Genomic DNA, 125,430 nt, shown 5'->3' with positions numbered 1-125,430 from the left:
TGCTTTATCTTAGCCTTGATAGGGATTGTTCCGGGAATCGGCTCTTGCTAGTTCTTAGGCCTCTATTTTTGGTTATGGTTTAGTTATCTGTTATATTCACTAGGCCTAGTTACGTGTAGGATGTTCCGATCTAGCGGTGAAGCTTTTACTGTCGTGGATCGGATTAGCTAGGTTTAATTGAAGCAAGTTTTTTCATAATTATTTGCTTTATTCACCAATATCCGGATAGATGCATATCCAATCTGACACCGGGACTCGATCGGCTCTTTAAAGCCGATGCAAGAGTCGTCCCGGGGAGCCGACCACGGCTCGGACTTACGTTTCCACGTGTTTGTGTATGCAGGCAAATTGTTGCAAGCACGTTCGCACCTTCCTGATCGGGTATAGGTCAGGTGGCACGCCTTACATTCTCCGGAATCTTCGGCGTGTGCCGGATTGCGGGCCGTTGTCCGAGGAAGCAGTGCCTGCCAGCGCCCCGGCGACCTCCCGTCTCTTCGTGTTGCCTGTCGCTACTCGCCGGTGGGTTTTGACCGACAACACATTCTGGCATGCCCGGTGGGACCTTCATCAACAACAACGCCCGTCGCAGAGATGACTGGACCTCAAGACCAAGTTCCTGTTCCGCCGGTCACCAAACCTGTCACGTATGAAGAGCTGACTCTAGAACATAAACAAAAATACGATGAGGTCAAAGCTCAGTTCGAAGCCGATCTCATCGGCTCTTTTGAGAGGACCCGCAACCATGGCATCAGGTGGAAGGGGTTTTCACCAGAGGGCGCTCTCGACAATGTTGATCTGTCCGTGCCGTCAGAGGAGCGAACCAGGGCCCTACGCCAGGAGATGAACTATATGGTGACTCATACGCTCCATCGGCACTCAGAAAGCCTGGTGAACGAGCTTGAGCGCGTGGCACATCGCGTTGTCCAGGAGGTGATCAAGAACCAGTACTCCCTATCGGGACCAATTCTGGGGAGTCATAGGGGGGAAGCTGCATTGCAATCTAGGCCGCCAGTGTCCTACTCGCTCGCGGCAGCAGGACAGCAGAGTTCGCCGATCTATGTCGTCCACAAGATTGGCGGTGACCCCGGGGAAGGACAGTTCCTGAGCGAACCGCCCAAGGAGATCCCGCATGGCTACACGTGCGTGTACATACCTGACAACATCAGCGCAACACGCACGGGGCAGCTGGTGGGTACAGGAGCCTCGGGAGCAGACGCAGAGAAACAGGCATGGCTGGCAAAGTATGCTACCGGGCCGAGTGCTGAGCCCTCGGCCCCAGGAGTTCTTAGTGTGGAACAGGTCAGTGCAATACTAAGGGACCAGTTTGGCATCCTGCCCAAGAGAAAGGCGATCGGCTATTCCAAGCCGTATCCAAGTGATTATGACTTGATCCCGTTGCCACCCAAGTATCGGCACCCAGAATTCATCAAGTTCAGCGGATCAGAGGGGGCCAGCTCTATTAAGCACGTGAGCTGATACCTGACGCAGCTTGGGATGATCTCAGTATCGGATCCTCTGAGGGTCCGTTTCTTCTCCCAGTCTCTCACGGGTTCAGCTTTTGGATGGTACACATCACTGCCTCCAGATTCGATCCGGACTTGGAGGCAGCTGGAAGATCAGTTTCACACCCAGTATCATTCAGAGGCTGCTGAAGCTGGGATTGCCGACCTCAGCTCAAGTCAGGCAGAAGTGAGGGAAAAGTGTTTCAGAGTACGTGCAGCGCTTCCGAGAGGTCAAGAACCGATGCTACACATCGCGCATAACAGAAAAGGAAGCGGTTGATTTGGCAGTTCTGGGACTCGCTAAGCCGATCAAGGATCTGGCTTTTCAGTTGGAACTCACATCTCTGGCACACATGGTGCAGAAGCTTACGACATATGAACACTACCACCCTAATCTGTACCAAGAAAAGTTCAAGCGCCATGTTAATATGGCCCAAGCTGGTGATTCCGATGATTCTGGCGATGTAACACCCGGTTTATAAAAGGACATAAACCGAGCAATCATATACGTGCCAGGATCAAGTCACACGTATATACAACAGAATGAACAGTATATCACAGCACATATCACGTAAAAGACATAATAAAGCGAATATGAATGTTATTTATTACATTAATGACAAAAATGTCTGATACAGCGGAAGCGAAGTACAAATACGGTAAAAACTCTCCGAAGTTGAGCAGGGCGCCACAGGGACGTCGACTGGGAGACGAACGCCTAGAAGTCCTCGTAGTCCTGGTAGCGCTGAGCGAACTCCCTCGCATCGGCAGGAACTGAGCAGCAGTAGAGTATCCAAGAGGAAAAAGTAGAGAAGAGGCAAGAGTGAGTACACAACTTGTACTCAACAAGTATAACACAAACTATGAGGCTCTAAGGTTGGCTGACTCAACTGCATTAGTTTTTAAGTCTTGGCAAAATTTTATTAAAGCTATTTACTACAAGTTGATGAATTACCATAAACCCAGGTTACATAGTAATTAATCAAATTTAATCATGTTACTACTGAGAACCAAACCGAAACCACCAAGGTAACCCCGAGAGGCACCCCCTCATCGGAAGGAGCTAACCCCACTAATCAAAAGGAGGATCTGGGCCGCTCATGACCGTGAGCACGGCTAGTATACCAGTTTTACACTGTGCAGAGGTTGCACATCTTTACCCACAAGTCGTGAGCTACGCCAGTTGTTCATCACACTTCCTTAGGTGAGATGACTAGCAAACTCACTACGAGGCCGTTACAAAGGATCTCGTTGGTAAGGAATAACCGCGAGGGTTGGATCGGCGACTATGGAGCAGGTCTAGTGGGCGTCATCGACGAGGCCACTCAGTACGAGGGACATAGAAGCTTACCACCCTTGCCCCGTCGGTAAGTTACTCCAAACCAAAAAGACCTAATTATTACTGCCAAGACCGTCCCATTCCAGTCTTGTGGTAGCGCTGTTGTCCCAGGTTGTCGCTCTATGAACCGGTCCTTATGGAGAGTGGCCAACCAGGCAGTAAGCACCGTGCTGGCCCCCTAAACCATGTTTCTAACAAAACCAATTTTAACGAGAAGTGAACCACTCAAGCCACATAAAGGGTCACTCTCAGAATTAAGTTGCATATACCATTAATCAAATTAATTAAAATGGACCATTATGTGTTATAGCGCGGCACCTAGCACAACTAACCAAAATGCAACCCAAGGGATATATAAAGGGAATAAAGTGGCTAGGAAATCCTTATAGGCATACAGTATTAAAATACAGTATGAAATTGTATTTAAAATGATAGGTTGTTCATGTTATACTTGCCTTCCTCGTACTGCTCCTGCTGCTGCTCAAACTGGTCGGAAGACGGCTGCTCCGGGTACTGGTACTGGGGCTCCTCAGATGGATCAACGTCTACTCACGAACACATGGCCAAAACAATGCAAAACAATAAGCATACAAGCAAACACTAACAAAAGCTAAGAAATAGTACATCAATACATAAAAACAACACACTAAACTAGTCTAAAACTATTCTACGCGTTACAACGATCGCGTGGATATAAAGAACGCCTAAAACGGAGCTAAAACGCATAAACTAGAGCTAAAACAATATCTAAGGGCTTATCTGCGAGAAAAACTAAGTTCCAGGGGGGTTTCTGCAAAAAATGAGGGCTAAAACATAATTAACAGCTAGATCCGGGGTCTAACTCGCAAATCTACCAGAGCAGGACGACGGGTTCTATTTTAAAGAAGCTCAGGGGCTAAAACATTAAAAACAGGACCTAGACGCAAATACTTTTGAATAAGCCTGGACTGCTTGTTAAATCTCGAAAAGCTAAGGGGATCTTTAGCAAAAGGGACAGGGCGAAGGGGTATCTTCAGATCTGATCCGTTGGATCGAGATCTGAGGGCCAGAGTTTGATGGTTCTGCGATCTAATCAGGGGCGTTCGCTTGAGATCGGATGGCCACGGGCGAAGCGGTGCGCGGGGCGGCGGCGCTGCTCGCCGGAGCAGAGCTCCGCGGCGGCGCTCGGCCGGAGTACACCGTTTCTGGCGTTTTGGGGGCTATTTGGGATGGGGTTTGGCCGTGGAGCACCATTGCGGCATGGGTAATCCACTGGTGTGCATTGGGTGGCTAATCGAGGCTCAGTTGTGGCTCGCCATGATGAGAGGCGGCCCTGGTCGCCGGCGTGGGGTGCGCGGCCACCTACAGGGGTGCTACAGCCTACGATTTCTAGTTAAAAACGAAGGGCAATGGTAGGCGAAGCTCACCGAGCCTTGGATTTCAAGCAGGGAAACAGTGCGGGCGCTGACGTCGAGGTCCGGCGGCGAGGTTGACCTTGCGCACGCGGAGGAGGCTGTCGCAGGGGTCGGGGTCGGAGAAGAAGAGCTCGGAGAGGGTCCTGACGCCGGGGCGAAGTGATTGCGGGGTCTGGCCGGGGCTATGGCGTGGCCGAGCTGCTAGACCGCGGCGGCGCAGAGCTACGGCGCGGCGGCGCTCGACGTGGCTGCGCTCTAGGGTTTGTGGTGGCGGCTGAGGAGGGGAGGAGGGTGTAGGGGGTCGCGGGGCGGTTTAAAGGGGCTAGCGCGGGGATCTCGGCGTGCGCCTTGCGGGGAAGGGAGCGCGGGCGGTCGCTGGCCTAACGCGGGGCTGCGCTGGCTGCCTGAAGTGGCGCTGGTGGACCTTGGCGTGGAGCGGGAGCGGGCACTGGGCCGAGGGGAGAGCGGCCCGTGCGGGGCTAGGCGGGAGAGGAGCGGCGCCTGCTGGGCCGGTTCTCGTTGCTGGGCCCACGTGGAAGAGGGGAAGTGCTGGGTCGGGCCGCGCAGGAAGGTTGGTCCTGTTGGGGTTTGGCAGTTTGGGCTGGGTTGAGTTGGGTTCCTTTCTTCTTTCTTCTTTTCTTTTCAAACCACACTCAACTAATTTGAATTCAAACTCAAATTTGAATCCAACCCTACAACACTCAAACGAGTAAAACTATGCAACGGCATGAATGCACAAACAGATAGCCCTAAAATAAATTTTAATTACTTATGCAACAAAATTTAGATTAAAAGCCAGCCTAAGCAAATTAAATCCTAGAAAATTAAATAAACCAATTAAATTTATTATTAACTAGGAAAATTAAGTTAGGGTGTTACAGGCGAGGAACAAGAAGTGGCTGTAGCAGAGCGGACCCGGGGGGCGAACCCCGTCCCGTGCAAATGGGTCAAACAGAAGGGGCTTGTGAAGGGCTTTGACTTTGATGTGGCCAAGGCAGAGCATATATTCGATCTACTGCTCAAGGAAAAGCAGTTGAAGCTCCTAGAGAGTCACAAGCTACCAACGGTACAAGAGCTGCAGGGGAGGCTGTACTGCAATTGGCACCACTCGTTCACTCATGCCACAAACGACTGCAAGGAGCTACGTCGGCAGATCCAATTGGCTATCGAGCAAGGCCGATTAATTCTGGCCCAACACACGATGAAAGTGGACAGTCAGCCATTCCCACAAGCTAACGTGGTAGAGCTGTCGGATCTTAGACCTGAGGGCCAGAATTTGGCATTTCAGATCAACATGGCGGGACCCATGCGCCGCCGTGACGAGCAGAGGAGAGAGGCCACTTCTGGCAAATGGCCCCAGGATGAAGACAAGCCAGAGCAGCAACATGTCACTGAAGAACAAGTGCGTCACATCCGCAACCAGCTCCCAACTTCCAATCGGCTTCTGGAAAAATACCAGTACCAGTACAAGTTGCGCCGCCGATATGAATCGGAAAAGGAGGAGTACGAGCACCGCACAGAGAGGACGCTGGGGAGGCGTTAGGCTATACGCGATCACTGGCATTGCCCGTTCTTCAGGTACTGTTGGAACTCTGGCATGAGCCGATTGCCTACTATAGATGATTGCTTGGAGTGCAGGCCTCGGGAGCGCCAGCAAGGCGAGACATTGGTGTTCCAGCGCTTGGGGCCCAGAACACATCGCGACGACCATGTGAGGCGGCCATCCAGGGATGATCTCGAGCCAGAAGAAAAAGATAAGTATCATCGTCCACGATGGTGTCCTGACGGGCTCAGCCGATCACAGAAGCGCAGAGTGCAGCGCCTGTGCAATCTCGAAGAGGCGGAAGCAAAGTACCTCGACGTGCTGAGGAAAGCGCGTCTGGATCTCGCGGAGCAAGTCAGGCGACCGCGAAGGGAGGAGAGGCATCCTCCAAGGAGGGAGTGGCGCCCTAAGCAGCCAAGAGCCGATGAGAAGCCATCGGCTGATGTGAACATGGTGTTCATGCTCCCGTCGGAGTTTCGGACAACCCAACCGGAAGAATTGGCCATCGCGCAGCTGGATCTCGGCCCACAGCCGATCATCTTCGAAAAGCCCAAGGAGAAAAGCTACAAGCACCTGAAGGGATTGTATCTCAAGGGCTTCATAGATGGCAAACCTGTGAACAGAATGTTGGTCGACACCGGCGCCGTAGTCAATCTGATGCCGTACTCAGTGTTGCGCCGATTGGGTCGTTCTACTGCTGATCACATCAAGACCAACGTTATGCTCAATGATTTCAACGGTCAACCGTCAGAGGCGCAGGGCGTCCTCAATGTAGAATTGACAGTTGGCCGCAAGACCGTTCCAACATCGTTCTTCATCGTCAACAGTAAGAGTACATACACAGTGCTGCTTGGGAGGGATTGGATTCACGCGAATTGTTGTGTTCCTTCCACGATGCACCAGTGTTTGGTCCAGTAGGATGGCGATGAAGTGGAGGTTGTCCGTGCAGATGATTCCAGTGAGGTTTCGCTTGCAGACATGAATGCTTGGGATGCGGAAGGGCAAGAGCCGATCTCAGGGATCGCGCTGGAGGACTGTGATTGGATTGAAGCGACAAAAAACGGACTGAGGCTGGTCTTATCCACTGGCCTCATAGAGTAGACACATCCTGGCAAGCTACAGAATCCAGCGAGGTTAAAGAGGCCGGTCCTAGCGACCGGCCCCAAAAAATGAGTAATATGTACTTGAGGTCTCAATTGTTACATTATGTACAAACAATGGCCCTTGCTGAGCATTCAGTTTTGAATAATAATGGCAATATGGGAACGGCCAGCCCATGCGGTTGGCCGGAAAATTTTTCTTGTTATCTCTCTGTGTTTGCTGTCGATGTCGATCTTTCAGACGGCGGCAAGTTAGGGTACGGGTTTACGTCTGCTGATGATTTGGAGGAAGTCAATATCGGTCCCGGGGATAAGCCGCGACCGACATTTATCAGCAAAAAGTTAGACCCGATCTTGCGTGAACAAATGATAGCACTATTGAAGGAGTACCGGGATTGTTTTGCATGGGATTATACTAAGATGCCTGGTCTAGATAGAAATATCGTCGAGCATCAGCTCCCGCTCAAGAAGGGATTTCGGCCGTTTCAGCAACCAGCACGGCAGATGAAGTCCGAAGTCCTAGAGGAGGTTAAGAAAGAGGTGAAAAGATGCTGGATGCAGGATTTATCAGGCCATGTCGGTATGCGGAGTGGATCTCCAGCGTGGTCCCCGTACAAAAGAAAGTTGGCCGATGGCGAGTCTGCGTGGATTTCAGAGACCTCAACAGAGCAACGCCAAAAGATGAATATCCGATGCTGTACACAAGACCCAGAAGATGTACACAAGACCGCGTTCAGAGTACCAGGTGCGGTCGGGTTGTTCGAGTACTTGGTCATGACCTTTGGGTTGAAAAATGCCGGTGCAACGTATCAACGTGCCATGAATTACATTTTTCATGATCTCATCGGCAAGTTGGTAGAGATCTACATTGACGATGTCATGGTCAAGTCCACATCGGCTGGGGGACACTTGGAAGATTTGTGTCAGGTCCTGGAGCGGACTCGGAAGTTTGGGCTCAAAATGAACCCAAAGAAATGTGCCTTTGGTGTATCAGCCGGTCAGTTCTTAGGATTCCTGGTGCACGAGAGGGGAATCGAGATCGGCTTGAAAAGTCAAGAGGCCGTAAGGACAATGAGACCGCAAAATCAACTTTGTCAGATGATTTATCTCTAATCTGTCTGGGCGCATCGAGCCGTTCATGGGTCTGGTAAAAATCAAGTCTGATGCTGAGTTTCCCTGGGGGGCAGAACAACAGAAGGCTTTTGATGAAATCAAGGAATATCTATCGAAGCCTCCAGTGTTGGTTCCACCCCAGCAAGATAGGCCTTTCTACGTGTACCTGTCCGTGGGTGACACTTCCATTGCTTCAGTATTGGTTCAGAAGCACGATGGCCAGGAGAGGGTGGTTTTCTACCTTAGCAGGCGCATGTTAGATGCCGAGACCAGGTACCTTGAGATCGAGAAGCTTTGCCTCTGCTTATTCTTTACATGCACAAAGCTTCGTCATATTTTGCTCTCGGCGGAAACAATTGTCATATGCAAATCGGATGTCATTAAGTATATGTTGTCGGCTCCGGTTCTGAAAGGCCGACTCGGAAAATGGATGTTTACATTATCGGAGTTCGATATCCGATATCAGCCTGTGAAGGCAGTCAAAGGACAGGCACTGGCGGATCTCGTGGCAGACAGGGTTAGCACCGATATAGCTGCACTGTTTATACGCGCCTGGGCCATGTTTTTTGACGGATCGGCATGTGATGATGGATGCGGCATGGGAATTCTGTTGGTATCACCGCAAGGGGTGACTTATTCTTTTTCCATCAGAATGACTGCTCCATGCACCAATAATTTAGTAGAATACGTAGTTGTGCGCAGAGGGATGGAATTACTCTTTGGAGCTGGTGCAGAGGCAGTGAAAATATTTGGGGATTCGAAATTGATGATTTCTCAGCTCACGGAAGAATATAAATGTGAGAGCGAGGCTCTTTTTCCAATATGGATGCAATGCCGTGAGTTGATGTCACAGTTCAGGTACATTAATTTCTACTGGATACGCAGAACTCTGAACAATGAAGCCAATGATTTGCACAGATGGCTTCTGGATACAAGAAAACAGCCGATGGAGTCGATGTAGAGGTCCAGTTTCTAGAACCCGGAGACTGGAGAGCCGATATCTTCAATTATTTGAAGGATTCGGCTCGGGGGGCACCCAGAAGGATAAGACTCAAAGCCATGAAGTATGTTCTGATTGGGGACGACATGTTCTACATGACTTTGGAAGGGCTGCTGCTTAAATGTCTGGGACCTGCAGAGTCGAATCGGCTTTTGCATGAGATTCATGAAGGAGCCTACGGCACTCATCAATCGGCTCATAAGATGAAATAGCTGATTAGGCGATCGGGATATTACTGGCCTACCATGCTTGAAGATTGCTTCAAATATTACAAGGGGTGTCAGGCGTGTCAGAGATTCGACAAGATTCAGATAGTGCCGGCGTTAGTAATGAATCCTATTATTAAGCCGTGGCCGTTCAGGGGTTGGGCCATGGATATGATCGGCCAGATTAACCCGCCGTCTAGTAAAGGTCACCAATGGGTGTTAGCTGTTACAGATTATTTCACAAAATGGGTAGAGGCGGTACCCATGAGGTCGGTGGCATCAAAAGATGTGATCAATTTCGTTAAAGAGCGCATCATTCATAGGTTTGGGATCCCTCAGACCATTAAGACCGATGGAGGATCGGTCTTTATATCGGAGGAATTTAGAAAGTTTGCCGATGACACGGGGTTCAAGCTGATCAGATCATCCCCATATTATGCCCAAGCTAATGGACAAGCTGAAGCATCCAACCAGAGCCTGATCAAGCTGATCAAAAGAAAGATCGATGAATATCCTAGGCACTGGCATGAGGTGTTGTCAGAAGCTTTGTGGGCATATCGAATTTCGTGTCACGGATCCATCAAAACGTCACCATACCATTTGGTCTACAGCTAAGGTGCTGTGTTACCATGGGAGATTACGGCCGGATCAAGGCGTGTTGAGTTTCAGAATGATCTATCGGCTGAACAGTATGCAACCTTGATGAACGATAATGTGGAGGATCTTACAGAGCTAAGACTTTGGTCGCTTGAGAAAATTAAGGAAAACAAGGCTAAAGTTGCTCGTGCATACAATAAAAGGGTCAAGCCGAAAGAATTCCAGGTTGGAGATCTAGTTTGGGAGGCAGTTTTACCATTGGGAACTAAAGATAGAAAATATGGCAAGTGGTCTCCAACTTGGCACGGGCCGTACAAGGTTGATCAGGTTTTGCCTAGAAATGCCTACATGCTTGAGGAGTTGGATGGTGTCAAGTTTCCTGTGGCTGTCAATGGCCAGCACCTCAAGAAATATTTCCCGAGCATGTGGGAGGGTGAATGACAAAAGCTGATGAAATCAATCTGGCTGAATCATGAGAGGCCAACACGTTGAGTTGGCCAGTACAAAAAAAAATCATGAGAGACCAACACGTTGAGTTGGCCAGTAAAAAAAATTCATGAGAGGCCAACACGTTGAGTTGGCCAGTAAAAAAAGAGAGATAATATATGAGAAGCGAGACAGCCGATGTGCGACCATCGACTTAAGATGTTTTAAACAGTTATAAGTTCTAGGTTGACAGGCAATATTAAATGTTTCTTGAGCCTATCTATTAGTTCAGGAATTCTTCAATGGCTTGGATGGCTTCTGTACGGACGGCGTCTGCTCGTGCTATGATTGCTTCGTCATCCTTGTCATCGCCTGTTACTATCTGCCGACTCAAGGTGCTTATCTCTGTAAACTCTGCTTGTATCTGCTTGGCTATTTCCTGGGTTTCTTGCTTGGAGTTTGCAATGGAAGCTTCCTCAGCCTGGATGAGTTTCTTGGTGGTGCGGACCTTTTCTTCGAGTTCCGCCAATTCTTTCTTCAGGAGGTCGAGTCGGTTCATGTTGGCAGACACGTCAGCTTTGATATCTAGAGTTGCCTTCTTCTGGTTGCGGGCCTTGCACTTTTGGGCAATGTCAACTTTCAGAGAAGTTTGAGAACGACGTGCTTCTATTCTTTGTTGTGCTCTATTCACTTCTACCCGGAAGAATGGAAGATTGCTGGCTGGCCAGAGCTTGATTTGCAATGGCTCCGGGAGTTGGGATTCTATTTGCTCGAAGATGTTCTTTATTTCACTGGAATCACCAACTAGAGCAGTAATTAGAGCAGAGAGCAGACGCTTGATATTCTGAAGCTGATTTGTAACTGTAATCGGCTGCTGTGGTGATTGCACCTCTGCATTCGGTGCATTCAGTCCCATTGATGCTGGGTCAAAGGAGATCAGGTCCGAAATATTGAAGCCCTGATGATAAAGATAATTTGAGCAAAGTACATTAATGGTGTGATCAGCTGATTTAAATTGGCTCATAGAGTTACCTGTTCTGAACAAGGAGTGATGATCGGTTCAAGTGTGGCCGATCCAGTTGGATTGGAGGTGACAACAGGGGCTTCGATTATGTCAGCCTGTTCATCATGCACATCCGTCTAAGCATTGGGAGTTTCAGTTGCTCCAGTATCAGCTTCGTGAATGATGGCTTCATGTTGTACTGAGCTACTAGTGTTAAGGTTGTCTTCAGTTGCGTTCTGGAAATAAAATTACAATCAACCAGAGTATATATGTATGCAATAAAGGAGAGGTTTTTGTAAGATGGATTACCTGGTTGGTGTTAGAATCTGATGGACTCGGGGGAGCTTGTGCTGATTTCTTGATGACTCGCCTCGTGATCATCTTCCTTTTCTTAGTTGGCACTCGGGGGGCAGCACTTGCAGAAGTTTGTCTTCGTTTAGAAGCCGACTGGAGTAAGTCTGGCTGAACAGTCATTATTACTTTCTTCATTGATGGTGATCCCTTGCAAAAGAGGACATCAGGAGCAGTTGGAAGAAAGTGGAATGGTTCCCCGTTACTAGTCACAGGTACTGGACCATCTTGTTGCTGTAAGAGAGGTGAGCAAGGATTAGACAAGTAAAAGGATAGAGGACTCAGAAGGGATAAAGTGCGCAGATTCAGTACCTCTTCCTCGGGGATTACATATTCAGGATCAATTTGCTGCAGTCGAGGACCTAGAGCTTTTCTGAAAACATGAGTTTTCCACATTCCCCACCATGTGCAGAAGTCGATTGATGAGGAAGTGAAGGACAGATCAGGCTGGTATTGGAATGTGAAGGTTGTCAAACATGTTGTAGCATCTTGAACTGGTGAGACCGTCAGGCAGATCGGCTCTACTCTCCACCAAGTGGTGAATATGGAAGTGGGGAGGGATCTGCCCTAAGCCAAATTGCCGAGCTGCTACGACTGGTTGATAGGTTTCATAGCCTGGTTTGATAATTCTATTGGAAGTACTCATGCCAACAGGAAGGAAGCCAGGTCGAATCATCAGGGAGTATAGATGCCGAGTACTGTTGTCATCGGCAAAACTATCTAGTCTGAAGGTAGTTGGGTTCTCAAAAGCTTCAGATTCAGTGAATGGGAAATAAAGGGGATTCTCTAAGCCTTTATAGAAAACTCTGAACCAGTTTGCTGCATCTGTTGGATTCAGTTTGCTGCCTGGGAGGCTGAATAGGGCTTGGCCATAGCTAGTGCATCTAATTGGCTTGCCGTTTTCGTCGGGAAAGGAGTTCTTGGTTAGGCTTTGAAGGTTTGGGATCTGATGCTGAAAGTAAAGTTGTGCCCATAACTGAATAAACCACCAAGGGCCTCCAGTTCTGAGTTTCCTTTGGTTGAGTAAATTGGTTGTCATCAAGTGGAGACATCTGTATGTTTCTCCAAGAAAAAGTTTGCCTAGGCCGGTGCGGTTGCCATGGGCCAGGTGGTAGGCCAAAGGAAGGTAATTCTTAGTTGGAGCTAAAGAAGGACCACGGAAGATGAAATGTTCTAACCAAAGATTTAAAAAGGCTGTGTGTTCCTTTTCAGTCACTGGACCTTTTGTTTTTATGTGCTGTCTCATGTAAGTGCCCTAGTTTGTGCAGTTAACCTTGGATGAAAGTTTAAAGGGAACTTCTGCCATTTTGTGGGCAGCAGGATTAGGAGATCCAATGTCTAGGCCAGTGATCATGGTGACATCTAGCAGAGTGGGGGTCATGGGACTGTGGCCAAAGAAGAAACAGATCAGAGCATCAGACCAAAAATAGCCGATTGTTTTCAGAAGATTTTAATCTTTGTCAAGAGGAGATAATGATAAGCTAAGTGCATCGGCTATGTTCAATTTCCTGCCACAAGGGCATATAAGCTTTTGCTACTCTGCTATACCATGTAGTCCAGCTCTCAGGGGGGTTAGGCCAGGCTCTTAAGCAGTCGGCCCAGAGGTTCAAATCAATGTTTTGACTAACGAAAGGAATCCTATTTGCTTCACAAGAGATCAAATATATGGGATTTTCGTAAGCTCGTGGGCAAAGATAGAAAGATTTTGGATTGGAAGGATGCGGCAGAAGGATGTCTGACACCTGAAGTTCAGAGATTCAGAAATTTACATATGGTGTCATGTTTCAGAGTTTAATTTGTTCAGAGGCTTGATAAGCTGAAGAAAGTTAAAAGGATTGGGCTGCATGTTACCTTCAAGCCGCAGATTGCCGCATCATCGATTGCAAAATTTGTTGTCTGAGCTACAGAGTCTGCCACGGTTCAGATCTGTTGACTTAGGGTTGGGTTGCTGTGGGCTCTGATTCGAATTCCGGATGCTTAGAGAGTTCTTGCTCGAATTTGTAGAGCGGGATTTTCGAATTACGCTCGGATTTAGAAGTGTATTTTGAGTTGGGTTCGAAGTGGAAGTGATGTTCTACTTTCTGCGGGTTGCTTGCAGTTTGAATTTCGTCGGCTCTTAGATATTAATGGAAGCCAGATGCGTTGCCATCGGCTTTTTGGGGAATAATCCAAACACATAGAATTGAAAGACAATGAACTTCATTAAAAGATGGTTTTTTACAGAGGGAAGCCGATTTGACAAAGGATAATTCCTTCGGCTTTACAGTGTTAATTCTACTCTACTACCTACATCTACTGCTCATAGGTACCTAGTACCTACGGCGCTTGGGGCTTCGGGCCGGCGCATCCCCGCCGTCGCTGTCGTCGTCATCATCGTCGTCGTCGCTGGCGCCGTCGAAGGCGCTGCTGCCGCCGTCCGTCTCGACATCATCGCTCTAGCCGCCGCCACTCTCTTCCTCGCTGTCCTCCTCGGAGGACCCGAGGAACCGGAAGGACTTTCCGCCCATCGGTTCGTCGCTGGAGGAGGAGCCGATTTCCTCTTCCGAGGAGGAATCGGCTCCATCCGAGGAGGAGTCTTCTTCGTCGCTGCTCTCCAACTCCTTCTGGAACAGGAGTTGGAGGTCTTCGCCCTCGGTCTCGGGCTCGTCCTTGTGACATCTCAGAGTTTTAAAATAGCAAGAAATATTAAATGTGGTTTCAAGCTTAATAAACAAGAGAAAGTCAGATTATGCATTTCTTTTTGGAAAATAACATATGTGCATGTGTGTATGTGTATATGTGCAAGTACTTGGGTGTGATACATCTGGTATAGGGTAGTAGTGTATTTTTTCCTACTTACCTTGAAATGCAAATTAAAATGTATCAATATCCTTGATAGGTGATGCTAGAATTTTGGCATGAAGAATTAAAATTCTAATTGAATAAGGTCACATGAAATGTTGAATAAATTCAAATTTTACCAAACGTGATTTGAAAATAATTTTCGAACCAAAGCTCAAACGAAATTTTGCCCAAAATCAAACTTGTAGCATTTTCAATGTGAAACAACTTTCATGTTCAAATATTTTCGAGTTTCCATATAAAAGTTGAAGAAAATTTGAATTCAAACTCGAATCGACTAATAACGTACTTTCGTCGGGATTTCAAATTAATTTCTGATTTGAGTCTCAAACGAACTAGTGCCTGAAACAAAAAGTGTAGAATTCAAAATTCTCTACAACTTTCATATTCAAAGTTTTCCATGTTTCAAAACAAAATTTTTGAGAAAAATTTGAATTTGAATCAAACCTCTAATTCTCGCTCTCTCTTCTCTCTGCTCTCTCCCCTCCCCTGTTCAGCGCTGGCCGAGCGCGAGGCCGCCGGCCGAGCGCGAGGCCGCCGACCACGCGCCGCCTCCCCGGCCAGACCGCCCCCCCGCCACTGGGTTCGCCCAAACCGGCTCCCTCCAAGCCGCCCAGCCTCGCCACGCGGCACCGCCCCCTGCGCGCACGCCGAGAATGGACGCCGAGGCGCCACGGTGACGCCGTGCCGAGCCGGCCGACCGCTCCTCGCCCCTTCTCGCGCCGTTGACTCGCCGAGAGTCTTCCCTCGAAGCTCAGAGGTGTCCCCAACCCTTCCATCTCCCCTCCTGAGCACGAGAGCCATGCTCAGCGAGCCCCTTTCGCCTGGAACGGACGCCGCCGCTACCATGGCCGCCGCCGCCCCTTAGGCCGTCGCGGAAGCCCCCTCCTCCACCCTTCCTCGCGCCAAACGGACCCCGTAGCAAGCTCCCTTGACCTTCGCTGGTGCTCCCCGACCCGCTCGCCGTCGCCCAGGCCCGCCGGACCGCCGCCGCCGCCGCTCACCGCCACCGCCGGCCGCTGCTCTCCGCGGCGCCGCCCGCTCCGGCCATCCCAACCCCAACCGAGCCCACCCCTGTGTTCCTCTCGACGCCGTGGAGCTTCTCCCCCACTTCTTCCCCGCCTCCGGTGAGCCCCCACGCCGGAATCCGGCCGCCCGCCGCCTCCCCTGTCTCCAAGTCCGGCCAGGGGCTTATCTGCGAGGAAAACACTTCTTCCAGGGGCCTCTGCGCAAAAAGATCATTTTTCCTTTTTGTTTTTCCAAAGCAGTGAACTTGTAAATTCGATATAAATTCGTAGAAAAATCGGAAAAAATGCAAACTCAATTGATCTGAGTTCCTTGTTACTATATCTACAATTTTTATTACATGCACATGTTTATTTTCTATCTATATTTTAATCTAGGAAAAAGATTAGATTTCATAAACCATAAGTATTCTGGGGGTTCTACTTAGCATCTATAGGTGATTTTGGGCTGGTAGCTAATCCATTCCATGCTTAGTGTTGTGTAAAAATTTGAGCACTAGTTAACCCTTGTAACTAGATGAAACCCTAGTCTTGGCTAGATCTAGTAGAATAAATTATCTTTTTATTTGTGGATGTTATGTTATAGATGTGTGTACGAAACTTTTTCTATGTACTTAAAATACTATATTAACACCACTGTCCAAGTTTCGTTATTTTTAGATTTGTGTACCTAGCTCTGTGAATTAATCCTTAAAAATAGTGCTATTTTGTTATAAATAGTTGTTGCATCTGGTAAAATCTGAAAATTTCACTGTGGCTTAGTATTCAGAAGTTAAGCTAGCATACAAATTTTGAGTCCCAAAACACCTTGTAACTCTCTGTACTAATTAGTCTTGTTGTATGTGAGTGAAATTTGTCAATTTTATTACTCATGTTATATGTCTAGGAAAATTCAGATAAATTTAAAGTGTGTTCAGAATTGTATGTAGACTCCTCTATAAAATTTTGAGACTCAGAAGCTAAGTATAACCAGTTGTGGTTAAAGCATGTTATCGTTAGTGTTGTTAGAAGGAAACAACTTTAGGGTGTTTTGGTCTACGATGAAAACCCCACCTTGACTATATGAACTAACTAATATTGTTTTCCTACTCTATAAACGATTGTCCAATGAAAAGAAAATGATAGTGTTTTATTTTCTAATTTGAGTCTTGTTGTATTACACTTTTATTGTGAACTAACTCATAAATTATTACCATCACAATGACTCACCCATGTGCATTGCATCTCATATAGATACTACTACTCTCGCTGACGGAACATACGAGCTGGTGCCCCAGTCCGAGAGTGAGCAGCGTGAAGCTCAAGTGAATCTAACTGAAGCTACTGAAGACCCGAACCCGATCTCGGAAGAGCCCAGAACTAGTTACGCCCAGGAAGGCAAGCCCCGGAGCATGTCCTATTATTTTAAATTTATGCAACTTATTATTGTTACTATCTACTTGTGCATTTAAGTTACAGGAGTTGATTGGAACCTTAGATGCATGATCCTAGATTCCTATGCTTGAACACTAGTATGAGTAGGTCGCTAGTTGGCTATGCAAATGTTTCGGTAGAAGTCGAGTGATTTCCTGTCACTCGCGAGAATTATAGGAGTTGGATGTTTACTACCTGCTACAACTATAAGGCCTACGGGCGGGACTGTGGTAATTGTGATGTCACGTCTGTTTAGTGAAATTGATAAGGCCGCAGTGTGTGGTAGTGATGGTTAAGCATTTGAACGTACTAAACACATGCCGAAAATATGGTAATCGGTTAGCTTAAGTACCTGATTGGCCCGGCAAGTGGACTTTACTTTCACCTTCTTTGAACGTCGTTTCTCATGCGCGCACATGCGGGTGCAGAGTCGTCGTACTCTGTAGTCGAGGACGGTGACCCTGATCCACAACCCGGAAAGAAAGGGGAAATGTTGCACGTGTGACTCTGGGAGTAACCACGTGACGTGTGTTTAGGTCTGCCTTGCAAGGTTAACAAATTCGATTCGAATCGTCCGCCTCTCACGGATAATGGGACTGCTTAACTCTTCTGCCACATAGAGTAAGAAGTGGAAGATGATGATGATGATGAATTTGGTTGGTTGGATGGTAAAAGATAACTGTTTTCACCATGTATGCTATTGGATAGATGCTCACCTAGAATGGTTAATTGAACTGGAACCTGAAAGCTAAAATATGAAATTAAGGATCTACTCTTTACTGCTCTTCGGCAAACAAACCCCTCAAGCCAAAAGACTTGCATGTCTAGATAAAGGGCTAAGTATACCCTTAGTCGGGTAAGCCTTGCTGAGTATTAGTGTACTCAGCCTTGCTTGTGGCTATATTTTGTTTCAGGTGAAAACTTTGAGGATATGTTTGCCAGTTTGACCTGGCCTTGCACTCTTCCGCCTGGTTGGTCCGTGGAATGGGATACGTCCCCGGCCACCGATGAAAAGAACGAGTGATGTCATGAAATGGGCTTCATCGTGACACCCCTTTCGTCGTTAGTTCTCGTGTTTACTTTCCGCTAAAATAAAGGACTCTGGTGAACTTCTTATATGTTGGCTTTGAAAAGTACTTTGTTAAATTTGGAACTTGGTTTGTAATTCTACTTTTATGTTAAACTCTGTGGTGTAATATATTGTGAGGTGTTGTAATCTCTGGACTCGCCTTCGCGTGAGTTATGCTGCTTTGTTCGATCCAGGTTTAAGTGGTTTTATCGGGAATTTACCCGACGGACCTCCGATGTGCTCCGTCTGCTGTGCGAGTTAAACCTAATTGCCTTTGTAATGATGGTTAGCGCACTCAAGCCGGTTTACGTCGGGCGGTTCTGCCACAGTCCTCCTCGGAGACGGTCCCGAAGTCGAACTCCTCTGCATCCCAATGCAGAGGAGCGAGCGCCTCGTACGCCGCTATCGAATCGTACTCCGATGTCGGCTCTCGGCTCTCGGGGATGGAGTCGAGAGAGGAGGCAGAAAGCTCTGGGGAAGAAGGGGAAGAAGGAGGGGAAGAAGAAGAGCGGCCGATGGAGTTGGAGCCGGAGGAGGAGGAAATCGCCATGGCTACTGGCTGATGAAGGTTGGGGTTTTTTGTATGCTACTTGGCTTTGGGAGGAAGATGAGTTTGCCGTGAAGAGAGCCGATTCGGGATGAGATTAAATAGTAAAAGGATGGAAGACGGATCGGCAGTTTCACATTCTACGAGGAGCCAGTTGCAGAGACGTTGCGTCTTTATTGGTGGTTGCAGTGTGTTTTAATGAGCATTAACAGGAAGATGAAACGACGAAGTGGTTTTGGAATTATCATTGCTAAAACCAGGGGGGCATGTGTTATCGCCATAAATTAACAGGGTTAATTAATGGGCCGCGAGTGAGTTGGGCTTAATGAAGAAATTAAAGAAGGGTTACGAATCGGCTCCTGCGCGAGCATTTGGGCCATGTGGGCCATGTATCCTTAGATTTAGTTCAGATTGAGTTAGAGATAGAGTCCGATATGGACACATTAGTTTAGATTGTTTCCCAAGTCTCCGGACTATAAATATGTACCCTATGGTATTCGTAAAAAGTAAGAACGTCATCACGTTTTGCAACAACACCTTGGCGCAACGCCACCCCTAATTCTAGGGTTTCATCCAAGTAAGCGCCATGCTGCCCTGATCATCTTCTTACGATCAGGGCAGCATTGTTCTTGCCTTTACCTTGGTATTACTCGTACTGAAGCGTTTTTGATGGCGAGTAGTACTAGTTATCTTGATGTTCGTAGCATGGCTTTTAGTAGATCTATCATGCTCTTGTTGTTTACCATCTACGAATATCATGTTTTCTCTATGTGTTCATGCTTGATCTTAAGCTAGTTCTTGTTGCATAGAATTAGTTGCATGGGGACAACACCTTGCTTCTTTTCTATCTAGTAGATCCAATCTGTTACGGTTTGTTCTTTTTTTATAAGAATTAGCTCAATATCTGCTAGGTTAGGCCCTACAAACGGATTGGATGTTCCGGTGATGTAATAGATGCTTTATCTTAGCCTTGATAGGGATTGTTCCGGGAATCGGCTCTTGCTAGTTCTTAGGCCTCTGTTTTCGGTTATGGTTTAGTTATCTGTTATATTCACTAGGCCTAGTTACGTGTAGGATGTTCCGATCTAGCGGTGAAGCTTTTACTGTCGTGGATCGGATTAGCTAGGTTTAATTGAAGCAAGTTTTTTCATAAATATTTTCTTTATTCACCAATATCCGGATAGATGCAGATCCAATATGACACTGGGACTCGATCAGCTCTTTAAAGCCGATGCAAGAGTCGTCCCGGGGAGCCGACCACGGCTCGGACTTACGTTTCCACGTGTTTGTGTATGCAGGCAAATTGTTGCAAGCACGTTCGCACCTTCCTGATCGGGTATAGGTCAGGTGGCACGCCTTACATTCTCCGGAATCTTCGGCGTGTGCCAGATTGCGGGCCGTTGTCCAAGGAAGCAGTGCCTGCCAGCGCCCCGGCGACCTCCAGGCTCTTCGTGTTGCCTGTCGCTACTCGCCGGTGGGTTTTGACCGACAACAGTTTCAGCAGAAGGTTGGCGAGTATGGCAGTGAAATGGCAATGCGGATGGTGATGGACCCAAAGACATCCCCATGTAAGAGTTACTCCGTATGATATTGTTGTTTTCTCTATTCTAATATATTGCTTACATATTCGTTCGGTTGCACATGCAGCGTCCTGGTGGATGATGTTCGGATCAAGCACTCCAAAGCTGCAGTACCTTGCCATGAGGCTTGTTTCACAATGTTGTTCGTCCAGTGGATGCGAGCGGAATTGGAGTACTTTTGCCTTGCTGCATATAAAGGTTCGCAATCGGTTGTCGCACAAGAAACTTAACAAGCTTGTCTATGTCAACTACAACCTTCGTCTCCAACTTGAGGAGGTCTCTGGCCCACCGATGCGTGAAGAAGGTGATTTCATTGACCAGCTGGCCCATCTTTCTTTCTATGATGAGAATAATCCGGTGCGGGAATGGATGGAATATGGTAGATCTAACCGGGCTCCAGTTCTGGACGAGGATGATGATGACGGCGACATCCCTCTCCCGTCCCATATTGTCAGAGATCAAATAAACGTGTCAGATCTACATGAGGCTACGGGGGATGATTCCATTAGTGATTGGACACGTAAAAATGTGGGTGACACTCACCTAGGGAAGAGGAAGTTGTAGAAGGGGCCTACGAAGGGTCATCCGAAGCGTCAAAAAGGCAAAGGAATAGCAAAACCAGTGAGCAGCGACACCGAGACTAATGATGGCAAAGGTGAGTGTAGTCCTCCGTATCAAGAGTCCAAGGATAGCAGCTCGGCCGATGATGATGATGATAGTGACGGTGCTGATGCTGGTGGTGGTGCTGGTGGTAGTGGTACTGGTGCTGGTGTTGCTGCTAGTGGTAGTGGTGGTGCTCGTGGTGTTCGTTTTACAGGTATACATTGCATATATAAATGCACACATATTTCTGATTATGAGTATTGACTACTAATTATGATATATGGTTGATTGCAGGGGAGACTCAGTTCACACATGCTACTCAGGACACCGACCATGGAGCACCGCAATCGCAGAGGAGAACAGGTGGACCGACGGACAACGACACTCCACAGTACTCTTCTTCCTCCTACAGCGATTCCAGGCAGTCTTTTCACTACCCCATTCCTGACATCAGCATGCAACCACCGACGAGATGGGTGTACGAATGGGAAGACCCCCATTTTTACACTATGTTAGTTCAGGAATGGCAGACAACATCGGCGTGGACGGGCCAAACTTGGCAACACTATAAGGCTGACCTACTTAGAGTGCGAGGTATCGCTTTGATGTCCACCGCCGAATACCAAACCGCGTCACAAATGGGGGTCTTCCCATTCCTACATTAAACTTTTATTTCATGTGTATAAGTGTATGACTCCGTATTTGTATGCACGCTTATTACTATTGTATTTATATGCATAATTATGAATTATTGTTTTGGTGTGGTCATTTATATTAATATTTGCATAGCTCATGCCGAAATTTCCTTTTATTTCACACCGGGGATCTATTTTGTAACCGTCGGAAATATTCTTTAAATCACTGGTATACTGGCCAAACCAGCCGGTATACTGGTCTAACCGGCCGGTATACCGGTATTTTTTAACCGTCGGAATGTTTCTTCAAATCACCGGTATACCAGCCAAACCAGCCGATATACCGGTACGAACCGGTTGAACTGCGTATTTTGAATTCAAATTTGAATTCCACCGGTACCGACCGGTTTCCGGCCAAACCGGACCGGTATACCGGTACCGGACCCCGGCGGTTTGGCCGGTCCGGTCGGTAAATGAAACCCTGATAGAGCGTCCCACGGATCGGACGCCCTATCCACTCATCCGCACAACTCTCTCGTCTCTCGTCTCCTCCGGTGTCCTCCTCCCCGATACCCCACAGCTCCCTAACCGACGGCGTCGGCCTTACCCAACCCTGCGACCTCCTCCTCAGGGCTCCCCCGGGCGTGGGCACGGGCGGAGCTCCTCCTCGGGGCTTGGCCGGGCGTAGGCATAGCTCGCACGGCTAGCGCGGGCATGGGTAGAGCTCCTCCTCGGGGCTCGGCTGGAGCTCGCGTAGCGGCCAGGGTCAGAGCTTCCCGCGCCTAGGGACGGAGTTTGCTGGCGGTGGGCCGCCGCTCCCTACAACTTCTCTCACGCCGGCCAACGGAGGAGCTCCGAGCAGCGTTCATGGCGGGGCCGGTTTTGGTGCATTTGTTGCAAGCATATGCTCCACGGGTTTAAAATGTTTCAGAAAAATGTTGCAAGTGCTTCATGTGGATGTTGCAAAAGTAGATCTAAATGTTGCATATGCTTCACAAATATGTTGCAAGTGTTTAATCCGAATGTTACATTTTCATTGAGCTGTTTAATGTTGATTTTAAATGTTCAATGAAACATGAAACATATGTTGTGGCAGATTTTTTTTCTCTTATCATTGACGGATGCTAACAACAAATTTTCAACATATTTTTTGATATCACAATACCGGTTTTCGATGTTGCAAATGTTTCAAATAAATATTGCAATAGTATATTCTAAGTATTTCATTTGATCCATGCAACATCAGACAAGATGTTTCATGTCCATGAAGCGAGATCATCCTGGTTAACTCTTTCCTAGACACTTCTTGATCTGATGAAAGTGGCCTCTAGTGGGTTTTGGTGCATTATATGACACTATAATTAAATAACTAATCATTTTGTTAAGTTTATAAGCAGGAACTAATCATCATATCAGTAATCTATGTGAAGAAATGGATTATTGTTCAAGATTAAAAGCTCATACGACAAGATATATGCTATGCCATAATCAAATGTGATGATATTGACAAGCAACAATTATTGTGTGGATTGAGATATGTATTATTGACAACAATCTATACTCAATGCCACCACCGCACTGATCTGACCGGTCGATGCGAATGGTCTGGCTGTTTGGCCGTGCTAGGTAGGGCCGAACGGGGTGGTGGCGACTGTCGAGCAAAATAATTCAGTGGCCCCCATATAATAGTTGATATGTAGATGTAGGTGCTACCGATGAACCAGGGTTAAGGTATTTAGTACACACCTTTAACCTTATTTCAAAGGTATTCATTAATACCATGGAGCAATTCTTGTGTAGTTTCTTGTGATTCATAAAACTTTTTCCCCAAAGCAGAAACAAAGTGCTCAATGAAAGCATAGGGGGAAGTGCTTACATTGCTTATAGAAGAAGTAGGTGGGAACGTTGGCATGATGAATATTTCTTTCTCCACCACACCTTGCCGAGTCTTCCCATAGCGCGAGATCAGCTTCCTTTTGGCTTCAGCTTCCAATTCTTGAGCTTGACCTCGAAAGCTTGGTGCTGCTCCTCAGGTATGTCATTGTACATGATGCCGACGACGTTCTTGGGGTTCATCTTGGATTTATCTTGATCTTCGACCATGCTTGCCGATGAAGTCCTCGAGTTGCCAAAAAGTATGTTGATGTAGATCAAGTCAACACACGAGGTGCTAGAGTGCATGGATCGCAACGATCATCACCAACGATCTCCCTGCGCCAACCGGTCATACCGCCAAGTTCAACCGGTCGGACCGGTCCTTCAGAGAAATCACGTAAGCCTAAAACCTCAAGCTCGGGAGGAATCCCATCAAAGCTTGAAGAACTAGGGTTGTTCTGAGGTCGGCATACCACTCAGAACGCCTTTGAACACCGTAGAGACGCAAGAAGAACAACAAAAGGGATTGAAAAAACTAGAGCTTAAGAGATGAAAAATAGATGACAAATATTTGATTCGATTGTGGTTAACCTTTATTCGGCCTTAGCCTTCATATATATAGTTCGGGGAAGTTGTACCCCTTCATGAATAGGTTTAAAAAATACTTTTAATAAAAACCCTAAACCTACTCGGATTACACATGCTAGACCGGTCTGACCGATCGGCCACGGTCTTTGCCAATTTTGGTTGTCTAACACCTAGATTGCTTTCCCATTATCCCAGCCTCAAGTGAGTCACCATTGCTCACTCTAAAGGGACCATCACTTTGTGGGCTGATACTGCCCCTCTACTTCAGTCGTTCTGCTTCCACAATGATTTCCTTGCAGATAATTTCACCCTCCTAGAATTTGCCATTCTGAATGACCTCTATCGACAAACTCTCTTTTTCGCTCCCAAATGATCTTGGTTGTTTGAAAGTTCTCACGATTTGCAGTTGAATTTTCCGCATTGCAATTGCTAGGTTTTATTTTGCTGGTGGATATGACAACCTCCTGAATTTGAGAATGCTTGCAGAACTACAACTGTTTGTCTTTGGCTTAGACTGTGAAGATCTGGGCCATCCTTATGCTTTCCTGAAGCTATGCAACTGTCCGGAACTTAAGAGGATTTTTGTGCAAGTATCAATATTCATCTATCTTAACTTCATCAAATTCTTTACTAAATGTGTGCATAATGATACCACTTTTTTCGCGGACCCTATATCACACTATACCAATAAGATCTTCACATAGACACCAGTATGAGAGACCAACTCTATTTGAGGACTCAAATCATTATTCAGAATAACTTAGTACAACACAAGACTTACACTCTTTATGTGGCTACCCAACCATAGCACTACCGCTCTATATGACAACCTTGCCATCTTCTACTTGAGACCTCTTATGCCATAGTATGGCAAGAGGGGAGCGGAACACCCCTATTTATACGACTCCATGGCTCATATGGTTACACACTTTATACAAAATAGCCAACTCCAAATTTTTCTCATGCGTATCTAACCATACAAATATCTAATTTCTAGATTATTCTATATTTTGCCATAAAGTATGACAACCATGATTCATGCATACTCTCTAATCTTCTAGAAGCCTCTCACAAGTATGCATTGCTATTTTCAACAATATTAAACTTCATCATTTACAAAACTTAGTATTTCATCAGTGATGTAATGAGGGAATGAAGCTCTAGACATACTTCAGTTATGATGTAATGAACTTTGTGATCCGTATCTGTTTGATTTGATGTTCTGAATATATAAATTCTGAACTTAATTACTCAATTTGCAAAACCGCTAAATAAGGTTAGCGGGAGCTATGTCCCGCTATAGCCTTCTCTTAGCCTAAGAAAAACTAACCGCTAAACATCTTAACTCCCTATTTTTAATATTGGTGTATATTCACTGCTGACCAACAATGCCCCTTTGTAGATCCAATTTTGATGATTTCTGATAGCAATTCATTTGTACATTATGTGGATGACACAGCTCATGACATACTTGAAGACGAGCCACCATCTGGCCTCAAAAATGTTGTTGTCGCAAAAGTTGCACAAGTCACATGGACATACACACAAGTCAAGTAGATCTGCTTTTTGGTGAAGGCAGCACAAGTGGTTCATGTTGTATTGAAACTGCACTGTCTCAGAATGTGCGTGGCGTTAATGAGGCCGAACTGATTTTGGTGATGAACTCAATGGATGCCGGTAAGATCGCCATTGGTGTTATTGATCCGCTGGCGTTTCATGCAGAGACGTGTCTTGATTAGCTTTCACCTTTGTGCTTACTGGTCGAAGGATCTGGATTAAACTTCTGCAAGTAGTTTAAGTAGTGAAACGATCTTTAGTCGTGGTATTTAGGTTTCCTTTAAGTAATCCTTTGTCTCAAAACGGCAGTGACGTCATGGCTTATGGGGTACCATGGGATGTTTCGCATTGCTACATGTTTTCAAAGGATGGTTTTTCAGGATCTCCTCTTTTATGTTTAGTCAAGTCGATCTATTTAGTTTGGTAGAGATTTGACATACTACATGGGATGTCGCATATTATATATATATATTGATGAACTATCAATATTTTCTGTGTCGCCGGTGTAGCTGGTAGAGATTTGACATACTATGGGGATGTCGCATATTATATATCTATATTGATGAACTATTAATGTTTTGTGTGTCTGGCCGGTGCAGCTGGTATGATTTCTTTTCGATGTCTAGTTGGTGCAGCACCGACTGCTGCATTGATTATATTAGTGTTCAATGTGTGGAGAATGATTATTATTATGATCCTAGACTAGAAATGAGTCCATTCTATTGAATGTGAACAACCTGTCCTTCATGGGATCTTTGGTTTGGAGCCTTTGATAAGTGCGATGAAAGGTCTAGTGGGGCGAGCAACAATTCAGTGGACGTGTAGTAGCGGTTATTCTTTGTGATGTGCAGATCCTACTTTCACTCATTTTGAAGCTCACTAGCTCATTTGTTATGCAAAATAAGTCTTATACAAGTTGTATGCTGAAATTGAGGTTAGTTGTTTGTAATATTTTGGAGCTCCAGGGCTACTCTGCAAAGTTGCCTAGAGAGAGGAGCAAGATTTGAGGGGTGAAGCTTTGATCTACCAAATTCATCCATTGGAGAGTGAAATTGGAGGGGATTTGGAGCCTCCCCCAATTTTATTGGCTTTCACATCTTGTATCTTCATCTTCATAATGGATTCTTGCTCATCGCCGCCCATGATTTTTTCCCACAAGGGATTTTCACACGTAAATCCTTGTGTATACCTGTGATTCGATATTTATCTTGCCATACTTGTTGATTGGTTGCTATCTTGCTTGCTATTGGTGTCATTTTATCCAAGTTCATGGTATATGGATAATGGATGAGATTGACATATGATGCATACATGAGATCTTTGATATGTTGATGATGGGGATTGATGTGTTAGTGAGCTAATCTTGCAAGTGTTTCTATTTGAAAAGTTTGTACAACACCATGTTTGATGAATCGATACTATGGAGCTGTTTCGATATATGCACATAAGATGTTTGGTGAAATGGTTGGCTCACACTCTTGGTGCCAAGACAACGTTGTCATGGATGTAGTTGGACACCATGGTGATGACGGCTGTGCCGGAGCACATGCTGAAGTAATACCAGTTGTCCTCGACACAGACTCCTTGTCCTTAGAGCAACTCTAGCCCAAGCCCTCATTTGGGCCGCTACTCCATTTTTTAGGAGTTTAGAAGGAATTTCAACTCCAACAGAGCCTCTAAATGGGCTCTCATTTTAGATGGGCTCCCAAACTACGGTGGCAGGCCCCTAGAAAAAGTAGGGCCCGTTCCTCCCTCCCATCACGCTCTGCCCTCCCCCGACGCCTCCCCGCGTCACCCTGCAAGCGCGCCGGTGCGCCGTCCGCCACCGCGCCGGCGGTGGCACGAAGCCTGTTGGGTCCAGCCTTGAGCTCCCGGCGTTTGACTGGATGCTCGGCCACACCGTCCCCGTGCATCGGTTCACGAACGTGAAGGTCACAGCCCTCCCCTCTGCACCCAAAGCCGTCGATTCAGCTCACCATTACAGGAATTCATTCTCAAAGAAATTACTCTGCAGCAATCGAATTACCTCTGAGGAATACGCAAATCAGAGCCTCTGGGTGCGCCCACGGGGAACAACTAAAAAGGAAGACAGGCCAGGTTGCTTGGGCACGAATCTTTTCCTTGACGGCGTCCTCCCTGGCGAGCAGCTGCTGGCGCTGGCGCGCGCCGGCCGAGTCGGCGTCGGCGGCGTCCCCGATCTGCTGCTGCTTTGCGCCTGCGGCAGGGTCGGCGGCCGGGGGATGGGCAAGGCGGCGGGGACGGCGGGCTCAGCGGCCGGGCGACGGCGTGATGGGCAAGGCGTCGGGGGCACCGGGCTCGGCGGCCGGGGACACGTCGGGATGCCGAGCTTGGCTGCGCCAAGCCGTCGGGGGAGGGGGAGAACAGATTATCAGGCTGCTAGCGGGTCCCACAAGTTTGCAGGCTGAAATTTGAGAGGCCCATTGGAGTTGGGCTCTGATTTAAGCCCTCAATTTTTACAGATGGGTTCCTATTTGGAAAAATAGAGAGCTGATTTTGAGAGGCCACTGGAGATGTTCTTAGGATCGTTCTGGTCGAACTGGTCCGTGCCGAACACCCGCGTGCAGGGTTTGTTGCCCGGCCTCGGCGAGCGCAGGACTCGCAACGTGGACGCGGGATAATTCAATGCCAGAAGAATGAGAATGCAGTTTTTGTATGAGAATGAGTCGCACTTTTTGTATGAGAATAAGACAGCGCGGAATCCGCAACTCCACGGTGAGGTTGTACTGGAGGAGGTCATCCCCGCCGCCGAGGTCGAAGCGGGAGAGCGCAGCGGATCGGAGTTGGCGTAGGCCTCTTGAGGTTGTAGGGGCGGAAGATGAGCCATAGGACCAGGATGGCCGCTGCCGGGGTGCCACTCGCCGGCGTGGTTTGGATGGAGGTCGACGCCGCGGCTGGTAGCCTGGTACGGAGCTCGCCGGCACGACATGGATCCATTTCGCTTGCCGCACGACGCAGCCGGGGCTGCTGCTTGCCGGCGTGTCTTGGGTGGAGGTCGACGACGCGATTGGTAAGAGGCTGCCGTCGGCGTGGCCTAGGGAGAGATCGCAGCCCGCAGAGCTTGCCAGCGCTAGCAAGTGGCAAGTACCAGTGAACAAGAGAGACGAGCTAGGGAAGGAAGTGGCAGAGAAGTAAAGTTTCACGGTTTGAGTCAGCCTGCCTCGGTCAAAACAAATAGATGAGCGATTCTTCCGAATGCTAATTCCACAGTTGGCCGTAGGTTTCAATCATCACGGTCGATTACGCACACCAGTCTCAACCCGCGCCCCCACATGGTGGGCCCCACATCATTCAATTTACCTTTATGATTTCTCTTTCCCCATCCCATCTTCCGTCTCGTCCTCTCTCTATTTCCCAGGATGGAGCAGCGGCAGGCATGGCGAGCACCCGAGCAGCGAGCACCGCCCGCATGAGATGCGGCGGCGGGGCTTGGCAGGCTTCCATCGGCACCGGTGTCTCAGGTTGGGGAGCTCTGCGAACTTCGCCCCTCAGGGGCGAGCGATCGTGGCGGCTCGACGCGGCATGTCGGCGGCGAGCTTCTCGGGGGAGCTCTGCGCGCTGCACGACGGCTTGTTCCCCGGGGCTCGCCGACAGCGGTGGCGGCTGGGGATCTCCTCCGCCCCCCCCCCCGCCGGCGAGCTCCCCAGGGTAGCGTCGTTTTTTTTTTCTTTTTTCTATTTTGGATGCAAAATTTTTTACAAAACTTATTTCTGATTCTTGTTTAGTTCTAGACGCAAAAGTTTTTTCTTCAAAAATTTATTCAGTTTTCTCAAAAAAAATTCAAACTTTTTCAAATCAAAATCTTTTTCTTTTCTCTCTAAAATATTTTTTTTAAATTTCTTAGAAACATTTTTATCAGAAAACAACAAAAAATATCAAAAAAGCAAAAAAAAAGTGGTAGGAAGATCGACCGTAGGTGCTCTCCCTACGGTCGCCCGTAAAATAGAATCTCCCACGATTCTTTCGTCGGTAGTGACTAGTGAGGATAGATTTTGGTTTCCTCTCTCCTGAACAGCGGACGAAATCCGAGTCAGCGGGCGATGTCGCCCATTGTTGGGGACGCTCTTAAGGAATTATGAAAAGCAGTCAGAGATGTCAACTTCATGCTTCGCGGAAAGGTCATAGAGTCAACAGCTATCGTATCGAAGTTCTTACACTGGTTGTGTTTCGGCCAAAATTTCGAGTGGCAGTTCGCCCCTGGATATAATTTGCATTCTACTTAGCCCATCAGCAACTCCCACACAAGTGCACTCGCGTCATTGAAATAGATGTACGCCGTGGATTTTTTTATTTTTAACCTTTTTTTAATAATATTTTAAGTTTAACCCGTAATGGTTTTTATTTACAGGAAGTAGCCCGTTTGGTCGTGCCACTTGCCCTGGCGTGACGGATAGCCTCTGTCGCGCCAGTGCATGTGGCGCAACAGGGTGGCCACACTGGCGACTTGAGCCAGCGCTGCGCCAGGTCAGCGATGACGTGGCCCTCCCAGCTGCGCCAGGTCGGCGATGATGTGGCCCTCCCAGTCGCGCCGCATGCAATGGCGCGACAATACTGTCGCGCCATGAGGGCTGGAGCGACAAGGCCAATGTCCTGGGCCCGCGGCAGCCCCTTCTCCTCCACCCTCCCTTTCTTTCCCTCCTCCTCCCCGACCAGAGCTGCAGCCAGGCCGTCGCCGCCGGCCGCCACCCCCCCAGATCCCCCCAAATCTGGATTTTTGTGGGGAAAAGTGGAGGGAATCATTCCCCACCCTTCCCCGAAGGTATTGCCCCTAATTTCTCATCGTTTGACCATGTGCATTAGTAGTTATTGGTGGTTTTTTGTGATTAGGGTTAGGTTCTTGATATGAGAAACGGTGGTGTTGTTTATAGTTTTCTCATGATTAGGGCTTTAGATGATACATACATGGTACTCTGCTCTCGATTTGGACGTGAGGTAGTACGTGCATTCTTCAATTAATATGATTTCTATGATTGAGTAGTGGAGATGGCAATATGAGCCGTCTTTTTTGCAATTAGGGGCACTACACCAAAGCGCCAATGTCTTTCTCGGGATCAACCTACATTCCATGGAGCAAGCATGAAACAACCATACCTGAAGGAATTGATGTGCCAATGTGTTTTTACGGTTCGTTGTGCAAGTTAATGAAATTAGATGTTTTGGGCGATGACTACGGGATGAGGTTCTTTATGTGTGAGAACTACAAATATGATCCACCTAAGCGATACGGGAAAGACCGGGCTAAGGTAGCACGACAACAGACGCTCTTTTTCTTTGTGACCTAACATTGTGTTCTGATTCTAACTTTTGTTGGACATAGTCTCCTCCGCCTCTTTATGATTTTGTGCAGTGGTTTGACACCGTGCAGTCGCAGTAGGCAAAGGACTTTGTGGAACAACAAGCAAGGTGGGCTGCGGAACGTTGGCTCCGAATGAAGCAAGAGGAATAGCAAGAGGAGAAGCGCAAGAAAGAGCGAGAAGAGATCCGCAAGAGGATCGAGGAGGTGGATCGTAAGGCGGCGGCGGAACGTGAAGCTGACAGGGAGAGAAAGCGAGAGAGGGCACGTCGTGCGAAAGAAGCCGGGCCCGAAGCAATTAAAAAGGGCAAATATCCTCGATGCACTCAGTAGAGTACAACCATGTAATCCCGGCATTTAACATTCCCTAAGGCATGGTAGGTTTAGATGCAACAAGAAGTTACCTTGTCGCGTGCACATGCCACTGCAGTTAGTTGCTTATGTTTACTGTTGAGAGCTTGAATATGTGTTTTGTAATTTGTAGCATTAATTTGTAGTGCTAGCCGGGAATCTATTTAACCTTCGAACTTGCCTTTAATATTTTCGGAGTATTTTAGGTCACTGGAATACTGCATGGCAGAATTTGAAGCACACATTAAAAATAACGGTAAGAACTAAGAAGTGCATTGCATAGTGTAAATCATCGGGATTACATCATAATACAACGGTAAAGAAACACACATCACACATGCAGTGGCATGGCAGAACCTGTTGCAAACTACGGTAAACAGATTCTGAACTAACCTAGCATGTCTTAGGTACTTTAAGAAAACCCAACAAACACAACGATGCAGCATATCACTAGCACTAGAGTAGTTCTAGTAGCCGTACCCCCACATAGCAAACTGCGTTGAGCCTTCTCCGCAGTATCCACCCATTGCAGGTGGTGGCGGCGGTGGTGGCGGAGGCGTACGGCCCTTCTTCTTGTGACAAGGACAATTGCAGTAAGGAATAGTGCATGGTTCATTCTATGAAGAAGCAGCATTGCTGGTATCATCATCTTCTTCGTCTTTGCTACCCTCGCTCACTTCCTCATAATGGGTCACTTTCGTTTCTAGATCAAAAATACGTATCTGGAGGTACTCGATGAACTCCTGAACTGAATCAATTAGTGCAGGATCGACCCACCTAGTAAAACTACAGTTTTCTGGAGCATCGGAAGACTGTAAAACAAATTTCATGTAAGGTGTGGAAATGAAGCTAAAGATACGAAACAACCGAGTATTACCCATGCGTGTGGGCATTTGAAGAAATGCCGACCGGCATCCATCCCGTCGGTGCACATCTGCACTAAGCAGTTCTCACCATGTCTGCATTTTGGCCATGGTTCTCTACGGTCATCGTATCGTCTAAGAGGAGTTTTCTTGATGAATTCACCCTTGTATTGTGGTGGACACTCAAACACCGGTTCCGGAAAGGAATCAGGTCCAAGAGGCCCGTCCTAAATTATGGGATCTCCCTTTTTTCCCCCTTTTCCTTTCCCAAAAATGTAGTAACCCTTCCCGCTAGACCCACCTCCAGACATTGGGTATAAAATGAGCTTCGGTGTTTTAGTGGTGATGGGAGTTCACAAACTTGGGAGTACTTATAGGTGCACAAAGTTCTGATATCTGGAGTGTGGAGTGTAGATCATACACCATGCCTTGCTGCAGACTCACACCATTGCATCGCTGCCGCTCGGTCGATCGCGCCTAGATGCCGCCTTCCCAACTACACGCCACAGATCTTCGCTGTAGAACGACAGGCCCGTCGTCCTCGCCAGAGAGCCTGCTTTTGAAGGTGAGCTAGTGTGGTTGCCGTGTTGTCACATCTTTTTGAAATGGTGAAAGAGCACTGCTACTGGGCTGTCGTCTTTTGTCACGTCTGTCTGGGCAAACAATGCCACATGTGGGGAACCCGTGATCGCCGTGCTGAGCAGTGGCAACCCGTGATCTCGTACTCGCATTTCAATATAATTTACTATAGTAGTTTCTATGTAGCATCTATATATAGACTAGAATATATGCATGCATATATTAGTAAGTTTCTTCTAGAAACTATCTAAAAAGATAAATAGGTATTTTTTTATTGATTTTATAAAATTTGGTGATTTTGTAAAAAGTTGTTGTGGTTATATACTATCGAGTATCGACTCAACCTACTAAAAAACTCCAAACTAACTTTTCTAACAAATATTAATTGAAACTATTTAATTTTGAACAAGGTGGCCAAAGTGGCATATATCTAAGATGGCAGCAAATTATTAGCAGTCTGTGCATGTAATTACGTTTAGCTAGCTTTATCATGTAACTTTATTCTCGTACTTTATTCTTTAACAGTTGCAAGTAAATGCTCATTTCATCTATATATATAACTTTATTCTTTAACAGTAGCATTAATTAAGTAGTATTCTAGTGGTCACAACCAGTAGACAGTAGTCCTACATCCAAGACACTGAAAAGACTGCCGGAAACAGCAGACTACGGTGCGCGCTCAATAACAACACACAGCAAGAATGTGTTGTCGGTCAAAACCCACCGGCGAGAAGCGACAGGCAACACGAAGAGCTGGGAGGTCGCCGGGGCGCTGGCAGGCACTGCTTCCTCGGACAACGGCCCGCAATCCGGCACACGCCGAAGATTTCGGAGAATGTAAGGCGTGCCACCTGACCTATACCCGATCAGGAAGGTGCGAACTTGCTTGCAACGATTTGCCTGCATACACAAACATGTGGAAACGTAAGTCCGAGCTGTGGTCGGCTCCCCGGGACGACTCTTGCATCGGCTTTAAAGAGCCGATCGAGTCCCGGTGTCAGATTGGATCTGCATCTATCCGGATATTGGTGAATAAAGCAAATAATTATGAAAAAACTTGCTTCAATTAAACCTAGCTAATCCGATCCACGATAGTAAAAGCTTCACCGCTAGATCGGAACATCCTACACGTAACTAGGCCTAGTGAACATAACAGATAACTAAACCATAACCGAAAACAGAGGCCTAAGAACTAGCAAGAGCCGATTCCCGGAACAATCCCTATTAAGGCTAAAATAAAGCATCTATTACATCACCGGAACATCCAATCCGTTTGCAGGGCCTAACCTAGCAGATATTGAGCTAATCCTTATAGAATAAGAACAAACCGTAACAGATTGGATCTACTAGATGGAAAAGAAGCAAGGTGTTAACTCTACGCAACTAACCCTCTGCAACGAGAATTAGCTTAAGATCAAGCATGAATGCATAGAGAGAACATGATATTTGCAGATGGTAAGCAACAAAAGCATAATAAATCTACTAAAAGCCATGCTACGAACATCAAGATAACTAGTACTACTCGCCATAAAAAATGCTTCAGTACGAGTAATACCAAGTTAAAAGCAAGAACAACGCTGCCTGATCGCAAGAAGCGATCAGGGCAGCATGGCGCTTACTTGGATGAAACCCTAGAATTAGGGGTGGCGGTGCGCCGAGAGTTGTTGTTGCAAAACGTGATGACGTTCTCCTTTTACAAATGTCATAGGGTACATATTTATAGTCCGGAGACTTCTTGCCGTGCAAGGCAACCTCTAAACTCTTTACTAAACGAAGACTAGAGATAGATTACAACTCAATAAAGACTCGAAGATTAGATAACATGATCTGGACTCTTCCCTCCACCGGTCCAGATCTTCATGAAGCTTCCAAATATCAGCCGAAACATGCCGTATAATTGTCGCAGATTCTGGTCGTCCTATTATTTCGGCAGTTTCCGTCAACTCCGAGCGAATCTGGACGTGATTCCAGTTGTATTGGAAAGCTTATCTCCTTAGCTTTCCATGCATATCTAGAACATCCAAAATGGAGTCCATATGTGGCCTGGGAGTCCATTTTTGTGTGGCCTCTTCCTGCAGTCCGAACCAGCCTCGCGAATAGATTGGGCTTCAACATGGATTAGGCCCGTGACCCCATCTCAGCTTGACCCTTGAGTGCCCAATTATCATTGTATTTAGCCAAACTTATGATATAAGTCCTGGCTAAGTGGACTCCTTTACCGTGGGCTTCTTCTGACATTTGGCCTACCAATCCTGGTCAAATTCTGGCGATAACACATGCCCCCCAAGTTTGGCCAAATATGACATAATCTTCTAAGCGCCAACCGTAAACCAAATAAAAACATCATCTCCTCAAATTTTCTTCTCATGCCACTGATGGTCTTTCCCCCCGAGCCGATAGATCGGCTATTAGCCAACTGACTTTGTGACCGATTGCTTGAACCGGCCTCATGCCTTCCTCGATCAATCTCAATGTTGTTGCAGACCGGTCCTAGTTTTCATATTCCATGGATGGCAATGACTTATGTGATCATCCTCGTGCTTCATCAGCTCAGCATCAACACATACGGCCTCTCCTGCAAAACAATCACTTGCCGAACCGACGCTACAAAGATCATTGTGAATCGGCTAAAAGCTGATGAATCATATTCGGTTAGCCAAACAGTCCACATAAATCAAACCATCATCATTGATAAAAATTTCTTCCCCCCACAAAAATATGCTATGTCATGCAAAGAGTGAGTGTGAGCTTCCAGGTATGTCTCAAAGCATTTACAAGTGCTAGCATGTATATACAGTGAGGGTATAGCATAAAGACACCGCATAAAAAAGCTCAAAAGAATATATCTATATTAGAACATGAGCAAGCAATTTTTAGGATTTTCAAAATAAAAAGCATCACCACTTAGCCCAACCAACTAGTACATTAAAGCATGACAAGCAAAAACCAGTAAGTACCTACACCAATGAGCTCTTTCCGATACAAGGATCTTTTAACAAGCTTGATTATTCATGCCCTCAGGTCTTGTAGGTTAAAACATATTGCATTTGAAACTCAAACAAACCTTTTGTTCTGTGCCAGGGGTTATTTGCTTATCAGGCCACTTCTTACCAACCAATGCTAAGCCTAGGTCCATTGAACCATCAGAAGCTTAAAGCAAGGTTTTGGTCATTCACAGTCTAGTCCAAGTTCATGCTAAAGTGCAATAGCAAGCAGTCACGAACTAGATCAGTGAGACAAAACAAACCCACCTGGATCTTTTCATTATAGCACATCATGGACATCATTCAAATTTTAATGTAATTTAGCACAAGATTATCATATAAGCATTGAGACTCGAGCTGCATAAACGATTCCAAGAAAAGGATATAGCTACCAGGCATGTACAAGATAGTAAAAGCAAAGTCAGCCTACACATACTAGTAGCCAAGTAAAGCGGTGACCATATTTCAGATTTTCAAAAGAATAAAAGCCATGCTCGGTATCAGATATTCAACATATTCAAATAAGCCTAACCACACATGGTCACCAGCATCCACACCTCAAAATATATACACAAAACACAAGTAGAAGCTACTAAGCATACAAGGAAGCCAGTGCAAGTGATAAACACATATATTGTATGATGATGCAATGGTGGGTTTAAATATTACCAATCAAATTGGTTGTTGACGAGCCGATGGTTAAAACCCCGCCAGGTCTGTACTTGCCATAATGCATTCTCATCACAACTATCGGCTGTTAGAAAGCCGAACATCTGTAGCCTAAAGTCCAATCAGCACATCTGTTGTCGTAGAGAGCTCTTCAAATGCTTTGTCGACGTGGATGAAGTAACCGATGTTGATCGCATCGAAGGAGCACAGAAGCCGAATCAGCCGGCTGATGTGACGAATGCCCTGACCCTCTATCCGCGGGGGTCAGGCGAGATGGACCCTGTCCGCAGGGGTTGGGCGATGTGGACCCGTCCGTAGGCGACGAATGCCCTGACCCCGTAGGAGCCGAATTCGCCGATGTCGATAGTGTCGCAGGAACGGGAATAGCCGATGACGATGACGATGCAGAAGTACTGTTGGCCGGATCGATCGGCTAATGTATCAGACACTCCCACGCCCACATGGGAGCAGAAGTAGCCGATGTCGATGGCCGGAACTGCGAAGGAGCGGAAGTAGCCGATGGCGAAGAAGCTGTAGGAGCACCGGCGGTAGTTCTTCATCCGGACGAAAATTTTTGTATGGGTCTCCATATTTCATCACCAAATCTCCGCTTATGCCCCCCGAGCTGGATCCTTTATGTATTGGAGGAGATCGGCTCTCCAATCGGCCGTGCCCAATTCACTATGAACCAGAGAATTCAGACGTTTTGCCGCCGATTGCTGGAATCGGCTGTGTTTGGGGCTGATCTGCCCATCAGGCCCGGACTCAGATGTTAGCCATGCAGCTAATTTGTTCTGCTACTATTTCTTTTGACTTTCTTTTTCCGGCATCGCATCAGCTGGGGCTGATCGCTTAGATCGGCCACTACAGGGCATGATCCCGTAGAATTCATGAAGCCTATGGGACATCATGTCATGTCACGTCTTTAGCTCCTGCAGCTGAATCAATCTGCTGCTTGCGCTTCCAGACCAAACTGCGCCTTGACCGTAGGTTTGGTATTTCTGAGATCTCGTTGAACCTTTCCAGCAGCTGAAGGTAGTCCCCTTCAGCTTGTTTGAGACTGCGCAGGCGTTGGACCTTGCGCTTCTGCGACCTCGACAGTCCTCCTGGGCACCACCTTGGCAGGTGGCATTCGTCATGGCACTGCCAGAATGTGTTTATTATGTGGATAAGACCAGCCTCAACCCATTTTTTGTCGCTTCGATCCGATCACAGTCTTCCGGCGCGATCCCTGAGATCGGCTCTTGTCCTTCCGCGTCCCAGACGTTCATTTCTACGAGCGAAACCTCACTGGAGTCATCTGCACGGACTACCTCCACTTAGTCGCCATCCCATTGAACCAAACACTGGTGCATTGTGGAAGGAACACAGCAATTGGCGTGAATCCAATCCCTCCCAAGCAGCACTGTGTACGTACTCTTACTATTGATGATGAAGAATGAGGTTGGGATGGTCTTGCGGCCAACTGTCAATTCCACATTGAGGACTCCCTTTGCCTCTGACGGCTGCCCGTTGAAATCATTGAGCATTACATTGGTTTTGATAAGGTCAGCAGTAGAACGACCCAATCGGTGCAGCACTGAATACGGCATCAAATTAACTGTAGCGCCGGTGTCGACCAATATCCTGTTCACAATCTTGCCGTCGATGAGACCCTTGAGATATAACCCCTTCAGATGCTTGTAGCTCTTCTGCTTGGGCTTCTCGAAGATGATCAGTTGGGCCGAGATCCAGCTGCGCAATGGCCAATTCCTCCGGTTGGGACGCCCGAAACTTCGATGGGAGGACGAATACCATGTTCACATCAGCCGATGGCTTGTCATCGGCTCTTGGCTACTTGGGGCGCCACTCCCTCCTTAGAGGGCGCTTTTCCACCCTTTGCGGGCGCCTGACTTGTTCTGCGAGATTTGGACATGCTTTCCTCAGCACGTCAAGGTACTTTACTTCTGCCTCTTTGAGATTGCGTAGGAGCTGCACTCTACGCTTCTGTGATCGGCTGAGCCCGTCAGGACACCACCGTGGATGATGATACTTGTCTTCCTCTTCTGGCTCGAGATCCTCCCCGGATGGCCGCCTCACACGGCCATCGTGACGTGTTCTGGGCCCTAAGCGCCGGAACACCGATGTCTCGCCTTGCTGGCGTCCCCGAGGCCTGCACTCCAAGCAATCATCTATAGTAGGCAATCGGCTCATGCCGGAGTTCCAACAGTACCTGAAGAACGGGCAATGCCAGTGGTCGCGTATAGCCTGGCGCCTCCCCAGCGTCCTCCCTGTGCGGTGCTCGTACTCCTCCTCTTCCGATTCATATCGGCGGTGCACTTTGTACTGATACTGGTACTTTTCCAGAAGCCGATTGGAAGCTGGGAGCTGATTGTGGATGTGACGCACTTGTTCTTCAGTAACATGTTGCTGCTCCGACTCGTGTTCATCCTGGGGCCGTTTGCCAGAAACGGCCTCTTTCCTCTGCTCGACACGGCGGCGGATGGGTCCTGCCATGTTGATCTGAAACGCCAAATTCTGACCCTCAGCTCCAAGATCCGACAGCTCCACCACGTTAGCCTGCGGGAACGGTTGACTGTCCACTTTCATCGTGTGTTGGGTCAGAATTAATCGGCCTTGCTCGATAGCCGATTGGATCTGCCGATGCAGCTCCTTGCAGTCATTCGTGGAATGAGTGAACGAGTGGTGCCACTTGCAGTACAGCCACCCCTGCAGCTCTTGTGCCGTTGGTAGCTTGTGATTCTCTGGGAGCTTCAACTGCTTTTCCTTGAGCAGTAGATCGAATATCTGCTCTGCCTCGGCCACATCAAAGTCAAAGCCCTTCACAAGCCCCTTCTGTTTGACCCACTTGCATGGGACGGGGTTTGCCCCCCGGGTCCACTCTGCTGCGGCCACTTCCAGTTCCTCGCCAGAATCATCAGAATCACCTACTTGGGCCATATTGACATGGCGCTTGAATTTTTCCTGGTACAGCTCGGGGTGGTAGTGTTCATACGCCGTAAGCTTCTGCACCATATGTGCCAGAGAGGTGAATTCCAACTGAAAAGCCAGATCCTTGATCGGCTTAGCGAGTCCCATAACTGCCAGATCAACCGCTTCCTTTTCTGTTATGCACGACGTGTAGCATCGGTTCTTGACCTCTCGGAAGCGCTGCACGTACTCTGAGACACTTTCCCCTTGCTTCTGCCTGACTTGGGCGAGGTCGGCAATCCCGGCTTCAGCAGCCTCTGAATGATACTGAGTGTGAAACTGATCTTCCAGCTGTCTCCAAGTCCGAATCAAATCTGGGGGCAGCGATGTATACCATCCAAAGGCTGAACCCGTGAGAGACTGGGAAAAGAAAAGGACCCTCAGAGGATCCGATACTGAGATCATCCCAAGTTGCGTCAGGTATCGGCTCACATGTTCAACGGAGCTGGCTCCTTATGATCCGCTGAATTTGGTGAACTCCGGAAGCCGATACTTGGGTGGTAATGGGATCAAATCATAGTCACTTGGATACGGCTTGGAATAGCCGATCGCCTTTCTCTTGGGCAGGATGCCAAATTGGTCCCTTAGTATTGCACTGACCTGCTCCACACTAAGAACTCCTGGGGCCAAGGGTTCAGCACTCGGCCCGGTAGCGTACTTTGCCAGCCATGCCTGTTTCTCCGCATCTGCTCCTGAGGCTCCAGTACCCATCAGACGTCCCGCTCGCATTGCACTGATGTTGTCAGGTATGCACACGCACGTGTAGCCTTGCGGGATCTCCTTAGGTGGCTCGTTCAGGAACTGGCCTTCTCCAGGGTCACAGCCGATCTTGTAGACGACGTAGATCGGTGAATTTTGTTGTCCTGCTGCCGCAAGTGAATATGGTACTGGCGGCCTAGATTGCAATGCAGCCTCTCCCCTGTGGCTTCCTAGGATTGGTCCCGATGGGGAGTACTGGTTCTTGATCACCTCCTGGACAACGCGATGTGCCACACGCTCAAGCTCGTTCACCAGGCTCTCTCAGTGCCGATGAAGCATATGAGCCACCATGTAGTTCATCTCCTGGCGTAGGGCTCTGGTGCGCTCCTCTGATGGTACAGACAGGTCAACATTGTCGAGAGCGCCCTCTGGTGAGAACCCCTTCCACCTGATGCCGTGGTTGCGGGTCCTCCCAAAAGAGCCGATGAGATCGGCTTCGAACTGAGCTTTGACCTCATCGTATTTTTGCTTGTGTTCCAGAGTCAGCTCTTCATACGTGACAGGTTTGGTGACCGGCGGAATAGGAGCCTGGTATTGAGGTCCAGCCATCTCTGCAGCGGACGTTGTTGTTGATGAAGGTCCCACTGGGCGTGTCAGAATGTGTTGTCGGTCAAAACCCACCGGCGAGTAGCGACAGGCAACTCGAAGAGCCGTGAGGTCCCCGGGGCGCTGGTAGGCACTGCTTCCTCGAACAACGGCCCGCAATCCGGCACATGCCGAAGATTCCAGAGAATGTAAGGCGTGCCACCTGACCTATACCCGATCAGAAAGGTGCGAACGTGCTTGCAACGATTTGCCTGCATACACAAACACATGGAAACATAAGTCCGAGCCGTGGTCGGCTCCCCGGGACGACTCTTGCATCGGCTTTAAAGAACCGATCGAGTCCCGGTGTCAGATTGGATCTGCATCTATCCAGATTTTGATGAATAAAGTAAATAATTATGAGGAACTTGCTTCAATTAAATCTAGCTGATCCGATCCACAACAGTAAAAGCTTCACCACTAGATCGGAACATCCTACACGTAACTAGGCCTAGCGAACATAACAGATAACTAAATCATAACCAAAAACAAAGGCCTAGGAACTAGCAAGAGCCGATTCCCGGAACAATCCCTATTAAGGCTAAAATAAAGCATCTATTACATCACCGGAACATCCAATCCGTTTGCAGGGCCTAACCTAGCAGATATTGAGCTAATCCTTATAGAATAAGAACAAACCGTAACAGATTGGATCTACTAGATGGAAAAGAAGCAACGTGTTAACTCTACGCAACTAACCCTCTGCAACGAGAATTAGTTTAAGATCAAGCATGAATGCATAGATAGAATATGATATTCGCATATGGTAAGCAACAAAAGCATAATGAATCTACTAAAAGCCATGCTACGAACATCAAGATAACTAGTACTACTCGCCATAAAAAACGCTTCAGTACGAGTAATACCAAGGTAAAAGCAAGAACAACGCTGCCCTGATCGCAAGAAGCGATCAGGGAAGCATGTCGCTTACTTGGATGAAACCCTAGAATTAGGGGTGGCGGTGCGCCAAGAGTTGTTGTTGCAAAACGTGATGACGTTCTCCTTTTACAAATGTCATAGGGTACATATTTATAGTCCGGAGACTTCTTGCCGTGCAAGGCAACCTCTAAACTCTTTCCTAAACGAAGACTAGAGATAGATTATAACTCAATAAAGACTCGAAGATTAGATAACATGGTCTGGACTCTTCCCTCCACCGGTCCAGATCTTCATGAAGCTTCCAAATATCAGCCGAAACATGACGTATAATTGTTGCAGATTCTGGTCGTCCTATTGTTTCGGCAGTTCCCGTCAACTCCGAGCGAATCTGGAAGTGATTCCAGTTGTATTGGAAAGCTTATCTCCTTAGCTTTCCATGCATATCTAGAACATCCAAAACGGAGTCCATATGTGGCCTGGGCGTCCATTTTTGTGCGGCCTCTTCCTGCAGTCCGAACTAGCATCGCGAATAGACTGGGCTTCAACATGGATTAGGCCCGTGACCCCATCTCAGCTTGACACTTGAGTGCCCAATTATCATTGTATTTGGCCAAACTTATGATATAAGCCTGGCTTCTTCTGACATTTGGCCTACCAATCCTGGTCAAATTCTGGCGATAACAGAATCACAGGAGGCTTGTCGCTCCAATTGTAGTGGCGCGACAGGCCTTCTGTCGTGCCAACCACTCGCGAAAACAGACCACTCTGCGCAAGCGGAGACGTTGGCGCGACAAGACGACTGTCGTGTCAAATGTAGTGGCGCGACAGGGCTTCTGTCGCGTCAGCCACTCGCGAAAACAGCCCACTTTGGGCAAGCGAAGACGTTGGCGTGACAGGGCGCTTGTGTCGCGCCATCAGAGTTGGCGCGACAGGACGACTTAGTCGCGCCAATGTTGATGGCGCGACAAGCCTGGGAATAACACTCGGCCTTTTCCGTCAGTGGCAGGCTTTGACGCGCCATCCGCATGGGCGCGACAAGGCAGTTTTGTCGCGCCAGTTGCGTTGGTGCGACAGTAATCAGCCCAGGTTTGTCAGTGTTTGAGCCAAGAAACCTCGTTGCGACTGCCTACTGCGACTGCTTGAAGGCACCAAGTGCTAGCTGCTGGTTCATAGGTTTCATACATTGCATCGAACATATAAATAGTGAATACAAAGATTTCTAGAGTGCGACGGTCTTACATATAATGCATCAAACACAAGGTCAACACAAATCATACAAAGACTCATAGGTTTCATAGTGCGACAGTCTTACATATAGTGCATCAAACACAAAAATAGTACTAGGTCTACAAGATTCATAGGTTTCATAGTGCAAGATAAACACGAATACAGAGACTGCATGACACACAGAAATAAGTACCTAGGTTTTGACAAGGTCAACACAAATCATACACGCACACAACTGGGAGCTCGCTGCTTCATCTACGGTGGCGCTGCTGTTAGGTAGGGCTGAAAGGGTCACGTTGGCGCCGTAGCCTTCCAGGGGCTGTAGGGAGCACGTTCCCGCTACCGACGTCGGTGTGGTCACGAGCACGCCTTCGTCGACGCCGCGGAGGGGAAGCATTTCCCGAGTCTCGAGGAGCGTCTCAAGGTCCCTACATTGCAAAGGTACAGTATTCAAAGTATATAGAAGACCAATGTTCGGTACAAGGTATATGATTTCAATTACGCATGCTTACCTAGCTCGATTCGCCCTGAGTCTGCATAGCTGGGGGAGCATCAAACATCTGCGACATCCTAAGAACCTCAAAGCTTGGGTCCTCATCTTCTGAGTCGCCTTGCCGGCCGGACTCTTCACTGCCTTCGGATGACTGGATACCTTTGCCCCTTGACAAGGCACGTGAACCAGTCCTGGAAGTGGACCTTGAATGGCTTCTCGAACCGGAATGCCCAGGAGTTGTAGCGGTTGCAGCACCGTAGTGAATCGGTGTCCGTGTACTGGAAGTGGGGCCACGGGCACTTGAAGTTCCCACACCAGGGGCCTGTGGACCAAACGCCTCGTCTGGCCGAGCCATGCAATTGAGCCTCGCAGCCATCCGCCTGCAGCTCCGACGGACTCTCTATATGAAAGAGCAATATGTGAGTCATTACCCGTTGAACTATATTTCAGAGAACCAGTTACATTCGGATTAAAAAAAGATAGTAACCTCGACAAATGCCCTAAAGTGCCCCCCGCCATTGTCTCCTTCGTTTGCATGAGCCATTGCCACGCCAGCCTGGTTAGCGAGGCATCCGAGTTGTTGTGCCTGTTTGGATTCAGTTAGTCCAAAAATAATTGAAAATGTGCAAACGTAAGGAAAGGTCAATCAAAGAGCGTGATGTACCATGTAGTTCTGCAAAGGGCCCCGTTCGGGCTGAACTCCTTCACGAGTGATCTGATCGTACTCATCGATTATGTCATCATCATCGTCGGTGTCCGCGTGGTCTTCTATAGGTTCAGTGGATTGTGGTGGCTTGACTGAAACTCTAGCCACCGAATGAAGCCACCGAAGGTACTCCTTATAATGGTTGTGCCTATGTGCCGGTCCACTTTCCGGATGCATCCTTTGCCTTTGTTCCCACTGTGCCAGTGGCTGACCTCCCCGCAAGGTAAATGAAAAGAATGTGTCTCCGGCCTCCAACGGTCCACAAAAGTAGTTAGCATAGGCGCATCCATAGCTGGGAGGCCCGCACACACAACCCGAGCAAGAGGAAGCATCCCAGCCCGGCGAAGGTACGACACATACCGCTCATCCCACCGAAGGGGGGAGTGGGTACGTGCGCGGAGGGGCGCCAACACCTAGTATGGGAACAAAGGAGTCGTTAGAGGCAGATAAAAAGTTAAATTGAACTATTGGGAAACAGTAATACTAACCTCGCCATGGTCAACTAGGACGTGTGCTCGGTGCTTGGAGTCGTAGAACGTCTCCAGTAGGGGGAACGTGGGGTGCGCCATCCTGCAATGATGAATCAAAACTTGATGAGTACAAGCCAAAAAAAAGACCAAGACAAACCCAAAATAATAATGATAAGCAAAACACTGTATGTATATATTAAAATTTGTGCTAAGCACAAACTACTGTACCTCTCTCCGTGTGATATGCCTAGTCCTCTTTCTAACGCTTGTTGTGGCTGTTCTTTTACTTTTTTATTTCTTTTTCTTCTTACATTTGCACTGATAACAAAATCTATGGCACTTAGAGCAATGGTTTTGGCTCTTGTTCTCATCAAAGTCACCGGTACCATAGTCTGCACTAGCCTGACCTTGCGCCTCATCCATATCACCTTTCAGCCTTTTCTTCCGCCTCCTTCCTTTTTTAGGTTTCAATAGTGACACATCCGGCACATACTCTACTCCCTTGTATTCCGGCCACTGAGACGGATCGAGGTAAGGCTCAAAACTGGGCTCCCAGATTTTTATTGTCTTGGACCGAGCGTAGTACGGACTCAAATAAGTGGGACTTTTGAAACAAAGACCGCGCGCCCTACATGTCGTTATTAGATGCGAGCATGGAAGGTGTAACAATTGTGGAGTCGTGCAAGTGCACTCTCCAGATCTGAGGTCCACTTTGTAATGGAGTTCTCCGTGACTCTCACCTCCTATATTTGTACCACCTGCTCCTCTAACACTATAAATCATTCTTTCAGGCCCGTACGGCGCTGCAAGTTGGTTCACCGATCTATTCTCGGCATCCCCAAGGTGTTCATGTGCTATTAGTCCCCACTGTTGACCCTTATCCAACAAAGTCCGAGCTTTCCCCCATCTATCGACGAAGTACTCGTTCAACTTTTCGAAAGAGAACTCTACAATGCCAGCAACATGTCTTGATCGAATACCTTTGAATATATTGTTCACTGACTCAGCGTTGTTTGTCGTCATGATACCGTACCGCCACCCCCCTTCATCATAAGCGAGAGCCCATTTGTCCTTGTCCACCATTTCACCTTTCAACCACTCCTTCTCCCTCTCATTCATGTCCTTCTCTAAATCAGCAAGTTTTTCTTTAAAAGCTTTCTCCGTGCGCACTGAACACAACAACTTTAGCTTCCCAATTAGATCCTTCTTTTTCTGACGCCTCCACATATTTGCGGCAAAGTGTCGCATGCACCACCTATGCACAAGAGGGGGAAATCCGTCCATGTGCTCTTTAACGCAGTTTAGGAGACCATGGTGCCGGTCAGATATCATACAAACTTGCCTGGAGGGACCCAACACATATCGCCGCACCAGCTTCATAAACCAAGACCAGCTATCGTTGTTTTCTCCTTCGGACAAAGCCAATGCTAGAGGGACTAGTTGCCTATCAGGGTTCACGGCAACGGCCATCATTTGTGCCCCCTTGTATTTACCCGTTAGGAATGTGGTGTCCACGAGGATCACAGGTCGGCAATGCTGGAATGCTTCAGCACATTGGGGAAAACACCAGAACACCCTTTGTAAAACATGCTTGTACACTCCGTTGTGAGGGAGCATCATGTTTCCCGTGTACGTGAACCACCTGATGCCTGGATTGAAGAGGGACATGCCCGTCAAGACCCTGGGCACCCTGGCATATGACTCTAACTAATCTCCCCACAATAGAGCTATAGCATGTTGCTTTGCACGCCACGCTTTGGAGTACTTCACCCGGTAAGAACTTAAGGCGAAAATAGACTCCATAAGCGAAGGAATTGAGGTGTCACTGTCCTTCCGAACAATACCAAGGATCCGATGAGCGAGGTAGCGTGCCGTGCACTGTGCATGAACTTGCATCGGCTTCGACGATGCACATGTGTGAGGCTGTCTTACATTGGTGATCTTCCACTGACCAGTGCCCGTAACGATACGTGCCCAAACACCCAAAAGGCATCCCTGTTTGCAGAGCACATCGTAGCGTACCCTCTTGTCCGAATGAACCACATAAAATGGTCGGTGGTGATGCACTGCATAATCAGCCAAGAAAAACTGCAACTCTAGAAGGGAATTGAACTTCATGCCCTTGCGAATCTCCGGACTGTCACTATCAATTACACACTCACTTTCAAAAATAGTTGAGTCACAAATGGCTCTATCGATCCTGCTAAGATCCTTAGCATTTGATACCGCAGGGACTTTAATATGGGCTAACTTCAACATGCGCAACTCCTTGGCGGTATAACTAAATCGTTGATCATCATTATTATCAGCCGTACCCATTGACCCATCCCTAGACTCCTCATCTCCACCTCTTTCCTCATCAATTGCGTTGCCACCATCGCCGGCATCATTTTCCTGCTCTACTTGGGCCTCTACGCCATTACCCTCCCGTTCTTCTTCCCCAGCGTCTTCATCATCGTCGCCTTCTTCACTACTATCGTATTCACTATCCTCCGAACCTAAAGAAATATCATCATCATGTGCAGCACCCGTGTCATCCTGTGCCTCAAAGGTATCTGGCCCCAAATGATCGGATGCGACTGTCATATCGTAATCCGAAGCACAAGTGGGATTTGGGACATCTTCTACAAAGGTTGACTCTTGAGTCATATTCTCAATAGGAAATGGAATTTCATCTACTCTCCCAACTGGTTCTTCTAATCTTGTTCTACGGGTTATTTCAATAACCACCTCCAAACAAACAACATTTGCACGAGCTACTATATCCTTAAACTTTCTCCAATGCATCTCCGATTCCAATGTCATCAAAACATAATATGCTCTAGCTTTACCACAATCAAATCTGCCCCTGAGAGATATTTCATCAATTCCACATGAATATTTTAAAACCATCCGGTCTACCAAATCCTTTAACAATGGAGGACTATCGAACAGTTCGATATCCTCTATCATATTCTCAAACTCTCCATTTTCCTTAACCATACCACCGTGAAAAACCCGAACTAATTCGTCCATCTACAACAAAACAAAATATCTTTGTACCTTCATCAATTATACCAAGAAAGCAACTACAAAAAACAAATCTTCACGGTGCCTAGTATCCATGACTAAAACCCATATTAACATCCCCACTACTCAATCATAGAAATCATATTAATCGATGCATGCACGTACTACCTCACGTCCAAATCGTGAGCAGAGTACCATCTACGCATCATCTAAAGCACTAATCATCAAAAAACTATCAACTACGACATTATTTCTCAAATCAAGAACCAAAACCTAATCACCAAGAATCGCTAATATATACAAATGTGCATGGTTAAAGGAGAGAAAAATGAGAGCAATACCTTCGGAGAAGGGTGTGGAACGTTCTCCCCCCCCCCCCCCCAAATGCCGGATTTGGGGGGATCTGGGGGGGGCCGGCGGCGACGCCCTGGGAGGGCCTCTGATCGGGTGTAGTGAGAGAAAGAAAGGGAGGGTGGGGGAAAAGGGACTGCCGCGGGCCCAGGACATTGGACTTGTCGCGCCAGCCCGCATGGCGCGACAGAGAGGGTCACGTCATCGCCGACCCGGCGCAGCGCTGGCACGGGCCGCCAGCGTGGCCACGCTGTCGCGCCACATGCACTGGCGCGACAGAGGCTATCCGTCGCGCCAGGGCAAGTGACGCGACCAAACGGGCTACTTCCTGCAAATAAAAACCAATACTGGTTAAATTTAAAATATTATTAAAAAAGGTTAAAAATAAAAAAATATACGCCGTGTCCTTTGCTCGGATCATGTGATGGCAGAACCTTGATTTGGTCGTGTAACTTGTTTATTTCTTCCTTTCTTGAAAGGGCATCTGCGCCCACTGAAATACTTAGCCGAGTTATACACTGCTAGTCATCTCAGAGCAATGTACAGATCACTGCTAGTCATCTCAGAGCAATGTACAAATCACGTCCACGCAACGATGTTAAGTGTGAACCGTCATTCATTCGGATGCAAAAATACTGGTATTCCTTCCTAGCCTCATAGGCTCAGGTGTGGCCGAAGCTACAAAGCTGATACGACGGCGAAGAACAAAATTAAGCAGGGCAACTGAATGAACGAGAAAACTGAAGTAAGATGGCTTCGATTTCGTCAAATACAGAAACATCAGCATTCAACGATCAACTGAAAAGTGACTTGTGCTGCTCGCTAATATTGATTCGAACATTTATTGCACGCTAAATATGATCTTGTGCTGCTCGCTAATATTGATTCGAACATTTATTGCACGCTAAATATGATATTGATTCGAACATTTAGCAAGGAAGAGTAGTATTTACATGTTTGAAGGTGAAAGGAAAACAACATGGCTCGGTAGGATGCCCCAATTTTATTGCAACAAACTACAAAGATAAGCGATCCACGAATCACTTGCTGGGAATCTCTGTTTTTTACCGCACTACTGGTGAGTGGTACCTGGTTTGGCTAAGATACATAAAGCGGTTCTGGGGCAGTTTTCCTCTGTATCCTGATTAAAAAAAAAGCAAACATGTTAGTAAAATGAGGGAAATACAGAAACTATTGTAAACAATCAATGTGCATCATTGTCGCCTGGATAAGAAGTACATGTTCAGCAATGCTCAGAAACTCATAGTTTCATAGTTTCATATTTAATGATGAGTATGTACCATCACGTTGAAACACTACCAAATTATCCCCTGTAATAAACTCCACTATTATGGGCTCATCCAAGAGCAGCATTGTAAACTGAAACAACATACTATCATTCTACCATCAGTGTCTTAGTGAGATATGCAGCAACACAAATGAACAAATGGCACCTAGCATCCAGATCATAAATCATTTTGTTTTTTCTATGGCAGTAACCAAAGCGCTAATATGTTTTGGGTTACTGCAAAATGCAAATTATCATTCAAATGTACCAATGACAGACAATGATGCAGTTGTCAGTAGCTTGATTTAGGAGGAAAACAGTGCTGGTCATGTCCAATACAAGCTTGAAGACTGAATAAGACTTGTATATAAGAATTCCAAATTCCAATGCTGATAGTCAATTAAGTCAAGATCTTCTAGAGCTAATGGATTTTTTTTTTAAAAAAAAGTATAGTAAAGAAGCACTCTTCATAGTGCCTTATGAACTAACCAGTTGTCCTTGGACCATTCACATCCTTCAGTATCAACTACATGTAAGCTGAAAGCATGTCTTGACGCTGGAGAAAGATTCTCAAAGCTGTACAAGAGAAGTTAAAACATATTATTAAAAAACTGAAACATACATCACATCTAGGAAGGAGTACAGTAATATAAAGAAGAATCCCACCTCTGATGTATAAGATCACCATGTATAACCACCAAGGCTCCTGATTTTACTTCCAGCGGCACAAATTCTTTCAGATCATAGGATGGGGAAGGGCAATCAAAATGAGTACCATTTTCATCTCTAATCATTCGTCTTACCAGACCCTCTGACACAAAACATTGAAACAAAACATTGAAGATAACAAAACGTTAGACAGTTCCACTTTTCAAAAGAAGATTTTTTGCATAAAGCAACAATTGGGTAAAAGGCTTACTTTTATGTGATCCTGGAATTGCCCAGAGGCAACCATTGTTAATTGTTGCATCTTCAAGTGCAAGCCACAAACCTGTGCATGTTCTAGGTTCCGTGTAAAGGAATGTACTATCCTGGTGTGGCACCACCTCACCACCAATACCTGGTTGCTACAGAAAAGAAAATACCCAAAGAGGGAACCAATAAATTGAATATCATGTCAAAAGAAAAAGAGTAGAGCCTGCAGAATCTACCTTGAAGATGTACATAGATTGCATAACTGCAGGCCTCTTGTAGCCTAGAGAAGAGAACAAGCTAGCGATGCTCTTCGAGAAAGAAAACTTTTTGAACACAGGGTCAAGTTCATGTAATGCTGCATATCATACAAGATGGTGAAGGTTAGAAATCTAGAAGCTATATCATCAATGCATTCCTTCTTGAATGGCTTACAAAATACATCAACAACATGGAAGATAGCGACTACTGTAAAGCAGGTGAGGTTATATTGTAACTCTAAGTCACAAAACAAATGGAACCATAGATATTTAATTCAACATAGTATAGATTACAGGAACTGCAAACAATAAAATTAAAGGCAGCTCTAAAGAGGTAGGTTCAGGATAAAGATAGCATAATGGATTGGAAAGAAATGCAGCAGCTTGTTACGTTATTTTTTTTCTTTGAATCTGATTGCACCGTGTATATACTTACCATGCCCAACTTTATTAATTGAAAGTTCTTTTGCCTGTTTCAAGCATCCATCATCTCCATACGCCTTCTCTGTGAGTGAAATAGTGTGAAATTTAAAAATAAGGCCCTTAATCATATGACAAAACAGAAAAAAAAAGATACTAGTTAAATTTCAATATCTAAGTCAAACTTTTAAAGGTTAGGATAGGAAGAAGTAGAGTAATAACAAAACTAGTAGTAATATACATACAACAGAAAGGCCTTTTTCATTTAAACAAACTAACTACAAGCTACATAACCTATAAACAGTAATAGTTCCTAGTTCACAAAGTACAATATTGCCTCATCCCTACAAGTCAGATGCGAAATAAATCACATACCCTCAAAGAAGAATGAGATATTCTCTGCGCTCTTGAAGAAATAGTCATCCTTTAACTGTGGCTGCAGTGAAAAACAACATACCGCATCATCCTCAATCTGGGCTAATTCATTCCAATAGCTATTTACAAATTGTGACACACATAATCAGTTGAGGCTTGCAATACCAGAGATTGTAAGACAAACATTTGCACAATTCAAATCTAGCAATGCAATTTTTAAAGAGACCTGAGAGCTGTATATGCTACGCGCCTATTAAGTTTGTTATCTGGAGAAGGTAATCAGGGGAAGTTAGGCATTAGCATTCGAAACCATCCCCATCGGGGCGTACATGGTCCTTGGTGGAGAAGACGCTAGTATTGGCGCCGTCGAACCCGGCGACGAGCTCGGCCATGCGGTCCCGCATCTCCAGCACCTCCTCCGCGCTCGAGAACGAGTCCATCACGAGGTACCCTGGAACCAAGCAGCGCGATTATGAGTTAGGGTTCCTGCTTCGATACGAGCAGCGACATTCGGCTCCGACTGCCGGGAGACCAGGAGCGCGAGGTCGAGCAAATAGGCTTGAGCGAGCGGTCGGCGCGCTCACCATTGGTCTCGAAGAAGCTGAGCTGGTCGGCGGTGAGGCTACCGGCCGGCGGCATGGCGGCGTGCGGAGGCAGAGGCGGAGGCGGGGAGGAGAAGGATTGACCGGAACAGTAGAGTGACGGATACGGAACTTCTTCGCCCCACGATGACGGCTATCTGCGATTTGATCGTCCGGGGAAGATCTGGCGCGGCGGCAGGCGTTGGATAATGGATAGGACATCGAGATTTGGCTCCATCATACTCCTCTTCCCCGTTTATAAGGCATGGTGGAACATGACACGGTCTTCTAAACAACACTTTGACCATTTATTTATCATATATTATATCACTTTTGATTATAAACTTATAATCATTGTAAAATATATTTGATTATGAATCCAATCATATGAAATTTGCATTATAAAAATAAAAATTTAATAGTCAAATTATTGGTCAAAGATGACAAGGTTTGAATCTTGATATACGTGTATGCCTTATAAACAGGGAAGGAGGGAGTATTGGTTAGGAAGGAAATTAGTTTTAAATTTCCGTCGAAAAGATAACCTGGTAAAATTTGCCGTACTAAATTTCTAGCTTGAATCTTTAAAGCTTTCTGCCTGTGTTTGTGGCATAGGAAAGGACTCAACTTCTGAATTCATCATCTGTTCGTAGTAATAAGATTTCAAATAAGATAATGACTTTATTCGCCTGCCGTCAGGTTGCCTTATTGTACAATCAACCTAAATTTACTCTCCACCCCCGCAATTTGGCACATGTAAGTAATTTCAAAACTAAAACACTGTAGTCCTAAAATCATCAATCCAATTCAAATTCCGGTTGCATGGTTATATCTTCCGAAGAAATATTCAAAATAAAATAAGATCCCTCTTGTATATGATTCAATAATATTTTCTAAAAACACATAAATTGCTTTATGTATAATGATAAATACTAAATAAATTAGTTAAAATACTCAACTGATATGCTAAAATGGCCTTTTATTGATCATGTAATAAACATTCACCTACTTGCTAAAGTTGTTTGCCCATATCTATTAATAACACCAAACAATCAATCTTCACAATATGAACACCCATATATATCTATCTATACTATCTATACTATCTATCTATACTATAAAGAACCTAAACTTTTGAAGTCACCATCCACCTAAAAATTCCTACCCACCCCTCACATTCCCCCTCGTTGTTCCCACCGGAAGAAATATGGACATGGAAATCTAAAAGATCAAGGGAAAAAATAGCGTTTCTAAAATGTTTCCCGCACTTTAGCCTCTTTTTTTACACCGTGTGGCTCTGTACCTGCCCACCCGTACCCACCCAATCCCGCCCGTCTATCACGCCGCCGCACGATCTACCCGCCCAGCGTAAATCGCGAGCCAATCTCGCCCGAGCCAGGCCTCCCCCTCTCGAGTTACCATATGCGGCACGAGGGAGGCACGGCCTACCCGGGATGCGGGGGCGGAGTCCGGTGCGGGTGCGGGTCGGCGGCGGCGGCGGAGCTCCACGCGGAGGCAAGGCGGCGCCCGCGGCAGGGCAAGGTGGCCCGACGCCACCGCGAGGGCCATCCGCCTTCACCCCTCTCGCTCGCCTAGCGGCGGCGCGGCGCCGGGCCACGCGACGGAGGCGCCCGCACCAGTGCGGCGGCGGAGGACCCCATGGCCCGCACTAGAGGCGCCGCCCCCGGGCTGGCGAGACCTCTCTTCCCCGGCCATCATCGGCGCGCGGCCGCCGCTCCGGATGCCCCGGCTTGGCACTGCCTGAGCCGCCGTGGTGCCGTGGTGGTCCTCTGCAGCCGCATCCCATCGATGGCGCGCAGAGCGTCTACGCCCAGCGTTGGGTGGCCGTTGTGGTTGCCCGTCACCCGCCCCACCCACCGACGCTAGCGCCGCCTTGCCCATCGCACCGTGCCCCACGCCCTTCGCTTCGCCGCCGCCGCCAAGCGCGCCGCAGATCCGCTATATCCCCATTGCGCCTCATGCCGTAGTGCCGCCGCCACGGATCCGCGACATCAATACATTGCAGAAGACATCCTGTTAGCTTTTTACATAGCTATGTAAAAAAACTAACAGGATCTCTTCTGCAATATATTGATGTAAAAGATCTGGTATTGGGGGAGGTTGGAGATTTTGAACTTCACATAGAAGTAGCAACAAGCTTGTAATCCCATACAAAGTTAATTTTATAGTCCATAATACACTGTGTCTGCCGCCCTCGATCAGGTGAGCTACATGTTTAGCCTAAGCAACTATATGCTGTTTTTTCCTCCAAGTCTCTTTGATTGGACTGGTAATTTTTGGAGGCTGGCCGTCATTGCATCGATTTCAACAAACGTAACTGTTGCTTCTCGTCAGATTTTTGACCGATTTGGCTTGCCTGATAGGATTGCATGGGCATGGTGGCTCCTGAAGTACGTGGAGGAAGCAGAGTTTGGCCCGGACGCTGGCGTCAACACTGTGTTCCTCATCGGGTCACTGGTGTCGAAACTGGATGCTCTATCAGGTCAGATGATTAATGTTTTTGTGCTTTCTGACTCCAAATTGCTTAACCATCGTGTGTTGTGCATGGCAGAGTCGTGTAAATGGATGACCAAGGACAAAAAGTGTGCATTGGTGCTGCTTTCTGAGGCGAAGCTCGGTAGCGATCACATAGGGCAGTATGCATATATTGGACTTATGGATTCCAGACTGTAAACAGCATAGCTGTGCTGCTTTCTGAAGCGAAGCTCGGTAGCGATCACATAGGGCAGTATGCATATATTGGACTTATGGATTCCAGACTGTAAACAGCATAGCTGTCCCAGCTTTGCCCTCCCAGGTAGGGTTTTGCTTCCTTCAGTTCATTTATAGAGAAAATGGTTCCCCATTCCTAAAATGAAATTTCAATAGGAGTACCTACCTGGGATAACTAACTCTTGTACCAATGAAGAGTAAGACATTGCACCCATTCTGCACAACTAATCTCGTGGTAGTAGGAGCAACCAATGGTGCTGGTGAATATACGTATTCTGATGTTTTCGCTTGTGGGGATGCTCTACATTTAGATCCTGGATGCAGCTCTCAGGTTTATGCAGAGGTAAGAGCAATTTCATCAGTGTGTTTCTTTGAGAATTGTTCTCCCATTTTTATGCCAACAAAATTTTATACCTATGTACTTGCTGATGAAAATCCTCCACGGATCTCTCAACACATGCATTCAGTCCTTGGAAAAATTTCTTAATAACTCAACTTATTTGCCTAACATGATCTATTTTACAGCCTAACTCAAGAACACCAGGCTATAAAAATAGTCTGTAGCTGTTGAAAGTAATATATGTAATGCTTGGTTGCTAGCAAACATTTCTCTTCAATTTCCCGAGGCAAACTTAATATATTTGGATATTCATTTATATATGTTCCTGCTGATTGTATTGAACTTACTATGAAAAGTCAAAGAAGAAACATATGTTATTTCATTCAGAGTTTGGGAGTTAAGCCGTTTCCTAATGTGACCTTAATTCCAACTATTGTCAATTCTTACATGAGTCATTTTTCATGCCAAACTCTTTTGATGAAAATGATGTGAAATTTGCTCTTTGTGGAATTCAATGAAACTCATATCAAATGCATTTGAGTTATTCATTTTTTTTTCATTTGTCCATTAGACCGAAGCATATGTTCAATTAATTTGAAGAAACATTCTCTGGTGAATTTTTTATATAGTTTTATTATTTCATAAATATTATAGCAGTGTATCACATGTATATTCTATTTCTGTGTATTCTATTTTGGTCCTTCAGAAACTTGTTACTTAATCACCCAGGTACACAGTTGCAACTATTCCTTCATGTAACTTATTAATTAGACCAGTGTGCACTGTGCACCCTAAATATATGGACATATGGCACATTGCAATCAACTATATCTTTGGTTTTTTCCATCCAGATGTGGTAATACACAATTTAATGTACTCCAGATGGGGATCATATTTCTATCTCTGAAAGTAACCATCATAGGATCATCATTGGCAACAGCAATGGGACGATTTTAGACAGTTTTCCTTTATCATTTTATCATGCTGATGAAGACTGTCTATATATTGTAGATTCGGAGATATTATCCACAGCTGATTTGCTTTTTCCTATTCTTCTTGACAGCATAAATAATTTAATACACACTCCTTTGATTTCATATCAGGTCAGCATAAATAGGTCTGCTACTTGCTAAAGGCTGGGCATAAGATGGTTTTTTGGTCTGTTCATTTCTCTGAAAGATAAAGTGTACTGAAATCGCTGGCGATTGCACTGAAAAATATGAAACTGATGGTAAGCTTCCCTCACTGTTATTATCTACTATCCTGTGAAAATTAGTGTCCTTTCCCCCTTAAATTTAGTGTCCATGCCTTGTGTGGTTAAAAGCAACTTGGAAGCTTTGTCTGAACAAATATATGAGCATGCCACTATTTTATCACTTGATGATGTTACTGAGAACAAAATAGCTTAACCGGTGGAGGTACGACGGCCCTGCCGTTTTTAATTTGTGACGGTGAAAAACAAAATGCGATCTTCTAAATTGATTTTGCCTAAAACTTCCGTGCTATCATTTTTGTAAGATATAGTATCCTAAAATTGAGTTCGTGTTTGTTTGTCGCAGCCAGGGATTCATGACAGCAAATGATCTCCTGAAGGTAAGAAAGATGGATTGCTGCTGATCCAGACAATATCTCAAAGGATATGCAGAGATGATGGTGTTTGAGCTTCCTCTCAGGAGCCACATTGTTGTCTTCTTGGTTGTGGAAGAAGTATATATTGCTTTCAGGTTGGGACTGGCTGTTATTTGTTGGGACAGGATTAGAGTGGGGATAGTGTTTGCCGATACTGTTGTGAATCCGGGGAATCCGTCTAGAGCTTTTATTCCCAGACCTATGCTTAAGGCCATCTCTTTCCACAAACACTTGTGTTAGAAATAACTATCAAGTATTTTCTAACATTGTACTATCATTCCCAATAATTACAGATGTGTCTGGCTTGTTGTTGACAAAACCAGTTGTCGCCGTCGTGGCCGCGACGAAGCCCAAGGCTGGCGCGGAGGCGCAGTGGAGGGAGGGCAATGGTGAGGACAGGGAAGGTGCCATTCGAGGAGCTCTGCGATGATGATAAGATTGCTGCGTTCTTCAAGTGGCTGATGGGTGAGTGGAGCCAGGAGATGGAAGAGATGCCTGAGACGGAGCGGCGTACAGCCAAAGGGAAGGCTGCGCACCTGCAAGCAGTGCGCGCGATACCTTGACCCGCTTTTCAAGCAGTGCAAGAATAAAGTATGGGCCATCTGATGTAGATTCTCTGCCTTTGATACGCTTGTATCCGAGTGATTTGGATTTGATCGGAATATGTAAAGGACTCAAGGGGAGCAAAATGGTTGTCATGGTGATAATATCTGAAGCGGTGCCCCCACACCTCACCCCCACCCCTCTCTTGTCTATATTCCACTTTGAACAGCAGCTATTGTGTTTATCATTTTTTTTTCAGATGTATATCAGCAGTTGGTAAGTCATGCATAGGCTGGATATCATCTTTCCATTACCAGAATGAATGTGTCGCCAATGCACCCAGGGCTCAGCTACTACCTGGTTCTTTTTTCTGTCTCTATTTGGACATATGGATTAGTTCATCTTGATGAATGTATTATGTGAACTAGCTGTTACATAGTTAAATCTATGTAATACATGCTGCTTCAGTTAACCGTCGTGTATTTACTCCAAGGTCTCAGAGTACATTTTTTATAGCCAAAACTTCTAAGCATTGTGCATTTGCTTGTTGCCTGAAGAATTTGCATTAATTATTCATCTTTTTTGTAGATTGGTTTTGTCCCACCTCCGCAGTTCTGAATCACCATCTGATAGTACTGATCGAACCAAACCAACTGGTTTGTCTAATTAAATTACGACCACGAGTAAGAAGTGATTACCTTCTTTAAAATGCTTATTGCAGCTAAAATTTTGTGTGAGTATTTTTTTCATAATATTATTCTTAAAACACATGCGTGCCGCACGTGCACTCTACTAGTCAACTTAACTGAATCTAGACATGCGAAACAACATTATATAAATCCGTTAGCAATTTTTGCAAACATCATAAACAAATTTGAATATGCTAAAAAGTATTTTTAGAAAAATATATCATTAAAATATAGTGGTGTGAGCTTTGAATCGAATTTTGATTTTGATGCTCAATTTCGAAACCTATGATGTTTTTATTTTAAAATTATATGCTTGCATGGGCTTACATTATTGTCTCTTTTTTCCTTCTTTTCTTGCCCTCACATGCATGCACAGACCCATTATTTTTCCAAAAGGGTTAATTGGATTGGTGCCATTACAAATATCCAACTTCAAAAATATATCATTACAATTCGTCTATTTAGAGTTATTCCATTATAATTCTTCCTCTACCTGAGATGTGGCATTTTATACGTTTTATATGCTTTTGGATCCACATACAGATATTTTGGTATGGATAAAATGCTCCTGACACATCTCTTCTCTCCCCTCACCTACGTGTGGGGGGACACAGTCATCTCCTTCCTCCTCCCTTTCTTCCCTCATCCGATGATGCCGAGCTCCAGCCCAGCTTCGCGCGTTCGCTGCTGTCGCCCAGCCTCTTCAGCTGCCGACACGCTCCCGCTAGGCCTCGCGCTTGTCTAGCACCGCCGCGCTTCTGCCGGCCTCAGGCGCATCCGGATGCGTTGCGCCCCAGCACGATCTCTCATACCTCCAGCTTTGTTGCCTGGCCCCGCGCACGTTTTCCGCCGCCGTGCCCTCGGCCGGCCTTGCGGTTGCGCGCATCCGGCGGTGCCACCCTCTCGGCCGGCCTCGCGCGTGCCCAGCTCCGCCGCCTAGACTCGCACATTCACCGCCGTCACATTCTAGTTTGGCCTCGCGCCTGGTCTCTCGCATGTTTGACATTGTCGCTCCCGCTATTACCCATATGGCTTTCTTCGTGCCTTGACCCCCCGCCATATGGTTGCCGCCTGCAAAGCTTCTCACCATCATGGTGGACTCCTGCGGTTGCGGAACCAAATGCAATGCTGTTAGCCGACGCCGCTCCATGATAACTCCCAGGGCCTACTCGGCCATTGTCACTACTATAGAAAAATTATTTACTGCAATCTTTTTAAAACCCTAACTCTCCCTCCCCTCCCGAGCCATACTCTCCTACTCCCTCCGTCTCGAGATATAAGGCGCGCACATAATTCAAGATTCAAACTTTATAAGTTTTGACCTACAATTAATCTTGTATAATAAAAACTTTATCTTATAGCAATCATATCATTGTATTCATATTTAAAAATAGTTTCATATAACTATAATTTTGTTGCTACAAACATTATATTTAAGAAGATATTAAGAGTCAAATATTATTATTGAAGACTATACCAAGTTTGATCATGCCTTGTATCCTGGGATGGAGGGAGTATCACTCGCTAGCCCCTGACGCCCACTGCCGCCACGCACCTGCCTCTGGCCCCGACGCCGGCCCAGATCCCCAACGGCGTGTAGCGCGGCCGCGACCGAGGTGGATCTGGCGGCGGTGGGGCAGATCCGGCGGCAGCAGACGCAACAGGAGGCGGGATGGGCTCGGCGGGCCCATGATGGATTTGGCGAGCTTTTTCCTTTTTCTTTTTTTATTTGATTAACCGATGCGAGCAGCAAACCGTCTTGAAAAATAGGTTATTTACCGTGGTCTTGCATTCGAGGCGGTTGCCAAAAATACTTCGGTTAAATATTTTTGCCCGCCTCGATAAATGATTTTTATAGTATTGTGCATTTGACCATAATAGCCCCACCATCTCAGCCCCGCCATGGCCGTGATCCATTGGGGGAGAGAGAGACAACAGTGAAGGGTTTGAGAAGGGATAGAGATGAGGGCATTTTGGTCTATGTAAATTTAGAGTAGTGGTACAATGGCTTATACATGAGTATCTAAATTGTATAAAATGGCACATCTCAGGTAGAGTGAAAATTGTAATGGCGTAACTCTAAATAGACTAATTGTAATGACAAATCTCAGAAGTTGGATAATTGTAGTGGCACCATTCAAATTAACCCTTTCCAAAATAGGCATATCCTTAGAAATAGGGTTATAAAAGAGGGCGCGTGATCGGCCGTAAATTATCCATATCCTTTTCTAATATACTCAGTACAAGGTGGAGCATATTTCGCGCCTGTTTTGGAACCCTCCACGTGAGGGCGGAGCCAGAGCTGGAGTAGTCGGAGCCATTTCCGCAAAAACGGCTCCCGCTCTTTTCTAACACCCCTTGGAAGCGCTTCACCTCTCCATTGCATTTGGTGCGGCTTCCGCAGAAGCTGCCGGCGGAGAAATAGTTGGTGCTGCACCAAATGAGTCCTTTTTTTCGAGATTACACAGTACAACTCAGACACCCATAACACACACACACTCATCTATGAACACACGTACACAAATTCTACCTCTATGAGCATCTTCGAAGACTGAACCGGTAAATTCTCGAGATTGACGAAATCACCATAGATGCATCGCTGTCGTCGGGAATGTCGCCTACCACTCAATGCACAATGTCGTTAAATTCCAGAATATTCACTTTTATGGGGAGTCGAATCCAAGACCTCAGCTGCTAAAGAAGCTCCCCTTTGGATCCGTGACCGTGGACAAAAGGTGTTTTCAATTACAAGAAGAGTTCCATTTCAAAAAAAAAGAGTAAACTTCTGGTAGTCGGTGCATCATGTGGATCATCGTCCAACTAATAAATATTTTATTCTTATACGGATCCACACATACACTGATTCACGAAGAAATAAGCAACAACTTCGTCACAATGTCCAAATAAGGGGAGTACTTGCCAAGTTTAATGTGAACGGAGAATTGAATAGGTCGGCAACATTCTCCATTTATTGCAAGAAAGATAAGTGACTAAAACCATCATCTAATCAGAATGACTTGCTTGCAGGCAGCCTGAAAGTCGCTTCTACTGGCACACTGCTCATTCAACTAGAAACGTAAAATGCTTCAGGAGCAGTTTTCCTTTGTACCCTGAGAACACAATAAACATAGAGAAAGCTTGTCAGGAGAATAAGAAAAATTGGACCATTCACATCCTTCGGTATCAAAAAATCTCATCGTGAACTAACCAGTTTCCCTTGGACCATTCACACCCTTCGGTATCGACTACATGGAAGACGAATGCGTGCCTTGACGTTGGAGAAAGATTCTCAGCGCTATAGAAAATAAGCTAAAATAAGTTATTACTAGATAGAAAATGAAAAGATAAATCATAACTTGGAAACAAATATGATATAAAAAATCATAACTCCACCTTTTATGTACAAGATTTCCATGTATTACCACCAAACCCCCTGATTTTACTTCCAATGATACAAACTCTTTGTGATCATAGGATGGGATAGGGCGGTCAAAATAAGTACCCTTTTCATCTTTGATCATTCGGGTTTTCAGACCATCTGACGCAAAACAGTGAAAATAGCAAAATGTCACATGGACAATCTTTTCAAAAGAAGAATTTTAGCATAAACTACACACACGCACATGAAAGAAATACTTTAATGTGAAAGAAATACTTTTATGTGATCCTGGAATTGCCCATAGGCAACCATTGCTGATAGTTGCATCTTGAAGTGCAAGCCACAACCCCGTACATGATGGAGGTTCTGTGTGTAGGTATGTATTATCCTGATGCGGAAATGCCTCACCACCAACACCTGGTGGCTAAAAAGGGAAAATAACCATAAACATAAACATAAAATAAAATAATGAAACATTTCCTAATAATAAATTAGGATATGCTCTACCTTAAAGATGTATCTAGATTGAACAATTGCAGGTCTCTTATATCCCAAAGAAGGGAGTATACTCGAAATATTCTCTGAGAAAGAAAACTTTTTGAACACGGGATCATGTTCATGTAAAGCTGCATGGAAAAAAAAACATGGTGAGGATTAGATGTCTTAGATACTAGTATCATCTAATGCTATATTTGTTCCTTGCTGAAGCCTGAAGGTGGCTTAAAAACCCACAAGATAATTACTGCTTTAAAGAAAAAGGTAATGGTGATTGCAAAACTAATTTGGACAATGGATATAGACATATAGTGGTTGCAATGTGTTAGTAGCACCCAACAACTCTGGGTTTGACTGTGAGCAGATTTTCAAGATTGGGTAAAGAAAAACCTGGCCACTATATATGCAGGGAAATACATGGCATGTCCTAGCAGTCAGTGGCATGTCCTAGTACCTAGGGTTATATATAAAGGTTTTCTCAGTATTGCGGACAGTGGTTTCACCTTACTGCAACATCTGCGGGAGGTCTTTCTCCTAGGTTCGAGTCTTTTTAAAATAAGAATTGGACATATCAAAGATATAATCTAGCCAGCATATCACTATTCTAGATTATATGTTCATGGAGCCACAAAATACTATATAAAAGACAATTGTAAAGTTAGACATCCAGAACAACATCAATATCTTACAACTGTAGCCACCTCCACCTTCATACGTAAATACGCTCCACATTGGCTCACAAGGCTTTCAACATAATTTCTACAAGTGCATCGTTTATGAGCAACTAAACAACCACATTGTTTTTTTATTTGATTTACTTATTAAATGGTTTATTCCATAAGATGAATGTTGATGCATGTGTGTCAGCTACCATTATGACTAGAAATGGTCGCGTGTTGCCGCTTGGGGCCAGTGAACTAGTCGTTAGAGTTGTAGATGCATTTTTTTGTAGTACATTTTTTTTGTTTTTTTAGTCTACATTTATGTTTGGCTACCAACGTATCCCCTCAGCAGGTGATGTGTTGTTGGAACTGTCTTTCATTTTTCTTTAATTGGAGGGACATATAATTTTGAGATTGAAATTGTGTAATTAAAAATTGGATATTTGTTGTTGTGTTTTGTCATATTATTATAGTGAATGGGTTTTTATTTCTTGCGTGTAATAGTATGTGTGCATCATCAAATGTACCTTTACGGTTGCAACATTTGTAAAATGAATCAATGACTTTGGTTATTTTGTGTAGTTGTCATGGTTCGCAACGTGCTATTGCTCTTGTTATATATTATGGAGAACTCCATTATCATAAAGGCATTATTTAAGTAATTGTGGAATAAAACACAGCTATCATATTTTTGGGCTACCGAGGGGAAAGAAGCTTGCCAGGGGAAAGAAAGCATAACAATATTTATTTAGAAGGAAAACTAAAAAGGTCAATTTCACCGCGAAGTATGGAATTTGTCAATTCATAACTTATTTTTGTCATATTTTGCACGAACTATAGTTAATTGGAGCTATAATTAAGTCGGTGGAGCCGGGTCAGGCGGCGGTGCGGCGAGGCAGCCTGGCGGGAAGCTCGGTGGCGGTTCTCCTCCTCGGTGGCACGGCTTTGACTACTGGCCAGGGACCAAGGCCTGCCCGAGTTTGGCCACGCGGAGGGCGGCGAAGGCGTTCGCGTTGGCGTGGTCGGTTTGACGGTCTCGCCAGCGGCGCTAGTGTCAAGCGGCGAGCAAAAGGGCGGAGGCCATTGGATTTCAGATCTACGGCCAAAATTTTACTGTATACATGGCCATACTGTCTGGCTTTGGTTTGGTGCGTTAGTCGTGTTAAGATATTACATCTTTAAGCCAAAACTACCACTATGTGTATTAAGCAATATTTATCTTTTTGATATGTAAATATCTTTATCTATTTTTATGTGAATACCAGTTCTATTTTGTATTAATTTTCTCCATGTGTTCATTAGGCCCATGAAATGTTTTCTTTATTTGAAAAATCTACCATTTCATGTTTTTCAATAAACTCGATATAAGTGTTTTTAAATACATACATGCTCTCCATATTATTTTATCTAAAAATTATTACATCTTTTATTCATAGTTTATTGGAAAGCCCCCTTAAATCCCGCAATGCGCGGGACGGAATTACCTAGTTGAATTTATGACAAAACACTTCTAAGTACCGCAAATAGAGAATACATAATATAAGTGAGTATATATATGAAACTGAATTAGTGGGAAATAGGTAAATATTTGTATTGTATATCGACTATTTGCATTCCCAAAACCTTAATAATATGGTAAGACCAATAGATAAACGTAGGCAAAACAGGCAGACAATAAAGGCTTAATGGCTAGTTGTGACCGCGACATTTACGGACTTACCATGCCCAACGAATTTAATTGAAAGTTCCTTTGGCAGCTTCAAGCATCCATCATCTCCAAATGCTTTATCTACGGATGAAATAGCAGGAACAAGTAAGGTCGTCAAACTTCCCGAAATCAAAATATCTTGAGAAATGGCATAGCAATACCAAAGCTATCAATTAAACTACATGTATCTATTATCTTATTATTTGACCAACAAACGGAGCCTCCATGTTCGCTCTCAGAGCCTAAAAATTCCCACATTAATCGAAAAAATAAAAAAATAAAAATTACCCATCACTGCCATTACAATAAAAATTAGCCTAAAATACCCTATGCCTAATTAAAAATCACCCACCAATGCCATTATGAAAAATTAAATATAAAATATCATTTAACTATGTATCAGTTACAAGTATATACTATTAATAAAAACTAAAGCTAAATCTTATTATTTGGCCAAGAAACGGAGCCTCCATGTTCGCTCTCAGGGCCTAAAAATTTCCACATTAATCGGAGAAAATTAGAAAAATAAAAATTACCCACCACTGCCATTACGATAAAAATTAGCCTAAAATACCCTTGTGCCTAATTAAAAATCACCCACCAATGCCATTATGAAAAATTAAATATAAAATACCATTTAGCTATGTATCAGTTACAAGTATATACTATTAATAAAAACTAAAGCTAAATCTTATTATTTGGCCAACAAACGGAGCCTCCATGTTTGCTCTCCGGGCCTAGAAATTTTCACATTAATCAGAGAAAAATAGAAAAATAAAAATTACCCACCACTGCCATTATGATAAAAATTAGCCTAAAATACCCATATGCCTAATTAAAAATCACCCACCAATGCAATTATGAAAAATTAAATATAAAATATCATTTAGCTATGTATCAGTTACAAGTATATACTATTAATAAAAACTAAAGCTAAATCTTATTATTTGGCCAACAAATGGAGCCTCCATGTTCGCTCTTAGGGCCTACAAATTTTTACGTTAATCGGAGAAAAATAGAAAAATAAAAATTACCCACCACTGCCGTTACGATAAAAATTAGCTTAAAATACCCCGTGCCTAATTAAAAATCACCCACCAATGCCATTATGAAAAATTAAATATAAAATATCATTTAGCTATGTATCAGTTACAAATATATACTATTAATAAAAACTAAAGCTAACAGCAATCAATCAAAAATAAAATGAAAATAAGAATAATTATCTGTATAATATTATTAAAGCTCAACAAATCAAATTGTTATTATAGGTAGATCATAGTTGAATTATTTTAATTAACAATAAGACATATTTTATGATAATGAATAGGATGATGTATGGTAAAAAATAGTATAATCTTTAAGTAAGGATACAACGACATGCAAATTTTAGAATTGTCAATACTAGCCGAGCAAATGCGCGGGCTATACGCCTAGTTAGTACTAATACAATAGAAACCCTCTCCTCCCTTTTTTATGAACTAATAAAACAAAGGAACTGTAACTCATTCCTACAAGTCAAATAGAGAGAAAAAAAGATCTGATACCCTCATAGAAGAACGAGATGTTCTCGGCGCTGTTAGAGAAGTAGTCATCCACCAATACCATCCGCTGCAAGAAAAGATTAAGATACCAAACCATTTTGTCAAGTTGAATAAATATGCATCGAGATAATTCTGCAAGTCGCTCGCTCTTTGCTATATTTTGAACTTGTGATGCCACTTATACAGATTTAAAGCTAGTTCTGTAAAAATAAAACAGCTTTGAACAAAGCTAAATTAAATATGCACACACGCAGTTTATTTGCTACCTGCTACTCAAGTTTAGCAATGCAATTTTGAAGGCAGCACGCAGATCTGTGTACTCTACAGTCATACACGCGCAGAACTTGGTGTTGGGAAAAGAAACCGGAAGCAAGATTAAGATAGACGATGATCTCCTACGTACGTGATGTTGCGCGGCGTCGTCTAACCCCGCGATGAGCTCGGCCATGCGGTCCCGCAGCGCCCGCACATCCTCCTCGCCCGAGAACGGCTCCAGCACGAGGTAACCTGTGAGAAACCGATCGAAGAGATCCCGGACAAGATTAAGATTTGGAGTGTACGTGGATATCTCTTCAGTAAGGGCGCTGCGCCGCTGGCTGCGCACCAGTCGCGCCAGCCCAGGTATCACTTCGCCTCCGGTTGCAGGGAGAGTGAGAGAATGCGGAGGCTCACCGTTGGCGTCGAAGAAGCTGAGCTGCTCGGCGGTGAGGCTACCGGCCGGCGGCATGGCTGCGGGCGGAGGTGGGAGTGTTGGAGGACTGGAGGCACAGGCACTAGCCATGAAGGGTTGACTGGTGGCTGGAGGAGATGGTGATGCTGATCTGCGGCTTCTGCTCGCTGCGCCGTGATCATCATCCAGTTTTATACTATACGTCGCGTCGCCAAGCTAAGGGAACCGCCACAGTACATGTGAGGAGAGGAGTGCGCGCGAAGGCGCAGGCTGCTCCGCGTGCTCTGCGGGCTGTGGCTGCATCCGACGGTGATGGTCAACCTCAACCAGCATGCACGTTCTCCACAGATTATTCGATCCATCCACTGGCATTGCTCAGCAAGGCCCAATCCAAACAATGTTCATGTTGACTTATATGTTCATGTTGGATGCTGCGAATCTCGAGGTCCCATCTTGGGCTGGGTCAATATCAGAAGATCACGTTAGAGCAAAAGGATAATAAGAAACGTACGCCGCCGGCTGCTAGCGCATGAGCCTTGCCAACTCACTTAACGCCCATAGTAACTAATGCTCATATAATAAGAGCCCGTTGTTAGCTATTTCGATGCATGCGGTCCGCTTTTCATGGTGAGACAGTCACCCGTCCTTTCCTTGGTTTTCCTTGGGTTTGCTATGCCGGCGATTCAAGAGTCGCCCGTCCTCTTCTCTCTCTACCCTTCTCTCTCTTCCAGCTAGCTAGGATTCTGATGACATGGACTTGGTGTCCAGGGTTGGTCATATGGTCACTTTGCCGTGTGTTTAGTCCCTGGCACACGGCAAAATGACCAAACAAATCTTTTTTTGTTTTTCACGTATAAAGGACTCCGTATCACAATATATATATCACAGACATTACATATCACATATATATCACAACAAACATCACAGTAACTATATATCACAATATATATCACAACTAGCCACAAATAACTTCAAACACATCCAGAAGTCCAATGCAAAGTCCTGCAAGTTCACAACATATCCAGAAGTTTACAAATACATATCCAGAAGTTCACAAGTCCATAAATATTGAAATAAACTAGTTTATGGCTGCGGTGGGCCGTCGAACGGTGGTGGGCCGCCGAACTGTGGTGGGAACAACTGCTGTGGGAGCGTCGTGAGATGCCCGACGACAAGTCTGGCGTATTCGATGCCGCCGATAGATTCTGCAAAAAATGTAAGATAGTAAATTGCAGGTGAGATAAAAACCAAGTTCTCAAGTTATAATCTAAACAAGTCTAAATATGTTGGTCCCATAAATCGTAAAGTGAGTAATATAAGTCAAAATCTCTAAGTCTAAAGTTCTCTAAGTATCTAATACTTCAAAAGAAACTAAAGGGTTTTCAAGATAATCACCGGAGGAGTAGTAGGAGCAGGAACCACAAGGAAGGCTGGGATGGGATTACCCATTTGGACAGAAAGACTTCGAATGTAGTTGTACATTTGGGCCATCTCGGCCGCCTGCTTCTGCTCGTTCTCTTGTCGTAATCTCCTCTCTTCGGCCAACGCCGCCTCGTACGCCGCCTTTTGCGCTAGCATTTGGTTCTACAATAGTTAATGACAATGTTACAATGCAAATCAAATATATGTACAAAACAAACGAACTATGAATAAATAAGAAATAACCTGAATTTCCTGCACTTGGAGCTGCGACGCGGACAGCCGGACTCTAAGCCTTCGCGCAAACAAGCAAAGTAGAAGCAAGACGAGGAAGCGGAGCTGTCGTAGAAGCAGTAGCTTCCCCCGACAATATACAATACAATAGTGGCCGGGCTATTGGCTGTGCTCCTCGCTCGAATCTGGGAGAGGGTGGGAGTGATGGCCGTGTCTACAAGGCCATCGCCAATGTAGTAGCGCCCATGTTTCTTGCCTCCTCCCACCCTCATAATGACTTCTCCATCAAGGGGCTGGGTCCTCGGATCCCAGTCTGGCCTATGGACCTGTCTTCCCATCTCTGTGTACGCCTGGATACTACTGTGGACGGACGGTTTACTGTACGCCGAGGGCGGGTCGTCAAGGTTGTAGGTGACGTTGGATGTCGCCTTGCCCTTGCGGGCCAGAGCCCATCCCACGAACGGGTTGCACTCCTGGCCTTCATGTGAGGACGACTGCGAAAAAGGAAGAAGTTGATTACAAATTATGCTGAATTGAACGTTAGATTAGAGAAATGAGTCTGTGTAGTGTGTACCCATTTAGCCCTGTACTTGTCGTTGTTGAGGCTGCCTTGATGGTGCACTGGACCTGGCATCAGCAATCGCCGCTGCCGGCCAGCGTCGTGCAAAGCCTGCCACTCGGGGTCGAACTACTTGTCCACTATACGCTCCCAGCACACGGTGTCATTACGACACCACCATGCAGGAACCTACACGTGATCAAATGCATGACATGTAAGAAGAGAGACATTTAACGATGTTTTTCATCTTACAATAAATTTGAACTTACCTGTAAATATTGCTCTCGGGTCAGCTTCAAATCCCTCGCCTCAGTCTTCCCGATCTTCTGCTTTAGGAAATGTGCACAATAGTTGATGACGCATTGGACTTGCGCCTCATAATGCATGTCCTTCAGGAGTTTAACACATCGATTGTGAGCCACAATCGCCGCCCGCTCCTCGTATCCCTCGTCACACCTGTAAAAATCCTGCATATAAAGACGATGGATCATGTCATTATTAACAAAATGTTCAATGAATGTGATGTATTGACCATTTTTTGCCGGGGAAAACTTACCCAGAGCTCGGCCTTTACCCGCTCCGCCTTGTTCTCAAAGGCTCTGCCGCTCCGATCCAACTGATCGTTGTTGGCGGTGATATAGTGGTCCCACGTCCAGGCCGGCTCGTACCATCCTTGATAGTGGACCATGCCTGGGAAGTTCTCCCTGCACAAAAGACCCAGGATGCCGTTGACCTTGCGTTTGTGAGCACCGCCACTGAGGACAGTCCAACTCCTGCAAAAGTGATTAAGAGAAAATATTAGTTTGTACCATGATTTTCGAGTTAGGAAATAAAAAAGTAGTAATAACATGTCAAATTACTTACATATCCCCGCTCGATCGAATCAGTGGGCGCAAGGCAACAGGTATCGGTCTATCTAGGAGTCGCGAAGAACCTCGCAACCAGACAGCCGGCATAGAGGTATCCTCGGCCGTGTCCTCCTCAGACAACTCCCCCTCCTCCTCCTGCGCGTCCGCCTGCCACTCCTCCTCCTCCCGCTCCTGCTCCTGGTCCTGGGCAGGCTCCTCCTCCTCCTCCTCCTACTCCTCCTGAGACGGCGGTACAGGCGAAGGCTCTCGACGCCTCCTGCCTCCACCCTTCCCTCGACCCCTCTTGGGTCCACCCTTCCCTTGACCCTTGCCTCGCCCCAACCCGGAACTCCTATCGGAGCCCTCACCAGCATCCGAGTGTGGCATCATTCTTCTGTACAGTGAGGCGACCGATCGTTGAAGTCCGCCGCCCGGCATCTTTCTTCAATCACCTGCAATTAAAAATAGTAAACAAATTAGTACATATATACAAAACGATCTTATAAAGAGAAAGAAAATAAATGCGACATAATTAGAAAGTAACATTAATAAATCAATTAGTACAGATCATACATGTATTAGAAATAATCATCTTCATCGGGATTAGCTGGATCATATGTCTCATCATCACTATCACGCAAGTCGAGAAGTTCAAGCCCGTGCTCTAACGGTGGAATTTCATCCTCATTGTCATTGCCTAATTGTAATTGCTCAAGTAATTCTAGTTCCTTCGCATTACAAATCTCCTCACCAGCGTCCTCGACGAACCTCCTCACCAGCGTCCTCGTCATCAACCATTTCATCATCGTGTACTTCCATTTCGATCACTCCGGTTAAGTCTATCTCAAAATGTCCTTCAAGCCCATCTTCTTGAAAGAATTCTCCGTCATATGTGTTTGGGTCTATGTTGTAGTCCTCATTATTTGGAATAGGTATTTTACCGTGTGGTGATACCTTGTCCACAACGTCCCAATCCATAAGGCGATCGTCAGTTTTGCACGGATATGAGAGATAATAAACTTGTGTGGCTTGTTATGCCACAATATACACATCGTCTCCTATACACTGACGACTGGCGAATTTCGACTAGGCCGAGATGAGGGGTCCGTCGCACTTCGTTATGATCAAACCAATGGCATTTGAATATGACAGGCTTAAGAGGTTTGCAATCATGAAATGTGAGTTCATAGATTTCTTCAATTATGCCATAATAATCGACTCCATCAAGGGCTGTCGTACAAACTCCGGAATTTGTTGTTCTTCGATTGGGCCGACTCTGCTCGTGGCTTCTTGTGTGAAAGTGATATCCATTAATGTCATAACCGGAATATGACAAGACCTTATAGGCACAACCGTTGGCAACCTATCTCAACTTGGGACACATAGACGCGTCATTTTGGGCCTGCAGGTAGAAGCATGATGATTTGTCATACTATTCGCACGGATAAGAAACTTCAAATGTCTAACAAGCATGATGGTTTGTTATACCTTGTGCTTGAACCAAGAAATGAAATCGGGGGCTCTTTGTCCCACACCGGATTTAAGAAGGACGTCAACTTTTTGTGGGGTTGGATCTCTTCGGCGACACCAGAATTGTTGAGTAAATTCCCTATATAAACGAGAGATAAAGGGGGTTGGATGCAGAATAGTTAATACTCGAGGAAATAGTTTGTTGAGAACTTACTGTATGTACGGCTCGACTTCCACTAGGTTCATCAACACATACATCATGATAGTGCGCAACTCTTCATTGAGCAAGGCCTTAGGAGTCGCACCACTTGCACTTCCAAGTTGCCCTTTGAATAGGCTGAGGTTCGTTTCATTTTTGGCTTCATTGTAACGAGTGAGTGGATTGTGCATGCTTGGAAGAGTTTCACTATAGTATTTTGTTGTGTAGTTCGAGACCTCATCCAGAATGTATGCTTCTGCAATGGAAGCTTCTATTTTGCATTTATTTTTGCATTTGGTTCGAAGGATTTTTTGTTGTCTCTCAATTGAGTAGCACCAACGTCCCTGAACAGGCCCCCCATCCGTGCCTCATACGGGAGGTGCAAAATCATATGCTGCATCGGATTGAAGAAGCCGAGTGGAAGGATTTTCTCCAACTTACAAAGCAACACAGGGGCTAATTTTTCCATTTGTTCAACTACAGCCCGAGACAACTCCTTAGCACATAGCTGGCGGAAGAAATTGCTTAACTCCGCCAGCACTTGCCAGACATGGTCAGGAAGATAGCCTCGAACCATCACCGGAAGAAGCCGCTCCATCCATATGTGGTAGTCATGACTCTTCAGCCCATTGATTCGCATAGTAGATAAGTTCACCCCTCTCCTTAGATTCACTGCATACCCATCGGGGAACATTAAAGTCTGGAACCATTCTAATACTTCTTTCCTTTGGTGCTTCTTCATGACGAAATCAGCTGCAGGCTTTTTCCATTTCTTACCATCTTTGGGTGGCGGAATATTCAGTTTTGGTCTATCGCATAAACTAGCTTGATCCACTCGGGCCTTAACATTGTCCTTTGTTTTATCAAGAATGTCCATGATTGTACCCCAGAGTGTCTCAGCAATATTTTTTTCCGAGTGCATCATATCAATGTTATGAGGAAGAAGAAGATCATCCATGTAGGGGAGCCTCCACAGGCCCGACTTCTGAGTCCAGGCATGTTCTTCGCCATAACCCACAAAACCACCACCTTCTTCAACCCTCAGCGACTGTAACCACTCACGGACCGCGACACCTGACATCATCTGCGGTGGAGGTTCATCAACCACGACACCTTTCGTAAAGTTCTTGATGTCATGTCGGAATGGATGGTCAATAGGGAGGAATTGTCGGTGCTTGTCGAACGAAGAATACTTGCCACCCTTCGCCAACCAGATGAACCTCATAGCTGCCTTGCATACTGGGCAAGGGAACTTCCCGTGCACATACCAGCCGCAAGAATATCGCATACGCTGGCAAGTCATGCAGGGAGTAAATGTACCACACTCGCATTTTGAAGTTTGTCTTTGTAGCTCGGTCATATGTCCATACACCTTCCTCCCAAGCATGGAGCAAATCATCAATAAGAGGCTCCATATACACACTCATATTATCCCCCGGATATCCACGAATTATCAACGACAAGAATATGTTCTGCCGTTGAAAGATAACTCTTGGGGGGAGGTTGAGGGGGATAACAAACATGGGCCAACAACTGTACGGGGCAGCCGTCATTCCATAAGGATTGAATCCATTTGTTGCCAACGCAACACGTATATTTCGAGCCTCTAGAGCTTTCATTGTGTGACGCCTGTCAAAATGTTTCCATGCTTCACCATCGGATGGATGTATCATCTTCTCAGGACGGTAGCGTTTGCCATTTTTGTGCCATCTCATCTGTTGTGCTGAATCCTCGGTCATGAACAGACGTTGGATTCTCGGTATGAATGGAAGGTACCGTACGATTTTCACGGGGATTTTGAGCTGTTTCTTTTGACCATCACTAGAATCTACCTCCAGCCACCGAGATGATTTACATTTTCTACAGTAATTTGCGTCTGCATGTTCTTTCCTAAACAATATGCACCACTTCGGACAAGCATGTATCTTCTCATATGGCATCTTAAGACTACGAAGAAGTTTTTGTGCCTCGTACATGCTCTTTGGAAGATTGTGTCCTTCCGGAAGCAGACTACCAAAAACCATCAACATTTTGTCGAAACCATCTCGACTAATGCCACACTCAGACTTTAGGGCCAGTACGCGTGCAATAGCATCGAACTGAGAAACATTGGTATGCTGGTGAAGTGGTTTCTGTGCCGCAGACAACATGTCGTAATACTGCTTTGCCGTAGGCTCTGGCGGTTCCTCTCTAGGTCCTTCTTCGAAGTGTACTTCATGAAAGTCTGCTAACATGTCTGCGCAACCGGCATCAGCATCATAATCATCGATGCGTTGTCTGACTACCTCTTCTCTCGCACGATGGGCTTCACCATGGCAGATCCACCGGGTATAGTTTTCCACAAACCCATTTGTGATAATATGTTTACCCATAGTGAGTTGTGATTGATGTATCCTATTTTGACACTTGGTGCATGGACACGGCATTCTACTCTGTCCTCTATCAAATGCCTTTTCCAAAAAGTCATTGACCTTTAGAGCAAACTCAATATACTCTTGTTCGCTCTGCCAGCCCTTGTACATCCACTCAGGTCATCCATCCTTTAATATACGAGCGAGAAATTTAAAAATTGATTTCATATACATGATATCTAACAAACTCTAATAGGTGAAGATAGGTCCTAATCCCACCCGAGGATGCGTAGATATAGTTGGTTTCCATGATCCACTCCTAGCCGAGACAGAATTTCGGCAGCACCTCCCCGCTGCTCTCCAAATACACATCCTGTCAAGGAGATTGTGTATCCGGAGAACAACAGGGAGGTGATGCCAAAACTCTAGCACGGATCGGAGTTGACCATGAAAACTAACCATATCTACGCACCCTTGGGCTGTCCAAATGACGTGGACAATTCGAAACACATACGGTTCCATATATGCAAAGAGCTGCATATTTCGAACCGTATCTCTTTCGAACGGGAGACTCCTAGGTTACGTGAAGCACAAACAAGATAAGTAAATGAAAGTCTATGATGACTCACCTAACTATCATGCAAAGTGACGAGTCAAGAACGGTGCCACAACCTCTCCTAAAAAAACAACTACATAGTATCAATAATTGAACATTTCAATTTCAAATTCTGTAAAAATAAACAGCACAGTGGTCGACAACCAACAAACATGCCTCAGATATGTTCCCTTTCATTTGACCTTGAACTTGAAGCATAAGAAACCTAAAATAAATTCATGACCGCCATTAAACCATGTGACACATCCAGCCCAATCTTAACATCATCGCACCCGAGTTGTTGCTTGGGCATGGATATGTCACATGGTTTCATGACAATCATGATAAGCATATCCATAGAATAGAAATAACACACTTCGACTAACACTCATGCTCAAGCTCAAGGTCTATATATATATATATATATATATATATATATATATATATATATATATATATATATATATATATATATATATATATATATATATATATATATATATATATAGCATATATCATCCCAGGCAATACAATTTTCTATCCAAAATACTCCAGTGGTGGCGAGAGCGGCAAAGTGAGATACAACTACCTACCAGGCAATCGAGTTTTCTATCTAAACTAGTGACATACAACTAGCTACCAACAAACTAACTAAAAGCACTACCAAAATACAGGATGCAAAATTTTTGTTCAAGTCCTCACCTAGGAGCTTAACGGCGAGCGACCTTCTTCTTCTCCTACAACGGCGAGCGGCGAGAACCTCCGATCTTCTCCTCTTCACGGCCGGCTCCTCTTCCTTCTTCTCCCCACGGCCACCACCTCCACTTCCTGCTCTTCTCCCCACGGCCGCCTCCTCTGCTCTTCTATGTTCGATCGGCTCCTCTTCCTCCTCTCCTCCTCCTCCTCCTCTTCCTCCTCTCCTGCTCCTCCTCCTGGACCCGCCGGCAGGGGCGTGTGCCGCGCGCCTCCTCCTGATGGGGCGTCGGGCGGCCGGGGCGTCGGCCGGCCGGGGGTGCGGGCGGGCGGGCCCGGGGGCGGGGCGCGTCCGGCGGGGGCGGAGCTCGGCCGGCGGGGGCGTCGGGCGGCTGGGGCGTCAGGCGGAGCTCGGCCGGCAGGGGCGCGTGCGGCCGCCGAGGGCGTCGGGCGGCCGGGCCTGGGGGCGGGGGCGGAGCTCGGCCGGCGGGGGCGTCGGGCCCGGGGCGTCGGGCGGAGCACGGCCGGCGGGGGTGCGTGCGGCCGGGGGTGTCGGGCGGCTGGGGGCGCGTGCGGCCGGGGCAGGGGGTGGGGCACTTGCGGCCGGGGCGGAGCTCGGTCGGCGGGGGCGTCGGGCGGAGCTCGACCGGCGGGGGCGCGTGCGGCCGGGGGCGTCGGGCGTCGCGCAGCCGGGGGCGGGGCGCGTGCGGACGGCGGCGGCGCGTGAGCTCGAGGGCGAGCTGAGTGAGAGAGAGTGAGCGGGCGCAGCACAGGCGAAACGGCTAAGTGTCCGCTCGTTCGCCGTGTGTCAGATCTAGGACACACGGCGAACACGGAGGCACACGGCAAAACTAGTGTTCGCCGTGTGTCCTGGATCTGGGCCCACGACAAACTTTTTTTTATTTTCAATTTTAAATCAGTCTATGAAAAAAAATACGGCAAAACACCACTTTGCCGTGTGCCAGGGGTATGGCACACGGCAAAGAAGTACTTTGCCCTGTGCTGTATCCCTGGCACACGGCAAACCTTCTTTCTTTTCATTCAAATTTGGATACATGTTTCACTAAGTTTAACGAAATGTATGTTGCAAAGGATTATCAAATTAGCTAAACATATCACTAGAAGTCCTTATTTCAAAATTTTATATTTTTCTATGCGTGTATATCTCAATTTGAATATTCCGACTTTAATTCTAAGGGTACTAAAAAATTCAAAAAATGGCAAACAAATTCAGAAATTTATCATGATTGAACATGAACTACTTTTATGTGGTGTATTGCCCATATAAAAAGTTTAGAACTCAAATTAATACTTGCAAATCATTACGCATACACATAAAACTTAAATCTTTAAAAGTATATGGATCTTTTCCGGAGAAACAACAGTTTGTAAGCAACATTTGTGAAAAAAGTGAATAATCCAACCATATTTTTACCAGAGACTCTATATATGATGACATGAGATCGTGACAAATTTCATAATTTTTAGTTCACATTTCGAATTTATATAATTTATAAATGTTTATCCATAATATTTGTATTCATGAGCTAGTTCAGTGGTTCGTGCTGTTTACTTTTATTTTGTCGTGTGCAATAGGGCCAGCACACGGCAAAACCTAATGTTTGCCGTGTGCCTGTCTCTAGCACACGGCAAACACTAACTTTTACCGTGTGCCTAACTCCAGCACACGGCAAAGGACACGCCGTCCACGAGCCGTTATTGAAGCATCAACGGGTCCATGACGTCGCCGTGTGCTGCACCGAGGCACACGGCAAAGAGTAAGGTTCGCCGTGTGCAAACCTATGGCTCACGGCGAAGTTTGACGGCGTTGAGCCGCAACCCACGGCCGTTAACATGGACGGCCGGCCGGCGCACGTGGAGCCTGCTTCGCCGTGTCGTGGTTGGGGCACACGGCGAACTTAATCTTCGCCGTGTGCTTTTGTTTCGCCGGGTGTTTTGTTTTCTACGCACGGCATATTGGCTTTTTGTCGTGTGCTCGAGAAATAGCACATGGCAAACCTTTAGCCACACTGTGAACTCGCGGTTTCCGGTAGCGCGCGAAGGCGCAGGCTGCTCCGCGTGCTCTGCGGGCTGTGGCTGCATCCGACGGTGATGGTCAACCTCAACCAGCATGCACGTTCTCCAAAGATTATTCGATCCATCCACTGGCATTGCTCAGCAAGGCCCAATCCAAACAATGTTCATGTTGACTTATATGTTCATGTTGGATGCTGCGAATCTCGAGGTCCCATCTTGGGCTGGGTCAATATCAGAAGATCACGTTAGAGCAAAAGGATAATAAGAAACGTACGCCGCCGGCTGCTAGCGCATGAGCCTTGCCAACTCACTTAACGCCCATAGTAACTAATGCTCATATAATAAGAGCCCGTTGTTAGCTATTTCGATGCATGCGGTCCGCTTTTCATGGTGAGACAGTCACCCGTCCTTTCCTTGGTTTTCCTTGGGTTTGCTATGCCGGCGATTCAAGAGTCGCCCGTCCTCTTCTCTCTCTACCCTTCTCTCTCTTCCAGCTAGCTAGGATTCTGATGACATGGACTTGGTGTCCAGGGTTGGTCATATGGTCACTTTGCCGTGTGTTTAGTCCCTGGCACACGGCAAAATGACCAAACAAATCTTTTTTTGTTTTTCACGTATAAAGGACTCCGTATCACAATATATATATCACAGACATTACATATCACATATATATCACAACAAACATCACAGTAACTATATATCACAATATATATCACAACTAGCCACAAATAACTTCAAACACATCCAGAAGTCCAATGCAAAGTCCTGCAAGTTCACAACATATCCAGAAGTTTACAAATACATATCCAGAAGTTCACAAGTCCATAAATATTGAAATAAACTAGTTTATGGCTGCGGTGGGCCGTCGAACGGTGGTGGGCCGCCGAACTGTGGTGGGAACAACTGCTGTGGGAGCGTCGTGAGATGCCCGACGACAAGTCTGGCGTATTCGATGCCGCCGATAGATTCTGCAAAAAATGTAAGATAGTAAATTGCAGGTGAGATAAAAACCAAGTTCTCAAGTTATAATCTAAACAAGTCTAAATATGTTGGTCCCATAAATCGTAAAGTGAGTAATATAAGTCAAAATCTCTAAGTCTAAAGTTCTCTAAGTATCTAATACTTCAAAAGAAACTAAAGGGTTTTCAAGATAATCACCGGAGGAGTAGTAGGAGCAGGAACCACAAGGAAGGCTGGGATGGGATTACCCATTTGGACAGAAAGACTTCGAATGTAGTTGTACATTTGGGCCATCTCGGCCGCCTGCTTCTGCTCGTTCTCTTGTCGTAATCTCCTCTCTTCGGCCAACGCCGCCTCGTACGCCGCCTTTTGCGCTAGCATTTGGTTCTACAATAGTTAATGACAATGTTACAATGCAAATCAAATATATGTACAAAACAAACGAACTATGAATAAATAAGAAATAACCTGAATTTCCTGCACTTGGAGCTGCGACGCGGACAGCCGGACTCTAAGCCTTCGCGCAAACAAGCAAAGTAGAAGCAAGACGAGGAAGCGGAGCTGTCGTAGAAGCAGTAGCTTCCCCCGACAATATACAATACAATAGTGGCCGGGCTATTGGCTGTGCTCCTCGCTCGAATCTGGGAGAGGGTGGGAGTGATGGCCGTGTCTACAAGGCCATCGCCAATGTAGTAGCGCCCATGTTTCTTGCCTCCTCCCACCCTCATAATGACTTCTCCATCAAGGGGCTGGGTCCTCGGATCCCAGTCTGGCCTATGGACCTGTCTTCCCATCTCTGTGTACGCCTGGATACTACTGTGGACGGACGGTTTACTGTACGCCGAGGGCGGGTCGTCAAGGTTGTAGGTGACGTTGGATGTCGCCTTGCCCTTGCGGGCCAGAGCCCATCCCACGAACGGGTTGCACTTCTGGCCTTCATGTGAGGACGACTGCGAAAAAGGAAGAAGTTGATTACAAATTATGCTGAATTGAACGTTAGATTAGAGAAATGAGTCTGTGTAGTGTGTACCCATTTAGCCCTGTACTTGTCGTTGTTGAGGCTGCCTTGATGGTGCACTGGACCTGGCATCAGCAATCGCCGCTGCCGGCCAGCGTCGTGCAAAGCCTGCCACTCGGGGTCGAACTACTTGTCCACTATACGCTCCCAGCACACGGTGTCATTACGACACCACCATGCAGGAACCTACACGTGATCAAATGCATGACATGTAAGAAGAGAGACATTTAACGATGTTTTTCATCTTACAATAAATTTGAACTTACCTGTAAATATTGCTCTCGGGTCAGCTTCAAATCCCTCGCCTCAGTCTTCCCGATCTTCTGCTTTAGGAAATGTGCACAATAGTTGATGACGCATTGGACTTGCGCCTCATAATGCATGTCCTTCAGGAGTTTAACACATCGATTGTGAGCCACAATCGCCGCCCGCTCCTCGTATCCCTCGTCACACCTGTAAAAATCCTGCATATAAAGACGATGGATCATGTCATTATTAACAAAATGTTCAATGAATGTGATGTATTGACCATTTTTTGCCGGGGAAAACTTACCCAGAGCTCGGCCTTTACCCGCTCCGCCTTGTTCTCAAAGGCTCTGCCGCTCCGATCCAACTGATCGTTGTTGGCGGTGATATAGTGGTCCCACGTCCAGGCCGGCTCGTACCATCCTTGATAGTGGACCATGCCTGGGAAGTTCTCCCTGCACAAAAGACCCAGGATGCCGTTGACCTTGCGTTTGTGAGCACCGCCACTGAGGACAGTCCAACTCCTGCAAAAGTGATTAAGAGAAAATATTAGTTTGTACCATGATTTTCGAGTTAGGAAATAAAAAAGTAGTAATAACATGTCAAATTACTTACATATCCCCGCTCGATCGAATCAGTGGGCGCAAGGCAACAGGTATCGGTCTATCTAGGAGTCGCGAAGAACCTCGCAACCAGACAGCCGGCATAGAGGTATCCTCGGCCGTGTCCTCCTCAGACAACTCCCCCTCCTCCTCCTGCGCGTCCGCCTGCCACTCCTCCTCCTCCCGCTCCTGCTCCTGGTCCTGGGCAGGCTCCTCCTCCTCCTCCTCCTACTCCTCCTGAGACGGCGGTACAGGCGAAGGCTCTCGACGCCTCCTGCCTCCACCCTTCCCTCGACCCCTCTTGGGTCCACCCTTCCCTTGACCCTTGCCTCGCCCCAACCCGGAACTCCTATCGGAGCCCTCACCAGCATCCGAGTGTGGCATCATTCTTCTGTACAGTGAGGCGACCGATCGTTGAAGTCCGCCGCCCGGCATCTTTCTTCAATCACCTGCAATTAAAAATAGTAAACAAATTAGTACATATATACAAAACGATCTTATAAAGAGAAAGAAAATAAATGCGACATAATTAGAAAGTAACATTAATAAATCAATTAGTACAGATCATACATGTATTAGAAATAATCATCTTCATCGGGATTAGCTGGATCATATGTCTCATCATCACTATCACGCAAGTCGAGAAGTTCAAGCCCGTGCTCTAACGGTGGAATTTCATCCTCATTGTCATTGCCTAATTGTAATTGCTCAAGTAATTCTAGTTCCTTCGCATTACAAATCTCCTCACCAGCGTCCTCGACGAACCTCCTCACCAGCGTCCTCGTCATCAACCATTTCATCATCGTGTACTTCCATTTCGATCACTCCGGTTAAGTCTATCTCAAAATGTCCTTCAAGCCCATCTTCTTGAAAGAATTCTCCGTCATATGTGTTTGGGTCTATGTTGTAGTCCTCATTATTTGGAATAGGTATTTTACCGTGTGGTGATACCTTGTCCACAACGTCCCAATCCATAAGGCGATCGTCAGTTTTGCACGGATATGAGAGATAATAAACTTGTGTGGCTTGTTATGCCACAATATACACATCGTCTCCTATACACTGACGACTGGCGAATTTCGACTAGGCCGAGATGAGGGGTCCGTCGCACTTCGTTATGATCAAACCAATGGCATTTGAATATGACAGGCTTAAGAGGTTTGCAATCATGAAATGTGAGTTCATAGATTTCTTCAATTATGCCATAATAATCGACTCCATCAAGGGCTGTCGTACAAACTCCGGAATTTGTTGTTCTTCGATTGGGCCGACTCTGCTCGTGGCTTCTTGTGTGAAAGTGATATCCATTAATGTCATAACCGGAATATGACAAGACCTTATAGGCACAACCGTTGGCAACCTATCTCAACTTGGGACACATAGACGCGTCATTTTGGGCCTGCAGGTAGAAGCATGATGATTTGTCATACTATTCGCACGGATAAGAAACTTCAAATGTCTAACAAGCATGATGGTTTGTTATACCTTGTGCTTGAACCAAGAAATGAAATCGGGGGCTCTTTGTCCCACACCGGATTTAAGAAGGACGTCAACTTTTTGTGGGGTTGGATCTCTTCGGCGACACCAGAATTGTTGAGTAAATTCCCTATATAAACGAGAGATAAAGGGGGTTGGATGCAGAATAGTTAATACTCGAGGAAATAGTTTGTTGAGAACTTACTGTATGTACGGCTCGACTTCCACTAGGTTCATCAACACATACATCATGATAGTGCGCAACTCTTCATTGAGCAAGGCCTTAGGAGTCGCACCACTTGCACTTCCAAGTTGCCCTTTGAATAGGCTGAGGTTCGTTTCATTTTTGGCTTCATTGTAACGAGTGAGTGGATTGTGCATGCTTGGAAGAGTTTCACTATAGTATTTTGTTGTGTAGTTCGAGACCTCATCCAGAATGTATGCTTCTGCAATGGAAGCTTCTATTTTGCATTTATTTTTGCATTTGGTTCGAAGGATTTTTTGTTGTCTCTCAATTGAGTAGCACCAACGTCCCTGAACAGGCCCCCCCATCCGTGCCTCATACGGGAGGTGCAAAATCATATGCTGCATCGGATTGAAGAAGCCGAGTGGAAGGATTTTCTCCAACTTACAAAGCAACACAGGGGCTAATTTTTCCATTTGTTCAACTACAGCCCGAGACAACTCCTTAGCACATAGCTGGCGGAAGAAATTGCTTAACTCCGCCAGCACTTGCCAGACATGGTCAGGAAGATAGCCTCGAACCATCACCGGAAGAAGCCGCTCCATCCATATGTGGTAGTCATGACTCTTCAGCCCATTGATTCGCATAGTAGATAAGTTCACCCCTCTCCTTAGATTCACTGCATACCCATCGGGGAACATTAAAGTCTGGAACCATTCTAATACTTCTTTCCTTTGGTGCTTCTTCATGACGAAATCAGCTGCAGGCTTTTTCCATTTCTTACCATCTTTGGGTGGCGGAATATTCAGTTTTGGTCTATCGCATAAACTAGCTTGATCCACTCGGGCCTTAACATTGTCCTTTGTTTTATCAAGAATGTCCATGATTGTACCCCAGAGTGTCTCAGCAATATTTTTTTCCGAGTGCATCATATCAATGTTATGAGGAAGAAGAAGATCATCCATGTAGGGGAGCCTCCACAGGCCCGACTTCTGAGTCCAGGCATGTTCTTCGCCATAACCCACAAAACCACCACCTTCTTCAACCCTCAGCGACTGTAACCACTCACGGACCGCGACACCTGACATCATCTGCGGTGGAGGTTCATCAACCACGACACCTTTCGTAAAGTTCTTGATGTCATGTCGGAATGGATGGTCAATAGGGAGGAATTGTCGGTGCTTGTCGAACGAAGAATACTTGCCACCCTTCGCCAACCAGATGAACCTCATAGCTGCCTTGCATACTGGGCAAGGGAACTTCCCGTGCACATACCAGCCGCAGAATATCGCATACGCTGGCAAGTCATGCAGGGAGTAAATGTACCACACTCGCATTTTGAAGTTTGTCTTTGTAGCTCGGTCATATGTCCATACACCTTCCTCCCAAGCATGGAGCAAATCATCAATAAGAGGCTCCATATACACACTCATATTATCCCCCGGATATCCACGAATTATCAACGACAAGAATATGTTCTGCCGTTGAAAGATAACTCTTGGGGGGAGGTTGAGGGGGATAACAAACATGGGCCAACAACTGTACGGGGCAGCCGTCATTCCATAAGGATTGAATCCATTTGTTGCCAACGCAACACGTATATTTCGAGCCTCTAGAGCTTTCATTGTGTGACGCCTGTCAAAATGTTTCCATGCTTCACCATCGGATGGATGTATCATCTTCTCAGGACGGTAGCGTTTGCCATTTTTGTGCCATCTCATCTGTTGTGCTGAATCCTCGGTCATGAACAGACGTTGGATTCTCGGTATGAATGGAAGGTACCGTACGATTTTCACGGGGATTTTGAGCTGTTTCTTTTGACCATCACTAGAATCTACCTCCAGCCACCGAGATGATTTACATTTTCTACAGTAATTTGCGTCTGCATGTTCTTTCCTAAACAATATGCACCACTTCGGACAAGCATGTATCTTCTCATATGGCATCTTAAGACTACGAAGAAGTTTTTGTGCCTCGTACATGCTCTTTGGAAGATTGTGTCCTTCCGGAAGCAGACTACCAAAAACCATCAACATTTTGTCGAAACCATCTCGACTAATGCCACACTCAGACTTTAGGGCCAGTACGCGTGCAATAGCATCGAACTGAGAAACATTGGTATGCTGGTGAAGTGGTTTCTGTGCCGCAGACAACATGTCGTAATACTGCTTTGCCGTAGGCTCTGGCGGTTCCTCTCTAGGTCCTTCTTCGAAGTGTACTTCATGAAAGTCTGCTAACATGTCTGCGCAACCGGCATCAGCATCATAATCATCGATGCGTTGTCTGACTACCTCTTCTCTCGCACGATGGGCTTCACCATGGCAGATCCACCGGGTATAGTTTTCCACAAACCCATTTGTGATAATATGTTTACCCATAGTGAGTTGTGATTGATGTATCCTATTTTGACACTTGGTGCATGGACACGGCATTCTACTCTGTCCTCTATCAAATGCCTTTTCCAAAAAGTCATTGACCTTTAGAGCAAACTCAATATACTCTTGTTCGCTCTGCCAGCCCTTGTACATCCACTCAGGTCATCCATCCTTTAATATACGAGCGAGAAATTTAAAAATTGATTTCATATACATGATATCTAACAAACTCTAATAGGTGAAGATAGGTCCTAATCCCACCCGAGGATGCGTAGATATAGTTGGTTTCCATGGTCCACTCCTAGCCGAGACAGAATTTCGGCAGCACCTCCCCGCTGCTCTCCAAATACACATCCTGTCAAGGAGATTGTGTATCCGGAGAACAACAGGGAGGTGATGCCAAAACTCTAGCACGGATCGGAGTTGACCATGAAAACTAACCATATCTACGCACCCTTGGGCTGTCCAAATGACGTGGACAATTCGAAACACATACGGTTCCATATATGCAAAGAGCTGCATATTTCGAACCGTATCTCTTTCGAACGGGAGACTCCTAGGTTACGTGAAGCACAAACAAGATAAGTAAATGAAAGTCTATGATGACTCACCTAACTATCATGCAAAGTGACGAGTCAAGAACGGTGCCACAACCTCTCCTAAAAAAACAACTACATAGTATCAATAATTGAACATTTCAATTTCAAATTCTGTAAAAATAAACAGCACAGTGGTCGACAACCAACAAACATGCCTCAGATATGTTCCCTTTCATTTGACCTTGAACTTGAAGCATAAGAAACCTAAAATAAATTCATGACCGCCATTAAACCATGTGACACATCCAGCCCAATCTTAACATCATCGCACCCGAGTTGTTGCTTGGGCATGGATATGTCACATGGTTTCATGACAATCATGATAAGCATATCCATAGAATAGAAATAACACACTTCGACTAACACTCATGCTCAAGCTCAAGGTCAATATATATATATATATATATATATATATATATATATATATATATATATATATATATATATATATATATATATATATATATATATATATATATATAGCATATATCATCCCAGGCAATACAATTTTCTATCCAAAATACTCCAGTGGTGGCGAGAGCGGCAAAGTGAGATACAACTACCTACCAGGCAATCGAGTTTTCTATCTAAACTAGTGACATACAACTAGCTACCAACAAACTAACTAAAAGCACTACCAAAATACAGGATGCAAAATTTTTGTTCAAGTCCTCACCTAGGAGCTTAACGGCGAGCGACCTTCTTCTTCTCCTACAACGGCGAGCGGCGAGAACCTCCGATCTTCTCCTCTTCACGGCCGGCTCCTCTTCCTTCTTCTCCCCACGGCCACCACCTCCACTTCCTGCTCTTCTCCCCACGGCCGCCTCCTCTGCTCTTCTATGTTCGATCGGCTCCTCTTCCTCCTCTCCTCCTCCTCCTCCTCTTCCTCCTCTCCTGCTCCTCCTCCTGGACCCGCCGGCAGGGGCGTGTGCCGCGCGCCTCCTCCTGATGGGGCGTCGGGCGGCCGGGGCGTCGGCCGGCCGGGGGTGCGGGCGGGCGGGCCCGGGGGCGGGGCGCGTCCGGCGGGGGCGGAGCTCGGCCGGCGGGGGCGTCGGGCGGCTGGGGCGTCAGGCGGAGCTCGGCCGGCAGGGGCGCGTGCGGCCGCCGAGGGCGTCGGGCGGCCGGGCCTGGGGGCGGGGGCGGAGCTCGGCCGGCGGGGGCGTCGGGCCCGGGGCGTCGGGCGGAGCACGGCCGGCGGGGGTGCGTGCGGCCGGGGGTGTCGGGCGGCTGGGGGCGCGTGCGGCCGGGGCAGGGGGGTGGGGCACTTGCGGCCGGGGCGGAGCTCGGTCGGCGGGGGCGTCGGGCGGAGCTCGACCGGCGGGGGCGCGTGCGGCCGGGGGCGTCGGGCGTCGCGCAGCCGGGGGCGGGGCGCGTGCGGACGGCGGCGGCGCGTGAGCTCGAGGGCGAGCTGAGTGAGAGAGAGTGAGCGGGCGCAGCACAGGCGAAACGGCTAAGTGTCCGCTCGTTCGCCGTGTGTCAGATCTAGGACACACGGCGAACACGGAGGCACACGGCAAAACTAGTGTTCGCCGTGTGTCCTGGATCTGGGCCCACGACAAACTTTTTTTTATTTTCAATTTTAAATCAGTCTATGAAAAAAAATACGGCAAAACACCACTTTGCCGTGTGCCAGGGGTATGGCACACGGCAAAGAAGTACTTTGCCCTGTGCTGTATCCCTGGCACACGGCAAACCTTCTTTCTTTTCATTCAAATTTGGATACATGTTTCACTAAGTTTAACGAAATGTATGTTGCAAAGGATTATCAAATTAGCTAAACATATCACTAGAAGTCCTTATTTCAAAATTTTATATTTTTCTATGCGTGTATATCTCAATTTGAATATTCCGACTTTAATTCTAAGGGTACTAAAAAATTCAAAAAATGGCAAACAAATTCAGAAATTTATCATGATTGAACATGAACTACTTTTATGTGGTGTATTGCCCATATAAAAAGTTTAGAACTCAAATTAATACTTGCAAATCATTACGCATACACATAAAACTTAAATCTTTAAAAGTATATGGATCTTTTCCGGAGAAACAACAGTTTGTAAGCAACATTTGTGAAAAAAGTGAATAATCCAACCATATTTTTACCAGAGACTCTATATATGATGACATGAGATCGTGACAAATTTCATAATTTTTAGTTCACATTTCGAATTTATATAATTTATAAATGTTTATCCATAATATTTGTATTCATGAGCTAGTTCAGTGGTTCGTGCTGTTTACTTTTATTTTGTCGTGTGCAATAGGGCCAGCACACGGCAAAACCTAATGTTTGCCGTGTGCCTGTCTCTAGCACACGGCAAACACTAACTTTTACCGTGTGCCTAACTCCAGCACACGGCAAAGGACACGCCGTCCACGAGCCGTTATTGAAGCATCAACGGGTCCATGACGTCGCCGTGTGCTGCACCGAGGCACACGGCAAAGAGTAAGGTTCGCCGTGTGCAAACCTATGGCTCACGGCGAAGTTTGACGGCGTTGAGCCGCAACCCACGGCCGTTAACATGGACGGCCGGCCGGCGCACGTGGAGCCTGCTTCGCCGTGTCGTGGTTGGGGCACACGGCGAACTTAATCTTCGCCGTGTGCTTTTGTTTCGCCGGGTGTTTTGTTTTCTACGCACGGCATATTGGCTTTTTGTCGTGTGCTCGAGAAATAGCACATGGCAAACCTTTAGCCACACTGTGAACTCGCGGTTTCCGGTAGCGCGCGAAGGCGCAGGCTGCTCCGCGTGCTCTGCGGGCTGTGGCTGCATCCGACGGTGATGGTCAACCTCAACCAGCATGCACGTTCTCCAAAGATTATTCGATCCATCCACTGGCATTGCTCAGCAAGGCCCAATCCAAACAATGTTCATGTTGACTTATATGTTCATGTTGGATGCTGCGAATCTCGAGGTCCCATCTTGGGCTGGGTCAATATCAGAAGATCACGTTAGAGCAAAAGGATAATAAGAAACGTACGCCGCCGGCTGCTAGCGCATGAGCCTTGCCAACTCACTTAACGCCCATAGTAACTAATGCTCATATAATAAGAGCCCGTTGTTAGCTATTTCGATGCATGCGGTCCGCTTTTCATGGTGAGACAGTCACCCGTCCTTTCCTTGGTTTTCCTTGGGTTTGCTATGCCGGCGATTCAAGAGTCGCCCGTCCTCTTCTCTCTCTACCCTTCTCTCTCTTCCAGCTAGCTAGGATTCTGATGACATGGACAAATTATATATTTAGCCTGCTGACTAGGATCATAATACTTGCTGTTATGAGATATTGCTAACAAGTTACGCACAACGTTGACTCCGGGGCACACAGCATCCACGTGGACGCTTCCGCCCGCCGCGCCAGGGGGCGGTCGCACATGCGGAGCCGCTCAATATGTAGGTGGCACTGATTGGCTCTGGATGGTATGAAATCAGTCCCACTTTCAGAGCTTTTCTCCCAGCCAAAATAGAACGCCATGTAAGTGACGAATTCCTCTTGTTCCTAGCTGCCAAGAAATCTTCCGCGAGATGAATGAATTTCTCTGTGCCCCTTTCACAGCACAGGAAGTAGATTGATATAGCCGGCTAGCTGGGTTCGACACTTGTTAACAAGAAGCACTGATCGGCATCGGCCATTGACGCAGACGAGAAATGGCGCGCCGTTCACTGACCATTGTTCAGGTATTCAGGATGTGGGTGTGGCCGTGTGTGGGCGTGTGACTACGTTGGAGCAACGGTGCCCTACGGAGAAATTAAACACAGAGAGGATAGTGTGTGGCTGAAAGAGGCCCATAAATCTAAATTTCTAGCACATCCCTCTCCATATGGCCAGCGGCATGGCGGCGGGCGGAGGCGGGGAGGGAGAGGGAGGGAGAAGGATTGACCGGAACAGTAGAGTGAGGGATACAGAACTTCTTCGCCCCACGATGATGGCTAACTGCGATATGATTGTCCAGGGAAGATCTGGCGAGGGGGCAGTCGTTGGATAGGACATGGATATTTGGCTGCGTCTTGGATATTTGGAAGAAAATTCGTTTTTAATTTCCATAAAAAAATAACCTGGCAAAATTTGCCGTACTAAATTTCCAGTTGAATCTTTAAAGCTCATGCCTGTGTTTGTGGCTTAGGAAATGACTCAGGCTTCTGAATTCATCATCTAGTCGTACCAATAAGCTTTTAAATAATCTGGTTTTAAATTGACAATATTTATAGCAGCCTTTTCCAATGTACTCCGCACGAGGTGGAGCATATTTCTTTACCTCCCCTCTGGATCCGTGGCTACCTATGTTGCTAGCAGGATTGAAGTTTATTTTCCTTTTAATGGAGACAAAAGGTATTTTCAGTTACAAGAAGAATTTTCAAAAAAAAAGAAGAAAACTAAACTTCTGGTAGTCAATGCATCATGTGGATCATCATCATCCAACTAATAAATATTTATTTCTATATGCATCCACACATAGACGAATTCACAAAGAAATACTAAGCAACAACTTCGTCACAATAATGTCCAATTAAGGGGAGTATTTGCAAGGTTTAATGTGAATGGAGAATACAATTGAATAGGTCGGCAACATTCTTCATTTTTATTGCAAGAAAACCATCATCTGATGAGAATGACTTGCTTGCTGGAAGCCTAAAAGTCGCTTCTACTGTCACACTGTTCATTCAACTAGGAACGTAAAATGCTTCAGGGGCAGTTTTCCTTTGTATCCTGAGAACGGAATAAACATAGAGAAAGCTTGTTAGGAGAATGAGAAAAATCGGACCATTCACAAGTATAAAAAATCTCATCGTGAACTAACCAGTTTCCCTTGGACCATTCACACCCTTCGGTATCAACTACATGCAAGACTAATGCGTGTCTTGACGTTGGAGAATGATTCCTAGCACTATTGAAAATAATCTAAAATAAGTTACTAGAGAGAAAATGAAAAGATAAATCATAACTTGGGAACAAACGTGATATAAAAGAATCATAACTCCACCTTTTATGTACAAGATTTCCATGTATTACCACCAAACTTCCTGATCTTACTTCCAATGGTACAAATTCTTTGTGATCATAGGATGGGGTAGGACGGTCAAAATAAGTAACATTTTCATCTTTGATCATTCGTATTTTCAGACCATCTGATCATGAAAAAAAAAGGTAAAGATAGCAAAATGTCACATGGCCAGATTTTCAAAAGAAAAATTTTAGCATCAACTACACACACGAAAGAAGTACTTTTATGTGATCCTGGAATTGCCCATAGGCAACCATTGCTGACAGTTGCATCTTGAAGTGCAAACCACAATCCCGTGCACGATTGAGGTTCCGTGTGTATGAATGTATTATCCTGATGGGTATTGCCTCACTACCAATGACTGGTAGCTAAAAAGAAAAATAACCGATAAGAATAAAATAAAGTCATAGGACCTGTCCTAATAATAAATTAGCATATGCAAAGTCTACCTTAAAGATGTATCTAGATTGAACAATTGCAGGTCTCTTATATCCCAAAGAAGGAAATATATTTGAAATATTCTCTGAGAAAGAAAACCTTTTGAACACGGGATCATGTTCATGTAAAGCTGCATGGCAAAAAAAAACATGGTGATTGGTAAGGATCAGATGTCTTAGGTACTAGTATCATCTAATGCTATATTTATTCTTTGCTGAAGATGGCTTAAAAGCTCATTAATGGGATAGAAGATAATTACTACCACTACTACAGAATTCTTAACTGAGGCAGGCAAAACGGCTTAACCGAGTCAGTTTTCGCAACCGCCTCAGATGCATTTGATTTAACGACCTTGGTTTTCGCCACAATAGAGGTTTTTTCCTTTTTTTCTCCCTCCAACTTTCATAGCAAGAAAAAATAGTTAAATGGGTCTAAAAGTTATGAAATTTTCTATAGAGGTAGAGTAGGTGATAGGGAAACTATTTAACTATTGTTTTTGGTTGGAATGCAAAAAATTGAAAAATAAATATTTGAATATGGTTAAAATTTAAGTTTCATTGAATTTTTATTGTAAACGTGCTCCAAAATTCACTAAATTTGAAACCTAAGGTTTATTTTCAATTTATTTTATCATGTTAATTTTATTTAACTGATGTTCCATAGCAATATTTTAAGTTTGATCGTAAAGGGCAAATTTGCACCAAATTTGATTGTTTTAATAAAATTTTGAAAATTTCTGTGGAACATGAGTGAAATAGAATTAACGTGATAAACTAATTTCAAAATGAACCTTAAGTTTTAAATTTGGTAAATTTTAGAGAATGTTTTAATGACCTAAAAGTTCAACAAAACTCAAATTTTACCCATATTCAAATATTTATATTTCAAAAAGATTCATTCCAACTAAAAATAATAGTTAAAATAGTTTCCTATCACTTACTCTACCTCTGTAAAAAAATTCTTAATTTTTAGACTCATTTAACCATTTTATTTTCTTGCTTTTGGAAGAAAAAATTGCTCTACTGTGGCAAAAACCAGCGTGGTTAGATCAAACAGTTCAACAGCTTGGACTATAGGATGTCCAGTTTTGGAGTAGGGCGGGGGGGGGGGGGGGGGGGTTCTCTTCCATTTATGATACAAGTGTGAAACTGAATTAGTGAGAAAAAGGTAAATACTTGTATTGTATACCTACTATTTGCACTCCCAGACTCTTATATATAAAGATAACATTGCTAAGACCAATAGATAAACGTAGGCAAGACAGCCAGACAAGAAAGGCTTAATGGCTAGCTGTCACCGCAACATTTACGTACTTACCATTCCCAACGAATCTAATTGAAAGTTCCTTTGGCTGCTTCAAGCATCCATCAACTCCAAATGCTTTATCTACGGATGAAATAGCAGGAACAAGGCCATTAAACTTCCCAAAAACAAAATATCCTCAATTACAAAACATGCATCAGTCTCGAGAAATGGCATAGCAACCATAGCTAGCAATTAAACTATATGGATTAGTACTAATACACTAGAAAATCCTTTTCCTCCAATTTTTATGAACTACTAAAACAAAGGAACTGTAACTCGTTCCTACAAGTCAAACAGAGGGGAAAAAAGATCTGATACCCTCATAGAAGAACGAGATGTTCTCGGCGCTGTTAGAGAAGTAGTCATCCACCACTTCCACCCGCTGCAAGAAAAGATTAAGATACCAAACCATTTATTTTGTCAAGTTGAATAACATATGCTTCATGATTATTCTTCAAGTCGCTTGCTCTTTGCCATATTTTGAACTTGTGATGCCACTTATATACATTTGAAGCTAGTTCTGTAAAAATAAAACAGCTTTGAATCTAAATTAAATATGCATACACGCGCTTTGTCTTGAGTCAGTTCTTGCTCTGTAACGGACTCTTTTGTAACACTTCTTTTTCTTTTTTAATGAAAAACGTGCCCAGGCACGGTCGCGAAAAAAAAAGTTTGCTACCTGCAACTCTGGTTTAGCAATGCAAATTTGAAGGCGCAACTCTGGTTTAGCAATGCAATTTTGAAGGCAGCAGAGTGCTGTGTACTCTACAGTACGTCTACACGCGCAGAACCTGGTGTTGGGAAATGATACAGCGGAAGCAAGGCTGGGATGGAGATAGATGATCTCCTACGTGATGCTGCGTGCCGTCGTCTGACCCTGCGACGAGCTCGGCGATGCGGTCCCGCAGCGCCCGCACATCCTGCTCGCCCGAGAACGACTCCAGCACGAGGTAACCTATGAGAAATAAACCGATGAGATGCCGGACAAGATTAAGATTTGGACTTTGGAGTGGGGATCACTTCAGTAAAGGCGCCCTATGTATCACCGATACGCGATACGGGTACGGTGATACGGGTACGGTGATACGACGATACGTGAGTTTAAAAAACGACATAGTGGTAGTATAGAGAGAATATCGGAGTATCGAAGTATCGAAGTATCGGATACGCAAGTATCGGATACGGGTACGCTGGGTTAGTGAAGTATCGGTGATTGCCCTTGCGCCAAGTCGCCAGCTCATGCATCACTTCGTCTCCGGCTGCGGAGAGAGAGAGAGCTGGAGGCTGGAGCGATTGCGGAGGCTAGCTCACCGTTGGCGTCGAAGAAGCTGAGCTGCTCGGAGGAGAGGCTTCCGGCCGGCGGCATAGCTGCGGGCAGGACTGGAGGTATTACAACTAGTACTATCCAAGAAGGGTTGACTTGCTGGAGGAGACGGTGATGCGGATCTGCTTCTGCTCGCTGCGCCGTGATCATCACCAAATTTTATACGGTACTACTTGGAACTGACGGTAGTGTTATTTTAGGGATAAAATTAAGAGTTGGTGTCAAATAGGGACTTCAAAAAAACTGAGGGTCATGGAAGGAAGCATTTTTTAAGGGCCTTTTTTAAGTGGTGTCAAGGAAGCAATGTTCTGAGAAACCGATCGGGCCCTGTTTGGCAAGTATAGATGTACTATTTCCAAAGGTTGGATGGCAAACATCATAGCATTCCGGTGGTTCAGATTGGAGTTTCCATAATTTGCATACGAAGGTGGTTTGCATAGCATACGTTGTCATATATGTTGCCATTGAGTTTGTGCTTGAAGGATGAAACTGGTGATCACTAGGAATGTGATAATCAGTATGGCTAATTCGACTATCAATATAATTGTATCATTTTGTGCATATATATGATTGTGTGGATCCCAAAAATCCATCTTGGAAATAATTCAAATAATTGATTCGCGAGTATTGAATTTCGTCACCTGAATTCATTATTATAGTGTAAGTAAACAATTAATAGTGTACTCCTACCAGAGCTCCTCCAGTTTTCATATGTTTGTGACACCAGCTTTTTTTTGCACAGTAAAGAACCTCCTGCAGGAAATGAAAGTGTCTAGCTCTCCATCAAACAATTGCTGAATTCAGGTGAGACTCTAAAAAAAACAATTGCTGAAAAAAGTACTAGTGTAGTTTCGTGTCCCAAAAGTGTACCTTGCATATGCTACCATCACGATTGGTCGTTGATCAGAACGGGCTTAAATCCCTGATGGGCCTGTGCGGAATTTGCTCGGCCCAATCGACCAGCTTAGAAAGTACGCTAAAAACAACCAAACCACCCCCCAAATCGACGCGCGTGAGGAGTAAGCAACCCCGGGAACGGGACACCTCGATCCCAAAATCGGCAACCGCCCCGCGACCGTCTCTCCGCCGCCGCCCCTCGCCGGGATCCCCCCAATATAAGCCCCCACCTCCCCACCTCCGCTCCCCCGCCCGACGTCGCGCGCGATAGCCATGGCGGACTGGGCGGGGCTCCACGAGGACCTGCTCGACCTCGTCGTCGCGCGCCTCCCGTCCTTCGACCTCCTCCGCTTCCGCGCCGTCTGCGCCTCCTGGCGCGCCGCCGCCGCCGCCTTCGCCGCCCGCCGCGGCCAGCCGCGCCCCGACCGCCCCTGGCTGCTCCTCCCCACAGACGTCGCCGGGGATGCGGACGACGACCGCGGCCGCCTGCTCGTGTGCCGCGACCGCGAGGTCCCCGTGGCCGCTCTCCCCACGCGCCTCGGCCGCGTGGCCTCGCGCCGGTTCGTGCCGCTCGGCTCCGCGCGCGGCGCAATCGTGGCCGCGGACGACCTCGGCGAGATGCACCTGCTCGACCCCGTAACCGGCGCGCGCAGGCCGCTCCCGCCCGTCGCCACGCTCCCGCTCGTCGCCCGCGTCGAGGGCCTCCAGGTCCACCACCGCGGCGGCGGCGTCGGCCCCGTGGACGCCCTGATCCAGAAGGCCGTCCCGGTGCCCACCCCGGGCGGCGGGGTCATGGTGGTCGCCATCTACCGGCAGCTGCACCACCGCAACCAGTGGGCCACGGCGCGTCCTGGCGACCGCGCCTGGAAGTCCGTGGCGCCGACCAGCATCCCCGCCGTGGTCGACGTGGTCGTCCACCGGGGCCAGCTCTACGCCAACACGCGGTACGGGATGATGTACGTGTTCCCGGCGCTCCACGGGCTTGGGTCGGCGTCCCCCGAGATCATCCCCTCCGTGACGCGGCGGCCGAGCGCGTACGTGGAGCGCAGCTTCCTGGTGGAGTCCCCCCGCGGCGAGCTGATGCAGGTGGAGCTGCTCCGCCCCGTGGCGGCGGCGGGCGGGGAGGGGTTCGTGGTGCGCGTGCTGGACGAGTGCGGCGAGACGTGGGAGGAGACGGAGGACATCGGCGACGCGGCGGTGCTCGTGGACGCGGCGGGCGCCGTGGCCGCGTCCACCGCGGAGTGCCCCGCTTTGCGGCCCAACACGGTGTACTTCGCCGTGGACCTCGAGGGGGAGACGCGGGTGTGGGCGTACAGCCTCGCGGGCAAGCACAAGCGGATCGAGGTCGTGGAGGCGCTCCCGACCGCCGACGGGTACAGGCCGCCGTGCTTCTGGTTCGCGCCGGTGTACTCGCAGCCGTGAAAGATGCGTTCGAGTCCCGTTTGCTTGCTGCATTAGCATCCGAGTCGTCCGTCCGTCCGTCCGTCCGTCAGTCAGTCAGTCATGTGGGGTAATGGACTACTGTGTGGGTAACGGGATGATTCGTCGACGCGTTCGTGCCGTGCATCTTGCATCTGTCTGTCAGGAGCACGGCGTTGCCGCATCATCTTTCATGTCTGTGTTCTTCAGGCTCCCCCAGATCGCCTGTTGATGCATCCATCATTATGTCAGTATATGTGCATACTGTGTTTTATTTTGCTATATGATTCCTCTGGCAAAGTTTCATTTCCCTGGTAACGTTCCATCGATTTGGTGCAGATTTAAGTCACATAGTGGTACAATTTAACTTCTTTCCGCATGAATAGGGATAGATAAATGGAAATATATCTAGTGCAAACCACAACTTCATGAAAACCCGTGCAAACCACGCCAAAAAAGTTGTCTAAATTCAAAAAAAAATCACACATCTAGATGATATGATGGTACACAACCTTGTAAAATATCTTGTCCAAACTCGACTTCGACTTTGTCTGTTAGATATAAAAAGAACAAATTTCAAGTCAGGAAGTTGTCCAAATGATTTGTTAGAAATTTGTTATTTTTATATTTCACAAACGAAGTCGAGTTTGAACAAGATATTTTACAAGATTGTTTATCATCATATCATCTACATGTGTGATTTTTTTGGTGAATTTAGAGGACTTTTTTTACGTGATTTGTACGGGTTTTCACGAAGTTGTGGTTTGCACTAGATATGTCCCCTAGATAAATTCGTATAATACTGAATGGACCCTTGGACAACCAGATAATACTTCTGAAAAGCTCCTACGTTAACATTGTTCACAACTATCAACAATTCCAAGATGGCCGACTTCTTCTTAGGATGCCAGTAAGTTCGTCTCGCAAGTTGTACAAGATGGGGCGTGAGATTATCTGAAAAACATTTCTGTTAATCTCCGGATCTCGTTCAAACGGGCGGTCTCGTTCTCCATCTCCGGAGATACTACGGCGTGCAAGATTGTCGTGGCGATCTCGTTCACTTCGTCTGTAGACCTTCCCTCTCCGTTCTACTTTTCTCGCTCCCCGCGCCTTTCGCTTTGGGCCAAGCATTTGCATAGCCCGCGACGCAAGTATTCGCGGTCGCAGAGCGGAGCTGGTCCAGTCCAACACCGGCCTCCCTGTCCCAGCGATTTTTTCTTTTTTATATTTAAAAAAAATTAAAATTTCAAAAATATATGTCGGTTTTGGAAAATTTCAAAAATATACACCGGTCGCCCTATGGGGGGGCGACAGGCCTCAAATGTATTTTTTTCTTCAAATTTGCAACGAAGTCCCTGGAGAAAAAAAAAGAGGGGGGCCTGTCGCCCCCCCAACGGGCGACAGGCCCCTGTCGCCCGCCCCAGGGGCGACAGGCCAGTGGGCCCGCCAGGGGGGCTGGTCGCCCCTCCTGCGGGCGACAGGGGGGTCCTGTCGCCCCCCCCCCCCCCCACGGGCGACCGGGTCAGCCCGCCTATATAAGGCCTCCCCCTCATTCCCTCCTCTCATTTGACCTCAAAAAATCCAGAAAATAGAGAGGGGTGAGAAGAAGGGAAGCAGCGAAGCTCTGTCGAATTCCGCACTTGTGATCTACTGGTAATTTTCGTATAAATTCGTTGATATTGTATAACAATTTAATTTAATTAGCAGATTAGCTGAATTAGATTTGGTGCTTTAGAACACTGGTTTAATATTACAATTTGAGTACTATTACAGACTTTTTCAAATAAAATAATTATACATTAGAATAGAATTATGATAGTACTTTATTGATATTGCAGTATAAGACAATAGAATTATAACAGTATCTATATTTTCACGCATTGATTTGGTATACGATATGTGCATTGCTTAAATTATGGTTTGTTATTTGGCGCACCACACTATAGCGCCAATGTCTTCGTCAGAATCAACCTACATTCCGTGGAGCAAGTGTAAAGCCACCGTACCCAAAGGAATTGATGTGCCAATGTGCTTCTGCGGTTCGTTATGCAAGTTCATGCAATCTGAGGTTTTAGGAGATGACTACGGCATGAGGTTCTTTATGTGTGAGAACTACGAATATGATCCACCTAAGCGATATGGCAAAGACCGGGCCAAGGTAGCAGGACAACATACGCTATTTTTCTATATGACCTAACATTGAGTTATGATTCTAACTTGTGTTGGACAAAGTCTCCTCCGCCTCTTTGTGATTTTATGCAGTGGTTCGACACTGTGCAGTCGCAGCAAGCAAAGGACATTGTCGAACAAAAAGCAAGATGGGCTGCAGAACGTTGGCGCCGAATGAAGCACGAGGAACAGCAAGAGGAGAAGCGCAACAAAGAGCAAGAAGAGATCCGCAAGAGGATGGAGGGAGGTGGATCGTAAGGCGGCGGCCGAACGCGAAGCTGACAGCGAGAGAAAGCGAGAGAGGGCACGCCGTGCGAAGGAAGCCGGGCCCGAAGCAATTAGGAAGGGCAAATATCCTAGGTGCACTCAGTAGAGTAGTACCATGTAATCCTGTCATTTTACATTCCATAAGGCATGGTAGGTTTAGATGCAACAAGAAATTATCTTGTCGTGTGCACATGCCACTGCAATTAGTTGTTTGTGTTTTAAGTTGAGAGCTTAACTCTGTGTGTTGTAGCCTTTACCATTAATTTGCAGTTGTAGCCGGGAGTTTATGAAATCTTTGAACTTTTCTTTAATATTTTCGGAGCTTTTCATGTCACTAGAATACTAAAACACACACATTAATATAACGATAAGAATTAAGAACTAAGAAATACATCAGGGTCTGCTGCTAAAAAGCTCGAATAGCTCAAAATAGGAACCATAGTGTATCTAGCTGCGAGTACGAGATCACAGGTTGCCACTGCTCAGCACGGCGATCACGGGTTTCCCAAATGTCGCATTCTTTGCCCAGACATACGTGACAAAAGACGACAACCCAATAGCAGTGCTCTTCCAACATTTCAAAAAGATGTGACAACACGGCAACCACACCAGCTCACCTTCAAAGCAGTCTCTCTGGCGAGGACGACGGACCTGTCATTCTACAGCGAAGGTCTGTGGCGTGTAGTGGGGAAGGCGGCATCTAGGCGCGATCGACCGAGCGGCAGTAATGCAGTGCTGTGAGTCTGCATGCACAGAGATGCATCGAGTAGTCATTTCGAGAATCGAATCTAGCCTTTTCAGTGTTAGGTCAACTAGCCTCTTCACTGTGTTGTCATGTAGGTTTTTTAGGTGCATTTACACTCCACACTCCGGGTATCAGACCTTTGTGCGCCTATAAATACTCCCAAGTTTGTGAACTCCCAGCACAACTCAAACATCAAACCTCATTGTATACCCAATGTCTGGAGGTGGGTTTAGCGGGAAGAATTACTATGGTTTTGGGAAAGGAAAAGGGGGAAGAAAGGGAGACCCCATAATATGGGAGGGGCCTCTTGGACCTGATTCCTTTCCGGAACCAGTGTTTGAGTTTCCGCCACAGCACAAGAGTGAATTTACAAATGAAACTCCTCTTCGACAATACGATAACCGTAGAGAACCGTGGCCAAAATGCAGACATGGTGAGGACTGCTTAGTGCAGATGTGCACCGACGGGATGGATGGCGGTCGGCGTTTCTTTAAATGTCCACATGCATGGGTAATACTCGGTTGTTTCATTTCTTTATCTTCAATGAGACACCTTACATGGAATTTGTTTTGCAGTCTTCCGATGCACCAGAAAACTGTGGTTTTACTAGGTGGGTAGATTCTACACCAATTGATTCTGTTCAGGAGTTCATCGAGTACCTCCAGATAAAGATCTTTGATCTGGAATGTAAGGTGAACCATTATGAGGAAGTGAGCGAGGGTAACAAAGACGACGAAGTTGATGATATCAGCAATGCAGCCGTTTAACAGAATGAACCATGCACTATTCCTTACTGCAACTGCCCTTGTCACAAGAAGAAGGGTCATGCGCCTCCGGCACCACCGCCTGCACCACCTGCAATGGGTGGATACTGCGGAGAAGGCTCAACGCAGTTTACTACGTGGGGGTACGGCTACTAGGACTACCCTAGTGCTAGTGACATGCTGTATCATTGTGTTTATTCTGTTTTTTTTAAATTACCTAAGGCATGTTAGGTTAGTCCGGAATCTGTTTACCGTAGTTTGCAACGGGTTTTGACATACCACCGCATGTGTGATGTGTGTTTCATTATCGTTGTATTATGATGTAAAATTTGGTGGTTCACATTACGTAATGCATTTCTTAGTTCTTATTTCTTATCGTTATATTAATTACATGTGTGCTTTTAAGTTACCTGCAGATCAGGAGTACGCAATTCGGCAGAGCTTCGCCGCTTTTCTTCTCCTCACCCCTATCTTTTTTTCTGAATTTTTAGGCTCAAATGACAAAGGGAATGGCGGCGAATGGTGGCCAGGGTTTAAGCAATAACGGAAGCAGCAGCAATTAGTGGATTCATGTTGAGTTCCTCGTGTCAAAAAAAAGAAATGGTTAAGAATACAATCAACCAAGAAATTATTACTTCGAACTTCTAAGCTCTATTGGTAGAAGTAACTAATAAGTACAAATAAATGATAATCGAAATCGTCCGAATTGCTTCGAGACCTCGTTTTTAGTTTCTAATCATTATAGGTTTGTGTAAATCAACGTGAAATCTGCATCTACCAGACATCCGCGCTGACAAAAAAATTTATAGTTCGAAATCACATGAAAAGTAGTTTCTCTAGTGTCATCCTTTAGAGGCCGAATCACCCACCAAAATTGACATCCGACACCTTCCGTAAATTTCATGATAATTCGAACTCGATTTCCAAATCCTTCTGCAAATATATCACAATAAATCTTCGGACGCTGAAGGAATTTTATGCAATTCAATAGGCTTTGTTGGCCAAACACAGGATCCTGTCGCCCCCCCAACGGGCGACAGGGGCCTGTCGCCCCTGGGGTGGGCGACAGGGGCCTGTCGCCCATTGGGGGGGGCGACAGGCCCCCTCTTTTTTTCTCTAGGGGCTTCGTTGCAAATTTGAAGAAAAAAAAATTACATTTGAGCACTGTCGCCCCCATAGGGCGACCGGGGTATATTTTTAAAATTTTCCAAAACCGGCATATATTTTTGAAATTTTATTTTTTTTTAAATATAAAAAAGAAACCCAGTCCCAACCCTGGCCACAAGCGCGCCCGGGGCCGTGGGAATGACTCCCCAGTCCCACCGGCCTCCGCCGCATCGGCCGTCGACGAAACCCACCACGCTAAATACTCGCTCGCTACAGCTCTCTCCTCGCAATTAGCGCGCCTCCATTACCGCGAGCTGCGTCGAGGTGGTTCGAGCAGAAGAGGAACAGAGCTCTCGGGGGCCATGGGGACCGTGCTGGATTCGCACTTCCTGGCGCTCACCGCCATCGTCACCGTAAGCGCTCCCGACTCCCCCCCAATCGCTCCATCCCTCTCGTCTCCGTTGAGCGGATTCTGGAGCGCGCGGTTCGGTTCCCGGGGAGGTTCTTCTGTTGACCCCTTGTTCCATTCTCTGTGGTGGTGCCTGTAGGTGGGGTACCAGCTGCTGTTCTTCATCGTCACGGCTCTCCTCCGGTTCGACAAGGTCACCGATTTCGCAGGTTCCCTGCCTCACCCAGCTCTCGCCTACGCCTAATTGAGACTGGATTAGGTTGCCATGATGCCATCGTTGTCCTTAGTACTAGTTAGGCACAATTGTTAGCATGATTCATTGATTCGGGTGGGGAATGCGAATTTAGTTCATTGCTGTTAACGCAGATTTTTTTTCCTGGCGCGATTTGGTGACCGTTAGCAGGATTAGTTAATGACAGTTTCTGTGGCCTCTGTTACCCCAGCAATCCAACTGTTGCCTCCTGTCGCGGATCACCGTCATATAATAATCTCTCCTGTACTACAGTTTTCCTACTTGTTCTGTGAGCTCACATGCAACATGTGTCCTTTGTTTTAAGGCAACCTTGCGTTCTGGGCAATCCATCTGATAAATTTGGTTGTCTGTGTACCAGCCTGAGTTGGCACAAGTTCTATGTAGGATACTAGCTTTATCGTTTTTCTCTCCCTGCAATGATTTATGTTCCTCTTTCCAGGCAGTACAAATTTTGTCATAATCGCCATCCTAACACTAGCTTTGAAGGGAGCATGGCATTTCCGTCAGGTATATAGTTGTTCACGGTATCTGTTCACTTCAATGTAAACATAGCCAGGTTGGTTCTCCGGGAAAAAAGGGCCTTGAATTCATAAAAACTACTGGTGCCTTTTCTTTTATGCCGCATGTCTTTTCTTTCTTAGTGAACACTCGAAAAATATCTGTGCCAACTGCCGGCAACAACTTTGCTACCAGTAGTTGACTTTATTGATTACATAAATTGGATTTACCTTTTCTCTATTGAATTTCTATCTCTATGTCAAAATGTGAGTTACAATAGCTGCAGCATGACCCGCAAGGCAAAGCTGTTTCTTGGGAATGTTGAGTTGCATTTTGTGTTTCTCTAGGTCATACATCTCTGGATTTACCTTGATCTCATTGATGTTTAGTTGGAGATGGCGTGCACTGTGGTATCTGTAGCAATCTAGCATGGTTAAAACTACCACTGCAGTATCAAATATTAAAATAACAAAGTTTACAAAGCTAGCAGAATTTTTTCATCACTTACATTAAAATTAGACGCTGCAAATTCGACGATGTTTGTAAAGCTAGCTGAGTTGCTTCGCCCACTTACATTAAAATTAGATGCATCAAATTTAACAGTGTTTGTAAAGCTAGCAGAATTGTCAGTTACGTTAAAGTTAGACTAGAAGAATTGCTTCATAAACTTGGATGCTGCAAATTTAACATTGTTTGTAAAGCTAGCAGAATTGCTTCATCAGCTGTAACTTACATTAAAATTAGAAAACACAAATCTAACGATGTTTTTCTGAATCAATTTAGATATGCTCATCATGTCTTCATAGAAAAAATAATATAGGTATATTTCTGTTCCTATAAAATCTAAAAAAGAAAATGCTGGGAAAGAGATGAGTGCAAAGTCTCAAAATTAGCTTTGTTTCTTAGAAGGAAATGGAACAAAAGGATTGTACTCTGACACTGCAGTTGTTTCGTTTATTTGTGATATCCTTTTGAAGGAAGAAATCATGATTATTTCAAAATTTGTGTGTTTATAAGAGTTTATTTTTATTTCAGATTGTGCTGACAGTCCTTGTTGTAATCTGGGGCCTTCGCCTAGGACTGTTTTTATTGATGAGGTATGCTGTTACATGACCTCCTATATATAATCACTAGCATGACAAAAAAAATGTCGATGTTGTTCAGTAAATTGCTAATGCTTCTCTTTCCTTGTAACATCCAGGATTTTGCAATGGGGCGAAGACCGTCGGTTTGATGAAATGCGTGATAATTTGGGAAAATTAGCAGTTTTCTGGATTTTTCAGGTACTTTTTTTATCTACATGTGTTCTGCTATTAGATCTGATCGTGCGTTTTCTGAAGAACTCACCAGGCCGTTTTTTTTACCGTTTGGGCAGGCTGTGTGGGTTTGGTCTGTCAGCTTGCCCGTCACTGTTGTGAATGCAAGTGACAGAAACCCCTCGATTGAAGCCAGGGATATAATTGGTTGGATAATGTGGTTGGTTGGGATATGCATAGAAGCAACAGCTGATCAGCAGAAGCTTGTGTTCAAGAATTCTGCAAGTAATAGGGGAAAGTGGTGTGACGTGGGACTTTGGAAGTATTCTCGCCACCCGAATTACTTTGGGGAGGTTAGTTAATTCATGTATCCTCCCTGTCCTTGAATGCTCCAGTTGATTCAGTAAGTCAGTACTGATATTGACTACAGTGAAAACTAGTTGTCCTTGAACAGCTACTTGTTAGTACTATCGTGTAGTGATCTCAATTCATATTGCTGTTTACACGCTAATGATAATGAATTTTGATTGCATGTACGAATTTCTACATATAACCTTAATGATTCCGATTTATTAATATACATCTGTATAACAATTGAATTTGGTGCAGTTATTCCTTTGGTGGGGAGTATTTGTAGCATCAACCCCTGTTCTCTCAGGTGCGGAATGGCTTGTGATTTTGGGACCTATATTGCTGACACTTCTACTTCTTTTTGTCAGTGGAATCCCACTCCTTGAGGTAAGGAACTGTTTTTTGCTGACTTCAAATGACACAGCTAGTGCTTACAAAATGCTAAAGCATAACATCCTCTATATTGCTATTGTAAAGTCATCTGCTGATAAGCGCTATGGACAATTGGAGGAATACCGTGTATACAAGAACACTACAAGGTAGGCATAAATCTCTATCCAGAGTCCAACCACTGGTTTTCATCAGCACAGATTAACTGATTCACGTGTCGATTGTTCTCTGCAGCCCCCTTATCCCGTTGCCACCTGCTGTGTATGGAGCCCTGCCTGTGTGGTTCAAGCTCGCCTTCCTCCTTGAGCTCCCCCTCTACAATCGTGGCCCGGGAGGTGATCCTATCAGTTGAGTGAAGCATGCCAAATTGTTCTGCCGGTCCTCATCAGTGACAAACATGTATAGTACATACCTTCAGAGTATTCATGTTTTCTTTTTCTTTTTTTTTTGACAGAACTACAGTGAGCCCATTGACGGGTCAGCCCTAGATTTATGTTGTTATTGTGTATGGGGCAATTATTTCCCATTCGATTCTAAGGGGATTATACTGAAGTTTATCCTCATTTATCACGCATGAGGCTCAGAAACATATATCTTGTGGGGTAAAAGATTTCCCTTTTGTGTCCCCTTGTCTCCATATGCATATCAGTAGATGATCATGCAGTGTGCATCTGCTAAACGATCAGGTGAACTGTGACTCTGTGAGCATGCCATTATCTGTTATGCAGCCATGGTATTTATATATCTTGCACAGTTAGGAGTGTAAATGGATAACCCTTAGGTGCAACTCCAACCCTCTTTAGTTCAAAATATTGTACTAGTTTTCCAAAATAGAATCTCATTTTGAAAAAGCAATACAAAAATTTAAACTAAAAAGGGTTGGATAACCCTTAGGTGCACCTCTAATCCTCTTTAGTTCAAAATATTGTACTAGTTTTTCAAAATAGAATTCCATTTTGAAAAAATAGTACACAATTTTGAATAAAAAAGGGTTGGAGGTGTCTTAAGGGTCACCCATTGGCACCCTATGCACAGTTACACTCTCGTGGCAGCCTGAGCTTGGTGTTGTGTGTGTGTGTGTGGTGGGGGTGGGGGTCCTTTTTACTGGTCGATTTTGAACCAAGGAAACAAAGCTATTAAGCCAGGGGAAGCAGAGAAATTCCCAAAAACAATTCATTTAACGAGATAGCAGTGTGAAACAATCGAGTAGAAACTCGTCTCATGGCAACACAGAACTGTGATGTATCTACTCGCGCCTCAGTCGCGCCTCACGCCGGCGCGATGGATACCTTGTCGACCTGCACGACGTACTCGAGCGTGGCGCCGGGCGGTATCTGCACGTGCTCCTCCCCGAAGTCGGCGCCGTCGTCGCCGAACCCGAGCCCCGGCGGCACGACCACCCGCCGCTTGCCGCCGGCCCTCATGGAGCGCAGCGCGTACTCGACGCCCTCGCACATGCCCCTGGTGTAGGGCCGGGACCCCATCACCAGCGCCAGCGGCCGCTTGCCCTCGCCGAACGTGTCCACGAACGCCTCCCCGCCGCCGGCCACCCGGCCCTGCAGGTCGATCACCACCAGGTCGCCGGGGCGCGGGGCGTCGCCGCCGCCGACGCGCAGCTCGTAGTACCGGATCCCGTTGGGGAGCACGACCTCCTGCTCCTGCTCCACGTCCCTGCGGGCAAGTGTCAGGCACGGGAGGAAAGCAATGGCGGGTCTTTTTTTGTAACTGAATCACTAATGAACGGAACACGGCCACGACTGGATGAGCGCCACTGACTTGGTGTTGGCCTGCTGCTGGGCGACCTCGAAGCGGGTCTTGAGCTGCTCGGACACGACGCCGACGGCGAGGAACCCGGCCCACGCCAGCCCGGCGCCGATACCGAACCGCCGCGTCAGCGACGAGGCCACCCAGTCCGTGGAGTCCGCGCCGCCCGCGCGCTTCGGCCTCGCCGCCTGCTGCGGCTGCGCCTGCACGGATTGCTGCTGCTGCGGCTGCTCGCCGGGCGGCGGCTGGTTCTGGGCGCTGGGCGGGCGCGGGACCTGCGCGCAGGAGATGCTGTGCGGCTTGGCGACGGGGCGGGCGAGGAACGCCGGCGAGCTGCCCAAGAGAGTGGCCATGGCGCGCGCTACGGTGCTTCCCGGGTGAGGTAGCTAGGATGACGGTGTCGAGATATTTCCCGATTCTATATTTCCAAATCCGCTTTTGTATGTTTCCGAGATTTTATTTTTGGTCGGTTCTGGCTTCGTATTCCTGCAGCCAAATGTGGCCACACATGCACACGACTGCATAAAGGCTTATCTTGTTTCACGTTATCTGCTTGTTTCCACAGGCACGTTCCGACCCCAAGAGCAAGCAGCACGGGAGTCTCCCACAAGGCAAGTAACCAAGAAAGAACAAGTCTGAACCAGCGCAATTACACACACGTATATGGGATCATGATAAGACAGCCAAATATGAGCATATAAAATGAAATGAACGTTATTTTATATAATCCGAAGAAAACTTGAGATACATGGATAATAATTAATAATGAGTAAATTACCATTGCAATCCGAAAATTGAGGAAATGTGTACCATAAAAAACAGGCCACTTCGTCAAAATCTGAAAGTTCACCATATGCCTAACAATTTTATAAGTAGCAGGCATCATCTTGTTATCCAATGCAACACCACAGCTAAGATAAATTTTCAGAACTACTTTTCTTTTTCTTTTTTGCGAAAAGAACTATTTTTTATGTATAAGCATATAGACACACGATGTATAAAAGCATACAACACTTGCTAAACAGAATAAATGCTATGTTAGTATTTGACACCATCTACAAATATCGTATTAGATTATTCTGCATGAACACTTGTTTATAACAAAACAACAACACTTGTTTGGTACAATCAAAATATTCCCTAGCCAAAACACCAACACTTGTTTGGTATTATACAAAAGCCAGAATTATCCACGACACTAACACTAACGAGTAATGATTCAACTGGCTTAACACCAACAACATTGACAGTACCTAGGCTCATAAGTACAATGCGCTGCACTTCACCATATTGTTCGTGTAATGGAGATTTTAAGACGCGCAAACAGGGAGACACTTGATTTCACTTGTACTGCCAGACTATAGGCCCCAGAAAGCTGTAAAATTGATCACTGATTCACATAGAACAATAGACATAGCAGGAAAATAAAATGAAATAAGAAGTTAAATTAGCACCTCTTTGGACCAAAGGCATCTGAAATACATGTTTACATCTCCAAAATTAAGATCAGGTATTATGCTCTCTGCAAAAATGATAAAATAATGATTCGCAAGCAATATGGATGGGATGGTACCTAAATGAAACAAAAGCATTTATAAAATATACAGGGAATGCTAAAACTCGACCATGTCAAAATTTGCGTAATAGCACAAAGATCATGATAGGATACACATGTCATCATCACCAAGATATACTGAAGTTATGACAATATAAAGCCAGTTTCCGAACACAAATTAAAACGACTCTAATCATCATGGTCTTTGTACCTCTTAAATACTAATCTAGATCCCTTTCTTTCCAGTAGAAATTGTGCTCATAATAGTCCAAAGGATCTTCAACCCCTACTGGGGTAGGTTTGCTTCAATGATTTGCGAAGACTGTGTCATTTCGCCTTGGAGGTCTATCAGGAATTGAGCCTGGCTTAAATTTTGATGCCTCGTGTCTTGCAAGTTCAGGTGGCACGGGACTGTTGCTCTGAATGAGCATCTGTTTCAGATCAAAGAAAATGTCAGTATTGTCCAGCGTTAAAAATGAAGTTGCTACTCCCTTCTTTCCAGCACGTCCTGTTCTTCCAATGCGATGTGTGTACGTGTCAATTGAACTAGGCATCTCATAGTTAATCACATGTGCAACATCAGGAATATCAATACCACGCCCTGCAACATCAGTAGCCACAAGAACATTGAACCGCCGGTTTCTGAATCCATCAAGGCTGATCTCTCTCTGGTCCTGTGACTTTCCACCATGTAGGGTTGTCACACGGAAGCCTGCCTTGTCCAGATCCTTAGCACGCATGTCTGCTGTCTTCTTAGTATTGCAGAACACAATGGCCGTCTTGTCTCCAAGATCCGTAAGTATCTTCTGGAGCCGTGGCATCTTCTCTTGTCCCTTCACCATGATCACATTCTGGGTGATCAGATCAGTGGCCTTACCAGCTGTACCAATTGTCACAACAACTGGGTTCCGGAGATACTTCCTAGCAAGACGTTCTACAGCAGGTGGCATGGTGGCACTAAACATATAAGTAGTCCTGTAAATCCTCTTCTCATCAAGTTCCTCATCCTCATTCTCAGGTTTCAAATTACTTGATGGCATCGCATCAAGGACACCAACAACTTGTGGTTCAAAGCCCATATCAATCATCCTATCAGCCTCATCAAGCACAACATAGTTACACTGGTTGAGCACAGCATACCTCCTTTCCAAGCAATCAAGAAGCCGGCCAGGCGTTGCAATTACGATCTCACAGCCCTGCCTAATCTTGAAACCCTGCTCCTCAATTGACTGACCACCAACAATTGAGACAACTTTAATGCCTAGGTAGGTTGCGAATTTCACAGTCTCTTCCTCAATTTGCTGAGCAAGCTCACGAGTAGGTGCCATGACAACAGCATAAGGACCCTCAGCCTCATTCTCCTCGCTTATGGGCGGCAGTCGGGTAATGTAAGACAGCATAGGGAGTACAAAAGCTGCAGTCTTGCCAGAACCTGTCTCAGCAATACCAATAACATCACGCTGCTGTAGACCAAGTGGAATGGCAGCCATCTGGATTGGTGATGGTTTTTCATATCCAACCTTGTCAATGGCACGAAGCAGCTCAGTCCCAAGCTTGCTCTCACTCCATTTTCCGCATTGGCCGTGGTATGCGAGAACCCTTGTAGGAGATATTGAAGTCCTCACGGAAAATACGCCAATCCCGCTCGGTCATCTCCTCAAGCGCCTTCTCAGACCAGTGCCTGTCCACACGCATGTCAAAGGCATCATACATTTCAGCAGCAGCAGCCTTCTTCTTATCCACCACATCATCCTCCGGGCGGTCCTCCACACCAGCCTTGCGCCGCAGCTCTGCACGGGTCTCCTTCTCGTGCGCGGCTGCCGCTTTCTTCTGCTCACGGCGGTCGATGCCAGCAAGGAAGCCCCGCCCAAAGAGCAGCCGGGCCTCGTGCGGCGACTGGTAGAGCGTATTCATGTCGCGGCTGGTGTCCTCGGTGTTCTCCCAGTCGAAGGAGAAGCGGAACTTCTCCGAGGGCTTGATGACCCGCTTCTTGGGCTTCTTGGACCCCAGGTACTGCTCCTTGATCGCGTCGAGCTCCTTCTCACGCTCCCGCTCCGCCATCTTCTCCAGCCGGTCTCTCTCCCGATCCCCGCGGTCTCCGCGCTCCCTGTCCCGGTCTCGTTCCCTCTCCCGCTCCCGATCCCTGTCGCGGTCGCGCCGGTCTCGGTCTCTGTCTCTGTCCCTGTCCCTGTCGCGGCGGGATGAGTCGTCCCGGTCGCGCTCCCGATCCCGATCTCGGTCGCGGCGGGAGTCGTCGTCGCGGCGGCGGTCCCGGTCCCTGTCCCTGTCCCGGTCCCGGTCCCGGTCGGAGGAATCTCGGTGGGAGTTGGAGGAGTCGCGAGGAGCGGAGCCGGAGCCGGAGCCGGACGGGGGCGGGCCGGGAGGCGGCGGCGGAGGGGGGCGGGGCAGGGACTGGAGGAGGTCGAGCGCGGTGCGGCGCTGGTCGGAGACGGCGGCCTGGCGGCGCTCGAGCGCGAGGCGCTCCCGCTCCGCCTTGGTGAGGAACACGGGCTTCGCCGGCTCCGTCATCGCGTCGGCTGAGCGCTTCATGGTGGTGGCGGCGGTGCGAGGCAGATGCAGCGAGGGGGGAGGAGGGTTTGCGCCTGTGCGGCGGGCGATAGATTTGGGGGAGCAGAGCGAAGGCCGCGTTGCTAATCAGGGCTGGAGTTACCGACTTGCCCTGGTCTGGGCCGTGCTGGTCCCGGACTCTTCGCCAAGCCTAGTAGAAGATATGGGCCTGATTTTGTCGCCACAGCCCACAGACGATGAGAGAGGAGGCCCCAGTACGGGAATATAATGCTAGAGCGTGTCACTGTGTCAAATTCCTAACTCTGTTTGGCTGGGCGTGGCATGTACTGATTTGCTGTGAGAAAAAAAATACTACTGACTGGTTCTGATTTAATGTAAGAGAAAAAAATACTGTTGGCAGAATAGAACAGCTGACATTGCAAAGAAAGTTAACCATATCTCTTTTTAGTAATAAAGTTAACCATATCTAGGAGGCAGTTTCCAAGGTCAATCCTAGTAGAAGAAATGGCATCTCCTCAAACTGATGACTAAGCACAGAGCTCTGCTAACTGCACGTGTTACTTGACTTCCCAAACTCACATGCATCTACAAATCCCTCGTAGGAGGTTGGAAAAATCACTGGCAACCTGTCGCGTCCTAATAGATAACTGTTCGAATTTGGATTTGGCCCATTAAATATTTTAATTATTCCAAATAAATATCAAAGGTTCATGTGGTGTAAATTTTTAATCCCACATTACTTGTGGAAGTTGAGGAAATCATGTGACTCTCCTATATATCTAACTCATAGGCTGCACCAGAGAATCATAAATTCAAGCTAGAGTTTTGACTCTTTCTTGATGCTGCGCCGCCACCATAGTCGTCTCCATCCCGTGCGTCGGCATGCACCGGCGAACGGGAAAGCAGGTCTCTGGAATCTTTCGTCTTTGGGATCCTGCATCGGGAGAGGGCGAATAAGATTTTTGGAAAACGCCCAGCGCGACTGCTCAACGATCTTCGCCACGGCTCGCCCTCCATCTAAGTCTGGTGCTGCGGTGTATCGTCGTCTGCGACGTCGTCTGCTGCACTCTGTTCGCAGGACTATTTTCGTCCCGTCAGCGCCGTTTGTCTTTCCGAAGGCTAAAACTCAGTACGTATACTGGTGTTTAACCCAGTTCTTCATCATGTGTGCTGAGATGATCATAATATGGTTGTGTCTTGCTACTAGTATGATAGAGTTGTTCATGCTAGATCTAGTCATGGTTATAATTTATTTATTTTAGAATTTAATCATGCAGTTGTCTAATTATTCAACAATCCAAAAAATTTATTATAGGCAATCTGTTGATTTTACTATGGTTGGTTTTGCTGATGCACCGAGGCCGGACAAGTTTACCGGTGTGCACTTCAAGAGATGGCAAGTCAAGGTCCGTCTCTGACTTACTATACTGTCAAGACTTGGTATTCCAGCATGTGATCATTCTCCTGAGGAGAGGAGAAAGTTCACGGATGCCAATCATGTCTTTGTGGGATGCGTGATTAGTGTTCTGCATGATCATCTGGTTGATGTGTACATGCACATAACAGATGCAAAAGAGCTGTGAGATGTATTGGTTGCTAAATATGATGCAACAGATGCGGACAGTGAACTGTATATCATGGAGAATTTTCATGACTACAAGATAGTAAATAACCATTCTGTTATAGAACAGGCTCATGAGGTACAAGTTCTTGTCAAAGAGCTCGAACTCCTGGAATGTCCTATACCCGATAAGTTTGTGGCTGGATGCATAATTGCAAAGTTGCCCTCCTCATGGAGGAACTTCGCCACTGCTCTGAAACACAAGAGACAAGAGATATCAGTTGAAAAACTGATAGCATCTCTTGATGTTGAGGAGAAAGCTCGGGCTAAGGATGCTTCTGAGAAAGTAGGTGAGAGTACTTCTAGCGCCAACATGGTGCTGAAGAACCACCCACATAGCAAGAACAAGAAGGCAGTCCACAAGCCTATCAAGACTACTACCTTCAAAAAGAAGAAGAATACAAACGTCAAAGGAGATTGCTTCACGTGCGGTGAAGGGGGACACTTCGCAAGAGATTGTTCAAACCATGCTGACCGCAAGACAAAGGCTAATTATATATCAGGAGGATCCAAGGATGTCAACATGACAACTCTGGGAAGCACTGAGGATGGGTACGGTAATCTGTCTACTGTTCTTTCAGTATTTCAATCCATAAGTTGGTGGTTTGATACAGGTGCTAATGTTCATGTGTGTGCTGACATCTTTTTATTTTCTTCTTATCAAGCCATCCAAGATTCAAGCGTGCTGATGGAAAACGGATCACATGCTTTTGTTCGTGGTGTTGGTACGATAGATTTGAAGTTTACTTCGGGAAAGATCGTGCAGCTGAAGAACGTGCAGCATGACCCAACTATCAACAAGAATCTAGTGAGCGGCTCTCTTTTATGTAAGGACGGGTTTAAGGTAGTGTTAGAGTCCAATAAATTAGTCGTGTTGAAACATGGATAATTCATTGGTAAAAGGCTATGATTGCGGAGGCTTGTTCCGTATTTCTCTTGCAGATTTTTATAATAAATCAGTGAACCATATTTGCGGTGCTGTTAATAATGATGCGAGTGTTTGGCACTCTCGTTTATGTCATGTTAATTTTGGCTTGATGTCTCAATTATCCAGCATGTGTTTAATTCCGAATATTACTGTTGCCAAAGGTTCAAAGTGCCATAGTTATGTGCAATCAAAACAGCCTCAAAAGCCTCACAAGGCAGCTGAGGAGAGAAACTTGGCACCTCTTGAACTCATACATTCTGATCTGTGTGAGATGAATAGTGTGTTGACAAAAGGTGGAAAGAGATATTTCATGACTTTGATTGATGATGCGTCTAGATTTTGCTATGTTTGCTTGTTGCAAATTAAAGATGAAGCGCTAGACTACTTTAAAATCTATAAGACCGAAGTTAAAAATCAACTAGAGAGATAGATCAAACGTTTAAGGTCAGATCGTGGTGGTGAATATTTTCCCAAAATCTTTGATGAATTCTGTGAGGAACATGGCATTATTCACGAGAGGACGCGTCCCTACTCACCCGAGTCTAACGGGATTGCTGAGAGAAAGAACCGCACGTTGACTGACTTGGTTAATGCCATGTTAGACACTGGTGGTTTATCTAAAGCATGGTGGGGGGAGGCTTTGTTGACTGCGAGTCATGTCCTGAATAGAGTTTCTAACAAAAATAAAGAACAGACTCCATATGAGATATGGATGGGGAGAAAACTATCACTTTTTTACTTGCGCACATAGGGATGTTTGGCAAAGGTCAATATTCCAATCAACAAGAAGCGCAAGTTGGGACTAAAACAGTGGATTGTGTCTTTATAGGATATGCTCAGACGAGTATAGCTTATAGATTTTTAGTAGTTAAATCTGAGGTACCTGATATGCATGTTGATAGTATTATGGAATCTCGTGATGCAATATTTTTTGAGAATATATTTCTAATGAAAGATATGCATAGCACTTCTAGATTTTTTTCTGAGATCACTCCTGAACGTGTTGCTCCTACTATTTCTGAGACTTCTGAACAACCTGTAGAGCGTGAGGAAATCTTTGAGAAGGATGACAGTGAAACTCCTCGGAGGAGTAAGAGACAAAGGGTTGCAAAATCTTTTGGTGATGATTTTACTGTGTATCTTGTGGATGACACACCCACTACCATTGCTGAGGCATATGCATCTCCAGATGCAGATGATTGGAAAAAAACTGTCCAAAGTGAGATGGACTCGATTCTATCCAGTGGTACGTGGGAACTCACTGAGCGATCCTATGGTTGTAAACCTGTGGGTTGTAAATGGGTGTTCAAGAAGAAGTTTAGGCCTGATGGTACTATTGAGAAGTACAAGGCTCGGCTTGTGCCCAAAGGTTACACACAAAAAGAAGGCGAAGACTTCTTTGACACATACTCACCGGTTGCTAGACTGACTACTATTCGAGCACTTCTTTCCCTGGCTGCCTCATATGGTCTTATCGTTCATCAGATGGACGTAAAGACAGCTTTCTTGAATGGAGAGTTGGATGAGGAGATCTATATGGATTAGCCTGACGTGTTTGTAGCGAAGGGTCAAGAAAGCAAAGTGTGCAAATTATTGAAGTTTTTGTATGGCCTGAAACAAGCGCCTAAGCAATGGCATGAGAAGTTTGACAGAATTTTAACTTCTGCGGCCTTTGTCATAAATGAGGCTGATAGATGTGTGTACTATCGCTATGGTGGGGGTGCAGGAGTCATATTGTGCCTGTATGTAGACGACATACTGATTTTTGGCACAAATATTAATGCGATCAAAGAGGTCAAGTCTTTTCTATCAAAGAGTTTTGATATGAAAGATCTAAGAGAAGCTGATGTGATTCTGAACATCAAGCTGATTAAGGGTGAGAATGTGATTACTCTTTCGCAATCTCATTATATGGAGAAGATATTGAGTCGCTTTGGCTATGTAGATAGTAAGCCTTCTCCAACTCCTTATGATCCCAGTGTGATACTCCGAAAGAACAAAAAGATTGCGAAAGATCAGCTGAGATACTCCCAGATGATTGGTTCACTCATGTACTTAGGTAGCGCAACAAGACCCGACATATCTTTTGTTGTGAGCAAATTGAGCTGGTTCATATCTAACCCGGTGTTATCGCCATAAATTAACAAGGTTAATTTATGGGCCGAAAGCAAGATGGGCTTAAAGCAGAAGATTGAGGAAGGCTTGTAAATCGGCTCCTGCGTGAGCGTATGGGCCACATTGGCCGTGTATCCTTAGATTTAGTTCAAGATTAGAGATAGAGTCCAATCGGGACAAGATTAGTTTAGATTGTTTCCCAAGTCTCCGGACTATAAATATGTATCCTTTGTTATTTGTAAAGGAGAGCGTCATCACGACTCGCAAACAACAACTCTCAGCGCATCGCCACCCCTAATCCTAGGGTTTCAACCAAATAAGTGCAATGCTGCCCTGATCGCTTCTTGCAATCAGGGCAGTATTGTTCTTGCTTTTACCTTGGTATTACTCGTACTGAAGCGTTTTTGATGGCGAGTAGTACTAGTTATCATGATGTTCGTAGCATGGCTTTTAGTAGATCTTTTGTGCTTTATTGTTTATCATCTGCGAATATCATGTTGTCTCTGTGTAGTCACGTTTCAATCTCTCGCTAGTTCTTATCGCGTAGAACTAGTCGCACAGGGACAACACCCTGCTTCTTTCATGTTTAGTAGATCCGATCTGTTATGGTTTGCTCTTATCTTAAGAGTTGGCATAATATCTGCTGGGTTAGGCCTTGCAAACGGATTGGATGATCCGGTGGCGTAGTAGATACTTTATCTTAACCTTTATAGGGATTGTTCCGGGAATCGGCTCTTGCTAGTTCTTAGGCCTCTGTTTTAGGTTGTGGTTTAGTTGTCTGTTACGTTCGCTAGGCCCAGTCACATGTAGGATGTTCCGATCTAGCAGTGAGGCTGTTACCATCGTGGGTTAAGATTAATTGGACTTGATTGAAGCAGTTTTATAGTGATTTGCTCTATTTATCATATCCGGATGCAATCAGATCCCGTCTGACACCGGGACTCGATCGGCTCTTCAAAGCCGATGCAAGAGTCGTCCCGGGGAGCCGACCATGGCTCGGACTTACGTTTACACGTGTCTTTGTATGCAGGAAACTGTTCGGGGCACGTCTACACCCTCCTGATCGGGTATAGATCAGGTGGCACGCCCGGCTTTCACACATCCTCCGGGCGCGTGACGGAATTTGCGGGCCGTCGACGAGGGAGCAGTGCTTGCCAGCGCACCAGCAACCTCCCGGCTCTTCGTGTTGCCCGTCGTTGCTCGCCGGTGGGTTTCGGTCGACAACACATTCTGGCACGCCCAGTGGGACACTCGGCAACAACATCCACCGCAATGATGACCGGAGCTCAAGATCAAGAACCCGCTCCCAAGCCCGTCACATATGATGAGCTTCCTTCTGAACACAAGAAGAAGTATGATGAGATCAAAGCTCTGCTGGAAGCCGATCTCATCGGCTCTTTTGAGAGGACTCGCAACCATGGCATCAAGTGGAAGGGGTTCTCACCAGAAGGCGCTCTGGACAATGTAGATCTGTCTGTACCATCTGAAGAACGCACCAGAGCCCTGCGTCAGGAGATGAACTACATGGTGGCCCATGCGCTTCATCGGCACTCTCAGAGCTTGATGAACGAACTCGAGCGCATGGCGCATCGCGTCATCCAGGAGATAATCAAGAACCAGTACTCTCCATCGGGGCCAATCCTGGGGAGTCACACAGAGGAAGCTGCACTGCATTCTAGGCCGCAACTGCCATTCTCATTTGCAGCTCCCAGACCACACAGCTCGCCGATCTACGTCGTCCACAAGATCGGCGGTGATCCTGGAGAAGGCCAGTTCCTCACCGAGCCACCCAAGGAGATCCCGCACGGCTACACGTGCGCCTACATCCCTGACAGCGTCAGTCCAGCACGCTCAGTGCAGGTGATGAACCCAGGAGCTCCTGGAGCAGACGCAGAAAAACAAGCGTGGCTGGCAAAGTACGCTACTGGGCCGAATGCTGAGCCATCGGCCCCAGGAGTTCTCAGTGTGGAGCAGGTCAGTGCAATACTCAGAGACCAGTTCGGCATCCTGCCCAAGAGGAAAGCGATCGGCTATTCCAAGCCGTATCCAAGTGATTATGACTTGATCCCACTGCCACCCAAGTATCAGCTTCCTGAGTTCACCAAGTTCAACGGGTCAGAAGGAGCCAGCTCCATCGAGCATGTGAGCCGATACTTAACGCAGCTTGGGATGATCTCAGTATCGGATCCATTGAGGGTCCGGTTCTTTGGCCAATCCTTGACAGGCCCAGCTTTTGGATGGTATGCATCACTGGCTCCGGATTCGATCCGGACTTGGAGGCAGCTTGAAGATCAATTCCATACCCAGTACCACTCGGAAGCTACAGAAGCCAGAATTGCCGACCTCGCCCAAGTCAGGCAGAAGCGAGGAGAGACCGTGTCAGAGTACATACAGCGCTTCAGGGAGGTCAAGAACCGATGCTACTCGTCACGTATCACAGAGAAGGAGGCAGTCGATCTGGCTGCCCTGGGACTCGCTAAGCCGATCAAGGATGCGGCTTTCCAGTTGGAGTTCACATCTTTGGCTCACCTGGTGCAGAAGCTTACAGCGTACGAGCATTACCATCCTGAGCTGTACCAGGACAAGTTCAAGCGCCATTTAAACATGGCACAAGCTGAGGAATCTGACGACTCTGGCGAAGAGCAGGAAGTAGCCGTGGCAGAGTGGACCCGGGGGGCAAATCCTGTCCCATGCAAGTGGATCAAGCAGCAGGGGCTTGTGAAGGGCTTCGACTTTGACGTAACCAAAACAGAGCAGATATTCGACCTGCTCCTCAAAGAAAAACAGCTGAAGCTCCCAGAGAACCACAAGCTACCGACGCCACAAGAGTTGCAGGGGAGGCTGTACTGCAAATGGCACCACTCGTTCACTCATGCCACGGGTGAATGCAAGGAGCTGCGTCGACAGATCCAATCGGCTATCGAACAAGGCCGATTGATCCTGGCTCAACACACCATGAAGGTTGACACGAAGCCCTTCCCACCGGTTAACGTTGTGGAGCTGTCAGACGTCGGATCCGAAGTCCAGGATCTAGCATTCCAGATCAACATGGTGGGACCTGTGCGCCGCCATAACAAGCAGAGGAGAGAGGCCGCTTCTAGCAAACGGCCGCAAGATGAACGTGATTTGGAACAGCAGCATGTGACTGAAGAGCAAGTACGTCACATCCGCAATCAGCTTCCAGCTTCTAATCGGCTTCTGGAGAAATACCAGTACCAGTATCAGCTACGCCGCCGATACAAATCTGAGGAAGACGAGTACGAGCACCGCTCAGGAAGGACACTGGGCAGGCGCCAGGCTACACGCGACCACTGGCATTGCCCGTTCTTCAGGTACTGTTGGTTCCGGCATGAGCCGATTACCTACTATAGATGATTGCTTGGAGTGCAGGCCTCGAGGGCATCAACAAGACAAGACATCGGTGTTCCGGCGTTTGGGGCCCAGAACACGTCAGGACGACCATGTGGGGCGCCCATCCGGAGGTGGTTCAGATTCAGAGGAAGAAGACAGGTACCATCGCCCACGGTGGTGTCCTGACGGGCTCAATCGGTCGCAGAAGCGCAGAATACAGCGCTTGCGCAACCTCGAAGACGCAGAAGCAAAGTATCTTGACGTGCTGAGGAAAGCGCGTCCGGATCTCGCGGAGCAAGTTAGGCGACCACAGAGGGAAGAGAGGCGCCCCCCGAGGATGGAGTGGCGCCCCAAGCAGACAAAAGCCGATGAAAAGCCATCGGCTGACGTGAATATGGTGTTCGTGCTCCCGTTGGAGTTTCGAGCACCCCAACAGGAGGAATTGGCCATCGCGCAGCTGGATCTCGGCCCACGGCCAATCATTTTCGAGAAGCCCAAGGAGAAGAGCTACAAACACTTGAAGGGGTTATATCTCAAGGGCTTCATCAACGGCAAGCCTGTGAACAGGATGTTGGTCGACACTGGCGCTGCAGTCAACTTGATGCCGTACTCTGTGCTGCGCCGGCTGGGTCGTTCTTCTGCTGATCTGATCAAGACCAATGTGATGCTCAATGACTTCAACGGACAACCATCAGAAGCAATGGGGGTTCTTAATGTGGAACTGACAGTGGGCCGCAAGACCGTACCGACATCGTTCTTCATCGTTAACAGCAAGAGTACATACACGGTGCTGCTTGGAAGGGACTGGATTCATGCCAACTGTTGTATCCCCTCCACAATGCATCAGTACCTCGTCCAATGGGACGGCGATGAAGTAGAAGTGGTCCCTGCAGACGATTCCAGCGAAGTCTCCGTCGCGGATATGCATGCTTGGGATGCAGAAGGACAAGAACCGATCTCAGGGATTGCCCTTGAAGACTGTGATCGGATCGAGGCGACAAAAAACGGATTGAGGCTGGTCTTATCCACTGACCTCACAGAGTAAATGCATCCTGGCATGCCACGGGATGTAATAGAAATAGAGAGGCCGATCCCGGCGATCGGCCCCAAAAAATAGGAAAATCCTGTTTGGGTTCGGAATTGTTACATCATGTACACACGATGGCCTGCTCTGGCAGTTGGCCACTCATCCACTATTTGATTTCAAATTATAATGGAAGTATAGAGGCAGCCAGCCCATGCGGTTGGCCAAATAATTTTTCTTGTCATCTCCCTGTGTTTGCCGCTGATCTTGCAGACAATGAAGACTCTCCTGCGTTCGCAGCTGGTTTCTCAGACGACGGCAAACTAGGATACGGGTTCACGTCAGCTGACGATTTGGAAGAAGTTGACATCGGTTCTGGGGATAAGCCACGGCCGACATTTATCAGCAAAAAGTTGGATCCGGTTTTGCGTAAGGAGATGATTGCATTACTGAAAGAGTATCGGGACTGTTTTGCATGGGACTACACTGAAATGCCCGGTCTGGATAGAAGCATCGTCGAGCATCGGCTCCCGCTCAAGAAGGGGTTTCGGCCGTTTCAGCAACCAGCACGTCAGATGAAGGCCGAAGTCCTAGAAGAAGTCAAGAAAGAGGTGGAGAAAATGCCGGATGCTAGGTTCATCAGGCCGTGCCGGTATGCAGAATGGATCTCCAGTGTGGTGCCGGTACAAAAGAAAGATGGCCGATGGCATGTCTGCGTCGATTTTAGAGATCTCAACAGAGCAACTCCGAAGGATGAATACCCAATGCCTGTTGCAGAGACGTTGATCAATGCCGCTGCTGGCCACAAAATGATGAGTTTTATGGATGGCAATGCCGGTTACAACCAGATCTTCATGCCCCCAGAGGACGTGAACAAGACTGTGTTCAGAGTGCCAGGTGCGGTTGGCTTGTTTGAGTACTTGGTTATGACCTTCGGACTGAAAAATGCCGGTGCAACATACCAACGTGCTATGAATTACATTTTTCATGATCTCATCGGCAAACTGGTGAAGATTTATATTGATGACGTTGTGGTCAAGTCCAAGTCAACTGCGGAGCATTTAGAAGATCTGCGTCAAGTTATGGAGCGGACTCGAAGATTCGGGCTCAAAATGAACCCAAAGAAGTGTGCCTTCGGTGTATCGGCCGGTCAATTTCTGGGATTCCTGGTGCATGAACGTGGAATCGAGATCGGCCTAAAGAGTCAAGAGGATGTGAAGACGATGAAGCCACCTACTACGAAGAAAGAGTTGCAGAAGCTCATCGGTAAAATCAACTTTGTCAGACGGTTTATCTCTAATCTGTCTGGGCGCATTGAGCCGTTCATGGGTCTAGTGAAGATCAAATCTGATGATGAGTTTCGCTGGGGGGCAGAACAACAGCAAGCTTTCAATGAAATCAAAGAATATTTGTCAAAGCCTCCAGTGTTGGTTTCTCCTCAGCATGATTGGCCGTTCTATGTGTACCTATCCGTGGGTGACACTTCTATTGCTTCAGTGTTGGTTCAGAAGCATGACGGCCAGGAGAGGGTGGTTTTCTACCTCAGCAGACGCATGTTAGACGCCGAGACCAGGTACCCTGAAATCGAGAAGCTTTGCCTGTGCTTATACTTTACATGTACAAAGCTTCGTCATATTTTGCTCTCGGCGGAAACAATTGTTATATGCAAATCAGATGTCATAAAGCACATGCTGTCGGCTCCTGTCCTGAAAGGCCGACTTGGAAAATGGATGTTTGCATTGTCAGAGTTTGATATCCGATACCAGCTTGCAAAAGCAGTCAAGGGGCAAGCACTGGCGGATCTTGTTGCGGACAGGATCAGCACTGATATTGCTGCAGTATTTGTTCGTGCTTGGGCTATGTTCTTTGATGGATCGGCTTGTGATGATGGGTGCGGTGTGGGAATTCTGTTGGTCTCGCCTCGTGGGGCGACATATTCTTTTTCCATCAGAATGACTGCCTCATGCACCAATAATTTGGTGGAATATGAAGCCGTTCGCAAAGGGATGGAACTACTCCTTGAAGCTGGAGCAGAGGCGGTGGAAATTTTTGGGGACTCAAAATTGGTGATTTCTCAGCTCACGGAGGAATATAGATGTGAGAGCGAGGCTCTTTTCCCGATATGGATGCAGTGCCGTGAGTTGATGTCACAATTTAGATACATCAATTTCCACTGGATACGCAGGACTCTGAACAATGAAGCCAATGATTTGGCACAGATGGCTTCCGGGTACAGGGAAGCAGCCGATGGAGTCGATGTGGAGGTTCAGTTTCTAGAACCCGGAGACTGGAGAGCCGATATCTTCAATTACTTGAAGGATTCGGCTCGGGGGGGCACCCAGAAGGATAAGACTCAAGGCCATGAAGTATGTTTTGATAGGGAATGACATGTTTTACAGGACCTTGGAAGGACTACTGCTCAAATGTCTGGGGCCTTCAGAGTCAAATCGGCTCTTGCATGAGGTACATGAAGGAGCCTGCGGTACTCACCAATCGGCTCATAAAATGAAATGGCTGATTAGGCGATCGGGTTATTATTGGCCCACTATGCTTGAGGATTGTTTCAAATATTACAAGGGATGTCAAGCATGTCAGAAGTTTGGCAAAATTCAGATAGTGCCAGCATCAGTGATGAATCCTATCATCAAACCTTGGCCATTCAGAGGATGGGGCATGGACATGATTGGACAGATCAACCCGTCGTCTAGCAAGGGTCACCAATGGGTCTTAGCTGCCACAGATTATTTCACAAAGTGGGTAGAGGCAGTGCCCATGAGGTCAGTAGCATCGAGAGATGTGATCAGCTTTGTCAAAGAACACATCATTCACAGGTTTGGGATCCCTCAGACCATTACGACCGATGGAGGATCGGTCTTTATATCAGAGGAGTTCAGAAAGTTTGCCGATGACATGGGTATTAAGCTGATCAGATCATCTCCATATTATGCCCAAGCTAATGGACAAGCTGAAGCATCCAACCAGAGCCTTATCAAGCTCATAAAGAGAAAGATCGATGAATATCCTAGGCGCTGGCATGAAGTGTTATCAGAAGCTTTGTGGGCATATCGTATTTCGTGTCATGGGTCTACCAAGACGCCGCCGTACCATCTAGTCTACGGCCAGGACGCTGTGCTACCATGGGAAATCACGGCTGGATCAAGGCGTGTTGAGTTTCAGAATGATCTATCTGCTGAACAGTACGCAGCCTTGATGAACGATAACGTGGAGGACCTGACAGAGCTAAGGCTTTGGTCGCTGGAAAAAATCAAAGAGAACAAAGCTAAAGTTGCCCATGCATACAACAAGAAGGTCAAGCCTAAGGATTTCCGAGTTGGAGATCTGGTTTGGGAGGCGGTATTGCCATTGGGAACTAAAGACAAAAAGTTTGGTAAATGGTCTCCAACTTGGCATGAGCCGTACAAGGTTGATCAGGTTTTGCCTGGGAACGCATACATGCTCGAGGAATTGGACGGTGTCAAGTTTTCTGTTGCTGTCAATGGTCAGCATCTCAAGAGGTATTTCCCGAGCATGTGGGAAGGCGAGTAATGAAAGCCGATGACGTCCATCTGGCTATATCACGACGGGCCAACACGTTGAGTTGGCCAGTAAAAAAAGAGAGAGAGAGTCATGAAAGGCCAACACGTTGAGTTGGCCAGTAAAAAAAAAGAAGAAAAAGAAAAATCATGACAGGCCAACACTTTGAGTTGGCTAGTGAAAAATATGAAAAGCGAACAGCCGATGTGTGACCATCGACTTAAGATGTTTTAAAAGAACAATTGCAAGTCTCAAATGAACAGGTGGTACTAATTCTCTCTTGAGCCTATCTACTGGTTCAGGAATTCCACTATGGCATGGATGGCTTCAGTGCGAACGGCGTCTGCTCGTGCTACAATCGCTTCGTCATCCTTGTCATCGCCTGTGACTATCTGCCGACACAAGGTGCTGATGTCTGCAAACTCTGCTTGTATCTGCTTGGCTATTTCCTGGGTTTCTTGCTTGGAGTTTGCGATGGAGGTTTCTTCGGCCTGGATGAGTTCTTTGGTGGTGCGGACCTTTTCTTCAAGTTCCGCCAGTTCTTTCTTCAGAAGGTTGAGTCGGTTCACATTGGCAGACACGTCAGCTTTGATATCTAGAGTTGCCTTCTTCTGGTTGAGGGCCTTGCACTTTTGGGTAATGTCAGCTTTCAGAGAAGTTTGAGAGCGACGTGCTTCCATCCTTTGTTGTGCTTTACTGACTTCTATCCGAAAGAATGGGAGGTTGCTGGCCGACCAGAGCTTGATTTGCAATGACTCTGGAAGTTGGGATTCTATTTGCTCGAAGATGTTCTTTATTTTGCTGGAATCGTCAACCAGAGCGGTGATTGGAGCGGATAGAAGATCCTTGATGAGTTGAAGCTAATGTGTCAAGTTAGCCGATTGCTGCAGAGATAATGTTTCTGCTCCAGGGACAATCAGACCCATTGATGCCGGGTCGAAGGAAAGCAAACCTGAAATGTCAAAGCTCTATGGACATCTTTGGAGTTAGAACAAGGTACATTTATGAAGTTATCGGCTGGTTCAGAATTGGTTTTGTGATGTTACCTGTTCTGGAGAAGAAGTGTTGGTCGGTTCAGGAGCAATCGTCCCATCAGAGCTAGTATTAGCGTCAAGGGCATCGACTGTATCAGCTTGTTCTTCGTTTGTATCCATCAGTGCATCAGGAGTTGCAGCCGTCTCATGTTGATTCAGGCCTTCTGCATTGAAGGTTTCTTCAGCTGCATCCTGAAAATAGAATTACAGTCAACCAGAGTATATATGTCTGAAATAAAGAGGAAGTTCTTGAATGATGAGTTACCTGGTTGGTGTTGGACTCTGATGGGCTCGGAGAAGTTGGTACTGGTTTCTTGATCACTCGCCTGGTGATCATCTTCCTTTTCTTGGTCAAGACTCGGGGGGCAACTACTGCAGAAGTTTGTCTTCGTTTGAAAGCTGACTGAAGTAAGTCTGGCTGGACAGTCATTATCACTTTCTTTATTGGTGGTAATCCTTTGCAGAAAAGTACATCAGGAGCAGTTGGAAGAAGGTGAAACGGTTCCCCAGTACTGGTTATGGGTTCTGGGCCATCTTGTTGCTGCTAACAGGATGAACAGGATTAGCCAAGAGAAAAGGATAGGGGACTTAGGAGGAATTAAATGCACAAATTCAGTACCTCTTCCTCGAGGATTACATATTCAGGATCGATTTGCTGCAGTCGAGGACCTAGAGCTTTTCTGAAGACATGAGTTCTCCACATGTTCCACCAAGTATCAAAGCCGATTGATGAAGAGATAAAGAACAGATCGGCTGGTATTGGGATGTGGAGGTTGTTGTGGGGATTTTTAGGGGTACCCACAGCCGGGTGGCGGAGCGCACCCGCCTATTCCCAGTGAGGGAGTACTCGGGGAAGTACTAGGCGATGGGGCTGGATCTTCGCTGAGACAAGGACTCAAGAACACTCGATTTAGAGTGGTTCGGGCCGCCGGAGCGTAATACCCTACGTCCACTGGGAGATGTATTGTCTTGGTTGTGTGAGTGAACCTATCCTCTGCTGGCCTTGGCTCTTGCTCAGCCTGAGGTTTTCTAGCGGCGCTCCCTCCTTTTATAGATCAAGGGGGAGCGGATACATAGGACGTCGATGCCCCGACAGGTGGGCCCAACGTGAATGCGGCTACAGTGGTAGCGAATCTTTCCTTCGATATGCGTACTGCTGCTCTCCTGTCACAGGGGTCTTCTCTTGTTCCATCAGCTAGGTGCCCGTTGGAGTAGCGTAGCTTGCGGCGTGGCCTGCTGAGGCTATTATGTAGCGTCATAATGGGTGAAGCCGAGCCGTCGTATCCGACTGTTACGGCAGACTGGCAGACGCGGCATGGGCGGCGCCATCGGCTCCACTGCCTTGGCAATACGCGATCAATAGTGCCCCCTGGTCAGTCAAACGCCTCGGCTTCCACTATATCAAAGTGGACGTCCACCTACTGCAATGAATGCGAAGGTAGGTGGACCTCAATATGGAGACCAAGGACTTCATACACGTGTCGGCCCCGGACCGCCCTGAGGCGGGGCGTCCAAACTTTCCCTTCGAGAGGGGTCCGGTTGCTATCCAGGACCCTATGAGGGGTCCGGGACCCCGCGGGGGTCTGGATTCCTTGGGAGGTCCGGAGCCCTGGCTGCTTGCGCTTGAGCGCCTGTTTTTCCTGGGACACGTGGCGTTCCCAGACCTTCCCCGGCCGCGGAACAGGTCCGGACCTTTGTCGGGAGGACAGGACTTCGGACTGCAGGGGTCCGGCTGTTTGGTTGTAGTCAAGGATGACTACTAAGGCTCTTGCCTAGCCACAGCAAGAGGGGGTACCCCAGTCCTGGGGTACCGACAGTGGCCCCCGGGCCCACCTCGGGAGAGGTATGAACCCGCGGGTGGGGCCACCACCGTGATGTGTTCCGACGCAACTTGATTGCGTTGGTGTGCTCTTGGAGAGAGTGGGCATCCCGGACCCCTGAGGCCGGTATGATTGTTGCCTGGTTTAGGTACTAGAGTGCTCTCCACGGGGCGACGAAGGTGTAGGCTTAGGGTACAGAACCAAGCTAAGCGGCTACACGGACTTCGGATCGCTCAGGGGGTAGCACTACTTCCCGGACCCGGCTTTTGTCGACCGTCTCCGCCGGAGCGGGCCACCGGAGTGGACTTGGAGCGACCGGGGCGAGCGGTCTCCGCCGGAGCGGGCCACCGGAGTGGACTTGGAACGACCGTGGCGAGCGGTCTCCGCCGGAGCGGGCCACCGGAGTGGACTTGGAGCGACCGTGGCGGAGCGGGCCACCGGAGTGGACTTGGAACGACCGTGGCGAGCGGTCTCCACCGGAGCGGGCCACCGGAGTGGACTTGGAGCGACCGTGGCGAGCGGTCTCCGCCGGAGCGGGCCACCGGAGTGGACTTGGAGCGACCGTGGCGAGCGGTCTCCGCCGGAGCGGGCCACCGGAGTGGACTTGGAGCGACCGTGGCGAGCGGTCTCCGCCGGAGCGGGCCACCGGAGTGGACTTGGAGCGACCGTGGCGAGCGGTCTCCGCCGGAGCGGGCCACCGGAGTGGACTTGGAACGACCGTGGCGAGCGGTCTCCGCCGGAGCGGGCCACCGGAGTGGACTTGGAACGACCGTGGCGAGCGGTCCTCCGCCGGAGCGGGCCACCGGAGTGGACTTGGAGCGACCGTGGCGAGCGGTCTCCGCCGGAGCGGGCCACCGGAGTGGACTTGGAGCGACCGTGGCGAGCGGTCTCCGCCGGAGCGGGCCACCGGAGTGGACTTGGAGCGACCGTGGCTGACAATCCGATGAAGCATGTTACCGGACCTCATAGTAAGGTGCAAAGAAACCAAGCCTTATACTAGAAGAGAGCCCGGGACCTCTAAAGTCAGCAGTCCTGGATACTAGAGTACTTGTAACAGGGTAGTGAAGTACGTAAACTTAGGGTACATTACCAGGCTAAGCCACGCGGAGCTTCTCTACCCCAGGATACAAATACCACTTCTCCAGAGCAGGTCCTTAGGGGTCCGGACCGCCTTCCAGCTAGAAGGGGTGTCTCTACCTGACCACAAGCCAGCAACTTAACTTGGATTGTTAGCAATAAGGGAAACTCCGGTCAAGAGAAAAGAATAGTTAAACCAAGGCGAATAAATGTAATCAGGGTGGAGCCTAGGCAAAACTGAGGAGGAAAATCTCCTTTATTATTGTGGTTGTCACGGTATACATCGGAGGTCGGGATTACGAGGACGGACCTCCACCGCTCCGGACCGCTTTTGCCTGTTTGTGTGATAGGGCCAGAGGTCGGGTTTACAAGGTCGGACCTTGACCGCTCTGGACACACACGTAGACACCACGCTATTACAAAGGAGAAATTCTCTCATTCCTTTCTTAGGAGTAACCTACGGCTGCATGCTATACAGCGTGTTCTTCTTCGGAGGTGAAGGCGCCCTGGACGTGCCTGAACCGCATCATCCAGCATCACCTCGGGAGCTCGGGGGACCCCTCCTTGCCTAAGAGCTGTCACATGCTTACATGGCATGAGACAAATTCTTTGGCTTTGAATGGAAGAGGCCCCCTCCCCCTGCCGTCGCCGTTGCCGATGGAAACCAGAGCCCTTGCGCAGCAGATGGACCGGTGCGACGCGTGGAGAAGTGCGGTCGTTCGCCGGCTTGTCCTTGGTGCTAGCGCCAGGGGCCCCCGCACGAGGAGGCGGGGTCCTGTCTGCAGCAGCACCGAGCAACGCTGAGGTGGATCTCCGGCGCTGGAGACGGCGGGACGACACGGTCAACTTCCTCCGGGATGGCCGTCGGCTCCAGGCTCCATGTT

At 46.6% G+C, this 125,430-nt stretch overlaps 6 protein-coding genes, 1 long non-coding RNA gene and 2 pseudogenes across 11 annotated transcripts; 3 read left to right on the top strand and 6 right to left on the bottom strand.

The window, feature by feature from the left end:
- Window positions 1-42,520: 42,520 nt before the first annotated feature.
- On the bottom strand, window positions 42,521-44,255 carry LOC120650042. The gene is made up of 5 exons (XM_039926998.1): window positions 44,172-44,255; window positions 43,642-44,096; window positions 43,465-43,563; window positions 42,997-43,377; window positions 42,521-42,912 (listed from the first exon to the last, which is right to left on the bottom strand). Exons 2-5 carry the CDS (start codon window positions 43,704-43,706, stop codon window positions 42,678-42,680), a joined length of 780 nt encoding a protein of 259 aa, XP_039782932.1. The 5' UTR covers window positions 43,707-44,096; window positions 44,172-44,255; the 3' UTR covers window positions 42,521-42,677.
- Window positions 44,256-48,319: 4,064 nt separating this feature from the next.
- LOC120650040 (phytanoyl-CoA dioxygenase 1-like) lies at window positions 48,320-51,552 on the bottom strand. The gene is made up of 9 exons (XM_039926997.1): window positions 51,353-51,552; window positions 51,098-51,219; window positions 50,769-50,829; window positions 50,410-50,478; window positions 49,953-50,071; window positions 49,721-49,868; window positions 49,468-49,612; window positions 49,291-49,377; window positions 48,320-48,654 (listed from the first exon to the last, which is right to left on the bottom strand). The coding sequence occupies exons 1-9, from the start codon at window positions 51,405-51,407 to the stop codon at window positions 48,612-48,614; spliced, it is 849 nt and encodes a 282-aa protein (XP_039782931.1). The 5' UTR covers window positions 51,408-51,552; the 3' UTR covers window positions 48,320-48,611.
- A 1,198-nt stretch (window positions 51,553-52,750) lies between these two features.
- LOC120650039 lies at window positions 52,751-56,947 on the top strand. Of its 4 annotated transcripts, none has more exons than XR_005665449.1 (6): window positions 52,751-53,572; window positions 53,734-53,852; window positions 53,922-54,167; window positions 54,239-54,425; window positions 55,526-55,653; window positions 55,982-56,947. It is a non-coding gene; the product is annotated as an uncharacterized LOC120650039 (long non-coding RNA). The 4 variants fall into 4 exon arrangements; XR_005665448.1 differs by having other exon boundaries at window positions 52,751-53,852; window positions 55,982-56,146; window positions 56,375-56,947; XR_005665447.1 differs by having other exon boundaries at window positions 52,752-53,852; window positions 55,982-56,146; window positions 56,345-56,947.
- A 3,038-nt stretch (window positions 56,948-59,985) lies between these two features.
- On the bottom strand, window positions 59,986-66,334 carry LOC120650038 (phytanoyl-CoA dioxygenase 1-like). The gene is made up of 9 exons (XM_039926996.1): window positions 65,744-66,334; window positions 65,475-65,578; window positions 65,075-65,138; window positions 63,540-63,608; window positions 61,170-61,288; window positions 60,939-61,086; window positions 60,677-60,821; window positions 60,492-60,578; window positions 59,986-60,393 (listed from the first exon to the last, which is right to left on the bottom strand). Exons 1-9 carry the CDS (start codon window positions 65,850-65,852, stop codon window positions 60,348-60,350), a joined length of 891 nt encoding a protein of 296 aa, XP_039782930.1. The 5' UTR covers window positions 65,853-66,334; the 3' UTR covers window positions 59,986-60,347.
- Window positions 66,335-86,872: 20,538 nt separating this feature from the next.
- LOC120647694 lies at window positions 86,873-92,841 on the bottom strand (annotated as a pseudogene).
- On the top strand, window positions 92,670-94,295 carry LOC120650037 (F-box protein SKIP23-like). The gene has a single exon (XM_039926995.1). The coding sequence runs from the start codon at window positions 92,840-92,842 to the stop codon at window positions 93,986-93,988; it is 1,149 nt and encodes a 382-aa protein (XP_039782929.1). The 5' UTR covers window positions 92,670-92,839; the 3' UTR covers window positions 93,989-94,295.
- Window positions 94,296-95,084: 789 nt separating this feature from the next.
- LOC120650036 lies at window positions 95,085-102,820 on the top strand. Its single transcript, XM_039926994.1, has 11 exons — window positions 95,085-95,186; window positions 99,197-99,450; window positions 99,586-99,655; window positions 100,139-100,206; window positions 101,233-101,294; window positions 101,399-101,480; window positions 101,573-101,806; window positions 102,063-102,191; window positions 102,282-102,343; window positions 102,429-102,541; window positions 102,649-102,820. The coding sequence occupies exons 2-11, from the start codon at window positions 99,400-99,402 to the stop codon at window positions 102,657-102,659; spliced, it is 882 nt and encodes a 293-aa protein (XP_039782928.1). The 5' UTR covers window positions 95,085-95,186; window positions 99,197-99,399; the 3' UTR covers window positions 102,660-102,820.
- A 512-nt stretch (window positions 102,821-103,332) lies between these two features.
- Window positions 103,333-104,443, bottom strand: LOC120650035 (peptidyl-prolyl cis-trans isomerase FKBP17-2, chloroplastic-like). Its single transcript, XM_039926992.1, has 2 exons — window positions 103,971-104,443; window positions 103,333-103,865 (listed from the first exon to the last, which is right to left on the bottom strand). The coding sequence occupies exons 1-2, from the start codon at window positions 104,309-104,311 to the stop codon at window positions 103,463-103,465; spliced, it is 744 nt and encodes a 247-aa protein (XP_039782926.1). The 5' UTR covers window positions 104,312-104,443; the 3' UTR covers window positions 103,333-103,462.
- A 539-nt stretch (window positions 104,444-104,982) lies between these two features.
- LOC120650034 lies at window positions 104,983-108,157 on the bottom strand (annotated as a pseudogene). The gene is made up of 3 exons (XR_005665445.1): window positions 105,725-108,157; window positions 105,413-105,480; window positions 104,983-105,333 (listed from the first exon to the last, which is right to left on the bottom strand). The product of XR_005665445.1 is annotated as a DEAD-box ATP-dependent RNA helicase 21-like (transcript).
- Window positions 108,158-125,430: the final 17,273 nt, after the last annotated feature.

Source organism: Panicum virgatum, chromosome 9K (assembly GCF_016808335.1).
Source record: "Panicum virgatum strain AP13 chromosome 9K, P.virgatum_v5, whole genome shotgun sequence".
Classification (NCBI taxonomy): Eukaryota; Viridiplantae; Streptophyta; class Magnoliopsida; order Poales; family Poaceae; genus Panicum; species Panicum virgatum.
The sequence above is the reverse complement of the archived record's forward strand: the minus strand, read 5'-3'. Positions and strand labels throughout refer to the sequence as shown.

Excerpts from the sequence above, each read along its gene's own strand:
- LOC120650042 (XM_039926998.1), bottom strand. The coding sequence starts at position 43,706 with ATGAGTACGATCAGATCACTCGTGAAGGAGTTCAGCCCGAACGGGGCC. Across the intron at positions 43,564-43,641 it reads GCCCTTTGCAGAACTACATG|GCACAACAACTCGGATGCCT; the intron begins GTACATCACGCT and ends GAATCCAAACAG. Across the intron at positions 43,378-43,464 it reads ACTTTAGGGCATTTGTCGAG|AGAGTCCGTCGGAGCTGCAG; the intron begins GTTACTATCTTT and ends TCTTTCATATAG.
- LOC120650040 (XM_039926997.1), bottom strand. The coding sequence starts at position 51,407 with ATGCCGCCGGCCGGTAGCCTCACCGCCGACCAGCTCAGCTTCTTCGAG. Across the intron at positions 49,869-49,952 it reads AATCTATGTACATCTTCAAG|CAACCAGGTATTGGTGGTGA; the intron begins GTAGATTCTGCA and ends TCTTTTCTGTAG. Across the intron at positions 49,613-49,720 it reads AATTCCAGGATCACATAAAA|AGGGTCTGGTAAGACGAATG; the intron begins GTAAGCCTTTTA and ends GTTTTGTGTCAG.
- LOC120650038 (XM_039926996.1), bottom strand. The coding sequence starts at position 65,852 with ATGGCTAGTGCCTGTGCCTCCAGTCCTCCAACACTCCCACCTCCGCCC. Across the intron at positions 63,609-65,074 it reads CATCTCGTTCTTCTATGAGG|ATAAAGCATTTGGAGATGAT; the intron begins GTATCAGATCTT and ends TTTCATCCGTAG. Across the intron at positions 61,289-63,539 it reads AATTAAATTCGTTGGGCATG|CTTTACATGAACATGATCCC; the intron begins GTAAGTCCGTAA and ends TTTTCCATGCAG.
- LOC120650036 (XM_039926994.1), top strand. The coding sequence starts at position 99,400 with ATGGGGACCGTGCTGGATTCGCACTTCCTGGCGCTCACCGCCATCGTC. Across the intron at positions 101,481-101,572 it reads CAGTTTTCTGGATTTTTCAG|GCTGTGTGGGTTTGGTCTGT; the intron begins GTACTTTTTTTA and ends CCGTTTGGGCAG. Across the intron at positions 102,344-102,428 it reads GTATACAAGAACACTACAAG|CCCCCTTATCCCGTTGCCAC; the intron begins GTAGGCATAAAT and ends TGTTCTCTGCAG.
- LOC120650035 (XM_039926992.1), bottom strand. The coding sequence starts at position 104,311 with ATGGCCACTCTCTTGGGCAGCTCGCCGGCGTTCCTCGCCCGCCCCGTC. Across the intron at positions 103,866-103,970 it reads CAGCAGCAGGCCAACACCAA|GGACGTGGAGCAGGAGCAGG; the intron begins GTCAGTGGCGCT and ends ACTTGCCCGCAG.
- LOC120650037 (XM_039926995.1), top strand. The coding sequence starts at position 92,840 with ATGGCGGACTGGGCGGGGCTCCACGAGGACCTGCTCGACCTCGTCGTC.